General features: G+C 49.9%; 1 protein-coding gene across 1 annotated transcript; it reads left to right on the top strand.

Annotated features, from left to right (window-relative positions):
• The first annotated feature begins 40,828 nt into the window (after positions 1-40,828).
• MMP17 (matrix metallopeptidase 17) lies at positions 40,829-107,467 on the top strand. The gene is made up of 10 exons (XM_086623587.1): positions 40,829-40,957; positions 83,692-83,824; positions 85,723-85,849; positions 93,104-93,387; positions 96,275-96,451; positions 96,586-96,685; positions 98,875-98,957; positions 103,162-103,314; positions 105,627-105,884; positions 107,139-107,467. The coding sequence occupies exons 1-10, from the start codon at positions 40,829-40,831 to the stop codon at positions 107,465-107,467; spliced, it is 1,773 nt and encodes a 590-aa protein (XP_086479713.1).
• The last annotated feature ends 3,791 nt before the right edge of the window (positions 107,468-111,258 follow it).

Here is a 111,258-nt window from a genome sequence, read left to right as displayed (position 1 = left end):
TCTCTGCTTCTCCTTTCTGAAGCTTTAATAACCTAATTCATTTTCTAACAAAAAAAAAATGGAAAGGACAAATTCATTTTGTAAAGACTGATGAAAAGATTGCTGTTTTTCCACCTTGAGTCGAGTAAGTGTGAAAAGATATTTCAGCCTTAAGCTATTGAGACAATCAAAAGCACACTGTCCACAGGTCTTTGAGTGCCCTGACTTATGCACAGTGAAGATTATAAATCACCAAGTACAACGATTAAAAGATTTTATCGAAATCATAAGATGTTGCCTTAAAAAAAATGGTGGGATGGGTGAAGCCTGTGTTACAATGGCATTATTGCAGTCCATTTTCAGTAAGCTGTACATGCTGCAAGAGAAGTTAGAAAGCTATATGACCTTGACCTCACCTAGAAACCTTCTCCCAGTGGATACTCAACACAGAGTGAAAAGACAGCTACTCCAGAGGTGTATTTCTAGCAAGGAACCTCGTATTCCCTTGGATTCTTATGGTAAAATATGTGAGATTTAAGTGTGGTGGTATAATAACGACAGACAGAGGAATAAAGGTTCTTTAGATGCCCCAATCTATTGTTTTATATTCCCAGAACAAAACATTTCATGTATTTGCATAATAAGAAGCCACCAGTTTACTCAGTTGAATCAGGAATTGTGAAAGCCTTTGAGTTTGTAAGTTAATAGTTTTCTCAGAATTGCCATTGCAAAGAGAGAATAGACAATCATTATTCTTTTGTGCGAGTCCCTTATCTGTTTGGGTTCACACTGTCCCTGTGAGTTGTGCTGCAATTTATCAGTGGGAAGATATTTCCAGCTCATTTGTGTTCTCGCTGTCAGGGCCCTGAATGCAGTAATAGACCTTAATGGTCCAGACCAGCCTCGCATGGGGCCTTCACCCACAGCCTCTGACGGAGGGTCCATTTCAGCTCGGCGCCTTCGTTCTCTGCTAAGCTGGTTGTAGGTACATCCATCTCCAGGTCCGCTGCAGCTGTGCCTGGCCATGGACCTTCTTGACCTGGACCCTGACCCATAGGCTGACTTCCTGCCGTGTCTCCACATGCCTGTCTGGCAATCTGGGCTCTGGACGGATCCCAGCTGCCGTGGCGGGACTGTGCCCGGGCTGGTGAGGTCCTTGTTGTTCCACCCGTGTTACCATGCTGAGCTCCCAGCTCCCATCCTTCAGGGAGCAGTCAGCCCTCACTGCTCCCTGGCTTGCTCTACTCAAGTCTAACTCACTGGCTGTCACTGTTCAAAGAGGTTACAGAGTCTCCATCCCTGGAGACAGTTGAAACCTGACTGCACGCAGACCTGGGCACTCTGCTCCAGCTCATCTCGCTTGGAGCCAAGAGCTTGAATGGGATGATCTCCACAGGTCTCTACCAGCCTCAGCTATTCTGTGGCTCGTGTTTGCTAACACTCCAAGACTGCCCATCTTAATCAGGATGGAAACAACTGGGTTTGTCTCCATTGTGTGTATTCTAGATGAAGCTGTCCCCTGTGTTTCTGGAATAGCTGTACAGAGGTATAGTAAGTCCAAAGGTGAATGCCCTCTGTCTTACCACTATAGGCAGTAAAATTGTCTCAGAAATGGAAAAATGCCAGTATACTAAAGTAGGCTTTATTGAACTCCCTTCCCTTCATAAAAGATACTGTTAAAAATATGGTAATATGCTATTTAATCTAGGAGACCTCATAGTTGAACATTGGCAAGTTCATGATCCAGTTAACACGCTCCCTGAACCCACACATCCCATGGCCAAAACCTTCCTATGCTTTCAACCTTTGTACATCACGTAGCAGTTTGTCTTCGATTGCATCTTCTGTTTGTGCTTCTTGAATGGGTGTAAGCTTGCCTGATGTTTTTTAATCAGGAAAGGGTAGAAATTGACAGCCTCAAGCTGTCATTGTGCACAAAAACATTGAGACATGTATCTATTAATCCTGCAGAAGGAGCACGTTAAATTCCCGCTGTTCGTAATCTCCCGTTGGAACCAATATTGGCTAATGACTTTAATGGTATCGCACTTGGCAAAAATTAAACACATCTTTCATCCTTTCCTAAAGCTATTTCTACTTTAAAGCCTTGTAGATAAGGAGACAAAGTGGGCAAAGAGTGATATTATATGTTGAATTTAAGAGAATACTGTAAAAATGAGTGAGCTATGCTGGCAAATCTGATGGCATTTGTCCAGCGTTTCTTAACTGGCAAAGAGACATTCACTCAGTTCTGACAACCTAATGATTTTGATGATGCTGTGATAGTTTTTTGAGCATGGGTACAATAAGTGGTGTTGAAAAGCTGTTGTTCTCATACTGTGACAGTGAAAATTTGCTGGATTTTAAGGCCAACGCAACTTTGCCAACGAATGAAGTCTCATATCTTTACAGGCAGAAGCAATTCTGTTTCCTTCCCGGGATAATGACTACTTTACATGGGCTGAGGATAACAGGCAGTGTGCAATCGGAGTGCTCGCTTTACAGAAATGATTGAGCTACTGGCCTTCAAAATTGTTGAACTTGCCTCCTCTTTTTGGCAACCTTGCAAGCCCAAGGCAGAAGTTATGATGTAGGAAAACTAGGAATATGCTTTCTGTAACATCCAAGTTAGGTAGGTCCTTTTTTGTAGAGGGCAAATGGGTTGAATTCCATTTTATAAGTAGGGGTTTGGTTTAATCATCTGTATCTCTATTTGAAGCAATAAGCAGTTTAGTCTTCTTATGGATAAGTGGGTGACATCTCAGAGACAGAAATAGAAACAGTTATTGAGGATGTGCATGGACAAGAGACCTCTGCTCTACGGACTGGCTGCTTGTAATGAGGCAGGGGAGTACTTGGATTCCCCAGCTGCACAGTTTAGAGAGTCACAGTCTTGCTGCATACAGAGTGCTGAATTTGCACCATCAGAGGCACTCTGAAATGTCACTGAAAGTTAGGGTTTGTATCTTGCTACCTTCTCAGTGTTTTCCTGTGATGATGCAGAAGAGCATGAATGTGATACTCGAGCCACAAGCAAACACAAGATATCAACTATTCTATAAAGAAAGAATATTCTTTGCCCTTATGCTTTAAGAATATGCAGATACAGTAAATACAGCTATTTATCCTTAAATAACAATTATGTTGTGGGAAATCTTCCATCAGTGGCCTGTCTGCATGGGAAGAGAGGAGAGAATAGAATATATTCTAAATATCAATTAAAATAGTGTACGGAGAGAAAAATGCTGAGAACAGATTCAATTGGGTGTTACAGATTGCATGTAGAGGCTTGTTCAGGTTCAAGCAAATATAGTTTAGATTCCACAGCTGACAGCGTTCGGGAAGTCAGACCATAGGTAAAGTTGAACCAAGTTGGATGATGTCCACTTCCAGCTACAGTTCAAGATTATTCCACTGCTGGGCTTTTTTGTTTTCTTCTTTAATATTGTAAAAGAAAGATCAGTATCTAACAATAGAAGACAGTTCGGTATTTCATTGTGTTTTTCTCAGACTTACTGATGTTCTTTTCCATTTGGGAGTGAAGAAGGGGAACAGTACTATGATTTAATGTGCTCACAGATTCGAGAACTGAGTTGTGAAAAACTGAATGGTAAGAAATTAACACTTGAGACATCATCTGAACAATGACAGGTGATTCGTAATGGATCGAAATGTCAAACCAAGTCTTTATTTATGTACACTGTATATCTAAAACCAGTGGTAGGTGCATGGGCAAGAGCCCACCTGGGGAGATATGCCTCCATTGCCAGTGGTCTGTAGCTATGGCTGAAGGTAATGCACTTGGCTGCTGTTTTTCGTGCTTCAGAGTTGTCCGTTACCATTTCACCTTGCTGGAGATCTGGAGAACATCTTATGAAATCTGAAAATAACAACAAGTTTGGGCAGCCATCAATTGATTTGATCCTCTCAGGGAAATACTTTCTTGACTCCTTGAAAGGCTGGTGGCCAAGTGTCTCCATGCAGTCTCTCTAATTTATTGTTCTGTTTGTGAGTGGATTTGTGCTGGATGAAAGCAGCAAGTCCCTAGATGCTTCCAAGCACTTTTATCCTTGTGGTACCTGCTTTCTGCTTGCCTAGTGGTGAACTAACGACTGGTCCAGCTTCATCCTGGGCCTCTTGAAAGTCTCCATCTCATGCCAAAAGACATGGCATTCTCTGAGGAAAGATGTAGGCAGCTGTGATCCTAAAGTAGTACCCTGTGTTGAATTTTTGTATTTCTGATAATGAGTACCTCAAAGCTCAGTTCTGACTCTGAACTTGACAGCCCATTCAAACCCCAATTTTTCAAGGTCTCTCTTCTTAACATTGGAACTTTCAAGACCAAAGTTTTACAGCTTTTAGTCCTTTACTAGTAATGAGTTTTACACCTTAATAAAAGCTCCAGCAAGGTAGGATCTATCTGCAATTTCTTTCAAGTCACTGAAGAGTCACTGATTTCATTCAGGCATTGTCAGCAGTACAAAAGCAGCTTCTCAACAGTCTTCTGTAAATGAACTGTTACCTTAAGAAACAGCTTCCCGTTATTATTTCTTATATAGTTACTTTTTCTATCCGTATCACACAGTTTGAGTTCAACTGAAGTCTTGTTCACTCTGTTATAAAAAGCTCTCAGTATCGTTTGTATTGCCTAGACAGAAATCAGCAGTGGGGAGGTTTCGCAGAACCTCCCCGAAAACGCATGGTCTTTGCAGAATGGACTGCTTGTAAAAAGCCTTACAAATCCTCCTGTTGTTCATACCACTGAGGCCAGGGCTGTGAATGATCTGCCAATAAATAAAAATGGCACGTCACTCACACTTGCTTTTCTCCACCTTCTTAGAGCGGTGTTTCAGTGTTCCGCACATAGCTGAACTCTCTGAAAAGCATTCCAGATGGTCACTCATTGTGTCAAATTATGCTGCGTTGTGTAGATAGGTGGATATTTGCTGGTATGCAGCCGTAATTCGAGTTACATATGTGGGTTTATTAGGCATGGCTGCAGACAATGGCAGGAAAAGAGGGAAGTGTTCCATATTTAACACCCAGAGCAGTATGAAAATAATGGTTAAGAAGTGCCAGTTGGGCACAGGGCCACTTGCTGCACTGCCACAGGGCTGGGGAGAAGGGACACGGTGCGGTGCTGTCCCGCTGGCAAGATCCATTATCCGAGATCTTCCCTTCTGCTAGCTACACTCCTCAAGCACGTCTGCTGGTTCACACTGGCACTAAGCTCTTACGTGACTGATGGGACAAATAACTTCAGGACCTTTTTGAGAAAGCAGTGCTGGCAAACAAAAGATTCAGGAGAGTTTAATTCTTTTAAGAGGGGAGGGAGACGTAGGAGTTAAATCTTAAAATACTTAAGCCTGGTTCAAATGTGTGACTGTTAGCACAGCCATCTGTAAGCCTGTTTTCAGGAAGGAAATGAAACACCGTCATTGTGATGTAAAAATATTCCTTTCAAAGAAGTCAGCAGCCTGTAAATGGAGAGGAGATCAGCCCCATGAACAACAAATCAAACTGCATGGTTTTTATTCTGCCAAATGTTGATGTCAAGAAATAACAAGGAAAAATACTGTAAACAGTGCTGTATTGAAACACTGAATCACCGAATCTAACTTTTCTTTTAATTGGACTGTCTGGAGGATGAGCCTTTGCAGTGTCTAGAAGTACCCATGAAAACTCAAACCAGAGAAAAGGAATACATTAAAGTGGCTAATTTGTAGCATGGTGCCAGTCTGCCCTTTGCATTCTCCCTATCAACAGAAATCATACCAGCCTAATTCCTCGCTGTAAAATGTTATTTGTACATCTGAAGCTAATGGCATGATGCACTGAGTGGGAAACGGGGAGAGCGGCTGGTGCCATCAGAGAAAATAATTGTCTCGTTCCCTCGGAGCAGCACTGAAAGTCATTCTGCGAAAATGCTCACCCTCACCAAACGGAGAGGAAAAGCTCTTTGCTGCCACATAAAAAGCAGAAGAATTTGCCCTTTCTATTCAATATTTTCAATTATATTGCTTAGAGTTTTAGTAACAAAATCCGGTGAGAAGAAGGAGGTCTAAATTTCAGAATCTCCTCTTATCTTTATCGACCCGTGTCTGTAGCGACAATGCAGGAGCTGTATTAGGGAGGGACCCCCCGCGGCAGCGGAGTTGGTGCTGATGAGTGCAGGCTCCGGGAAACGCTTGCCCTTGCTCCCGGTCGGGCTGTGGGCAGCGTGGCTGACACGCAGTGGGAGGTGTTCAGCCATCTGTGTCCTTCAACCTGCGTCCTGCAACCCCGCTGACGCAGGAGGACAGTTAATGGTGCTCCTGGCTGGGAGGTGTTGGCGCCGTGAGGCCGTAAGCAACAAGAGGGGGGACACTAATTACAGGTACAGGCAGGGAGAAGGGATGCTTGGAGGTGGTCTGTCACTCCTGTGTTGGCTGCTCCAAAATTTAGAAGTGTTCCAGGTTTTGAGTTAGAGATAAAGGAAAAACAAAACAAACAAACAAACAAAAGCAATCCTTCCACAACCAAAATGTAACCTGAACCCCAGCAGCACACAGCTCTGATGTCCCCAAATAGTGCTGGTCAGAGATCTGCAGGGAGTGCCCTTGAGAGTCTGCCTTATGGCTTCACTTTTCATTTATATTCATTACAGTTTTTGTCTGTGCGCAATTTAGCCTAGCATTGTGAATGTTATTAGCTGCTGGCTTTAATTGTCAGGATTTGTACAAAAATGTTGCTATTTGACTAATTAAAGTCTGGCCAAGTGCACAACATCAGGCCTTGGGCTCTTCTGCTAATTGCGCTGCGCTTTCTACCTGTTAATTTATTGGGATAAATATTATCAAAAGGCTTTGATAATTAACAACTGCTCATGAACTGTACCTGTCACCTGTCACTGTCCTCTCAGACTGCGTGTTTCCAGACCGGGAGGCGGAAGCGTTATCCCCCATAACAGCATATTAACGTGCCAAGCGGGCATCTGAAGAGGGAAAAATGAAGCTGAAAATTGTGATTCTACAAGTAAGGCAGAACCGTGGTGCGGTCGGAGCGCTGGGTGGGCGCTCGGTGGGAGCGTGTTCGGATCTCGGCTCTCCAACCGCCTCCTTACGTGATCTCGTATAGATCACTGCCGTTCTGCGTGAGAAAAATCGAGGTAATTTCACTTCTTTGCTTTGTTCAGTGGTGCGTAACCCTGGGCCTAAGGGCAGCGTGCTGTTTCCGAGACCTTTGAGCGTAGCTCAGGGATGACAGGAAGGAAAAGCTACAATGGAGCCCAAGAGGGAGAACAAAGTATGACGCTCTGGTTGTGCTGTAGAGTTGAAGACTGCTGCTCCTGACCGAGCCCCGCGCGCTGTTGTGCTGTGCAGTGGGGCTGAAATCAGAGACCACCCGGCAACGGAGGCAGTAATCCTGCACGGAGACGCCTGCGCTCCTGTTCTGCGAGCGCGAGGTTCTGCGTACGGAGAGGTCGGATGACAAATGGGTTTCTGGTAGTGTAGGGACGGGCTGAGATTTCCTAGTGCCAGAGACTAACTTTTTAAACTGCATTTTTCTCCTTTTCTAGAGCTTAGGGCTTACTCGATTTTCAGCCGCATCATAGCGTTAAAATCGGCTTTGGAGTTAATTTTAAATAGATTAAATTCTCGACTATTAGAATCTTAACAGTAAATGCACATAATCTAGCACAGCAATTTGCTTTGGTTTTGCATCTTAAATACCTTCACACAGATAAGACATTAGTTTGTACTTTTGTTGAAGAAAACAAGCTCAGTGATGATGTATGAAGAAATGTTTCTTGCCTGGTCCCTTCTGATGTGTGTGCTTTTTCTTCTCTCCAGCAACAAGAGCACCGAAGGTTTCCTTGACCGATGGGTTCGTTCAGGACATCTTGGAGGTAGGGAGGGAGGATAACTATGGACTTAACAAATGATGGTGGTTGATGTGAACCAAAGAGATGAATACGTAGCTAAAAATGACATCTCAGATCTTGAAACGTGGAGTTTTCTGGGCTGTAAATAGTCTCTATTTAATAAGAAAAAAAAGTGAAGCTGAACCTTAGAAATAATTCTTTCTTCAGCAGCAATCAGTCTATGCTGGGATATTTTTATAATCCGAGCTGTTGATCTTCTGAAGAGCTGTTGTGTTTGAAATAATTATTTCAAAGAAAGATTGAAGAAAAAGCAAGATCATCTTTACACAAGAGTTTTTTGTTCATCCTTTAAATATATTCATTGTAGAAATATCTCCCCCAAAAGAGATGAAGATCATTCCCAGCATCCAGGGCTGCTTTTTTTTCTGCTCCATCTGCCAGAAGTTTTGCAGCTGGCACAATTCATTAGTTCTGTGCAATCTGTGTTCTCTTTAAACCAGCAATGAGTTTGATAATCAGCGTGCTGGGTTTTGAACATACGGTTTTCTTTTTACTCCGAGCTACTCAGTGAGTATTACCATGCAATACAACAGCTTTTTGCAGGGCTTTCTCTGGAGAAGCAGAGCAGAAACAGCAACATACGGATGGTGTGATGGGATCTCCATCTCCTTGGTAGGAAACCGTTTGGCACTGGTGGTGGAGCTCATTGGAACCTGGCGCCGTGTTTAGCTGTTGTCACTGACATCAGTACAAAATCTCTGCTTGTCGTCCACGCTGCAAGTCCACCAGGCAAGTCAGCATGAGCAACGATGGTCTGTTTTTGCAGACTCTTGAGTTGTGAGAAGTCTGTTAAGCATCCAGAAAGCCAATACTGGGAGGTGCAGACCCTAAGCAGCAATACAAGCAGGTGGTGCTATGCTTGAGACACTTGTTGAGCAATGCATTTGAGTGACCCAGCTCTGGTTTTGGCTGCTGGGTTTGGTTTTTGTTGACCAAACAGCACTAGGAAGGGCCCAGTCCTATCACCTTCCTGAAAGGATAATCCTACATTTGCCAAGACAGCGCAGGGCATCAGGGCAGGCTGGGAAAGAGATTGAGAGGAGGGAAGAATTTGTAACAGGGCAGCTGGAGAGCCCAGGGAACACAGACTGGGGTGCAGGGATGAAGAAAAGTTCCAGGGGCAGTGGGAATGAGCAGGAATAGGGAAAACTGAGAAGTGCCAGGAGAGAAAAGCGCATGCCAGGGAGAAGTCTGTATAACTTGCATGGATGCAAGTGAGGAGTGAGGATATAAACAGGGAAATACAGGCATTTACGACCATCTCCATAACACGTTATACCATTCTTGCAACCTTCAAAAGCATCCTGCCCACCTCTTCTTATTCTTTGGAAAATTATTGTTTCATGACAAAGCCCCAGTGCTACAAAAGCTCTTGATCCATAATTCATGTAAGTACAGGATTCTGTGCCTTTTTTTTTTTTTTTTTTTTTTTTTTTTTGCCTTGCAGATCTTGCTGGAGTACTCCAGGGAGATCCATTTATCAGGTGCAAAGCAAAGCTTTGTTTTTCCCTCTCCTCCTGGACAAAAAGCTATCACTAGGTGCCAGTGTTCAGAGCAGCATTACAGTCTGAGCGTGTACAGGACCCCGCTGTACTGCCATATTCCTGTCAGCTTTCCCGTGAGTGACAAACTGCTGCCGCCTTCATCTCTACCTGTGTGTAATATTAACAGCCGATTTGTTGACCCTCACGTTTTCTTTAAATGCGTCTCGGTAGAATTGAAGCAATGCACACAATTTTTTCTGGGAGAAATAACCGACGGGTGACTCAATGGAGAAATCCGCCCACTCCTTTGACTACCCTGTACAAATATTTCTATAGCTGCTGGTGAATTCATGTGCGCTGATGACCTGAGAGCAGCTTGCCAGGATGGGAGCCTGATCCTGAAATCTTCGGCAGACCAGGGCTTCTCGGAGGGCAGCGTGTCTGGGCGTGCGATGGGGACTGCACCGTGCGCTCCCTGGGGAAGCAGTTGTGAGTGTGGTCAAAGTGGAGTTGAAATCCTTGACTCAAATCACTGCAGACATCTCAGTGATCCTTGTCTTATGCAGAAAGCCAACAGGACGCCTTATCCACACTGCCCCATGCAACTAAACTGGTCAAGGGGCGACTAAACTGGTCAAGGGGCTGGAAAATAAAACTTATGAGGAGCGGCTGAGGGAGTTGGGGCTGTTTAGCCTGGAGAAGAGGAGGCTGAGGGGAGACCTGATTACGGCCTATAAATACTTGAGAAAAGATGGTGGGGAGGTGGGGGAGGGGCTCTTTACATTAGTGATGGGTGATAGAACAAGGGGAAACGGGCATAAGCTTAGGGGAGATTCAGGTTGGATGTTAGGAAGTATTTCTTCTCTGAAAGGGTTGTCAGCCACTGGAATTGGCTGCCCAGGGAGGTGGTTGAGTCCCCATCCCTGGATGTGTTTAAGAATAGGGTGGATGATCTACTTGAGGATATGGTTTAATGGGGATTAGGGATGGTTGGACTCGATGATCTCTAAGATCTTTTCCAACCTAGAAATCTATGAATCTATGAATCTATGAACTCTGATCCATCCTCCATGCTGTGGCCTCCACTGCTGCAGAAAGAGCCTTATATGCACAGCAATTTGTATTGCATTTGTTTTCCCTGTGTCCTTTTCACAAACCCACATTGTTTTGTATGTAGTGCAGGAAAACAAAGAGGTTCCTTTAAATAATTATTTTCTTTCCTCTGCTAAATGTAGATTAGCTTTTCCTGATGGTTATTATTAAAAATCGTGCTAATTGACACTGCTAATGACAAGTTTACTGACATTCATTCAACTCTTACTGGCAATATAGTTAAAAAATGACTATATGTGTGTTGTTTCAGAAGCCAGCCCTCCCGAGTTCAGTGTACAGCCAGCAGGTGCCATTCTGTTGCCTTCATTGACATTTCAGCTACTCTTCAACAGGCAGTTAAATGTGTATGTGCTGTTGTTGATGGTGGTTTTGCTACAGAGCCAGGAGGGACTCGGGAAATCTGAAATCAGTTCTGAGGTTCAACCCCAATAAATTTCTTAAGTAACTTGGGACAAAGCGATCTCTTTGCCCGGTCCCTGTTTGCAAATAGGAACATGGGCAAGTAGAGGCTCCTGTCCCATGACCTCAGCCCAAAGGCCCCTGGTGGGTTGACCCTGGCCAGCAGCTGAGCCTCCACCAGCCCTTTTTTTCTTTTTTCTTTTGTTTTGTTTTGGTTTGGTTTTCATGCGCAAAGGTACATTGATCAATTCTTCATTATTTAAATCCTTTTGATCAAGAGGCGTTACCAAGCGGGCAGGACAGAGAGTGCATCCTCTTTGTTGCTGGCTGTTGAACAATGTATCATGTTTTCACTTGAAAACCCTGGATAATCAGCTAAATGTACCCAAGGAAACACTAATTTACACAAAGTTGCTGAAAAATTGTTACATTCATTTCAAATTAGCTAGATTGGAGCATTTCCTGTTCTCCCTTTGCCCATACCCTCTGGAAATGATGGGGATCTGGCTGTTCACTGAAGACAAGGACCTCTGAAGACAGGTAAAACATGACCTTTATGCTGCTGGGGCATGTCCTCTCACCTCAACACACTGTCAGGATCTGCACAGGAGGGAAGGGAGCTGGGGATGGAATATGGAAAGTTTTTTATCATACAATTGACTTGTTTCTCTTCCCCTCCCCCTGTGTGCTGAAACACCTGTAAAGTGTCTTACCTTCTGCTAAAAATAAATAAGAGAAGCAGTCTCTAACACCCAATTATCTCAGAGTGGGAAAACCAGTTGTGATTAAGGTTTTAAGGCAGCCTTCAAACAGGCACCTGAAAATATGTCTAAACTGCAAGCGTAGGCAGATGTAGGGTGGAAGGGAAAGTGGACAGTAGTCATTGACTTGAGAGGTGCACGGGGTAATAAAAGAGGTGTATAAAAACGAGGGATGTGGGAAGAGCAAAGCCTGTGAAGTAGCTGTTAATAGAAGAGAAGTGAGAAACTGTGCTTGAATGGAGATGTTTGGAGGAGTGGTCCAAGGCCACCAGCTTTTGAGCAGGTGAACTCATGTGGCTGGCTGTGAGAGTGAGTTTACCTTCTCCTGGAGAGGGAGAGCTCAAAACAAAGACACTGGAAAGCTGTGTTATGGAGAAAATTCAGAGTTTACCAAACATGGGTTTGTTTTCCTCTAGGGCAAAACCAAAACCTTTCTTGCAGCCTCTGTGCCATACTGTCGTAGAAGCCGCCCCACGCCGTGCCACCCTGGCTGCACCGGGCTCTGTCCTGGGACTGGAGCCAGGTCCCGTGGTAGAGCCCTGGGTCTTGAGCTGCTCGGAGTAATTAAATATTCATTTGATTAGGGAAAGGCTGATGATGTCTCGGTGGTGAAGGTGTCCATCTGACAGACAATAAGCTTAGTCTGAGCAGAGCAGGGGATTCTAAACCTCAACCTTCTGCCTTACAGCCGTCCCTCCCTGCAGCAAACCCCATGGACAGACTGCCAAGGCAAAATGGTTTATTTTTGTCAAAAATGTCTCGGGCAGCCCTTGCTGTGCTGCAGTAGAAGTGTCTTTGGTGTGTCCATGCTGCGTGCTGAGATCTGAACCCAAACCTGGGTCTTGTCTTAGCTGCCCAGCACGTTATTCAACTTCAAAGCACCCCGGGAGCAGGAGTGGGGCGCTGAGGTGGCTGTCCCCAGCCTGGGGCTGCCAGGCTCGGCCCTGAGCATCCCCAAACAGTCCCTGAGCATCACCAAACAGTCCATCATGCGGACAGTGACTGGTGGTGCTGCTGTTTCCCTGCAGGGACGTGCACCCATCTTGGCCAAAGCCATGGGCTCGAGCCCGGTGAGCAATACCCACTCAAGAGGTAACAGCGTACCCCTTCCGCATGCCCGCTTTCCAACAGTCCTTTCCATAAGTGCTCTGAGACTCTGAGCTCTGTCTAAATCGAAGGAATCCAACTGATTTATTACTTCCCCCTACTTTCCCCCCAGAAATCCCACCGCTGTCTCATTGCCGATTTGCAGATTTAAGCCTTCTCCAAACGACTCCCAGCTTCTTGGAGGCTGAGCAGGTGGAAAGACAGAATCAGTGCCCCTCTCAATGCATGTTGTGACCTGACATACCTGCTCCATCCCTGGCTGCTGTGGGCAACCGGAGCAGCTCAAGTGCCTCTTTATGACACTTGCTTTTCTTGCAAAGGAAATGACATCTGACTCTTCCTCCATAACAAAACCCCCTCCAGATCTCCAGGGATTCCCTCGAATTGCCAACACACTTTCGTCGAGCACCGAAACACTTGGAGGGTGGGAGCCAGGTAGCGGCACGGCCGCGGTCCCTGCCGGCCTCGGAGCTGCTGCTCCCTGCTAACATCTGTCATGACATGTGCGTCAAGCCCCAGAGACAGACGCTGAGTGAGGGCAGGGCGGGAGCAAAGATCCCAGCACGTTCTCTGTGGATATTTTGCAGGCAGAACAGCCAGAGGTTCTTGTATTATCTGATTTTGGATCTTGGATTATCCAATTTTGGTCTCTCCGAGGTAGGAGAGACCTCGGCAAGGACCAGCGATGGTCACAGGGGGCTCTGCGGTTTGTGCCGGCAATCGGAGCTGAGTTAAGGGACTTGATGCAGAAAGGGGATGAGGACACGGAGCCGATGTGCAGTCTGACCCGGTATGTGGAAGGCAGAGAGGGGCTTTGGTGGTGCTTAATGGACTGTCCTTTGGAAATGCAGCATTTGCCTCTGGGAATGACGCACTCACCCAGCCGAGCCGGGAGTGCTTGAAGTGAATTAGGCTGTATAATTTCAGGTTGCCTTTGAGTCAAAGAAAGTTTTTGGAGATTCATTCTTTATTTATTGACATGTTTTCTTTTGCTTCAGAGAAAGAAAAAGAGATTTCCCGCAAGATGAAAAAAAAAACCCACAACCCACATTCCATCTCGCTTGTAAAAACCGCCTCAGGATTTTTATGAATTCCTTGCTACAAATTGCCAGCAAAGTTAATTGGAAGACTGGACAAAACCCCAGATTTTTTTTTTTTTTGCTTTACATGAATTCTTGCTTTTGCTTTGCCTAAGTGTACTCAGTGCCTGTGACAGTGAATATGTCCATGTGCAGAATAAAAACGGATTGCTTCTGGAAAGTTTTTTTTAAAAAAAAAAACGCAAAAACACCCAACCCTGAATTGCTCAAAGTAATTCTTGCATTATATCTCGTTAACTTAAGGCTGACAGTACCTCAGAGGTACAAAAAAGACAAAGCAGGTCTCCTTTCTCTACTAAAGCAAATTGGAGCAATAAGCAAAGACAAGTTTTTGTTGTGCCTTTGGCCGTGGTTGCCAGCTGGACTAAAAGTGCCCAAAGTTTCATTCTTCTCTTTCGGTAATTAGGGTGGCTGTTTCCAGGTGCTGAGGATCCATTCTGCACCAGCACCGGGAAGCCTTGGTGCCTTTCGCAGCCTCCTGTGCCTGTTCGGATCTGCAGCTTCTCTTTTGGTCTGGCTCTCGCGATGGTGGAAGAAGCAATGATCCGTGCTGAGAACTAACAGGAGGTAACAGGTTTCAACATGCTTTACTGCACGGGAATTACAGTGGCATGGCAGCTATTATCATTCATTTAGGGGCAGGGAGGCTGACTCGGTGGAAGCAAGCCACTAAGGAGAAATCTGCTCCATTATTTTCAATAAGAGATGAAACAGGTCGGCATCTTCAACATGATCAGCAAAACAGCGCTGGAATAACCACTGTGTAATGCCCTGCTTTATTTACAACAGCGCTGGACATGGGCTCGTATAACAAATGTGCCCAGGTTTAACAAGGGGCCCCATCTGCAGCGAGGCTGGTGGCCCCGAGCCGCTGGCACCACGACTCGAGGGCTGCAGGTAGGACAGTAAATCCATGTTGTTCCTCGGGCTCCTTTCTTGGCCCAGCCCAAGGTTTGCACAATTTATGTCATCCTTTGGCAAACAGCTTCTGTGCCAATAAACCAGAGTGAAAAAAACTTCTGTCTCCTTCCTGCTGCCTGATTAAGGTTTTTAGGGTCAGGATTCTCTCTTAGTAGCTGTGCCCTGTACACGCTACTGTACGATCCGGTCTCAGTCAAGCCGTTCCAGGGCTGTTTTCGTACCAATAAATACAATCATATGCAGATTGGTTTGGGGCTGGATGGTACCATTATATCCCAGTCACACTCCTGAATGGCAGCCAAGGTTCCCTGCCTGGTAAAGAAAACATATAGCGGCAAGTTTTATGACTTACTGAGAGTATGGCAAAAGATGCAAGTGGAAAGTCTTTCTTAGGGCACGTTCATTTTCATGTGAGTGCACTGCATTTTAAAATAAACAGGTTATCCATTTTTCTTATGTGCTGGAAAGTGTAGAGGGTGTGTTTTCTAGCACGAGGGACTCTCTCATCTGCTGCTGTGAACTTCACTGACTGGGCTGACAACTCACTGGCTTGGATCTGCAGTTCAGCAACCAGACCGTGCTAATGGGCCCAGCTCGCCCCAGGGCACTCACCGCCCATGGCTCCTCGCTCGCCTCGGCCTCCACAAATGATGCTGGGGCAGGTCCCGGCTGGGAGCCTGGCACCCCCATGGAAAAATGCTTTTGGATTGAGAGGGAAAAGAGCAGGAGGACACATGGGAGCAGCGGGAGGAGGCTGGATACCACAGTCCAGCAGCTGCAGGATTAGTGCTCAGCTGCTTTTTGTCTTGCATGCAATACCCCAGAGATGAGGAGTTACAGGAACGGAGCGGGGACTGTACAAGTACGTAGTGCTGCCGCAGCGTGGGCAGTTGCGTCAGTGGTTTTTGACTGAGCACGACCGGAGCCATCAGCCAGGCACCAGCGAAGGGGAAGAAACGTGGCTCCGGTTCTGCCCCTCGAGATGCTGCCCTGAGCCCCACACCCGTGTGCGTGGGGAGGGGGACATGGGCGGTGGCACGGCTGCGGGACCTGGTGGGACCCTCACAGCCCCCAGCATGGGCGGCTTCAGAGAGAGACAGGACATGACCGCCCGATGGTGGAACGCCTTGATGGAGTGAACTGACGTGGCTCCTGCATGGTCCTGGAGGCAGCAGGTACCACTCGCCTCTGCCCATCTCGGGGCTGCAGATGTGAGCGGAGCAGAGGGGCCTGGGGGGCTGCCGGGCACCGTCACTCTCTCCCCCAGCTCCACCCACTAATTATTATGTGGTTAAATGAAACCTTGTAGTACGATCTTCCATTTTTAGAAATTTGCTGGCTCCCTCTGCTCCTTGCCCTGGGGGGGAAGGAGAAATAGCAACACCCGACTTACCTCCCCTCTGCCATCCATCCGCTGGCTCGGGCAGCTCTGCTGCAGCTCCTGCTGCACGTGCTCCCTGGAAGGGAAAGGGTCCAACTTCTCTGATCACACACAGCATTGACATGTCCTCTGTTAGGGATCTGCTCCTTTACCTCTGGGCTCATGTTTCTGAGGCAGCTTGGCCTGAACTGGACACACCACATTAGCTGAAGTGCCTTGTTGGACATTAGCACGGTTGGGTTTTGGTATAACTTCTGCCAGGCCTTTATCATCCGCGTGCTGATTACCGATGTTCACCTCCCTTATAGCCAGGCGAGGTGCAAGAGCCCTGTAATCCTCTTCTCTCAGCACATTAGTGTAAAGCCTCATGAATCTCTATTAAATTTGAGAGAGAACATGAAGATAGTTTGCAGCTGCCTTGTTGATTTTATATTTCCTCTCATTGTAGTGCCTTGCCGTGAAGCTGAGAATTAAATGGCTAATAAGGCATCTGCTCCAAGCAGGAGTCTCAAGATTGTGACAAAAACAGCTTACATCAGGGTTTGGGTTATTGGTTTTTCTTGCCATCATACAATCATGTTATTAAAATCTTTAGGGATATCTGATTAGAGGCAGAGACTCTCAAAGCCAACGTAGCTGGCAGAGCACATGAGTAGGCAGCAGTTGGGATGCTGGAGGTATCTCCAGGGCTTGGCTGGGTGCTGCAGCTCTGCCTGCGAGGTGGCTGGAGCCGTGGGGCTGGGCAGTGTCTGCAGGCAGAGGACCCCAGAGGGGTGGGGGCCTGGCTGGCTGTTGGTCTTGGCATCACGTGTGATTGAAAAGCTGAATTCCTTGAAGAAATGGACACTGAAAGAAACATGAGAAGGCTCCATTTTGGGGCGAGAGCTGGAAAAGGCATTAAAACCCCTCCTAGCAGCCATCCAGAAGACCAGCACCCAAAGGCACAGGAACCATCTCTGGAAGTAGAAGGTAGGTGATGGCTGGGCCAAGGTCAGGTGTGTGCACTCATCAAACGATGAGTTAGCAGAGCAAGGACCTGGGAGCTCTGCACAGGTATGAGGCCGTCTGCTCATGAGGAGGAGGATGTGGCTCAGTGAGCTGAGCTGAGGGCAGACACATTTGTTGGCAAAAATGAGATGATGGGATTGTTCCGAGTCCTGAGTGCCTCAGCCATGCATGGGGGCATCAGCGGGAGCTGGATGGATCTGTCTTGGTAGGAAAGTTCAACAGGCATCTTGGAGAATAGAAGATGGACTGTCTTATTTTGACTTGGGTGCAGATACTTGATACTGTTTTTTTCCATCATTTAAAAAAAAAATGTTTAAAAATATAGTGTCAGACCTGTCCATTTCATGTTAATTTGAACTCTGAGTTCATACTAATTCAATTAATTAAAGCTATAGCTTGATGGAATGGGTCTTATCCATTGTGACTCTGGCCTTCGTTGCTGTGATTAGCAATGCCTTGAAGATAAATTATTTTTTCAGATATGCTGGGCATTGCTTCTGCTGTTTCCGGTTAGAAAGTGCAGGGGTCTTTTACTGCAGGGGTCACCAAGTCACTGTGGCTGCCACAATGCTGTGCCTAGGAAAAAGCAAATATTTTCCTTGTTAATCAAATTGCATCCATTTTCATTAAAATAGCTCCATCCCACTTTGTTAGTACGTTTTCATATTTTTTTCTTTTTCTTAATGGCAATGTGCTGTAGGCTGGTAACAGGCATTTTTAGAGAGGAGGTGTAGGTACTAATGCACTGGACTGCTATTACAGGCAGAACGAGGCTCAGCTCATCGCTTCCAGAAATGAGGCTGCTTTGGTTTTCCAAGCTACAAAAAATGTTGGCAGCAGAGTAACGATCATCCCATGTGTGAAACAGAGTCTGATTCCGTTCTGCATTGGTGATGGGTTTGTATGAGAACCTTGTCTGCTGAGGACTTGTGAACTTGGATGTTCCTTGTGATGTTCAGCTATTTTTTCCCACTGTCCCTGATGCGGTACCCGGAGCAGAGATACCACTGCAGCTCCATGCTGCTACAGAGGGCACGCGAATCAAACTGCTTCGTGGTCATCCTAGTGATTAAACCTTCATCAAAGTTCACCTTTACCATCTTCAGCCCCTAAGTTTTTCAGTACAGTTCTAATTAGCTTTTAAATGAAGACTAATCTCTAATAAGCAACTGTGTTTGTGAGGTCTTTGGCTGCTTTGAAATCACATTGAAGTGTATGTCTATTTTTATTCTTTCACTTCCTACCTCTTCAGGCTTAACAGGCAGACTCATCTCAAGTGTAACGTCACCAATTTCAGGGATTAATTAGACCCCACGTTTTGTAGTATAGTGAAACACCATCCAAAGAACTCTGCAAGAGATTTTCTGCTCTGCCCTAAACCTCAAGCGCTGTGTGAATGAGAAACACGTGTTTGTACCAGCAAAGACAATTTTGACAGTTCCTGATGTGTTGGTGGGATTTGGCGCTTCCTTACTTTTAATTTTTTTTTCCTGCAGATGAAATTCACTGTTAGAATTGGAATTTGCTGCGTTAAAAATCACTCTGATGTGTAAGCTTAGCTCCTGCTTTTGAAATTTCTCACATAAACACTGAGGAGGAGGCTGATGGGGACCGATTTTGGGGAGGAGACTTGCCTGCTCCTGGGTCCTACCAAAGGGGTCAACCCTTTCTGCTCTGTAGCTTCCTACTCCTGCCTCTCCCCCCACTACCTACCACGGATGTCTCCAGACTGATTTAAGTGCTGTCAGGCCTTAGGTGGATTATACAGGTATATTTCACTCCTATAAAACTCTCAGGATGGAAAGAACAGTGCGCTTGTCCTCTCTCAGCTAGTCAAACACTCCCATCTCTGCTTGATGCATGCGAAAACTTTTCCTCCAGCCTTTTCTTTCCCCTCTCCTTGGAAAGGAAAAGCTGCTGTGGACGATCCTACTTGTAGGATCGTTTCCAGCCCACTTCAGAGAGCGGACTCCAGGTGAGGTTGTTTTGCCAAGCACTGTCAACATTGGCACCAGGCTGAGATCTTCTGACAGCAGGGCTGGTCCTCCCTTCATCTTCACGTGAGACAGTCCTGCTATGTGCTGACCCTCAAATGCTGTTTATGCAAATTATTTGCATAGCTAAGTGCTATTTATTGGTTATTAAAAATGCGTTTTGTCCCCGAACTTTGAACTTATGCAAAGGTCTGACTTAAAATAAAAAGGTGTTCAAAAAAAACCAGAGAGTCTTTAGTATCTGTTGTCTTGGCTCACAGTTTTCAAAGTGGCTACAAAATGTTTTTGCAGTGACCTGACCGCAGAGCGCTCTGCAAGCGCTGTGCAGCCTGCTTTGGTTTCTTTTTCTGGATCTCCCACGGTTTTATACATGTGAGCACATATCCATGTTTCTCATGCTGCTGTTAACTCCACTGGACCATTGGTTCTTTGTCTCTTCTCAGTGAAGAGTCTTTGTGCCACGACCACGTCCCCTGAGACAGAGGTAGATACGGCAAGTCCAAGACGGATAATCCTTCCGTTTTAAACATCTAGTTCTGCCTTCAACAAGATGGGTCTTCACCTCTTCCCCTTTGCTCCCATCACATTAGTGTTAACCACCTTCCACGTCTTGTCCCTTTTGGTTTTAACATGCTCAGATTAACAATGACTATGTTCAGTGAGTAGGAAAGCATATATATATTCCACTTGACTTTGCCAGTGCTGTTCAGGTCAATGGGAAGAAATTTTTCCAGTGATAAAGGGAAAGGCCATTTAAAAATAAAGCTGTGACAGCCTGCTAGCACATGAACTGAAAGGATGAGATCATTTTGGGAGCCTTAACTCCCCTCCTAAAATACTTTGCTGTTTCTAGTCATAGCCATAGCAGATGCATGCCTGGCCCCAGCAGCTCTCAAAGAGCAGGGTGATGTTGGTGACCAAGATGAAGAGCGATGGAGAGGCTGAGGGCTACTTGGGCTTTAAAGCTCAGAAGAACCCAGTTTCCAGCCCTGCTGGAACCCTGGGCTGATATCTCGGTTTGAGGAGTCTTTCTCCATGATCTAGCCAAACTGAGTTCTGATCTTAATGATGTCCTATTTCAGCGCCAAGAAGAAAATATCACAAAATTAAGTATTTTAAATGGATTGTAAATATAAAATAATAAATGGATGAGTGCAATGTGGACAGTCCTACCCACCTCAGTGGGAGAGTCCCAGGCTAGTTAGCAGGGCACAGACCGTGAGAATGGAGTCCTGAGTTTGATGGGACCTTGGAGGAAGATTGGACTTTGCAGTGAGTCACAGAATTAAAAATTCAGCCTCGTTACAATAGAAAAAAGACCTAGCTGTGGAGTTAATCTGGGAGGCTGCTGACCTTCATTCAGCTCCTGCTGAGGAGATCCATCAAACCTCCCTCTGTGAGGACCTGTCAGCTCTGCTTTGTGGGTAGGAGCCAGGAGGGCAAGCCCCCTTGCCTCTGCACTTTGGTGATGGCTTCTGTCTTTGGGGGGGCTCCCTAAAGCCAAGCTTATTTTAAAGCTCTGCCTACTTATGCTCTTGTTCAATTTTTCAACACCAAACAGGATTTTACAGCCTATGAAACACCTGATGGGGCAGAAACGTGCCCAGCATGACCCTGTGGTCTGCAAGCAACAGCCCAAGTCTCCTTGCTGCTTGCCTTCCCGTACACTAGCAGCCATTTCTACTTCTTCTTCCCCCACACACACTTATATTATCATTTTATGGCACAGAATGTTGAAATATGCAGTAGGAGATTGTGAGCTGGCCGGACCAGGGCCAGCGACTCCAGGACAAAGCGCCCAGGAAGGGCTGAAGCTTGTACGAGGCTGCCCAGCAAGCCGATGGAGTCACCCTGATAAGTCAAATGAGGGGGGAAAACGAGCGGGGCATGAAATCCATGTCAGGCACGGCCGAGAGCCAGCGATGGGGCTGGCTCATGATGGGACACAATGCCCTGTGACTGTCCGCGGGGTGATGGGGAGCACCGGGGACAACCACCCACCCAGTGACCCTGGCTGTGGTCTGTCTCCGAGTGTGCGGGGAAAGGGGGGAGACAAAAAGGCACGGTTGAGCCCTCCTTCCTGTCGCAGGCACAGTTACAAAACGCAGTCGTCAGGAGCCCCGCGTCGTGGAGACGGGAGAGCGGTTGGGTGCTGCAGTCTGCTGCCGCGCTGCGGTACGACCCACCCGCCTCTCCCCGCTCAGCCAGCCGTTCGTTTGCTCCGCGTGACGGCGGCCGCTGGAGCTCTGGGGTGCTGCTGGAGCTCCGGGGTGCTGCGGCAGCTCAGGAGGGCCAAGGTGAAAGCTCTTAGCTCAGTATCTGGTTTGCTTGCCAGGACCCAGGCTGGCGGGGCCATCCCAGAGCACGGGGGCCGTGTTGTCTTTCGCAGGGTCACATCCGGCCGCACGTGGGAGCGGCGGTGCCTTTCGGCAGCGTGGAGCCCAACATGCTTCTGTAAATGCTACAAAAGACAGCTCTTAACAAACACACACATCCCCCAAATCCCTGCAAAGCCCATGGAGCAAGGGGTTAGAAGAACCTCCAGCACAACGGACCTATACCATTAAACCCCACTTCAGCCTCGCTACCAGCGCTCCGATTTCTCGCAGCTGTTTCCCCCAGCTCCACACCTATCGCTCACACTGGGAGCGGAGACGCCATGTACCCAGAGGATGCTCAGGGTAACTGAGGATCTGAGAGGATACTTCAGTCTGTGGCCAGCTAAGACTCCTCGAGAGGTCACACAATGAAATAAGACTTGCACCTAAAGTACCTGAAAGTCTCATCAAACACAACCTGTTCATGCAGGATTTGCAATTTATGTTAAAGTCTCTCAATTTAGTCCTCAAACTTTTGGGTATTAGACTGATGTGCCCACTCTGAGGATGGCTCAGCAACACATCACCTGCCAGCTTGTCTCTTGCTGCTTTACAACAGCATTCGACGGGATTTAGATGAGCTTCAGCACTCTAATCGTGTTGCTTTTATAACAGCAGCGAGAGAACTCCCAGGTGTTGGTTCTGCTGCCTCTGAGGGAAAGAGATTTGAGATGTGTTCAGCAGAAATGCACGGCGTGAGCCATGGTTATAATTTCATTAACACGATGCTACTCGGCTCCTACTGGGAGTCGAGCAACACCACTGTCGCTCTCCATAGGAGATCAGCATGATAATGGGGACCAAGCACCTTTCCGTGTGTTCAATGAGCTGTTGGAAGATGCAATTCTCAGCCTTCTAGCCCAGGGTTTGACCCATGCATGAGGTTCCTCAGGAAAGGCCGAGCTCTGCACAGCCCCTGTGTGGGGGATGCAGTGCTGCTGTCAGCCGGGGGCTGGGACGGTCCCTGGTGTCCCATGCAGCGAGACCCGCCGGGCGCTGGCACCCTGCGCTGGGTGTAGGGTTGTTCTGGTGCTGACAAGCCTCTGGCAGCGAGGCCAGATCCTCAGCGATGGTCAGACTGGGCTGGCTGGGGTTTATTTTCAGTGGAGCATCAGTGGGATGGCGCATGGCAGGTGAGGAGCTGAGTACTGCTGTGACGTCCCTGCCAGCCCTCGCTGCGTAGGGCCCCTGAGCTTTCCTGAAACCAGCTGTCCCATGGCAGGAGTTTGCTCTGCAATGCCCAAGGCATGTCCCTGGCAGGACAGAGTCTCACTGGGCACTTGAATGTGCTCTGCCTGGGTTTGGGCTGCTCACAGAGCCAAGAAGGCTGGATTTACCATCCAGTCTCCTCCAGCATCCTGGGAGCCTTCATCAGGTCCCCTCCGGTCACCTCCTCCCGATCTGCAGGGACTGGCTGTGGTGTCTGGTTCTTGGGACGGGCAGGTGGGGCGAAAGGGAAGCAGGGTGGGAATCCGGGCAGTGAGAGCCCTGGATGTTTGCCAAAGGAGACTCACAGGTGTTGACCTTTAACTCCCCGCTGGCTCTGCGGACAGGGAGCTGCTGCCCCAGCGCAGCGGAGCTGTACAAGGCTGACATTTCCACGAGCCCTGGACACCTCTTGCTCAAATTATTGTGTTATCCCTGGGCAGGAACTCTGAGCTGAGCGCTTGCAGCATGCAGCCTGTGAAAAACCCCAAACTTTGCCTTAGGATCGCTGTGTGTATGGGAGAGATGCGCAGAGCCCCTGCCAGCAGGCAGGAGAGCTGGGGCAGCCCAGCCACTGCAGCCTGTTCCCACAGCCACTGGACCAGCACAATCCCACAGCCCTGCTGGTGCCGGTGGCCAGATCCCAGCCCTGCCACGAGCCTGCAGGTGCTGAGAGCAACAGTGTGAAGAACAGGCATTGATATCTTCTAGCAGAACTGCACCAACACTGTCACGCACCCATCGAGAGCAAGTTCCATGGGTGCGTTTAACCTACACGTTGCACAAGTGATGGGCATCAAATGCAGTACTGTGGTGCCAGTGGGAGGCTGGAGCTGTCCTAGGCCTTTGAGCAGCAACTGAGCGGGTTTAGAGGCGATGAGAGCAGCCTGGTCCTGCACAGCCTGTGCACACATTTGCACGTACGTAACTCTCATGGGAGCAGCAGGACCCCGGGAGGGGACGGGGACACACATGGGTGGCAGCAGGCCCAGGGCACAAAGCTTTCTCTGCTAATTTTCCCATTGCTTTTTCAAGTACTCCAAGTTTAAACAAAGATTCTCTGAGATTTCCCCAGGAACTCCACTGTTTCTCCATCGCCACAGCACCGTTTCGAGTCCTTTCATGTGCAGGAAGCCCCAAGGCAGTTGGTTTTACTGAGCAGATTTCTCACCTTATCATTTACTCCCATGATTCATTTTCTTCAGCTTCTTTTATGCATTTCGACTCGAAACACAAGATTTAACTAAACCTGTCAGCGCCAGGATCCAACCCAGCAGGTTCACCTCAGCCCAAGGCTTTCACTGGGGACCGTTTCCCTGGGAAGGAGCCAGCCCCAGCCCTGCATGGGCGGCAAAACCAGGGCTGAGCTGTCCCCGGGGGCACTTCCTATCTTCCAGCAATGCCGGGCATGACGTGGTGGATGAAACGGTCTTTGCCTTTGGGAGATCTGACTTCTTTTCACAACTGCCTCTGCCACTGGCTGCTCTGCACCCAAAGGATGGGATCCTACCAAGGCTGACACCTCAGCTGCTCACCTCTCCAGCCTTCCCCTCCTTCAGAGGTGTTTTCCTTCCTCTCCTGGTGTGAAAACGTTTGGAAAGCTAAACTGTTAAAGGAGAGCTATAAAGCTTGACTCAACTCTCTCATTCAAAAAAATAATATATTGAAATGTGAACATGCCCAACATCTCAGTTTGCTTGATCTTGCCCTACCTGCTCCGGCAGAGCTGCTGCTGCCCGGACTGTACATTCCCCCATGGAAGCCTGTGAGTGTGATGGGATTTTGCTCTCCAGCCCCGGACCCAGCAGGTCGCCCAGCACAGCACTGTGGTTTAATTTCTCCATCCATAAGACACAGTGACCATCCCTGATCCTCCCATCCACTCCAGCATCCTGATCTCTATGCAGGGAGGACACGTCCCAGAAAGGGTAGGGTTTTAGCCCCATGTGTGCAAGGTTAGCTACTAAACGTAAGGCCAGCAGCAGCTTTGCTCATATTTTTACATAATAAAGCCGTATATTTTTGGTAGAAAACTACAAATAGTTTAAAACATTTTTTTTAACAGTTCAAAACATGTTAAAAAGCAGAAGGAAAGAAATTGATGCTCTTTTACACCTGTACAAAGTCTTCAGCAATATTGTTCAAGTACAGCATCAGTCTCCTAACACTCTGCAGGCGGGAACCTGTGCCCCAGCAGTAAGAGTTTTCTGAAGCCACAACTGCTGCTTTGCATAGCTGGGGATGCAGAATTGTTAAGGTCTGGCACATCTGATTGCTTAATATGGAGCATCTGGGGCTGGGAGGCAGTTCCGGGGGAGTGAGGGGGCTCAGCTGCTCAGGGGCAGAGGGAAAAGCCCCTGGGAGGGGGAAGGGACTGGCTTGCAGAGTGCTGGGTAGCTGGTGCTCCTACTCCAGCTCTAACCTTCCCCTGGCTGGATCCTGCACAGCAGAAGAGGGGAGGCATGGAGATGTGGGAGAGCACATCTGAAGAGAAATAGCACAGGTAAAACTGAAAATAAAACTAAAAATGTGTATTGTATTATTTCTGTAGGTGTGTGAAGGTAGGGGTGAGAGTGAGAGAGGAAAGGGGAAAAGTGATCTGCAGTGCAGTTAGTAAGGGACCAGAAAACAGCTGGTTCTGCTTTTTCAGGGTGGAATATTATTTTTTTTTTCTAGAAGTGTTGAGTCTTCATTTAAAGAAAACTTTCAAGAAAACTAGTAACGTGTTTAAAAAAAATATTTTTTTGCTTTTGCAAAAGAAATGCCTCAAGCATCTAACTCTTTCAGGTAAGAGTAAACCTTGAATAACTGGTTTCTTAGCACTTCAGGTATTTTTTTTTTTTTTATCTGTCAACTCCACACTGGGTTTCAGTGATGTGTTTCTTGTATTTGTCACCACTTAGTTCTTTCTGAGCTTTGGTCACTGACTGCTGCTCCCTCCCATGATCTATCCTGAGTTGTGGAGCCTCTTCCTGGTGCTTCAAACAAGATGGATTTTGATTGTGACCGGGGCATGAATATGCCCTGGGCTGGGGCGATGAGGCTGTGGCTCTGCCCATGCACAGAGGTGCTTGTGAGCCGGGAGCTAAGTTGCAGAAACCTCTGTGTTTCACCACCACCTCCTTCTTCTGTTCTGATAAACTAGAAAAATCCTGTTGGAGCAGCTTTTCTGCTGCTGTGAGTGCCTGGGTACTTGGGTACTGCTGCCGTGGGCTCACCCTGGGCCGTGTAACATGTTTCCTCCCTTAAACCACTCCGGAGCAGCGAGTGCCGTGTCCCTGTACCAGCCTGGATCTCCGACTGCCTTAGGGTGGCAAAGCTCTCTCAGGCTGCTGCGACATGTCACGGAGGGGCAGTCTGGGGTGGGCTGAGCGCTGGGGGCTTGGGGCTCCCCGGGAGCCGGGCTGGAAGCTATGGAGCAGGGTGGGATGGCTCTTCGGGCCATTCCCTGTGCGGAGCCAAACAATTGTGTGCAGCTTGTGTACGTATATCTTCCATAAAGTGATGTGTCTGTTTCCCTCCTCTTGGTTCTTGGTGTCAATAAAAGGAGATTTCTCTCTCTCTGCTGCTTTTGAAAGAATTTCCAGCTCTTATATGATGGCAAAATTTTTCTGGCCCCTTGATTGCAGCTGTAAAGGTGGTGGGGGCTGGGAGGAGAAGGAAAAGCCCAGGGGTGGGGCAAGGGGGCGGATAGTTTGGAAACAGGAAAAAACCACCAACGCAACAGTGAAGAAGCACTGCAGTTATTGGTGAGAAGCAGGAGCTCAGCAGGGCTGAGCCCACCACAGGATGGGAGATGCTCCTGTACCCCCGCTGGGCAGCTCTGGCCGTGGCAGAGATGAGGCTGATGGGGGAATGGTGCCTCGGGACATCCTCAAGTGGCTTTTCTGGGTAGAGATGGTGGAAGGTGCTGTAAACCTGTGGCTTCAGTGCCTCTGCTTGTGGGTTACTCAGTGGAGGCTCTTTCCAAGTGTTTCATCCACTGTCCAGCTGGGAACAAGCCTGCTGAGACCCAGCCAAGTCCCTGGGAGCTCGTGGGCTCGGGTGGGCACCAGTAACCTGCAGATCTGGGCATCCAGACACTCAGCATTTGTGGTGAGTGATTTGAGACAGAGGAAAAATGACCATTAATGGCTGACAGGTGAACAAACTGTGGGGTTTTTGGTGTTGGAGATCTCCACTTACCAACACAGCACTACCTAAGGAGGCCGATGCTGGTGCTGGGGTTCAGCTCCTGGGGCAGGGCTGGTCCTTGGGCTGTGCTGTGACACCTGTGCAAAACAGCACGTCACATCAGGTGCTCCTCTAAAGCATCCGCAGGGCTCCAGCAAGCCTCCTGCTTGTTATGTTGATACTCAGTGGAAATATTCTTGCTTTTTAGCTGGCTGCAGTCAGAAATTTGAGTTTATGGCCCATTTGGGAAGGCGGATGCCTTCTCCCAGCTCTCCTCTTTAACCTCTCTTCAATCTCTCTGCTGACAGCACGTTCAGCAGCTCTTTCCACTGCCCACAGGCAGTTGCTGCTGAAATTATATATCTTTTACTGCAACCTTTTGAAATAAATGGTTCTATTTCAATGGTTAAATCTTCGTGGCTGTCCTTTAAGCATCAGAACGAAGGAAAAGTGTTTTGTTTTGTCAAGATTATTTAAAAGGCGGGGCACAAGAGGTTATCTTAATTTCTCTGGTTATGATGGACGATGGATTGGTTTGAGGATTTTTTTGCTAGTTTCTACAAACAAGCACTTTATCTGTCAAACTCTTTGTTGATACAATGCTGTGCCTTTCTCCCTCTAAGGGGCTGCTGGCCTTTCTTGACACCAAAGGGGTCTTTTCTACCTTTAAAATCTTTGCAGCAGCCCCTGTGATGCTCTTCTCTTGAAGCAAATATCAGAGCAAAACAGACAGGCAGGACATGGCGAAGTTTGAAAATAGTTTTATGTGTTCTGAAGTATCTGTCCTTAGGCATGTCTCTGGAGCAGGAGATGTGATGATGTGATGAATTTCAAATCACACCTCTGCAGGCCTCTTATTTTCCAAATAGGGTTTATTATTTTGGGGTTTTTTTATGGCTAAGGAAATACTACAGTCATTTTTTTTCCACAGGAAAAACTTGTTAGAGGGATACAATAGCTTTCCCACATCTAGTGTCTGTGTGCAGAGCAAAGGATGGGAAAGATAAATGTTGTGAGATCTGCATACTTAGTCAAGAACCCTTATCCTTCCATGGTACCAAAGATGTTCCTGATCCCACAAGAAATATAAAAAGTGCAGCAGCACAAGTGGTAGCAAATACTGATTTTTTTTTTTTTTTTCATTGGTCTTATTCTAACTTCTACTTCTCAGGTCTTTTTCCTCCTCCTTTCCCAAAGTTAAGCACAGTATCATCTAGACTTTTGGTTGGTCCTCTTGGTGAAGCATATGCACTTTTGGAGATCCCGGAATCCCATGGGTAGGGGCCTCTTGGGACGGGCCTTGGCTGATTGCTGTGATGTCACATATGTCAGGTGTCCTTCAGAGGCTCTCTTTTGGGTTGGGTTTCATTTTTTCTTTCTTCCTTCTACTTTTCTCCTGTTTCTGCCCCCCAGGGGCATGGCTGGGCACCTCCCTGCCCCAGTCCCACCAGCCCCACACCTGCTGCCCTCTGAGCATTGTTCCAGGAGGGACAAGGCAAAGTGCTGTCACAGCCATTGTCTGAGCGACAACAAAGTGCCGCCGACTGAAGGAGCCACGAGCGCACACAAACTCCTGTGCCGAACTAGTGTTCTTGCACAAATTAAATTACAAGTAGGAATAAGCTTAATTGTACCAGACAGCAATTAGTATGGCTTTACCGTCAGGAGACAGCTGGCTCGTGCTGGGCACGGAAAGTTGCTTCTGTCCCCTGGGAGGGGACTTGTGAGCACTGAGAGCTGCCGGGAGACGGCTCTGGTGGGGTGTGGGGGGGTGTTTGGGGCAATGCGCATTGCCCCAGTGAGGCAGGAGGTGGGTATTGAAGGTGCTTGGCTGCAGCACACCCATCACAGAGCCCACATACCCGCGTCCGTGCACACTTCTGACTGATCCCACACAAGGGGTACAGCTGAGCAGAGCATCATCAACCACTGGCGTTGATCAGGACCAGTATATTTCTTGGACACTGGTGGATCTGGGACCCAGATCTCTGTTGCAGCAGCCTTATTGCTTTCTACAGGCACATTACCACATTAACTGAACATCTTGTTCTCTGTCCTGTATGTTCCTCAGGAAGCCTCTGAGAAACATGATGCTGCTGTCAGATCTGGGGGACCAGGGGCTGCTGGTTGTGCCCAATCCCACACAGCATCTCCAGGCCAAAACATGACCTGCTTGCCCACCTTCTCCCTCCTGTTCCGAAGCAACGTAGCTGCTTGTTCTCAGGACAAAATGGAGACAATAATGAGCGGAGCTGGATGATATCGAGCCTCCTGTCCACTGACAGGTGTCTTCAGATAGTTCAGATGCAATGAGTTCAGATCTGAACCACTCAACTCTGAGGCTTTAGAAACCCCAGACTCAATTGACTGAGGATTTGCAAGAGCCAGGCCCTCATCTCCCCACTGAAGCTTTGATAACGTGGGGAATTAGTGGTAAAGTATTGGACGATTTAAAAATAATAAAACATTTCTCTAGTGAAGCTTTAAAAAAAAAAAGGCATTTGATTGTACTTTGATTAAGCACAGAGAGCGGCTGTGTATAAAACATCCCTTTGGACATCTTGCTGCTATAACCACCATAATAAAAGTTTGGTTTATGTAACAGCTTGCAATCTCTGTAATGCACTTTAGTCTGCAGTGTGGACACAGAGCTGAGCTGTGCTGTGATTGCCAGGAGCCGTGGTAATCTGTTATTCTGAGGACACAAGGGGTAAATAAGAGCTTTTCTGTAAAGCAGGGAGACTTTACAGTAAGACCTTTAATAGAGCAGTGAGATTTTTTGCCACATATACCTGAGCATCATTGCAAACAGGAAGATTTACTGGTACCTTCAAGCCAGAAGGTTCATGAGCAATTTATTTCCAAAGCACTGTGCTACAGTATATGTTTGTTCTTGGTAAAGGGAAACCATTCAGGGTTTTTTCCTTCTTTCTTTTTTTTATTTCTTCTTTTTTTAGCTCTAATGCTGTTCTATCTGCTACAGCTTCAGTTTTTAATGCAACACAACATAACCAACTGCTTAGGATCCAGGGAGTAGTAAGGAGCACAACACATTTAACGATGTCATGCAGGACAGTGTCGTCTCTAAATTGGAGAGACATGGATTTGATGGATGGACCACTCGGTAGATAAGGAATTGGCTGGATGGTCACACTCAAAGAGTTGTGGTCAATGGCTCAATGTCCATGGGGAGACCAGTGATGAGTGGTGTTCCTCAGGGGTCAGTACTGGGGCCAGTGTTGTTGAACATCTTTGTTTGCGACATGGACAGTGGGACCAAGTGCACCCTCAGCAAGTTTGCAGATGACACCAAGCTGTGTGGTGTTGTGGACACGCTGGAGGGAAGGGATGCCATCCAGAGGGCCCTTGACAGGCTGGAGAGGTGCGCCTGTGAGAACCTAATGAAGTTCAACAAGGCCGAGTGCAGGGTCCTGTACGTGGGTTGGGGCAATCCCAAGCACAAGTACAGGCTGGGCAGAGAATGGATTGAGAGCAGCCCTGAGGAAAAGGGCTTGGGGATGTCAGTTTATGTGACTCATTGGCTCAATGTGACCTGGCAATGTGCGGTTGGAGCCCAGAAAGCCAACCGTATCCTGGGCTGTATCCAAAGAAGTGTGGGCAGCAGGTCGAGGGAGGTGATTCTGCTGTTATGAGACCCCACCTGGAATATTGTGTTCAGCTCTGGGACCCCCAACCTCAGAAGGTCATGGACCTGTTGGAGCAGGTCCAGAGGAGGGCCACAAAGATAATCTGAGGGCTGGAGCACTTCTTCTGTGAAGGCAGGCTCAGAGAGTTGGGGCTGTTCAGCCTGGAGAAGAGAAGGCTCCAGGGAGACCTTCTAGCAGCCTTCTAAAGGGGGCCAACAAGAAAGCTGGAGAGGGACTTTTTACAAGGGCATGTAGTGATAAGACAAGGGGCAATGGCTTTAAACTGAAAGAGGGCAGATTTAGATAGATCTAAGGAAGTTGTTCTTCACTCTGGGGTTTGTGAGGCACAGGAACAGGTTGCCCAGAGAAGTTGTGGCTGCCCCATCCCTGGGAAGTGTTCAAGGCCAGGTTGGATGAGGCTTTGAGAAACCTGGTGTAGACGAAGGTGTTCCTGCCCATAGTAGGGGGTTGGAACTAGATGATCTTGAAGGTCCCTTCCAACCTAAACCATTCTATGGATTCTGAGTCATTAAAGTTGAATCCTGAGAAATAATTAAATTCCCAAAGCTGCTCCCTGAATTACACTACTGTTTATTTCACATCTCTGACATACACAGGCACTATCTTTCCAGTCTGAATGGGGCTTTTGTTCTTCATCCTTCATTAATCCAGGGTGTAAGAGAAGGATGTTCCTCCTGGAACTTGTGTTTGCAGTAGTGAAGCCTTCCTCTTCCAACAGAAGCCACTTAATTTGACCTTGGTGGAAACTTTCCCACAGGCAAGAATAGCCCCAAAACACAAAAAATAAGTTTGCCACCAAAACTAGGTTTCACAGTAAGCATTTACCTTGTTTAACTGATGCTCTCCCTTCAGGCAGGGACGACTGATCAAGTGGGTTAAACTTTCATTTGGTTGTAGTTTTGCTGAGAAGGTCTAGAGTAGGCTGTGAAGAAAGAAGCCTTGAAAGTATTTATTTGTCTGGATTTGATGCACTGAAGTAGCTTTACTTGAGAGATGCTGGGTTTTCCCGTTAGGGCATTACCAGGGAAGCTGAGCAGTGCTGGCAGCTGTCCTTCGGTTGTCCTTAGCTTTGCAAAAGGCCAGGTTAACTTTGTGGGCAATGTATTTCCAAGATGAATTGCTTATAGCAAGAAAAAGCCCTGCATTTGCAACACTGGTTCCAAAATATCCTTGGGTTTTGCTGACATTTCAAAAGAGGTTCCATGGTTGCCAGCTGGGCTTTAACCAACCAGGCCAGGGAAAATTTCTGGACATGCAATTTGGTAAGTGTTCAGCTCTGAATCCAAACATGTGGCTCAAACACATCTTAAAGGTTCTTTGCTTAATGAAGAAGTAGTTGACTTTGAATATTCATACTCCTAAATCCCATTATAGAGGGTAAGCAGCTGGGACTCATCTATATGAATACAACAATGGCCTTTGGCTAATGGTTGATTTTCCTCAGCTCTTGAACCTCATGGACTTCTTAAAGGCAACGAGATCTGGGCCAGATAAGCAGAAGAAATAAAATATAAAACAAGATTAGGAAGACCATCAGGAGACTGTTCTCCATCCTTCTGCACCAAGGTGGCCAGCCATGCCTGAGCTGATCCTGAGAGCCTCTTGGTCTGGTGGTGGGGATCCCACAGCCTTCCCAGACAATGGGGTTAAATGCTTGTCTGTTCTTACAGCTTTCCGTAACGTCTGTCTTGCACCTCTGTCTTAATCTTCTTTCTGCTTGTCCCATCCTCATGAAAGATTTCTTTCCTGGTAACATTTTCCCTTGAAAAGATGGGTATGGTCAGTCTGAAGTCCTTTCTCATAAAACATCTGACTGCTTTTTGTTGTTCGCTGTTGAACACCAAGTAATGTCCATCTCTCTAGAAGTGACGTTCCCAGAACTAGAAGGTGAAAAGACACCAGGATTTATTCAGAGTTCAAACCCAGGTCTCTCAGCACCTTAAATAATTGTTGCCCTCTGAGAGAAGCAGCCAGACAGAGAGGAGACGGACGAGCTCAATGGGGAGCAGGGAATAGCACTGCAGTCAAATCCCATTTATTAGGGAGGGGGGAAAGGGAAGGAACTGGCAGGATGTATAAGAAGTGTTGGGCAGAGGAAGAATTTTGGGTTAAACCTGGAAGAGGAACAGTGTAGAGAGCAGATCAAGGACCTGAGATAAGGACAAGCATCCCTGGTGCAGGTGGGGGATACTGCAGCACAGCACGCAGCTGAGGCCTTTTAAGTCATCTCCCATCACTCTGTCATGGAAAGTAATGCTTTAGAAGCCATACTGACCTTGCCAGCAAAATTCCCCAGATGTCCGAGCCAGGTCTCTAGAAAGGTTGCCAATCAACATGTCATATGTTGAAAGAAGATATATGGCTAGATTTAATTGATGAGATGTTCTGCCATTACTAACGTGCCTATCTGCCTCTGTGGGGCACAGCTTACGTGTGCACATAACGGATTGCTGGCTTTTGAGGTATGCCACACGATTTGCTGTCTTCCTGACTGACAGAAAGCACAAACGCTTATTAAAGCATTATAAAAGCAGGTCAAAAGTTTCATGATTTTCCTAAGCCAAAGGACAGTCTGTTGTGTTTAAATAGTGTTAAAATTAGTACTTTTCTCCCCCTGGAAAACTCCATCAAATGCTAGTTTTTAGCTTTTAATTATTTTTTTCTTTTCATTCTTTTTCTTGAGGGGTGTTTTTTTCTGAGTAAAGTGACTATGTTCTGCTTCTCATTAATTAACCTCTAGACTTCTCTTCATTACTTAAACAAGACAGTGCATGAAAAGATATTGATGTTATTAAAAAGCAACGGGAACAAGGATGGGAACGCTGCTAGTGAAGAGACAATTACACTTCAGTTTCCTTTCATGTGGCAGTCTGGCCCGTCCTTCTGCCTGGCTCATGATTACAAGATCTTGACTGAGGCTTTGCTGTGTTGGAGAAGCTTGCAGCAAAGCCCGGAGAACACGTGCCTCTTTTGTACTGTTTTATAATTCATTGGTGTTAATGCCTTAAACACTGCTCTGTGAGAAGCATATGATGCAGCGGGGAGGCAGAAGTGGCTGGTGTGGCGCAACATGATGCACGCTTGCGTCTGCTTGGTGGCAATGTGGCTGTGAGCTCCATCATTAGCTGTTGCAGCCATCGCTGATGGTACTATAGTGCCAAGGACTCCAGCAGTCGATTAAGATTGCCTTGTGTTAGGCGCCTCACAAACTTGGAAAAAAGAACTCCCTTACTTGGGAGAAGACACGAAACAAGGCATGACTGCAAGCAAAGGAGATGGAGGAAACTACAAACTAATATTGCTCAACATCTTGGAGCAGAGTTGCATTGGAAAAAATACACTGGAGGGGATTGTCCTGATCTTACAGGGTATATTCGCAGGCAAAGGGAGGATAGCATGGATGACTGGGATGTGCTTAGAAGGAAAAATCCCCATGCAGAAGGGGCAGCATGGGAGAAAGTGTGAGGGTGATTGCTTGAGAGCCTAGTAAAGGAAGAGAGAGGCTGGTTTCATGACCAGCTGGAGGAGGGGACTGATTTCTTGGAGCTAAATGAGTAACAAAAGACAAAACAGGGTTGTCTGTGAAAACCTTTGAAATGAAGACAAGCAGTTTATGTTTGATCTGATATACAGAATTCAGCAGAGAGCAGCTCAGAGATGGTCAAAGTGATGGGATTGGAAAAAGACCTCTGAAACAGCATTTGATACAGATACCTGTAGGAGCATGATTGGCAGGAGGAGATAAGAGCTTTACAGCAGTGGAGAAGCCAACTGGGGAGAGCTGCAGCTGCGTGGGAAGCCAGGGAAGGCTGCATTGTTCAGGTGTTATGTGGGAGAAATCTGCAAGATTTAGGCCTTAAAGTGAGTTAGAGAGGTCTAAGCCATGTTGTTAGTGGGTTCAAGAGGGATGAGCTCCGAGGGGAGCTGGTTTGTGCTGTTTTCACCTGTTGAGCTGGAGCTGGCGGGCGGATGTCCATGAGATGCTGGAGATCCTTTGTGCCAGTGTGTGATTATGCAGAGAATAAGACTTCTGTGGCCAAAAGCCCTGCAAGCATCTCTGAAACATCTCTGCAGCATCCCTCCGCTCCGGAGGCCTGGCCTACAGGAAAATACTGTTTTGCCCGCTCCTCCTAACTTTGGCTTCCCTCCTTTCATATAAGCTATTGAAGAAATGTCAGTAGGTTGGTTTTCCAGTTGAAGAACAAGGAATTAAAAAAGGCTGTATACTCTTGAGCCACCTGTAAATGCCCCATTCTTCTTCATTTTTACTCATGGAAAAGAAAAATCTCCAGATTTCCTGTCAGTAGTACCTAACAAATATGCAGCTATATGTCTACTACTGGTCTTGGAAAAAGAATTGATTTTACTTTGTTATCACTGGTCACCCATCGGTCCTAAAAGTAGGCCAGCAAATAAGCGGCTTCGGGGTGATATTAATTACGAGCAAGCAAATTAGATTCCAGTAACTGATTTTTCCCATGGCTACCAAAGCTTCTAGGAGAACAGCAGGATAATATCACAAATGTCCTCATTCTCACACTTCACAGCATAAACTGATGCACCACTTGGGCTCAGCAAGAAGCCTGTACTATGTGGCTGTCCCTTGGGAACGCCTCGTGTACTGTCGGAGCGGCTGCTCCTGGAGAGAGGACACCACATCAGCCTGGGCTCCCGCTCCGCTGCGGTGCCACAATTTCTGTCTCCCTAGTTCATAGGGCAGAAAATTATCATTTCTCAACTTGCCAGACCACAAGCATCTGCAGTGATATAACAGGGCAGAAGAAGTTGTAGAGTATCTACTGATAAGAATTGCTGCATGTTTAATGGGAAGGATATTTTCGGTATAGCTGTGTAATTGGGAAATTAAATCGTCTGAATGTTGTCATACATGCTAATTATACTAAAGACACCGAGAGGAAAAATCTTCATCTTGCACGTAGTCTATATCTAGTTAGAAGATAATGACATTTTAAATTCATACTCACCATCTTGGTGCACAAAAGTGAAAATATTTTTACTACGTACATTTGGTTGGAATGCATGCGGAAAGAAAACAAATACAGTGTACTTGTTTACAGGTTTTTTTCGGAACGCTGACAATACCAGGTAGATCAGGGAAATGCAAACTTGCAAATCAGCTTTACTAGCATTTCTTGTTTTGCATAAGTTTTGAGCTAAAAAAGACTATAGGTATCACAATAACCAGCTCTCCTTTGTGTCTGTCCATGTGCCTGTTCTTACTTACAGATGGTTGCAGTTATCTGTATTTCGTTGCTGTGAAAAGCAAATATTTTGGCTAAAATGTGTTGAAATGCTGTTTTAACTGAGTCACTCATTTGCAACAAATGAAGCATAAATAATGCATTTTGGAAGCTACGCTTAACAGAATTAAAATCATCACGCTGTTCCTTCCTTAAATAAATTCTATTCAGCAGCTCCCCTGTGTAACAAATGGTACAAAAACTCTTATCTACCCCCATATTGTTCTTACGACACAAGTGTGGAGTTAAAGAGATGCCATCGAGGTGGGTTTTTATTGACTGAAAAGGAAAGAGAGGAAAAAAACACTCACAGTTCAGTTTGTTCTAACTAGGTTCTTCACATTGCCTAACTCTGCTCTCTTTAGCTGTAAGGAGCTGCTGGCATCCGTACGCTCTGCCTCGTTCTGTCACGCACAGCTTCCACCTTCCCAGGAAGAGATGTACTTTTATTACATTCATTAGGTTAGAGTGATGTCAGCATGATTACTCATCTGCTTAAAGTTGAATGTATATCCTACAACAGTCTGAGGGTTTAGATCTTCTCTGAGAATTCTTTGGACCTTGATGATCAAGCAGTGTTTTGTTGGAGGAAGAAGACTCATGGAATAAAATTAAACTATTAATGAATTTCCCCTGCTGTTCGTACATGACATGGTTGTAGACTTTTTTGATATTGTAATTTGTGACATGGCTTTTGATTAACATGTAGAAATCTGCCATATTGTCTTTTATAAGTGCTTGCTAAAAATGTTTATAAATATGTTGGGAATTACTCTGAATAGCTTTAGGGTACAGACAAAGCATCTGCTTGTCCATGCATATATAATTATGGACATTGCAGGTTCTTACAGTGCAAGACTGGCTTGGAGGTGCTGTCACAACACAAATGCTAATAACTGATACCTGGGCAGATGGTGAAACAGAGCAGGTATCAGCAACTGCAGAAGTCAAAGGCTGGAAAATCATGGGGGATTTGGCCACCTAAAAACTCTGAGGGTTTTTGCAGGGTTGTTTGTTTGTTTGCTTTGAAAATCTCAGCCAGATCTGCAAAATCGTTCAACTCCTGCCCCGTGCGTGGCTCTGCTCCGGTGCCAGTGGGAGGAAGGTGCATGGATCACAGCCCTGGACTTGAGTCCACACCAAAGCAGTTGGGATGCGAGTGCAGATCCTGAGCCATGAGCTGAAGTGCTTCATCAAGCAGGACTGAGGGTGCTGCCCGTCCCACCTACCTGCCACTTGCTAGAATGCTGTCCCTGAAGCTGCCTTCTCAGGGCCCTGTGTCCGCAGGGCAGAGCAGTGGGTGCTCTCCTCGCCCCCGTGCACACTTCTCCTTTTGCTGCAGGTAGAGGGGGCCAAGGCAGCACTTGGGCATTCAACGTTGCAGATAAAACAGTCCTGACCCTCCAGGAATTCAAAATACCCCTGCATGGGTAAGCAGCTCTGCGTTCAAGAAAGCAGGGAGGCCATCGAGCCCTCACTGACTGAGCTCAGCATTAAAATCCCATCTCCTGGGGTCTTATTCCCATCTGCCATGGAGCAGCTAGTGCTAAACGAGATTCAAAATCTCAGTTTGGTTAGTGCTGCTTCTGAGTCTTGGCTCTCATTACAACATCTCCAACTACTCTGTCACAGTCCTTCCTAACAACAGTTGTTACCAGGAACAGATACAAGACACTCATTTATTCTGTTTTTTAAGTTGCTTGGGGTCATCTGGCCATCTGCTCCACCAAAAACTGCTCCACCCTGGTCAGGGTGAAACTCACGCCTGGTGTGCTGGAGGCAGGAGGCTGTGCAAAGGGGAGCTGGTGGGAAGCTGGGCTTCTGTGCTCTGCTCCTCAGTGGGAGGATGGAGCTGGCAGCTTGGGTTAAGTCTGCTGCAGCGAAACGTTCTGCTGCCACCCAAAACTCTGCGGTTACAGCCCGTGCCTGTATGTAATACATGCACGTGAGAAATAACTGTGGAAAATGTATTCTCTTGCAATAGAAAAGTTTTAATGTATTCTAGATTTGGTAGAAACAGGTACACTCTTACATTTAGTGCCACGGGAAAGAATTAAAGGATTAAAAAAGGATTAAACTATATTTGACATGGAGTAGCACCTTCCATTTGCCCTGCTGTCAATCTGCTTAAAACACCTGGTCTGATGGAAACCGTGAAGATTTTGTCCCTGATGTGCTGCTGTGAGAAAGGCTGACCTGGGAAGTGAAGACAAAATGGTAGCAAGTGCTCTCAAATACTGACCCCTTGAAGTTAAAAGCAAAACTCTCCCAGCTGGAGTGGGCTCAGCCTTTATCTTTGGTCCAACAGCTTCCAGGCTGCCCTTTATCCTTTGTTGCCCTCATCTGCAAAATGGGATTAAAGGTCGGGGTGGAGTGTGCAGCATCTTCCAGAAATGTGAGGAAGGTAACTGAGGTAGCCTTGCTGCTATGGGATGATGCAGCCAAGGCAGGAGAGGTGGCACCATGGATTTGGCGCAGGATGGAGCCCCAGAGCAGGAGGATGCTCAGCGTGGGGACCAGGTGAGCATGCAAACCAAGCTGTGTGGAGGGACAGAGTTCATTTGTGCTGAGCAGTTGTAAGAGAGCCCAAAACCCCTAAAAGTACTCCCGAGCGCTGCAGCATTTGACAGTGATAACCCCAAACCCAGTTTGTGGCCTTTACTGAGGTCAGTGAACTCGTGCTGGCAGTTCCTGCCATGGGAGGTCCATCACCGAAGAAGCTGCTCACCTTGAGGACTGCGGGCTCGTCCTAAACTCTGGGATTTTGAGTCACCGCTGCGCACCCCTCCACAGCTGCACTGCCTCTGCCTTCCTCCCGAGGAGCGCTTCGATCTGCCCATGGTCGTGTCAACCACCGAGAGAAATGACCCCTGATAAGAAGAGATTCTGGAGCTGCTTAGCAGGAAATTACTACATGTGATGTTGCTAAGCAATGTCAGGCTGGCCTGACTGCCCAGGATAAGGCTTCTCAGCTGGAAAACCTGGGAGAGGTCGAGGGGTGTTGGGTGGCTGCTGCTTTCCGCTTGGAGCGGTGGATTTGAGACTAGAGCAAACAATAATCCTCATCTCCTTGGGGCTGGTGTGACAGTTGTCGGAGGTGAGAAGGAGAACTCCCCCAAGAGCAGCAGCAGCTGCGGGATGGACAGGATGAGCTGGGGGCAGTAGGAGATGCACAGAGGAGTGAATCCTGCAAAGGGGAGAGCGATATATGGAGAGGGGGAACCACCCCTGGGAGACGGGGTCTTTGCAGCAAGGTGGCTGTGAACATCTTTCCAAAGTGAAATTAATTGGTGAGTGGGATCTGGCAGCCCCATTGCTCAGCACCTGGGCACAGGGAGCTCCTGCCCTTCGGAACCCCCCCCTCCCTGCACCTGCGGAACCAGAGGCTGGGCCTCGCTGGGCTTTTTAAGGAGCTGAACTTTGCTTTAGTGAGGCAAAGCTCTTGAGATAACAGCTCTTGAGCTACGGCGGTAGCTCTAGTTGGTGAGGCTCTGAGCCCTGTAATCCAGGGTTTTTCCCTCTGATATCTCTGGCATTGGAGAATTAATTTCAGCCCAGCTCCCAGGAACACGGGGTAGCACGAACTTGCCCGCAGGAAGCGAGGTGTACCTGTCAATTCTGTTTAACCTGTTTCTTCTGGACAAAGATTTCTTCTCTCTTCCTGCACGGCTTTGCTCTAGTCCTGTCTGATATTAAATATCTCCAGAAGCAGCTACGGTTCATTGCTGAATTAATCTATTTGTGCAGAAGGTGTCATATCAATGTCCTTTACAATTTTGCCCCAGCAGCATCTAGAAGCAATTTTTCATCTCTGCCAATTCTTTGCTATTTCCATTGCTTATTTATCTTTTTTTTTTTTTCCAAAAGAGTACATTTACAGTTCCCATTTTAAAATAACTTTAAATTTCCAAAGCTGTTGAGTGTATTAATGTGCTAATAGGAAGTGGAGAACACAGATGCTGAGTATAAAGTACGTTTTCACCCTGAACTGGCAGGAGCCGAAGGTGTCAGGGTGTCCCCTGCCATCTGGCCTGTCAGAGCATGTGGCAGATTCACAGCTCTCTGGGGAGGGCACGCTGCAGAGGCCATAGGATCCCGTTGCGCTGTTTATGGGGACAAGCCAGACGTTTATCTCGCTGAGACTGGATATCCCTCGGAGATGCACCAGCCACCCAGCCTGTTCCACAGTGCCTTAGAAAACTCGGAGGATGAGGCTGGTACTTAAAGAAATTGTGATGCTTGGAGAGAAGCTTGTCAGAAACCTGAGGCATTTCATTCAGCCGGACGCAGACACAAGGCTGAGAGGGGGCACAACCCGCCGTCAGGGGCTGACACCCCCCCCCACCGCCAGCCGCAGCGCTGCGCTACGCGCTGGGAGCGCTGCCGGTGCTCGGCGCTGCGCAGCGCCGCGGCCAGACCGCTCTGGGCCCCCCCTCCCCGCCGGAGCCCTGACACCGCCTCCCTCATTAGCATCCCTTCCTCCTCCTCCTCCTCCTCCGCCGCCGCCGCGAGCCGAGGCGCTCCGCCGGCCGGGCGCAGAGGGGTGCATGGCAGGAGCGACGGAGCCGCGGAGGCCCCGGGCAGCAGCAGTCGCCGCCGCAGCCAAACCGCGCTTTGCTCCGCGGCAGCTCCCGAAGCAACTTTCTCACTCCGCGGGGTGCGGGAGCGGGGCGATGTGACCGCGCACCCGCCTCCCCGCAGCCGCCCCGGCGGCGGAGCCTCCCCGGCGGAGCAGCGCGGAGCGGAGCCTCCCCGGCGGCGCGGAGCAGCGCGGAGCGGAGCGCAGCCCCCCCGGCGGAGCGGCGCGGAGCGAAGCCCAGCCTCCCCCTCCCTCCCCCGCCTCTCTCCCCGGCGGCGCCCGCAGCCCGGGGCGGGAGCGCGGATGCGGCGCGGAGCCCGGCGGCCCGGCGGAGCCCAGCGCGGGGCCGGGCCCTGCCGGGGCGGGCGGCGGGAGGCGCGGGGCGCGGGGGGATGCTGAGCCCCGCCGCCCGGCACCGCGCCCGCCGCCGGGAGATGCTCCTCGTGGTCGCCTTGTGGCTGGCGTGGCAAGAAGCGCCCGCGGCGCCGACCCCCGCGGCGGACGACATCACCCGGGGAGTTGTGAGTTATCCGCGACCCCCCCGCTCCTCTCTGCTCCCACCCCGCCCGGCCCTCGCCTCTCTGGGCCCCCCCCTCACGACCTCCGGGCATCGCTGGCTCCCGCGGCGCTGGGCGAGCTCCGGCGGCTGGAACTGCTCCCCGGAGCGCCCACTGCCCGGTGTGCCCCTTGGCAGCCGGTGCCTTCCAGCTCGCACCCCCTTCTCCGTGCCTCTTTACACCCGGTGCCCCCCACTCCCGCACTCTCTGCCTGGTGCCTCTCATTTCACCTGGTGCCCCCGCACCCATGGAAGGGTCCATTTACCCCCGCTGCACCCAGTGCCCCCCTCTCCATACCGGCTGCACGGAGCCCCTTTGAAGACAGTGTCCCCCCTCCCTTGCAGCCATTGCACACACTCCCCACACCCAGTGCACGGTGCCCCCCCTGCACCCACTGCGCCCTGTCCCCCTGCTCCCCAGCGCGAGGACCCAACTTTCGCCCAGCCCAGCATCTGCCGCGTGATGACCCCACCAGCCTTCACACATGGATGGTCGTTTCTCAGGCGCTGAGGAAGGGTTGGCCTCTCTCAAGGGCTCTTCGCCTGTGGTGGAGCCACACAAACTCCTACCACCAAAGGGGCTAAAATGGCACGTTTGGAGTCTGAGCGATCCATGGGGATTGGGACACACTCAGGGATGCGTTAGGGGCTGCTCGGTGCTGGTGGCAGGCGGAGGGCTGACCCTGCTGCGGTGGGTCTGCACAGTGTGGGCATCCTTGTGGTCCTGCTCACAGGTGCTTGCTCGGTTTGCCAAGAGGTGACAGGTTTTAGCAGGCAGCGGGGGCTTAGGTCACGTCCCCGCTGGGTCATGGTGCCAGCAGGTCCGTACAGTTCCACGCTGTCCCCTCTGAGAGCAGAGATGGAGGCTTTTCTCCTGGAGGAGGAGAAGTTTCTTGTAGCTGATACCAGCCATAGCTCAGAGAGGAGGAACCCCACAGCTACATCAAACCTGGGTGTCGGAAAGCTGTCTGCGGCCGTGTGTGGGCAAGCAGTCCTGGGGCTGGACCCGCCGGTTTGGAGAAATTCCCTAAAATTCAGTGAATTTCAAAACGCTGCCAGTGCGCTGCTGTGAAGGAGAGAGGGAGGGTTTGCAGCACGGCAGGGTGATCTAAAGAGCGGGGCTCGCACGGAGCGGTGCGCCAGGACGCTGCCGAGGCTTGGCCGCCAAGCGCGTGCTCCGGCTAGCAGGCTCCTGCTCAAACACCTGCCGGGAAGGACGAAGCGTATCGTTCCCCATCGGTTCCTAGCAGAATAGAAAACGTGGGGAAATTAAGGCACATCTGCATCATTACGGGGCGTTTGCTTTCCTCTATAACCCAGTGTTAAAGCTGGAATGAATATTTCATGCAAACAGCCCGTGAATCGGTGCATTCTGCCCCAATCAATTTGACTCAAACTTCCTCTTTGACCTGCTTTTGCCCTTGCTACCGTACATGCCGCGCTCAGCTTTTACAGGTTAAATGTTAATACTCGAGGGGGCTTATTAGTTATTGCTGACAGCTCAGGCTTTAAGGTACCTTTTTTGTCCTGGACCGGGTTTAAGCAGTAGCTCAAAACCGCGCTGAAGATCTGCGGCAGCCTCGCACGGCAAAAGGTGCCGGGGCTGGCGATAAGAGTGCCGAAGTGAAGTGCAGGGCAGGGGGTTACAGAGCCCGACGTGAAGAGGCTGTTTAGGCTGGGGAGGACGGAGCAGATGATGTCAGAGGGGTGTTTTGGTGATTTCTTGCTGGGGCAAATACATCTCTCTGGCTGGAGACGGCGCTGGTGGGATTACAAAGGGGTTGATTGTAAAGCAGGTTTGTGCTTATGCCCTCTAATGAGCAGCAGGGAGCAGAAAACGCCAGGTATCTTCAGAGGTGTTTGTCAAGAAAATACCCCTGTGTGGGAATTGAGAGCTTTAAGAAGAATTATTTGATATCCACTTTATGAAGCAACTAAGAAATTAAAGATCTGTGATGCATTTCAACCAAATATTTGAAAACTAGGAAGCATGAAACCATGGCAATAGAAAGCCCTGCTAACCTTTGAAAATTATATCCAGCAATTCTCTGCAGTAAATAGAGCACAATGTCAACAGAGCTTTTTACATCCCAAATCCCCCCCCTTGCAGCCGAGAGGCTTTCGGTGCCGGGCAGGACTGTGCCTCCGAGCTGTGTCCTCCGCTCCAGCCCTGTCATAGGTTTGTTTTAAATGAAACAAGTGATGCTGGGCCAAATTAAAGTTCAGCAAAACGAAAGAGGGCTATAATTCAAAGGCAGCTCTTGTTAGAGCGCTGCCCAAAGCAATATAATATTGAATGATTCTCCAGATTTCATTACTAGTGGGATATCCTGCCCAGTTTATAAATCTAGCTTGATTATTAATGTTTTTATTGTTATCCATTAGCTGCTCTAACAAAGAGAGCATAAAATAGCAGATGGAATGGAGCTTGACTCGAGTGTTTCCCTTGAATTTTAGCACATTGCTTTTGAGATTTACTACTTTGCATTTTGCGCTGCTGCCTTTACAGGAAAACCCCTCCTCACCACAGTGCCCAGCGTGCACTAATCGCATCTTTTTATGGCTGTTGGGCTTGAGCGTCTCAGGGGTGCGAGCGGCAAAAACTTCATATGCGTTTGTAGTAACCAGGTAGTAAGAGCTCTCACTTCACTGGGCTTTGAACCAGGTCCGAAGAGAGGTCTGCCCTCGAGTTTTGTTTCTCAGAAGAGCTTAACACTGAAGGTGTTGACCTGGAGACCTGCTGGTTTGTAAAGGAGCTGGCTGATAAATGGGCAGCTCCTGCCCGCTGGGCTGCAGGTGCGGCAGCTGTGTGGTGGGACACGGGGCGCTGGGCAAAAGCTGTGGCTTGGGAGGGACTGATGCCCAAAGCTGAGCGAGCTTGGCCTCAAGGGAGAGGCTTTGCCCTGGCGCTGGGGTCGTAGGCTGGTGTGGTGATGGTGGCACCACTGAGATCATCCCTTGTGGACATGGACTCTGGTGTCAGCGGCTAAAGGACGCAGGAGTGCTGGGAAAGTTTTAGTCTGGTTGCAAGAGCGTGGGTGCAGCTCAGACTAGTGGGAGCTGCTTTTTCTTGACCACATGGTCAGGGGTGATGGAGAAGGTCCGTGTGTGCCCCCCAGGCGTTTCTCCAGCTGGGGCTTGCTGGGCATTCCTGGGGGCTTGCGTATGAGCGATGCCTCTCTCAGCCTTCGGCTCACAAAGCCCGTCTGTGTTGTTACCAGAGAAGTTGCTCCCAGGGGATGAAGGCATTTGCATTCACCAGTAGAGCCCACGGACCCACATCCCCCTCCGCCGCGGTCCCAAGTGGCTCTTTGTTCAGGGCAGGACCCTCGCCTTTGTGGCAGCTTCTCATTTGAATGACAAGGGTGCACTTGTGGGGCGAGCTGGGGTGGCACAGAGCCCTGCGACGCTGTGGGGTGGGCTTGGGGGGGGGGCAGACAGAGGGTCCTCTGTGTCCCCACATCAGGGAGCAGAGGGGTGGGGGGAAGCAGCAGCAGATTCCTACAAATCTGTGTCCTGCTTCTCCCAGGTGCCAAATCTCAAAGCAGAATCGAGCCTGTGCCTGGGGAATGGGCTCCTTCTCGCTGTTTCTGGGCGCTTTCCCTGCCCGCAGAGTTGGAACATCCTCCAGCTGCCGATGCCACATGCCCACATGCGGTGGCACATGCTGGTCCAGTCGCACTCCTGCCTGCCCTAGCACCAGCCAGGAGCTCTCCTAAATTACTGCATCGAAGCACCTGGGGCCGGGCACGGTGTCTCTGGGACATGGCTTACCTCCTGGTTCAAGGCTTGGGATAATTAGGCCTGTTAGAGTGAAATCCTTGTAGGGACATGGGCTGTTCCCTCTGTCAGGAGAAACTACCAGACATGTAACCTTCTGTTTCTGCTAATGGGGAAATTAAAAATTGATGCTCCCAGTTGGAGCTTCATTCAGCCTTCTAAAATGGCAAATCTTTCGGGACAAAATGCTCCATAGATTCCCTAAACAATAATGCATTCGGACCAACAGCGTTGGAGGGAGGAGCTTTGCTTGGCCCCTCTGCCATTAAAGCACTTCATTCCCTTCCCGTATGGAGCAGTAGCCATCCCAGGTCCATGAATTCCCCTCAAGAAAGTTAAGCTACCATGTGGGAAAAAAAAATAATAAAAAATTACTGCTGGTTACATTTTAAGGTACCTCTTGAAGCTGAAGTACAATGCAAACTAAATTGGCTTGACAAAAGGCTGGCTGGAATCTTTCAAATAGACAGGCTCCTGTGAAAGCATTTAATCTGGTATTAAATCCCTGGCTGGTTGGAACCACCACTTCCCTTTCAGATTTGAGCACCCCAGACCTCCAGATACAGTAATGCAATTTCCTCCTGCCTTGGCTGCTATTGTGGGCCCAGCGTGTGAATTACCCAGGGTGGTTAAGCTAAATTACCCGCTTTAATGAGACTCTGCCTTCAGGAAGGGTTCAGAGCGGGTGTGTGAAGCCCTGCTGTCACTGGGGGCTTCTGCATGGTTGGTGCTGGGGATGGAGCAGGTGAACTCCCACCTTGGCCTCATCCTTCATCCTTGGGTGCTGTAGCGAAGCGTTGGGGGGTAGAAGAAGCTCGTGGCTGGCAGGATCCTCCAGCCAGACCCCGCCATCCCTGGTGGCAGCGTGCGGTGGAGCTGTACCTCTGCCCCCTCCTATTGGCCCTAGAAACTCCTGGGGCTCTCACACAGGAGGTCCCTGCCCATATGAGCCTACCTGGCTCAGCCTGCGACGTTTTGTTATTCTCCCTCATTAAACTAAACTCGCACAGAGGCGATGCGAAGCGCGACGCGTTCCCGTCCCCTGCCTGGCATCCCATGGAGCTCGCCCGGTGCGGTGTCTGGGTGTGACATACCAACAGGACCACGTGCGTCAGCCCTGGGGGTGACACGGGTGATGTGGTCACGAAAACAGAGGGCTTGGATGTCTCTGACACCCTGCTTTGTCCCCACAGGTTCGTTAGTGCCAGCGGCGGCGTGCTCTGACTCATCGCCGGGGCCGCGCACTAATTTCTCATTATTTACTCATTGGCAAAAGTGCTGCAGAAACGGGCCGTGTGGCTCCGGGAAAGGTCATGCTGCAGCTGAGGGAACCGTTATTTCTGGATGCTGTGGGAGCTGGCGTGTACCCTGCGTGGGTCTCGGGTCCCAGCTGGCCTCACAGAGGTGACAACGTGGGAGGAAAAGCCCTCGCGTCTCGGGTGCGAATCACCAGCCGATGGTGGACCTGGGCCACCGCACCGTCGCTCTTTAAAGTGTCTCGTTCAGAGCAGAGCTGGACTTGAAAGCAAAGGATTTGCTTTCAAAATACCCTGAGATCTGACAGCAACAGTTCTCAAAATGCTTTCTTTAATCAAAATCACTTTAAATGGATAGATTTGGGAGTTTCGGAAGCTCTCGCTGCTGCGCGTGTGCAGCTGCGTGTGATTTCTTTGTCCCAGATTTTTATGAGGATTGTCTCTGATTTCTGGGTCAGAGAATTAGGAGATTTGATGTTATATTAAAAAAACCCACAGCAAACCACATACGCAAAGTTAAATCCAGCGCAAAACAAAGCAGACGTGTGGGGGGTGAGGGGAAGAAGCTGCCGAAGGACCGGAGAGGTTTGGATAAGGGTAATGAGAAACTGCCTCTGACAAGGAGTTTGTCCAGAGGAAAGTCCTGCCGTGACTGACGTGGTGTAAATGCCGACCTCCGCAGAGGAGTGCGGTCTTCAGAAGGGACTCTGGCACTTTGATTAGCCACAATGATTTAATAGAAAGGAACCCGATTAAATCTGAGGAATTTCCTGCATCAGAATAAACCATATGCACAGAAAATCGTTCTTCCAAGAAATCTGGAGATGATCTACAGCTCCTGGTGGGAACGGTCTGAATACAGTGATTTGGAAAGTGGCAGTATATTCAGGATTTTTTTAAGATTATTTTTTTAAAAGAGAGTTTCTGCCTGTTGACTGTCAGTGGTCAAGCAGAGTCCTTCACGCCGGCTGACATATTATTTCATCCTGACAATATTGATCTTTTGGGTGAACAAAAGCCATTTTACTTCTGCTACAGGGTCCTTGCTTGAAGGTGATGGACATGTTTGGATTATATCATCTTGTCATTTAACAAACCCCAACTGGCATCTCCTGTGGTTCAGCTCCCGGCTGCTGAAGATCACCCGACAGCCCTGGCGCTGCCGTGACCTCCTGGGTTTGCTCTGTGCTTTGAGTGTGTCCTACACAGCCCGCTACACATGTTCTTCTTTAAGAATGGAGGACAAAAGGTTCTTTCATCCACAATACAAGCAGGGCATAAGAGGTCTGGGCTGCTTCATCCACAGGTCTGTCTTGATCTGCAGAGGTCACCTGTCCTGCACCATGGCAGAGCCATTTAACCCCCATACAGCTTCCCCAAGGCCTCCATCCCAAACCACCCAGCTCTGGATTTTTTTTCCATCTCCCATCGAATGCCCGTTGCTGGAGATGGCAGATTACCAAAGGATCAAAAGGAAACTTCAGGGGCTGTTGCCAGACTTTGAGGATCTCGCTGTCCAAGGCTTTTTCGAGGTTGAGGAAGCAGATCTGAAAGCATTGTTGGGACCAAGTGAGCAGCTGAACCCTGGAGGAACCCCGAATGGGATAAAAAGATAGAAAAGGCCGGTGTGTGAGGAAGGGGTTTCCATGGGATCCCTTCTGAGAGGAAAGCCCCCCTTATCTGAGGAAACATACAGCTGCCCATCAAGTGCATCTGAAGTACTGTGAATTCTAGGCTAGACTGCTTGTTCTCAGGCTTTGACTGTCTGTGTATCAGTCAACCCTTCATGAAGATTTGCTTCCTCAGTGAGGTGTTGTGACGTGCAAAAGCACTGCTGCTGATAGTGTGGCTGAAGTACATCTCAGGAGATGGATTTTCGTGTTTCCCTTGAAGTTGAAGCTGTGGCTCCTGGTGCCTGGAGCTGCTGGGAGGCTCTGCTGGGCTCCTCCGCAGCCGCTCTGGGCAGAGTGCCTTCTCAAAGGCCTTTAATTACCAAAAAACATGGAGGTCTGCTTGGATAAAGGGTGTAACACAAGCAAATGCTCCTTTTGTCCTACTGTAGCTCCTGGGAAGTCTGGCTACAAGATCCCAAGGAAAGCACGAGGACCAAAAATATACCATAACTGCTAGAGCCAATCCCACCACGACTCCAGATCTAATTGCCTGTAAGCTCTGGAGCTGATGAATTCAGCCTTTGGGAAAGGGTGTCAGGTCTCATTTATCACTGAGAAAGAGAGAAACAGAGGAGTCTCTCCTGTTTTTCTTGAGCTGGCCATGGGGGATCTCCTCCGGAGATACTACATCCGCTCAACATTAGTTATGTCCTGGCTGGTGCTTGGCCAAGGCTGCGCCTTTGACAGGGCATGTGGTGGGGAGCACAGGGAGCTCCCACCAGCCTGTAGGCTTGTTCCCACCTTGTTACTTATGTTTACTTTGTCATTGCTGTTCCTTCTTCGTGCTCGTAGTGTCCCTCCGGCACATCTGCCAACAGAAGGGCAGTCACTGATGCTGCTCAAGAAGCATCTTTGTTCCTTTGATAAATTTCTCTGCATTAAATTGGCTTTTATTTTCCTTGTTTGTTCTCCATTTTGTTGCTGCTTGGCAAATTCCCCGTTGCTCTATACCAAGCCATGCTGTCTCTACCTTTGCATCCTTCATGTCAGAGATGCATTTTTGTTCAAAAGCGAGAGGAAATTGGGTTCACAAAAGGGAAATCCCTCATACATGTGCTCGTGAAATGGCAGCGTATTTTATATAAAGGCGCAGCTAAAGAGAGCTAGGTGGTTTGGGACTTTTGCCACATGTTGTTCATGCTGCAGAAATGTATCCTCCAGCTCTGATCAATGAGGCTCCGAAACGAGGAATAATCTTGTGTGGTCTCAGCCGGCACTAAAGTGTACAACAATCCAGTTCTTCCTCCTGGGCTGGATGCGTGTCGTATTTCATGACAGAATGACAGCCCCATCAGACGATCTGTTGCTCTTTTGGCATTTCTAATACACCTCGTGCTTTGGTACGTGCTCACTCAGTGTCCAGCAAGATCAAGATAATATAGAGGAAATGTGCTGTCGGGCTCCAGGGTCCCATATGGGTGGTGAACGGGGCAACAGTGATATGAGTCGTCTTCTACGAGCTCATCTGGGTTAAAAAAACTTCCCCAAGAAGATACTAAAATTCTCTTTCTCTGCCTAAAACCTGGAGCACCTTATGTATTTTGACTCTAAAGAGCTGCTTTGCTCTCCATCGAACCACGGCGGTGCCGAGGGTCATGTAGTGGAGGGAGAAGCTCTTGATGTATTTGCCCAGAGTTGCGGGGTGAATACAAATGGTGCTGCGTAGGTGTCGGTGACCGTTTGCGTGTGGTTCGGCTGCACCTTGGCAGGGCCCTAGCAGTGCTGAGTCCTGGCACCGCTCATGACGCTGCTGGGAGCCAGAGGCGTTGGGTGTTTCTGGGAGCTGGGCCTGCCCTGGCTGCAGCTGCAGGATGCAGCAGTCCCAGGTGATGCCCTGGAGTGGAATCTGCCTTCTGGACACTTACAGGTCTTCCGGCCAGCCTCTGGCTTGGGGTAGGTGGGGATCTGCACCTGCTCAGCTGGGCCAGCTCTTTCCATCCATGCTTCTGCTACTGGAGGGTGTGCTTTCACTTGTCTGTCTGTTTCCAGCAAGGTCTTTCCCTGCATCAGGGTTTGCCAGGAGCCTGGCAGCACCCTGCACACAAAGCCCTGTCCCCAGAGGAGCGGCTCCTGAGGGTCCATGCTCCCTGCCTGGGCTGCGCACGGGGATGCGGAGGTTGGAGGAGATGGATGATGGTGGATCCCCCTCCGCACCCGCCGGGGAAAGCCCGTTCTCCTCCCCGAAGCCCCTTGGTGGCAGAGCTGTTCCAGAAAATCCCCTTTCTGAGCAAAAAGGGGTTCTGGGGCTCTCCTGGGAGGCGCACAGCGATCGCTCTCCTGCCGCAGACAAAACCGCGGGGCGAGATCGCGGCCCCGCGCTGCCCCCGCTCCCGGGGCCGCGCAGCCCCCGGGGCCGGGCGGGCGCTGCTGGGGGACACCGGTGAGTCCCCGTCGGTGTCGTGCCGGTGCCCTCTTGTGGAAACTGGGAAAATATCCGGGAAAGTCTGTTGGTGCTGGGCTGGGGGCGGCGGTTGGAAACCCACCCGTGGGAGCAGGGTGGGGTGCTGGGCTCTCCCCCCGGGTCTGCACCGTGCCCAGCCCTCCGGACTGCTGCCTGGGTGCCTTTTTTAGTGCTGTTATTACTAGAGGGTGAGGGAAATGGTATTATATTAGCCTGGGAGGCAGGGGCTCCCAGCGTTCAGATCCTGCTCCTTAGTGCAGACCTTTGGTCACTAAATCACTGCGTGGCGACAGCAGAACATGCTTTAAGTGGACGAAGTTTGCAAAGTGCCTTCTGTGCCTCCTTGCTCTTCCTCTGCCTTAATTGCCCTCTACCTCTCAGAAAATACCAACAGCTGCCCAAACTTTGACTTTGTTCTTGAAATAGCATGCCACGGTGCTGAGCCTGCTGAGTGTTTCCCGTAGCCACAGAGCAGGCACAGACCCACCGTTGCCCATCTCCAATGGCCCTGCTGCTCTCCTCAGGAAGGCATTATGCCACTTCAGCCACCTCCTGGAAATGTCAGTGGGAGAACGTGCTCATGGGACCGCGGTGTGAATGTGCCGGCTCTTGCCTTCACAGCCCAGCACCACCCCTCTGTCACGCTCGGGCAGCTCTGGCCGCAAAGGGTGGTGATTCACAGCTGCCCCGGAGCAAACCTGCTGGTGCCAAGTGTCTTCTGACCCCGCCAACCGCCTCGCTTCCAGGCTCCTTTGTAATAGCTGGCAGAAATCACACTATGCTGCATAGGAAATGTCAGCCCAGCACCGTCGGTCTGTTTTCCATCCTCTGTTCTGTTTTCCCAGCCCTGTGGGACCCTGTGAGCCACATGCCTGTCTCCCACCTCCACCACGGGAATAGCTCAGGCAGTGGATCAGCTCTGCTGCTTGGGAAGCCCTGGTCCCACAGCTTCCCTGACTCAACGTTCTCCTTATCTTCTCCACGTTTCCCTCCTATCTCATGTATTAATAGCCTTGTCCTGAAAAACAGCTTCTGGTTTAAATTTCTAAAGAATTTTAACCATTAAAACAGATCTGTCTCCTCCTGCATTTTCCAGGCGCTTCGCAGCCGCTCCTCCTTCCATGCTTTCCTGGAAAGCAGTGTCTATAGAAGCCCAGCCGTGTTGGCAGAGGTCATCAGTGCCAGCCCAAGGCAGGGGCTGTGCGTTGTCGGAGACGAAAGGGAGCCAGAGTTGTGGGAGCTTTGTGTCGAATTCACTGGGAGTCCTTGGGGTGACTCGCTGTCCCTCCTGCATCATGCCTGCCTGGGCGATCACAGATACTCATTTTTGCTTGTCTATTTAGAAGAATCAGCTCTCTGAGCAAGGACATCTGCTTTTTTTGTAGCTCTGGGATCAATCTCTCAGCCTCTGGCTTATGTAGACCCATCCCATGTCTGAACCCTCACAGTTCTGAATTCATTTCCTTTTGGTGAGGGACAATATTGCATTTTGGATGTTGTGTACAGGGAATTCAGTCTTTGGAGCCAGGCTTGCTCAGAGGCAGATTTGAACAGGGACGAGGAGCCGAGCCCTTCCTTACGTGCTCAGAGAGGCTTGGATCTTATTCAGAGCCAAGAGATACAACTGCAGAAATTTAATTAATGTTGCAAAACCCTTTAAAGCAGAGTTTCTGGCGAAACTGCCAGCTCTGCTGTGCAAGCGAGTAGGGTGCCTGAGCAGCCTCCACGGGGATCCTTCACAAAATAACAAATGTTTCTTTGCCCGGACGGTTGCGAGGACAACGAAGGAAATCGATATGGCACACTCTCCTCTGCCGGGGTAGCCTTGGAGCCTAAAAAGAAAACTAATTGGCAGCCAGCTCCCCAGCACATCTCCTTGGGATCCTCCAAAGAGCTGGAAGTTGTTGAGGAGCAGCTGGGAGCAGGGTGATGTGTCAGCTTAGACGGGCTGGGGAAGGGCACAAGGTGTTGCCATCGTTCCTGGGTGATGAACCGAGGCTGGTTCAGAGCCCTGAGCGGGCGCTGGTGCAGAGGAGGTCATCTCGGTTTGCAAATTGGCCATATATTGTGTGTAGCAATAGAAAAGAAGTGACCACCTGCAGCCATGACTGAGCCTGGAGAAATAATAATAATGAAGGCAGTGACAGGCGGATTAAAATATCATAGAATGGTTTGGGTTGGAAGGGACCTTCAAGATCATCTAGTTCCAGCCCTCCTGCCATGGGCAGGGACACTTTCCCCTAGATCAGATTGCTCAAAGCCTCATCCAACCTGGCCTTGAACACTTCCAGGGATGGGGCATCCACAACTCCTCTGGGTAACCTGTTCCAGTGTTTCACTGCCCTCATTGTAAAATATCTTCCTTAGATCTAATCTAAATCTCTTCTCTTTCAGTTTAAAGCCATTGCCCCTTGTCCTATCACTACACACCCTTGTCAGAAGCCCCTCTCCAGCTTTCTTGTAGGCCCCTTTAGGTACTGGCAGGCTGCTAGAAGGACTCCCTGGAGCCTTCTCTTGTCCAGGCTGAACAACCCCAACTCTCTCAGCCTGTCTTGGTAAGGAAAGGTGCTCCAGCACTAGATATCTTTGTAGCCCTTCTCTGGACCCACCACGAAGATGATATATGCACCTAGTTGGTTCCTCCATGAGGATGAGAGGGGCAGAGGGAATTGCTCTATTGAGACAATCTCAATACCTCAATTTTTCAAGGGCTTACAGGTTTCCATCCACAAGGTCCTAGAGGAGGACTCATTCCTGGTGGGGCTACCATGCCGTGGGAACAACATCGCCTTCTGCTGTGATCATATTGTCAAAGCCCAGATGGGACAGGCTCAAGCCATCCGAAAAGGAGGTGACCAGAACTGGCCCTTTTTTGAGGACTGCGCAGAAACAGGGGTGTTCAGCTGAGGGATCACTGCCGGTTCCTGGCTTGCCTTACCTTTGAGGGGCATAAGGGCCTGTTAGCCAGAAAAAAAGGGAGATTCTGCTCCTCATTAAGAAGCATAAAAGAAATTGTTTGTTTCTATGGCATCAAAACAGCTGAAGGAAGCTGGTGGACTCCAGTCTCCCCGGGCCTGCCTTGCTGGCACGCAGCAGGGCGGGAGGTAACCTCGGCAAGAGCAGCGACCGGAGCAGCTGCAAACAAATCCTTTAAGGACTCTCCTGACATAAATAAACATGGAAAATAAATGATGTCCCCGGCACTCTGCCCTCAGCTGATGGGAAACAAGCTGCATTAACATAGTAGCTCAATAACCTGGAAGAGCTTCAAAAGAGACCTGCTCACCAGCCCCAGGAGAAGGGGGAGCGCTGCCGGGGAGCGCGCGAAACAAGATTATGAAACGTGGCAGAGCACGAACCGATGGGGTGAGAAAGTACTCGAAAATTGATTTGTGAGTGAGGATGGTTTTCCTACGAGGAAGAGTGTAAAGGAGAGGTGTCTGTAGCCCGTGGTGGGTGTGCAAGGTGAGGGCAAGGATGCCGGGTTTGTACCCTGAACTTTGGAGCTGGGACGTGGGAAAGTCACCCGAGTTCTCTGTCCGTCACACGAGTAGTAATCGTGCTTTCTGCAGAGGAATATGCTGAGAGTTAAGATGAAGGCACGTAAAGTCTCTGAGGGAATTTAGTGATGTAAATCCCATCCCCAAAGGTGCAGAAGTAGGTGCCAGGCAGAGGGGGCTGCTGGGGAGCTGCTCCTGCCGTCGTGGGTGGCTGCCCCGGCTCTTCGTGGTACTGAAAACCTTGAAATTCACCCCCAAGCCCACCCTGCTCCTTCCTGCTTCCCACCGCTTCAGTCCGTCTCCTGCTTCATCCTTTAATTAGACAGGACGGGGCATTACCCCGGCATTCAGTGCTCCCTGAAAGCTGCTCCTTACGGCAGCGTCTGGATGGATCGGAGGGGTTACCGCTGCTTTTATTCAGACTGTTGCATTTCTCCGGCTTCTCTAGAAAATTCCCTTTGTTCATTAAACGACCTGTCTGTTAGGGCCCAGATGGCTGCTTTTCTCTCAGCTTTAGAAATCGCCTGCTTAATTTCCCTGGTGCCCTGCCAGCCCTGCGCCGGGGAGGCTGCCGGGAGGGGGAAGGAGAGCGAGCGGCGGCCGACGACGTGCCGCGGCCCAGGGGCTCTTGAAGGGCTTCCCCAGCACCGTTCTGGCCCGCAGGGACAGCTCTGGGCAGGACAGGGAGGACCAAAAACTGCCATGATCTGGTGGAGCCGTGGCTGGAGGACCCTCCGCACCCACACAGGGTCTCCTGGTGATCCTGTTTCTCCCCCTTGCCCTACAGAAACAGCACCCAGGGGAACTTGGTCCTGGCGCTCACATCTCTGAAAGCCTTTTCCTATTTCCAGCACTGTGCTAGTGCCCTTTCCTCGTGTTTCGAACTCTTGATTTAACGTTAACTCTTTATTTCAGTGCACTGTGCTTGTGCTGGCAGCGACCCGTGCCTGTGGCAGGCAGCGGGTGCCCAAGGCACCACTGGGCACCACTGCCTGTGTGTGCCAGCAAAGGGCTGGGTGCCCCAAACACCTCACGCAGGATGTTTGGGTCAAGAAAAGGAGTCCGGGACAAGAAAACCAGCCATGGCTGAAAGCAGTGCAAGCGTTTTAGGTGACAAGGAGGAGAATGCTGCGACCCTGGCTGGGTTCAGGGGGATGCAGGGAGGCTTTGCAGGACGCTACTCTGCTCTGCCATGGATTCAAGAGCAAGGAAACCAGGCTGAGAATTTCCTCAGTGCTCAAGGGAAGGTGTGTTATGACCAAGCAAGACCTGAGTATTTTTTATATACTGACTTTTAACGTACAGCTCCATTCCAGAGAAAACCTTGTCTGGGAGGAGGGCCGTGTGAAAGCAGCGCTCCGTCGAGGCGCCGAGAGCAGAGCCCTGCCGCGCCGGCTGCGAGGCAGCGCCGCGTGGGTTTGCTCAGTCGTGCGTTTCACAGCCCTTTCTGCCCTCCTCCTACAGCCGTTTTCGCAGGAGAGCTTCCTCCGGGAAGGCAAGCCGACAAAAGTGGGTTTGGTGACTCAGCCGACGTGCGCCTGTGTTGATGTCTTAACTGCAGAAGGAGGCTCAGGACCCACTAAAAGAAATCGCACCTTCGCTTCGTCGCGATTCTTTATTCCTTTGCTGTGGGTACCATCACAGATAAGTGGCCTCTTCACTGAGGGGATTGTGGAGGCTTTTATGGAATCGACCTTGTGCTCATTTTCCCTGCCTTGTCCACGCTGCAGGGCTGGGACTCCCAGTGCTGTGTTTTCAGGTGCATGTTGCTGTTTTGTGTAGGAGGACGAGTTTGGACTAGAGATGGGCAAATGCATCTGGGAGTCCAAGGTGCACCAAGGTGCTGGATGCTGTCTCCCACCACAGCAGGAGGTTGAGCAGGGGCTGATGCTTCTGAACCCCTCCAGTCCCCCTGCCACAGCTGCCCTTCTTGGGGTACCACCTCCCCACCGCATTTCAGATGTAATGCAGAAAATGCATCTTGTATTGAGGGTGTTGTAATGCAGTCATGCGAAATTTAAAGCCTACCTTGGCAGGGCGGCCTGACTCATGAGTTCGCTCATTCGTTTTGTGTCTCGGCATCCCTTGATCACACCTGGGTTTGGGTTAACCTCCTTCATCTCTCACTCTGCCCTTTTTGGCTGATCCAGATACCTGTGCCATTTTTCCGAAGACAGGAGAGGAGGCCTCCCTGACTTCCCCAAAGGGACCCTTGACAGTGATAGTTCCTTGCCGGGTGATGGGTGCACTTAGTCCCCTTATTCCAAGGCAATTACAGCGCAAAAGCCTCTCGTGAGAGTGCTTGGCCGCAGCGTGGGCCAGGCTCCGCACGCCGCCGCGCCATCACCCCGCTGCCGGAGCTGCTAATTTGGGAGCTCAGGGGGCTGCCGGTCTCATTGGCAGCACTGGAAGATAATTGCTGTTGTGGTGGGATGTTATTTGCAATGTATTAAATCACGTTAAGTGCCTGAGTATATGCTCTTATTTAAGTATTTGAATAAATCCACCTGCATGCCCTGGTGCTAGCTCTCATCCGTCCCCATCCCACTTCCGTGTTTGCAAAGGGAGAAGCATGGCTTTCACCCAACAGCTTCTCAGTTTTCGTGTTTGCTGAGCACACCCTCACCATCCTAAAGCCGAATGCTGTGGGCTGGCCCGGCAGCGCCGGCGCGGTGAGGCAGCCGGCACCTCCGTGCTGCTGCATCTCAGCAGCCGGGCAGGTTTGCTGGTAGGCAAAATTCAACCACCACACAAACTTGATCTACTTTCTTTCCTTCAAACATCAGGCCAGTGACTGGTGGCTTCCTCCTGCTCTGCTCATGTAGGTGGCAAGCGGTTTTCCGGGAGGATGCTTATGCTCCATGCAGTTGAGCATAACGCTCCCTAAAGCTGTCCAAAAGGATGGGTTGTAGGATTCGATGGTGTTCACATCAACCTCTCCTGGACTGTAAGGAAGTCCTTTACCTGCTCACATCTTTGGCTTCCCACCCATGGCGATAGGCTTGCAGGAGTCTTGCACCTTTAGTAAAAGGCTTAGAAATCCTCTGATTTAATAGAAAAATGAGCACTGGGGGTTACTTCAAAAGGGATGGCGGAAGCCAGGCAGGTTTTCCTGGTGTGGCTCCGTTTGCTGTGCCCATCAGTAAGGCAGAGGCAAAGCCGCGGGCACCCAAGCCAGCAGCCAAGCCTGCACTGGGCAAACCGGGCTGTGGCCACCCAAAGTGGGGAGGTGACCTCAGCTGTGGCAGCAAAAGCCCCGTCAGGTCTGCATCAACCAGCCGTCACCAGCGACGCGACCGTCCCGATATGTGAGCGGTGAAACAGCTAATGACTCCTGCCATTTGACAAATGTTTCCTGACACTGCCGGGGAGGTCACCGTATTTCCCCCGGAGCCATTTGTCTTCTTGTCCCCGGCATGTTTGTATTCAGACCGCGTCCTGCCTTCCCTGGCTTTGCACAGCAGCCGGCGCCTGGGAGATGGTGCCGGTGGCGAGGGAGGACTGACATTCCCTCTGAGTGCAGGCTGCTGAGAGAAGGTGTCCATGGGAGTGCTGCTGCTGCCTGCACCCCCAAAAACAACCCGCTGTTGGAGGAGGGCCCAGGGGATGATGAGGCATGAAGGAAAACCCCTCCTGGTGCACACCCGTCTCCCCTTGCTGCCCTCCTGCTGTCGCTGGAAACCTCCACCCTATTTCTGGATGCTCCATGGGTCCAACACCCTGGGTGATGGAGCTGGCAGATCCCACAGGTGATGCAGCCGTTGTTCAAGCCCTCTCCATGCTGGCGGGGGGCCATGCTCCTGCTCCTGCCTGTGCTTCCTCTGCTCACAGCAGCTGCTGCTGTGCAGAATAATTTACAAAATAGCTGCCTGGCTTCGAGAAGCTGGTGATGCCCACCACGCTGTGCCTGTGCCAGGCTGGCCGGTACCGATACTGCAGTTCAGGGCACGTGGTGGGAAGCTTTCACCCGCTGCTGATGTAGTGCAGGAGGACAGGCAGTGAGCCAGCAGCCAGGGCAGGTCCACACGGGGAAATCAGTCACCCTGTGCCTGGGGGACGAGCAGGGGCTGGGACCTGCTGCTGGTCCCAGGAACAGCTGAACTGCCCAGGTGAGAGCCAGCACCGCTGGGGTTTTGCTGGTGCGAGCCCGGGGCTCAGCTGCTTTATGGGTCCCCTGTCCTGTGCTAAAGCTCAGGCTGGAGTAAAGCAGCCAGAGCCGCTGCACAGTGGCACATAGAAGGAGAATGAACTTTCCGAGCACTCCCGGTGACCGTCACCGGTGTACCGCTGCTCGTCTGCCCAGACACGGAGCCCGGTGGAGGGTGACGGCTGAAGGAATTTGCACAGATGCAAAAAAATCCAGATCCAGCGAGCAGCTGCCTCACTAACCCAGCACGACACGACTTTCTTTGCCGACGTCCCCCGGGCCAAGCCAGCCACCCGCGCTGGAGCAGCGTCCGTGTGCGATGCCATGTCCGCCGGTCCCTGCATGGGGTTCCGTGCTTCACATCGGACACGTCTTTAGCAAAAGATGGAAACCCCTGTGAGCTCCAGGCAGTTTTGACTGGGAATTGATATTTTTGGCCTTGTTCTCAGTTAAAACTCCAACTTCAGCCATTTAAAACAAAAGAAAAACAAAGCAATAAACAAAAGTCTCCAAGCGACTGAATAGCAAGACCTCGCAAACGAGATCAAGACAGACAGAGGAGTCTGGAATTTTAATGTTGAAGGAAATGCCTATTCCTGTTTTTTTTTTTCTCCATGAAAGGGTGAAGCTGCTTCCAGCCAGCACAGGGGCTCCTTTCCTGGGAGGACACCCTGCAGTGCTGGTACCTGTGCTGAGGGCAGTGGGGAAAGGCAAGAGGTAGCCAAAGCATCCGGGAAGAGTGGAGGAAGGGCTGGATCTGGCCCTGCTGCAGAAGAGGCAGTGCTGGGCGGGTGCAGAGCCCAAAGCCATCTCTCCTGGTTCCCCTGGGCTTCACCGCCAAAGGAGCGGAGCATGGCGATGCCAAAAAGGCGAGTCGAGGTGGAAGTCCTGCAAGACAGAGACATTCTTCTAGGGAGAGCATCGCTGCTCAGGAAGCCAGTGTGTGTTGGAAACCGTTCCGTGTATTATTATTTGTTTTCCCCTCGCTGTGCCGTGAGATGGTTGGGCTTTTTCCAAATCGCTCCCGTGCGGGTGGAGAACTGGGGGGCTGCGTTGCACATTTCATAATCTGTGTGACTTGATTAATTCAGCCGTATGTTAAAACCTCATGAAATTGGCCAGTTTTGCTGAGGTTTAAAATAGATTATATCCATCTCCTAACATCAGTTTTGCAAATAACCACTTGGCGGCTTCTTAAAATGTTAAAGATAGGGGATAGGCTGCACGCTGCCAAGGAGAAGGCATATTTAAAAGAGATAATATGTCTTCTGTGTTAGCTCAAATGAGAAAATAGATGTTTGTGAAGCTCTTTAAAGCATGGTTATGTCAAGAGCAAGAAGATCACATTTGTTTTTCATTTGTGTGCAAGGTGAAGAAAGGACAAGCAATTTCTTTCCTTCTCTTCTGAACTCTTACGATCTTCCATCGTAGAAATTGGTGATAATTGCTACAAAATGACCCAACTGGGTCAAGGTGTAATTTTGAACCTTGAGTATCTTTCACTCAGCGAGAAATTGAGATGATTTGACTTTGGCACCTTGGCAACCCATCACTGGAACAAATAGAAATACAGAGAGTGGATGCCAGCTGCAAAGCAGCATCGATTCAAGCTGTGCGTCGCCCTGGGAGAGGCCAACCGCTGCCTTTCCCAACACCCAAGAGCCTTTTCCATCGATTCACCTCTGGTTTGGGTAATTGGCTTTTGTGCATCAGACTGGGAAGTGCTTTAGAAGCTGCTTTTTTCTTCTTCTTTCTGGAAGATTTTCTTGGTTTGAACAAAAGAAGGGTAAGTTTTGAGTTGTAGGGTGAGGATGAACTTGGAGCAGCAGGGCGAAGGTCTTTAGGATACACTTGTATGCAGGAGCAGCGGTGACCCTGCCGTCGGATCTGACCGCAGATATGGAACTTGTGCAACATGTCATGGAATGGGCTGGGTTTCCTCTTCAGCGTGTGCAGTCCCTCCTGCAGAAGCATGGACACCCGCTCTTGTAGGACATCACCTCATGTACTGAGGAACACTGCTCTGCCGACTGTCCCTGCTCACCCACCTCCCTGGGACAGAGGAAACTCCTGTTTAATTACTGCAGCTTTGATTTTGACAGCACCAATTTCCCTTGCTGCCTTCTGAACCTTCGAGGTTTCCTGCCAGCAAAGATAAAGCCCCTTTGCAAAGGCTGTTTGCTCTCAGGAGGGTCCCGGCGCTCCCATGCCGGATGAAAGTGTGGGGAGGAACAGAGGGTGACATATGCTACGGCCGCGAGACCTTCATCTGATGATCTCAGAGGACTTCAAAACTAGGACTTAATCCAGCCTGCAGTATTGCTTTGTTGTTGCATGTAACAGGGCTGGAGGAACGGGAGCTGTGGTTTGGGACATGCTTGGCAAGCGGCCGACCCTTTGGTGTCTGGGGCTGGGACGGAGCCGGCTGGTCGGGGCAGAGCCTGCCCGGTGCTGCCTGCAGCAGCTCTAACATGAGCTGCTGGTGGGAGCATGCGGGGTGACCCGAAGCATCCCCCTTACAGAGACTAGCCAATGCACAGGGTGCATCCCTGGGAGGGATATGGAGGAAGATCATCATCCGGGGGATCATCCCAGTGAGGCACTGGCTATGCTTCTGTTTGATGCCATCAGCTGCAGGCATTTTGCCATTGTGTCATTGCACCTAGTTAGACCCAAAATCACCATCAGTTTAACACCAGCTGGGGTTTCATTAGCATTATGGGCAAAATCTGAAGTCGCCTTGGAACACGTCTTAACTTCCCATCGTACCGTAGTGCAGCAGGATTGCGTGGTGCCCACGCTGCCTTCATGTAGCACACGCAGAACTGGCAAACCCAGCGTGTAATCACGTACCCGGGGATGCACTCACCTCCCCTTTGTGGTGCAGCTAAGTTGTCTCCTTAGCAGCTGCTCTCACATCTCCAACTCACTTGAGCTGAAGATGTAAAGCAGGCGCCCCCTGGGAAGGGCTGGTGGAAGCCGGGGCTCAGGGGAGCTGCCTGCATCTCTCCCCTCCACTGAGCAATGCAAAGATAATCGGGTTAAGGAGGTCTTGCCTCAGTCGTGGGGAAGCAAAAGGGCACTCCGTGACGGCAATCAGGCTGATCCAGTTTGATCGCTTAAAAGCACCGATTCAGCAATCGGTAACACATGCACAGGTGTACTCTCCTCAATAACAATTAATTTATTCACATGCCTAAAACTTAAGCACCTGCTTATTTCCCATTGACCTCTTTAGGTCTTAAACATAAACGTTCACTGTAGCAGGAGCAAAAGAGAGAGAACATGCCTCTGTCTCCAGGTATGTCTTGTTTTGATCTATACATTTTTAATACAGCTTCACCATGGGAATAAATGCAACAAGGAAATGTAAGTTAAAAGCCTGGTCATGCCGGTGCTTGTGGTGAAAATTGTCTTAGTTCCATTGGGGTAGAGATTGTATGGGTGGATTTATCTTTAATTTCACTTTATTGGAAGGAAAAGGAAGGCAGGTACCTGAAAAACGAAGGTGTTGTGCTGTGTATCTTGTGTAATTAGAAAAGCTGACAAATGTTATTAGAAAAAATCTATTTATTAAGCAAATGCTCATTGTGGACTAGGAGTGCTGGTGATGTCTCCTGCTGGTACAGCTAGGGGGGGCGGGTGTCTCACTTCGGCTGCCTTGGGGTTATTTGCAGGGGTGTTAGTGCTCAGCAGCTGCAGTCAGTGCTTGAGACCTTTGCTCTGAGTAGCTTGACATGCTGTAATGACTCTTCTCTATCCTAGACAGGGTGTCATGATGCTAAAAGACATTGGTAGGGGAATGTTCTTGCCCAGCCCCATCTGTGTAGCTGGCTATGGGTCTCCAGGGTGGAGAGGACCATGCAGCTCAAGGTTTTTTTTCTCTCTGTGCATCTCTCAAGCAGATGTTGCAAACTCATTGGCAGGCTCTCTGGCCTCAGTGCATGCCAAAGACCTCTCTTGTATGTTAATGAGCACCAGGAGATACTCTTCTCACACAAGCTTCTCAGCTACAACTTCTAAATGAGCTTGTGTGGCTTGGAGGAGCGGTACATTGCTACCTTCTGTGGTACCACATTAAAGTGTCAGATGCTGAGAGAGTTTCCAGTACCCTTGTTCCAGGATTGCTGCTTTTGGAGGAACTGGTGCCTTGTTGTGTATTAAATTATTTACAAGTAGCTTTGTTGGTGGCTGGATTTGAGAATTAAAATATATATATGTGAAATAAAGATTTTCAATAATGAAATAAGGTAACAAAAAGATAAAGCCATTATATGCATAATTTAAATGATGCATAACTATATGTCTTTTATGTAGCTGCTTCAGCATCTCAACAAGCTTATTAGGCTGAGTAATCAGCTCCTGAAGCCTCTCCCAGGCCAGGTTTGCCTCCTGTTCCTGCTAAAGATGCCACACAGCCACCTGGAGCGGGGCCTGGCTGGTCCCTCGGGGACGGTGGTCCCGCCTCCTCCCTTCTCCCTTAATTTCTGGGCTTGGAGAATGGGACATTATATGGCAAGGCAGAAAGGCAAGATCTTAAATCTGCTTAACGACCTTTTTTTATTGTATCCCTTCATTAGCGTATTCCTGGTTCCAGGTTTCAAGGTACTCGCAGCCTCCTGAGGGTGTGCCGAGGGAGTTTCATACGTCCCCTTATGAGAAGCAGTAAATATTTCTTCTTCATCTATTAACTCCTATTTCTTGGCACGATGTAGAGATCAGACACAGCACTGCAGCGTGCCAGACTGGGAATGCTTCCCTTAGGATAAGCAGCTCTCCCTGCAGGCATGTAGTGTAGGGCATGCCGATGGCCAGGGATGGAGGTGCCTGTTGAGCAAAGCTGGACCAAAACCTCCTTAAACACTGTCCTGCAGCGTCCTACAGCAGTCATGGAAAATACAACATCCTGCTGCCACGGGGCAGATAGCCTGCGAGGGGCTGGCTGTGGGCTCGTGGGCATCTTGCTTGGCTGGAGAACCCCAGGGAGCGTCTGGCCGTGTTGGACCTGCTTGGTCCCTTGAACCAAGGGGATGGGGAAGAGCATCTGAGGATGCTGCTCTGGTTTTCCCAGGAGTGTCCTGGAGACTCCCGGTCAAAAATGCCACAAAATGAGTTTGAATAACAGCATACTCAGCCAGCTCTTTAATTAAAAAGTAGTGGTTTTCATCACTTCTCTAGCTGGTCTCAGCTGGAGCCCATGCTGTGGTAAGGGCACAAATGAAAAGAAATATAATCTCCTGTGAACTTTTTGTTTTTCCTTGAAGCCCGAAGCCCCTGCAGCAGCCAGACCCCGCGCAGGGCTGTGCTCCCAGTTCCCAGTACCTTAAGCAACATGAAAGACGTCACTTTGGAGCCTCTGAGCTCAGAGAGAATAATTCAAGCTGCCTTAACCTTTCCTTACAAGATCCGTTTCAAAAGGAGCCTTGCTGTAAAGCCCACCCTTATGTAACATTAAAATGCACTTACATGTTTGAGCTCCGGAGGAAGCTCCTGTCCCCAGCTGAATCCCATTTACCCACCGCCTCTAACTCCCCCTGGCTTCGTCTGCCCAAGCAGCAGGGGATTTTGGCTTTGCCTCTGCTGTGTCCCTGGTGTTGGGATGGCTGGAGCTGCTGGGGCTGTGCGTGGGGAGCCAGCGGAGCCCCCAGCAGCAGAGAGGTGAGAGCAGCACACCGAGATGGTTTTCCTTGCCGTCCAGGTCAAGTACATCTTGAATTTACTCTGCTTGTAGTTGTTCATCTAAAGTTTTCTCACCTATAGAGCTTGCTTGCTTTCTCCTAATAGTTTTGGTTTGCTGCATGTGGGTGGACTTGTTGTTGGGGATGCTTCGGTGTCAGGTCGCTCGAGGTGGCGGGGCTCATCGGCGATGCTTTGGGTGCAGACGGAGGATAGGTGCAGTGGGGCAGGGAGCCACCTGCCTGTTCGTTAGTACCTAACCCCAACGGGGAATCGCGATGGGTTTGTGGGCAGCATTGCTCTGGACTGCTTGGCAAGGCACAGAGGGATGCTGCATGTGGGGAATAACTGCGTGGATGTGCTGTGGGGAAGTCACCTGCCTCTTGCGATGCACTCGCTGCCTGCTGAAGGCTTTGGGGGGTCTGGGGGCAGCAGAAGGCGGTGGGCTGTGCATACTCACCCTTGGCAGCATCCACGGAGAGTCAGACTTCTCCCAGCACTGGTTCTGTCTTGAACCTGCCTTGGCTTTAGAAATCCCTGTGATGCAGCTCACTGCTGCCATTTCCTGTTTAGCCAAGACCTTCGTCAGGGTCTGTCTCATGTCTGCTCTTGGCTGACACTTGCCTTCTCTTACCAAGCAGGCTGTGATGTTCTTTATCAGGGTGTGCTTTTTGCCCCCTCCTTGCATTTCCTAACCCACCTCACATGCTGCTTGTTCATACACTATTGTCAGGCTATTTCAAAGCCTGGTGGGCTTTGCGGGGGGTGTCCCAGCAGAGCCTGCCCACCCCAGCCCCCCACTGAGCAGGTCTCCAAGCTGCCTTATCTGTCGCTCACACCCCAAGAGCCGGAAAGCTGCTTTAATGCTCTTTGTAGTACAACACAACGGCGTACAATGCACTCATTTAAACACGGAGCGAACAAAAAGCCCATTAAAATGGGCCCTGCTGAGCTGGTGGGCTGGGGTTACCGTGGGCATCGGTCTGCTGCCGCCTTTGTGGTTGCGGCTTTTAGTCAGATTAAATTGTCTCAGAGCAATTTGAATATATTTTCTGTCTCTCCCTCTCCATCCATCCGTCGGAGGATGCCTTTCACTGACATGTTCATGCTCCCCCCCGGTGCAAACTGTGGCTGTGGTTGAGGCTGGATTGTGCCCGGACAACAGGTCACAGGAGGAAAGTGACTTCTTGGACCTCCTCACCTGGGTGGTCAGGTGTGAGGGAGAAATCCTGGCTCCTTTTGAGCCATGGGAGTCTTGCTCCAGTTTCAGAGGAGCTGAGATTTCACCCTGCCTCTGCCTGCCCCGTTCCTCCCAAAACCTGCCAGCCTATCAAGTGACAAACTGGGAGCAAAATGAGAAGAGGCTTTGTGGCAGTGGAGGTGCCAGACTGGGTGACAGCACCGAGCACAGAGAAAGGCACTTTATAGCCATTGAATTGAGAGAAAAACACAGTCTTCTAACTTTCGCCATCCTCAACAAGGACTTGGTTTTCAGCTGCCCCTCTGCAGTGCTCCTTCCCACCTGTCCACCAAGCTCAATTAATCTGATGTATTTGGCTCCTTGTTTGATTCTTTAGCTTCTCTGCTCTATTAATTAGCAATTTTTTTTTTTTTCCCAAGTCAGTCATGGAGAAACTGTCTCCTACGTGTTTTCACATCGTGTTTTCTCCCTCCTTTCCTCTGGAGCTCTGGCATAAGCTCTGTGCCAGTGACTTTCTCTCTATATTTGGGTGGTTTGGGGAGAGAAATGTGTCTTTCCATCCAGTATATGGCTGGGCTTGTGCATCCTGTGTATCTGCCCAGCAGTCGAGAGAAGGGTTGGCTTGATGATGAGGGACACTGGGTCACCCAGGCAGGGTCCTGGTGCACTGGTGAGAGCACAGGTCTTGGTGCTCCTTCTCCGAGCCCATCCCATGAAGGGCAAACGTGCTCTCGGCTCCTGCCAGCCCTGTCTCTATGAAATGCTATGAAATGCTGCTTCTGAAAGGAAAAATTCCTTCCTGGCTGTTGTCAGTCAGTAATTAAGGCCTGATATATATGAACTGATTTGATTCCTTTCTTTCCCCCTACCATGCCATTATCTGGCTTTGTATAGCTTGAATATTCCTGATGGTCATAAAATTATCTTGGCCTTTTTAAAAGTCAATACTTGCTACTTAGTAAAACCATGAGCCTATGGGCTGGAAAAGATTCAAGTCTCTCTAGCTTAGCTAAAAGGCACTAATTCACAGAATATATACATAACAATGCTGTCCTGACTTGTGGCGAGCCGTGCCTGCAAGATTTCTTCCCTTGTCTACAAGATGGACTTTGGACATCTTCTTTTATTGCTTTGAAAGCTCAGCCTGATGGATAGATTGTCCAAAGCCAAGCGAGGTGTTTGTATTAAAGCGAGATGAGACGGATCAAAATGAAGTGTCGGGATGACTGCGATCAGTCCGGGCTGGGTGAAGCTGTCCCCCTCGGGTTGTCTGGGTATGAGCAGCAGCAAGGGCAGGGGCTCTGATATTTGGTTTTGGCTGCTGTGAAGTAACTTTACTCGTGCAGCAGGTCACTTATTTCTTCTCTCGTATTTGTTTTGCTCCTGCTGTACTTCATTAGTGGAGAAGCCTCATGCTGCCTATGGCGGGGCTAATTGCAGGAGGAAGGAGAAGCCAAAGACAGGGCAGGTCCCTTTTTATTTGCAATTGTAGGTGCAGGGGAAGGGCAGCCATGCACCACCTGATTTTCTTTGCGACAGCAAGTAATACTCATTCTGCCAAGCACCTACCACTCCTAAACACCTTGCTACCCCTCTGTGTTAATTGCAACGTGTCTGATGACAATAAATTCATTTGCACTCCATGGCACAGTGGCACAGACCTTCCCTCATGTTCCCTTGGCAGGTCGAGCGCTTTCCTGTCAGACCAGGAGTGGTTCTGAGGGATTCCCAGCTCCAGCTCAGGGCTCGCCTGGGACACACTGGCTGCTCACCCATACTGATGCCAACCCAGCAGCTGGGCATTCCTGCTTGCTGGAGGGTGACAGAGCCTGGGGTATGGGGGAAATAAGAGGCAGTGGCTGCAAGCAGGCAGCTGTGCCATGAGCCAGGCATCATGTTGTGCTCAGGCACCTCCAAGAGACATGTGGCAAAGGCTGCTGCTGGCTTTGTTCCACTCGTCGTTGGGCCAGGCTGGCGTTTGTCCCCCTGTCCTGGCTGTGACGTCCCCACGTCCGTGGGGAATCGGGCGACACAGCCCTCGATGGCAAAATCCGATCGACTTTCCCTACCCTGGAGTCTCACTTTATCGGAGCACAAACACTTTTATTTGGAGATCTTGGGGAGCCCCATGTGCCTCAGTTTCTCCGCTTGCAATGCGTGAGGCCACTGTCACTGAGCCATGCTATCGGCTTGTTTGCAAAGCAGAAAGAAGAGGGAAAAGATGACAAAAGGCATTCATTTAAAGAAAAAAAAGAGAGAAAGTAAAAGGAAAAGCTCTTGCAGAGCCCTTGCTCCTCCCACACAGCCAGCTCTGACATAACCTCATTAAACGCAGGCGCTCGGCTGCATCCATGGTCACAGAAACCTGGTTTCTTGCGGAGAATCCACAGGACACTCGCGTGCAAACCCTTTGCTTTTCCCAAGGGCCTTATAAATGATAGTGTTAAATACAGAAGGGGGAGCAAAACAAAGGCTATGAGGGGTTCGTTAACCATTATGGCCTGATGCACGCTGGCAGGGAGCCAGCTGACAGCATCACTGCCGCACCCGCCTCCCCAGCAGTGCTCTGGCATTGCAAGTACTTCCCAAAAGATAAAAAATAATAATTTTTTTAAAGCTAGAATTTCAACAAAAACTATTTTTAACCTGAGGCTTTAACCAGGGGAAAAAAAAAAAAAGCAAGACAATAATGCATAATGTAAAGTGCTGCTGTGAATAATTGCTGGGAGGCATCGAGGTTCAGTGGTTGGGGCATCTGCCTGGGATGTGGGGGACGTGTTGTGCTCCCCATGGTGTCACCTCCATCCCACACCTCCTCCTTCCCATTTCCCTTTTGCTCTTTCTGTTGCTGACATAGAGAGATATCTCTTTGGGGGAGGGATGGGCTCTGTCTATGTGAGCCCCTGTACACCCCTGCAGGACAGCAGCCTCGGAGCCGGGGATGCTATCGCTCGCTGAAAGGCACTGGGGATTGCTATTTGTACTGTTGGTAGAAGAATGTTAATTTTGGTGCTGCTAGATTAAGCAATGAAATAAACACATGACGGGCAATCAATGTGAAAGCTTAAATTTGCATTAACTTAGGGGTTTACAGTTTGTTTTCTTTTGTTATTTTACCAAGAACAAGATTAACTCAGTTTAATAGCTTGATTGCTGAAATTGGCCTAATTATGCTCTGAAAGTCACATCCTTTTGAGGAAGGGGCTGTGTCCTACCTTGGTGGCTGCTGCTGTGGTTTTGCTCAGGGACAGCTGGCTGCTAAAGTGGGTTAATTGCACACCAGCAGCAGATCTGCTTGTGCGGAGATGTCTGCATCCTTGCCGTGGAAGAAAACAAACGATAATGTCTATGCTCGTGGCTGTGGCATGTAGAAAAAAAGGACAGAAAAAAAAAACCCACAACCCTGAACAAAACAAAGCTAGTTTATTGTCGCAGCTAGACAGGTCTCAGCATCAAACCTGCTTAAAGCTGTCGGAAGGCTCTCTGTGCTACCTTTGCATTCTGGGGGTTAGATGTACCCCAAAACATCTTCTAAAAGGCAGAGTTGGAGCTGCAGAAAGCTGTGGGTCTCTGTAAAGGTCAAATGGTCTTGTTCCCTGTGTTAAAGAGGGAGTAGCACTTATTTACTGGCATTTTTATAGCTCTCCTGTGCTTGCTGCAGTTTGAACAGAGCGGCATTCTTCCTTTCCCAAGCAAAGTGGGAAGAATTGGCGTGTTGATAAGGAGGAACAAGGATTCACTCTGCTCTTTATAGAAAAGAAACTCATCACCTGCGTTTCTGAGCAAGCTCATTGTGTGGTCAAGGCGAAACCCTAAGCGCTGCGGTCACCAGAACCTGGTGCTTTGCCTTAGTCCCTCCCAGGACATACATGTCCTGTCTTCTTCAACCCCTCCAGCAGGTTTTGTTGGCCTTTTAGCCATCACCCCTTCATGTCCTTGAGCACCAGGATGTTGCAGACGTGGACGTGTGTGGCTCCTTCTCCCCAGGGGAAGGCATTTGGCTCCTTCTGAGGTACTGCCCAGCTTTGTGAGCTTTGGAAATAGATGTGTCAGCAGATTGTGGGCGGTTTGTCTTATCCCACTGGCAGTACCTATATATACTCTGCAGTTGCAGGATGATACCGGTTACCTTTCCGCACAAGATTCAGTAGGAGATGAGATGGTTCTCATGGTATTTAGGGCAGGAGACAGCAGACCTGGATGGTTGGCTTCCATATAGTTAACAAATGGTACTTGATATATCTGGTCAAAGAGAGCGGCAGCCCACTCAGCATGCCAGAGCATGTCTCTGCTCCTGATGGAGAGCCGTCCTGGTGTCCCAAAGAGAGTGATTCTGCTTGTGACGCAATACAGATGGTCACTTTGACATTTTCCATCAAATGCATTGACAGAGCTTGTGTCCTGAAGCTGAAGGAGTCAAAATATATGGGCCTGTAAAAAAAAAAAAAAAAAAAAAAAAGGAAAAAAAGAAAAACAAACCTGGTGTGATTAAATGTATCCAATTTACCAGATGGATTTCTGCTTTGCTAAGCAGGCTGTCTGTTCCAAGAGTTTCTTTGCATTTCATATTCTGCTTATTTAGGAACACGAGACCTCTCCGTTTAATGAGTTTGATTGGTATCAAAAGTTAGTCTGCGTCGTTCCTACTGGAATAGGTCTCAGGAAGGGGCCAAGGGATGAATTTCTGCATAAATCTCACGAGCACAGAGCAGTGGCTGCCTGTGACAGGAGCCATCTGCCTCCTCCTGCCATCGCCACCAACACCAACAGCCCTCACAGAGGGAAACATACTTTTAGCAAAGATTCAACAAGATTAAAATGTCCATCTCCCTTTATTGCTTATGCCATAGGGGTTACGGTGCGAGAGGCAGACGGAGCCTCGAGGGCAGAGGAGTGTGGCTGAGGGTTAAGGAGCCCAGCGGTAGCTGGGGCGGTTAAGTGGGGTCCTTTTAGCTGGGTCTCGGCATGGGGTACGTGGCTGAGAAGCTGAAATTCCTTAATCTCAGTATCTGCCTGCACTGCAAATAGATCTAATAGGTACATAAAGTGTGGCTGTTTATGCGTGGGAAGGTGAAGGATGCCTCCAGCTGCGTCAGGCTGTATCAACGCCAGAGAGAGGCCACACAAGATTGGGGATATTTTCCCATTAAAGCTTTTTCAAATATGTAAGTTTTATAATCTTTTTATTTCGTCATTTGCCGCCCAGTGGGGGACAGATGATCTTTGTGCATAACTGCCTGTTGCCAGCCGTGCTGGGAAGGGGATGGGCTGAGGTGTGGGCTGGAGGGCGATGGGGAGGGTGAGAGGGCTCCTTCCTCACAAGCCTGGAATAGCTTCTGGTGTGTAAAATCGCAGGTGCTGGCTTTAATTTGTGCATCCCATGCTGGTGCGATGGGGACCACAGCAAGCAAAGACAGGCTGTTGTAATTAAGATCAGGCTTGGATCCGAGGCGCCGCGTGTGACTGCCCGTCGTGTTGGCAAAAGGCTCATCCCTGCCTGACGGCTTCGGGACGCTGCAGCCCTCCGCCCATCCAAGCCTGTGTGAAAAATAGTGCAGGGTTTTGAGGTCTGTAGCCTGGTGAGGAGGAGACGGTGGCAGTGGGGTGACCCTGTGGCCATGAGCATGCCTGGCAGGTGACCTGGGGATGCTGGTGGCCTTGGGGGACCAGCCTCCTGAAGGGGTTCTTTGAAGCTGCGTGGGGTTATGTCAGGACAGTCCATCCTTCGGTGTATGGCTACCCAGTCCCTATTCCTTCAAATAGACATGAGCCATAACAACAACGCTTTATACCCGAGTTCTTCGAGGGAACGTTAAAAGCCACCCAAATATTGTTTATTATCTGCAAGCTGTGCATAAAGCATCGCCTTGGACCGAATGAGTGTCATGCGGCTGGTGTTATCAGTCACTGCAGACACCTCCGAGGTTTTTTTGGTGCTTCTGGTCAGAGCTGGGAAGGAGGACTCCTAATTAGGGACGTTGTTCACAGGTGATGTTCAGCCAGGCCTGGCCCTACCTGCCAAGCCTTGGTTTTGGGAGCCCCTGTGCACAATGAGGAGCCCCTTTCCCTGACACATTCCTGAAGCCCTCTGGCTTCAACCCCACTCGTGGGAGATGATTCTGGTCACCCCAGAATGCCTGTGCTTAATGAAACGCCCTTGCTGCAGCCTCCTGGACCACTGTGCAGCCCACAGCAGGCATAAGGCTTCGCTCACCCTTTAGTACCTGGTCCTGAGCTTCCCTAAGCACAGCAGGGTCTGGAAAAATGGAAGATTTGGGCAAAATGGAAGATTTGCCAAATGGGCAAATTGTTGGTAATGTTTCAGCCGGGGATGCTTCCAGTCTTGACTTGGTTTGGATCCAGTTGGCTGATGCCTTGTTGTGAAGTTCTCCAAAGCTGGTGGGAACTTCTAGGGGTGTTTCCAGAGCCACCCCTTGATGAGTGATGGGGAGACAGCAGTTCTTGTTACTGCAGGTGGGAGGAGTGGTTTGGATCTTGGGTCTTGTTTTCTGAACTACCTGGGCAGGACCTAGGCGGCAGTCCTCTCATCCTTCCCCCAGGGATGGGTAGTGTGGGAACAGCAGCCAAAAGCCCCTCACCCTGCTGTCTGCAAATCACGGTTACACACTGCCATCAGCAACTCAGCACTCACCTCCCTTTGCTACTCTTGTCTCAGTTTCTCCATTGGTAAAAACAGGACCTGTGTGAGGTTCCTGTGCTATGAAAACGCTCCTGATAGCAGCCATGGAGTAAAAAGGACATGTCTCCTGGGTTCATGAGTTTTCTGCTGTGTGAGTGAGAGCATTTGTGTGCCAACCACCGGCTCCTGACATCCTGCACAGCCCCGGCAGCGTGCAGGCTCAGGACGGGCCGTTGAGTATCTCCCCCATGGAGCTGCAGTCCTGGCAGGGCAGGAAGGGCAATCTTCCCTGCCAGCACCAGGACAGAGCTGTGTTACAAACAGCAACCTCTCTCCCAAAGACAGAGAAATAGAACTCTGCTTTTGCAGTAGCCCATCGGGTTGCACTTGGCTGGGATGAAGCTGTGTGCAACCGGCCTGGGGCAAAGCCTGGAAACAGCCAGGAGGGTGTTAGTGAGGGCAAACAAAATCAGTAGCAGATGCATAAGCCATAGCCTGTGCCCACGTTTCTGTTGGCCAAAACATTGCAAAAACTGCTCTCAGCCCATCCTTCGACGTGGCAGAGCCGCAGGTGTGAGCAGTGGCCGGGGGAGCCAGGGTTGAGCTGCGGGGCGGCTTGCAGAAGGGGATGCCAGCTGTGCACAGCTGGAGGGATGCACGGTGAGAGAAGGAGTCGGCACCCACGTCCTCGGCTCTCGCTCTCGTGCGGGAGTTAGTTACTGCTGTTGGCCCAGCCGTGGTGGTCTGGTATGCACGCAACTGGTGCTGCGTGGTTTGGTACGGCTCGTGGTGCCGGAGAGATAACTGTCTGTACAGACACGCAGATTTAGGGTTATTTAAATTAGCATTTGGGGCGGGGGAGCGCTGGTAAAAGCAAGTTCTGCGTTGTATGGTTCAGCTTGTTTGGCAAAGTCGGGTACTGTGTAATTTGAATCCCTCTGGGGAGGGATATAATCTGTGGGTCTGTTTGGTTTCTGGTTGTTTTCAGCAGAACTGCTTTGGTCCCAGGTCGCTGATGAACACCAGCTCTCGCTGAAGGCAGAGTCATCCTGGTAGCCACAGGAAAATGCCCTGGACTAGTCAGAGCAGGTTAAATTATTCATTTCAGTTAGTTTGGTTTAATAATTAAAGAATTTTTGTCATGTTTTGAGAATTGTCCAACCCTTTGTGGTGATGCTGGGCTCTTTTTTTTTTAACCTGCCGCCGTTGAGTGGATAATTTCTTCCAGCTCATACAGCCCGTGGGATGCTCCTGAAGTTCTCCTGCAGAGTTCCCAGTGTTTACACCTGAGGGCTGGGCACCTGAGAGTTGTGATATTATCGATTCCCTTGATTTAATAGCCTTGCTTGTGAACAGAAGACTCCTTTTTTTTTTTTTTTCCTCTATTCACCAGTTGCCCACCGCATCAATAATTGTTCAAGACACTCATACAGCTAATAGAAAGAGCCTGTCAACAAGAAAAGCCCATTGTAATACTGTTGTTTTAAAGAGATTGAGGGGAAGCAGCGAAGCCAACCAGGTAATAAATGTGTTGTTCCTGTAGTCACATAGATCCAGGGACAGGAGACGTAAGTGGGGCTTAATTCTCTCCCAAATGGAGGCTCTATTTCACACCCCAGCACAGCTGCTGATTTATGGATTTCTTAACATCACAATATTTTCATTGCTAAAAAACTAAACGGGAAGGTGCAGCTAAGACCTGATGTTAAACGCTGCCGAGGTAAATAGTGGGACCGCGGCTGTTTTTAGCAGCCCGCAGACCTGTCCTGGCACAGAGCACAGCGATAACAGCCTTTGAATTCCCAGTTTGCAGAGGACTAGAGAATTTCTGCAGTGTCTATCATGAGCATATTTAAACAGGCAGCCTGTGTCCTGAGGGTATCGTGAAAACCAAGCCTACCTAGCGGGAGGGAAGCGTGATGCTACGAGGAGGAGGAAGGAAGCCACTGATCTCCAAGCTAATAAGTGGAGGGAGAGATGTGCAGCTGAGTTGATTTATGGAGGTAAAATGTTGTTGGCTGCTGTAAACAGGGAGACAGTTAAGCTGTACTGGAGGTTCAATTCTGAAGCCTGGGATGGAGCCTGAGAGCCATGAGGGAGGACACGGGCAGGCCAAGGCAAACTCTGGTGTTACTGGTCATGCTGCAGAGAGGAAGTCAGGTCTGGAGTCCATCCTGGAGGAGACACTGTCCTGATAAAAGATCCAATAAATGGAGTTGGCAATAGATTTGTTTTGATGTATAGCGGTCTGTTCAGTTAGCTACCAGACGTGGTTTGTTTAATGACTGAAACCGAACGAGTAGGAGCTCATCTCGGTGAGACCGGGAGAGAATATAGATTAACGCCGTTGTGTTCTCAATGAGTCATTGACTTTCCCTGCATACCGTGAGCAAACGTGCTGTTTGGGTCCAATGAGATGGACAGGCTCATTAGGCAAAACCAGGACCTCTAGAGTCACCCCATAGGAGAGCCTTGCTGTGTATTCTCACTTCAGTAAAGAGCAAATTGTACTTCTTTCAAAAGAATTCATCATTTTCTTGCTCATCTTGGTCCTGATCCAGCTGGAGGACAGGAGCATTTGGAAGTTCTCTGCACAGTCTGCTTGGGTGATGTCAACAGCCCCACGTCGGATACTTGGGAGGCTTGGAGGTTTCAATTAAATATCTGAACATCTGTGTGCTGAGATGAACCAAAGCCCCAGAGAGCCCATGTTGCAGAGCCCTGAGCATCCCAGCTCCCATGGCAGAGAGGACTCGAGGAGCCTCCTAATGTGGGATTCCCCTTGGGCAAGGGACAGCAGCTGCCCTCTCTGCCCACCCTCCTGCTGTATGGATGAGAAAAGGCAGAGGAGTGTGAGGAGGGGAGGGTCAGGGCACGCTCCGTTCCTCTGTCCATCTCCAGCAGATGTTTCCTGAGGAGCACTGTCCAGCTGGCTCTGCTCACAGCAGCCCCTGGCTGCTTCGGACACCACTGAGTCTTGTGCAAAATCGTCCAGGAAACCATGGACATTCCTGTGTCCTGTGCCCAGAAAACCCTGAATTCACGAAGTCTTGGCTTTGATTTTTTTCCTCAAACAGAGAGGATGTGATTTCAGGGATGAGGCAACCTCTCACCATGATTTATTGCGCTGTGTTGAGCAGGGAAACCTCTTCCCTGGCTACGTGTGGGCGTCAGCCGGGTACACGAGGAGGAGAGTTCTCCTGGGCTTACAAATGCTGTGAGAACTGTGTCTGGTGACATTTAATTTAACCCTGTCACAGCAGATCTGAAGTTAGATTTGATCCAGTCGTACCTGCGGGCGTGCTCCGAGCGCAGCAGAAGGTGATGCCAGTGGGAAGGAGTTGTGCCAGAGGACAAGCTCCCTGGCTCTGGGCGCCCGCCGGCCGCTGGGCTCCAGCACGGAGGGGAGCTGGCATCCAGGAGAAACATCTGCCTGGGGTTTTGTGTGAGCTTTGAATGCTGCAGATCATCAACTGCAGCTGCTTCAAGAGTGGTGGGTGACAGGTCTCATGGTTTCCAGTTTCTCCGTCTCTCATTATGGAGTTGGGCCTTTTCCTCTACTCTGCTTGGTCACTGTCTGTCCTACCTGGACTCCTCAGTCGAGACCATACTCCGCTCCATCCTGTGTAAATGGAGCCAGAGTGAGCCCATAAATTAACCCAACAGCCACCGCGCTGCATCACGCAGATGAAGCCGGGCACAGCCCAGGTACCAGCAGCACAGATGCTCTAGAGTGGATTTTAAAGCACATCCAACTTCTCCTGCTGGTGTTTACGTGCCATATGTTGCAACGGTAATTACTTGCCGTGCTTCTCAATGGAATAGAGCATTGGGGTTGTTTAGATCCCCCCGGTAAAGTTACTGGCCTCTGGGCCCGTCAGAGGACTAGAACTCGTTGCGTTTTGATTTTTAATGCAAGCATCGGCACTTTGCTTTGTAGTCAGCATGGCTGAGGGTCGCCAGGGAGAGGCAACGTCCCAAGTTTGCTGTTCAGCACAGGATCCAGCCAGTGGCATCCGTCACCGGGATGCTGTGCTGCCGGGGAAGAGTCTCTGACTCTGTCCATACGAAAGGAGCAAGTTTATTTTCATAAACCATGTTAAGCAATGGGTTACATGGTTTAGAGCTATTTTTGCAGCAAGATCAAAGAATGCTAATTTGGTCATTTACCTAATTTCCCATCGCATTTCAACAGTATATTACAAGCCAGGACTTTCTTCTTTTCCTTCCAAAATAACTCATTGATGAAAAAGGAGCTTCTCTGTGACAGGCAGCATTATGCAGAACTAGGGCTGATTTTAAAAACAGAAAGCTATTCCCGTTGAAACTCCTTTTTGATGGTCCTGTGGAGTTTCAATTACACACAAATATTTTGCATCATTCATTGCCTTCGAGTGGAAATTTTCAGGGTGTGCTGAAAAACCTCCAGTGATTGAAGGCCTCCCTAAAGCCCTGGTGTATTAAACCTCCACTGAGAAAAATACACATTTATGTTGAAAATACAGAATAAGCTACACCTCGTTTATGTTTTGTCATTTTTTCTTACTCTGAAAAGAATCATGAACCAGTTGTAGTAAACATTGTTCTGCGCTACACTGTTCTGTCTGCCTTCTGTGGGTGGGAATTGGTTCTTTGATCTTCAGTTCAAAGAGGTTGAAAAGGCTGTTTCTGCGGTCTGCAGAGAATTTCCTCCTGCTTCTACAACATGTCTTGATTAACTCTGTGTTCCTGGGAAGGCTCTCCGTATTCATCCAGCCAAAGAGATGCTTACACCTCGGGTAACATCTACCGCAGAGCGGATGAAATTTGCTTCCAAATCACGACTGCCTGTTCCGTGCCCACCTTGCCTGTGGAGGACGTCATCCCCCAACGCCCAGGAGAGCGGTAACGTGAGCAGAGCCCTGCAAACGAGCATTTGAGGCTACGGGCAAGAGCTGATCATGTCCAGCAAGACCTGATCACGTCCAACAAGACCTGCAGGCAGCCAAGTTGGCATCCAGTCGCTGGCTGGAAGTGAGCCGCGCCGGAGTGGAGGTGCTCTCTCTGCTGGATCCTTAATGACCTGGATGTCCTCAGTCCAATGTCATCGAGTGGTGTGATTTGTCCCTTGCGAAGGGACCTGCTGTCTTCAGGACTTGTAGGTTGTGGCCTTTCACAGCACCGCTGTCGTTAACCTAATCGAACGTTCAAAGCAAGGGGGAGGGAGAGGAAATCGTTAGCAGCCGCATTAACTTCTACCCTGGATTCTATGCACAGCGTTCGCTCGAATTAAATAGCCGTTTGGATTCAAGCGACTCCTCTGGCATGCGCTGATGAAACCAGTCCTGTGTTTTTTGGCGGCAACCAAAATCCTGGTTCTAATCCAAACTGCAGTTTTTTCTCCTAATGAATTAATCAGCTGGTTACGTGCGTGCGATAGCTCATTAGAGAGGTGCGTGGCAACCTTTGGAAGAAAATTATTGGCTTTGCGTGGCCCGGAGGCCGTTACATCGCAGGAGCGCGCTCCTCGGAGTATTGCGGCACCATATGTGTTGCTCTAATTAATGGGCGTTGTTCCTGAGGTCGTTTGATCTCAGGAAAATGATTGTAAAAATTTGAATACTGTAAACCTTCGAAAACTTGGAAGAAAGACACAGGCAGCCAAACGCAATTTCCATTTGATCTAGCTTGTGGTGGCAGTGATTTTTTTTTTTTTTTTAAAAGCTTCCACCCTATTTAATGGTAGCTGCAGAGATAAAGTGAAGTGTAATTTGGAAATTAGTTCCGGATGTTTGAGTTGTAGCTTTATTTTAGTAATCTGGGTCATTAATTTTGTTGAATAGTATGTTTGGATTTTCTTCCCCTGCGTGCGTGAAGCATGACTGCACCCAGGATATAAAGGGACTTCCAGCAGGAAAGGGAGATTTCAAAGTCCTCTCCCCTCTGGGTGACCCTACAAAAACAAAGCCCGTTTCTCAGTGGTTATCCAGCATGGACAGCAGAGACGAGCACGGTTTGTGCTCCTGCTGCAGCTGGGGACATTGGGCACGGTGGGGAGGGACCTCACCAGGGCTGCCCCTGCCGGAAAGCCAAGGGCCGGGTTCAGGTCAGGGTAAGAGTTTAGGCTCTTAACTGTGACAGGAGCCTTTTTAAATGAATAAAAGCAACTTGTAGCTTGATTAATGAGCAAAGGTGCCATTTGGTAAAGCTTTTCAAGGAATAGCAATGAAAGGGATCTTTTGAGTGAAAAAAACATGCTCCTGCTCAATCTTTGGACTGCCCTGAAAATTTGGAAATTGGGATATACCAGCATCCTCTCCGTGTGCGTTGCACATCTAGAAAGTCTCTGGAGGAGTGTTGCAAGTCACTGTGAGTGCAGCTCCTCTCTGCAAAGAGGTGTCTGGAGCAATGTTGGTGGCCATGGCATGGCCCAGGGAGAGGTGCCTCTGAGTGTCACAACTGACAGCCCTCAGGCAGAGCGTTGTGGGTGCTGCTTGCACCCCTGTCAACAGGGGTGTGAATTTAAACTCAGTATCTTTCTGTAGCATCGATGAGATGGGGATGGAGTCGGTCTGGGAGTCTGCAGAGGAGCCAGGGACTGGAGGTAGTTCTCTGCTCTTCTCTCTGCTTGGCAATGTGTTGAGTAAAATGACATAGAATCACCAAATGGTTTGGGTTGGAAGGGACCTTCAACATCATGTAGTTTCAACCCCCCTGCCTTGGGCAGGGCCATCTTCCACTACACCAGGTTGCTCACAGCCCCATCCAACCTGGCTTTGAACACTTCCAGGGATGGGGCAGCCACAACTTCTCTGGGCAACCTGGTCCAGTGCCTCACCACCTTCATTGTAAAAAAATTTCTTCCTTAGATCTGATCTAATTCTCCCCTCTTTCAGTTCAAAGCCATTGCCCCTTGTCCTATCACTATATGCCCTTGTCAAAAGCCCCTTGTAAAAAGACACCCTTGAGCGAAAGGAGTGTTACAAACTGTGCAGGATTAAGGCTGTTTTTTTCCTTGTGTGTTTATGCAACATAAAAAAAAAAAAAAAGAGACCCTGATGTTTTGGGGCTAAGCTTTAGAAACATGGTGATTATAATAATACAAGTGCAGGCAGAAGAACAGAACTGGCTTGGGTAGAGTTTTTCTGCTTATCCTGATTTCTGTTTTGCTGTTTATCCTCTCTTTGTTATCCTGAACTAGTTTGTCTTCTTATGAATGCCAACCTACGACCCTTAAAAAGAAATCCTCAGGAAGAGAACTTGCTGACTGAGGCTTTTTTTGCCTGTGGCAGTTGAATAAGCCCATCAGCTTATATAATATTAATATGTGTAAAAGCAAACCTACAGAGCTCATAAATCTTCCATAAAAGAGGGACAATATCTACATCTGTTTTAAAATGAAGCAGGTAAGTAGGTTCTAGGACAAAAGGATATTGATACAAAGGAAGCAGATAGATGAAAGAAATGAAATTGCTGGTTTAATCTGAAAATTGGCTCTGCATAAGCAATACCAGAGGCTTCACTGCTGCTGAAGCCAGCATTTTGCTCTGGGTCATCACTTGGCCCTGGAGAGCCCCAGTCCCTGGCTGCTGCCACAGCAGCATCGCTCCCTGGTGTTCTGTTTAAGTGGTTTAAGGAGTAAAAAAAGTTCAAAACGTTGAAGCAGGGCTTGCTCGCAGAAAAGAGAACTTCATTACTATTTTTCCTAACTTTGTGCCTTCTCTTAAAAAAAAAAAAAAACCTACAAAAGAATTCTGTGATTTTGGATTCTGTTGACCATTTTTTAAGGCAAGAATCAGGCTTTTCTGCATTATGCTATGCCACAGCAGTACAGGAACCCAGACAAGGAAAAATGATACAACTTATTTTTAGTCAAGCAAGTGAGCAATCTGTCTCTGAACACACGCACAGAGCAGCTCCGTGGAGGAACGACACTGCTGCGTCACTGTTAACACGGACTCTTTTCAAAAAGAAAATCGGGCTTTGAAGCAGTTCCTTCAGGGCATCTTTTATTGGGTACCACCTGCAGTGGGATGGAGGGGTAAAATCACAGAATCACACAGAATGGTTTGGGTTGGAAGGGATCTCAAAGATCATCCAGTTCCAACTCCCTGCCATGGGTAGGGACATCTTCCACTACACCAGGTTGCCCAAAGCCTCATCCAGCCTGGCCTTGAACACTTACAGGGATGGGGCATCTACTACTTCCCTGGGCAACCTGTTCCAGTGCCTCACCACCATGCTCAATGTAAAAAATTTCTTCCTTATATCTAATCTAAATGCCCCTTCTTTCAGTTTAAAGCCGTTACTCCATGTGGTATCACTTCATGCCCTTGTAAAAAGTCCCTCTCCAGCTTTCTTGTAGGCCTCCTTTAGGTACTGGAAGGCTGCTAGAAGATCTCCCTGGAGCCTTCTCTTCTCCAGGCTGAACAGCCCCAACTCTCTCAGCCTGTTTTCATAGGAGAGGTGTTCCAGTCCTTGGATCATTTTTGTGGCCCTCCTTTGGACTCGCTCCAGCAGCTCCATGTCGTTTGTGTGTTGGAGACTCCAGTGCTTAAATTTGGCTCTAGACAGGGGTCTAACTTGGATTATGGTTCTAGATCACTTTTTTGTTCTAGAGCAGGTTCTAGATCACTTTTGGCGATGGCAGTGAAACGTGTTGGCTGAGTCTGGCCCAGCAGCTCCTCACTGTTAGGGTAAAGCAAAGCAGGGGATGGACTACCCCAAAGAGTTCCTGGTGTGAGCAGGCAGGACCAATAGGTGGGAGACGAGGAAATACCATTACAAGCATTTTATAGATGAGGAATTGGGAGCCAGAGACACAATGAGGTGATCTGAGCTGGGATTCCATGAGCCATGGATCGCGGTATGTCCCCTGAGCCATGGCATGAGCTGTGTAGTGAAGCCATGCTTGTTCCCAGCTCATCTTGAAGCTGGAAGATGGTCAGATATTGGCTCAATCTGAAATTTTTGGTGAAGCAATTTTTTTCCTTTTGAAATATGGAGTTGCTGAAGCTGAACCTTCTCATGGGATTAGGTCAATTCATTTAGCGCAGCACATTTTTAAGGAAAAGTTTTTATTGTGCCAACTCAGGCAAGAAATATGTTCAAAGAATTTTAGCATTCGGCTCAAATCACTATTTCATTTAAACATTTTAAGTTAATGAGAGTTGGCATAAAAGCTTTTTTTATTTAAAAAAAATGGAAATAAGAAGGGAACATGTTGAAGTTATCTCTAGTGGAAAATGTTTTCATATTTTTCATTCATGGGAGTCTATAAGTTTAGCTTTTGTCCTAATTAAGGACAAGAAAATATCTGAAAAGCTTTCATGGGGCACACAGATAATTAGCCAGACAATTCCTGCTGGTCTTTCTCATCTCCAAGTCCAGCTGCATTTTCCCTAATGAAACTTTCTGCTGCAGTAAAGGTGGAATGTGAAAGTTCAATATTATGGACCAGCTTTACTTACAAGGAGAGAGGAAACTGGCCAGAACCTGTACACTGATAAAGGGATGAATGAGAGCAATATCACAGAGGTGTGGGAAATTATGGAGAACCTGAGTAAGGCATGATAAACACGAAAAACCATATGCAGGAAATCAGTGCTTGGAAGGTAGATCAGTGAAGGTCTTGTGGTATCTGCCCATGCCTTTCATTTTTCTTTAGGGAGCCCTCCCATTTGCTCTGGGACATCCACTAATGTTTGTGCTTTTTCCTGTCCCTTTGGGTTAAGAAAGAGAGGAGATCAGCAGGACCTCTGCTGGACCTCACCCTGCCTTTGCTTTCCCCAGCCTTTTGCTGCCACCTCCTTCTCCAGGAGGGCCCAAGCAAAGCCGAGCTACGTACATCTCCAACGTAGCAGTGTCTCCGCTGTCATTAGAGGATAAATGACCCTGTCTCCATGGCCAGGGAACAAACCAAATTAAACTCCACCATCCTCAGCAATTGATGGGCTGGCTGCTGAGGTCCGTGTCACAGCCAATTTCTCACCAACAAGCAAGGGTGAATTGTATCTCTAATTTCTGTCACAAATGTTTTCACTATGCAAAGGGACAAATAGGAGCGGGGAGGAGAGGAGAGAGCACTTGTCCTGGCCTTCATCCTGGTGGCAAGGGACGATGCTAACGTGCTGCTGGCAAGGTGGTGGCTAATGGAGTTGCATTAAGCAGCAAGAAATGGCCAGATAAACTGCTTTCTCTGGCTGTAACAACACACCGCTCTGCTAAAATAAGACAACCGTGAAGGATGATGATGAGGGAATTGAATTGCTGGTGGGAAACCAGCACAGGAGACCACGTTCCCCAATGGAGAGCCACAGCAAGCATGGGGAGATCTGTGGTAAGGCTCTGTAAGTGCGAAATTGTTTAGTTGGGCTTGCCGGAGAGGGCTGGGGATGCTGTGGCATTTGGGGTGGCTGCTGCAGGTGACACCGAGCTACGAGACGTTCGGATTATAGCGATAAGCAGGTACCGACTTTCGGCACTAATCTGATTGCAATAAATTTGTGGCGTGTTGGCCGCGGTGGAAGCCTAGATCAATATCAGGCTTCAAGAGGCTTGACAGATCAATGTTTCTTTGATACAGATAAAGAAAATAGAAGGTAGGTGTTTATGGCATTCCCTGCATGCGGTGGTGTTATTCTTTGCTGATCCTTCTGCTGAGGGAGGGGAGGGGAGCAAGAAGGAAGGTAAGAAAGGATTTAGAAAAATAATTCACCAGACATTTAAAAAGAAGTTGTAAGAAGATCTGTGGCATTTTTTTTTTTAATCAGTTTTAGGCTGAGAAGAGGATCTTCATAAAGATGCGTTGTCCTTTGAAAGACTAATTCCTATCAAAGAGTGGTCTTGGTTTTAATGAGGCACCCATGGCAGGGGACCACTGGCACGGGGCCGTGCTCACTTAGGCTTTGGCAAAGAGGGGCGTGCGGGTGTTTCATGGGTCCCCGGTGCCTTCTGGTGGTAGAGATACCCACGCCTGGCTCTAAATGCTTTTAGACAACTGGCGGAGAGGTGCTTAAACCAGGGCAGGTGGAAATGTTGGAGAGGGGGGCACAGAGAGAAAAGCCATTCATCTCTCCTCTTAAATAAATCAGTCTTGTCAGGGGCTGCAGGTGACGGAGGTTTTGGCTTCACCATTAAGCCAGTCCTGGCATTTCTGGTGCTGCTGGGATGAGCGTGACTCTGCCGATTTATCCCCTTGAACAAATAATCTGAAGTTGAGAAACCTGTTACCGTTATCAATGGGATTTTGTTATGGTGGGTTTTTTTAAATCCATTTTTGTCTTTTTTTTTTTCTAAACACCAAGGGCCATCAATTGCCAGGAATGTCTTTTTGGCATTGGCCAAATTTTGGGGGAAGTCTGTCGAAGGGTTTTCCTCTGCTTCCTGCCTCTGTACCCTTCCCTGCCATGGCCGAAGGGCAATGGTACCACTGGGAAACTGCCGGGTCTCGCTGGGATGGCGTTTCAGCTCCTGGAAGCTGAGACTTTGCAGCTGCAGTGCTTGTGTTATCTGGGAACTGATGGGAAAGGGACCAGGCTGAGGTCCCACAGTGGCCTCCGAGGAAGCGGCTTGGCATGTTATGTCTCATTACACCTCCATGGCATTTTTCTTTGAAGCACTTGGTTTTGTGTCAATGCTGAGGTCATCCGCCTTGGATGTCAGATGACTGCATGGCTCAGAGCGGGATTGGTGACTTCGTGGTTGGATTTGTTTAGCAGATCAGCTAAAGGAACAGGCACAGCCCTCGTGCCAGCATGGGGAAACTTGCAAAGGGCACTTGGCCACAGTCATGTTCCTCATGCTGGCAGGGAGGAGGAAATGTCCCCTCCTCTCACTTCTCACGGGAAGCTGGGACCTTACTTTGGTGCCCGTGGAGGACAGCAGAAAGCTTGAAGAGGTCTGACTGAGACAAAGTTGGGCAAAACCCAGCTGCTCTGCAGCCTTGGCTGAAGGTCAGCGAGTTCCTCCATTGAACCTGGAGACCCTCCCCAAGCCCCTCGTGAGCTCCCACTGGAAGTGAGGTCCCAAGGGAGGTGGCACTGCCTGGCCCCTGTGACGGGCAGTTTTCATCCCCTCGCTGTGCTCAGCCCTGCAACAAGTTCCCATAAGAGCTGCCAGTGTCTGAGGGGAGGATTGACGGCGTCCGTGTGACCCTCGGGTTGGGGCTGCCGCCGCTGTCAAAGATGGTCTGAGCTGGGTGGGAAAATTAGATGCCACCCTTGGAATGCGTGAAGGTCACCAGATCCCATTACTGAAGTGATGTAAGATCCATCCTGACGTGTCTGTCTGTTAGAGACCATGCAGTTCAGTGGGGACGCCGGGTATAAACGTGTACATGGGAAAAGTGTTTCCAAGCGGAATGGACAAGACCTTTGAAGCATCTTTCCCTGTGTCTCTGTCTCCTTCCTTTCCTTTCCTCATCCTCCCTTCTCCTTGTTTCGCAGGACTGGCTGACAAAATTTGGGTATCTGCCTCCTGCGGATCCCGTCACAGGACAACTGCAGACGCAGGAGCAGCTCACCAAGGCCATCACTGCCATGCAGAAGTTTGGGGGGCTTGAGGCAACGGGGGTCCTAGGTGAGTGGCTCGTGGTCCCTCCTCTTGCCGGTGCAGGGGGGTGCAGGAATGGCTCCTTGCGGGTCCGGGGAGGAGAAGGGACTTGGCACCAAGTTGTGGAGTAGCATCATCTCCAGGAAAAGCTGGTGCGAGTGTGACGTACGGCCCAGTCTGCAGCTGTAAGAGTAATTACATGGCTCAGGTGCTTTGTTGCCTTGTGCTTTCAAGAACCTGAGGCAAGCAATTATTTCACCAGACTCACACACCCTTGGGGTTCCCACTGTGCTTAAAATAGCTCTTGGTGTGTTCAAAAAAAAAAAAAAGAAAAAAACAAGACAGAGAAACTAAGGCTCATAGGTTGTCCTGTTCAAAGCCTTAATTGCAGCATCAAGTTGAATTGAACAAAATCCTGATTAAGGCTCCCGATTTGTACGTGTAGATATTCCGGTTTCTTCGCCACGGGGCACAGCGCAGGGGAGGGATGAAGATGGTGTCGCATCACCCCAGCGCTTGTCCCTCCTGCCCGCGGCACCTGGAGCCAGAGGTGTCTGCGGAGCTGGCGGGGGCTCCTTGGCTCTCCTTGAGCCGCAGCGGCTCCGGGCACTCCCTGGCCAGCCAAGACCCCATTGCCTGCCCCAGCAGCTCCACCGACCAGCAAGGACAGTGCCATGAGTGCTTCTGCCTGATGTGGCAGCCACATCTGGGCGGGAGGGAGCAGTCCCAGGCAGGCTGAAGCAACACAAGTTCCCTGACATGGTCAGGGTCGTTCTTCTCAATGTTCTTATTGAGGGAAGGAGAAAGTCAGCATTATCCTGAACCTCGGAAGGGCGCCTGTTTGCTCTCCTCCCCTCCCTCCCGCCGCGTGGCCAGCTTGCTTCCGCTGCTTGGGACAGAATTAACAAGAAGCTGCTAATGAGCTGGTGGGTCTCTGTCCATCCTGGTGCCCTGGGTAGCTCTCCACCGGATCCCCATGGCAGCTGCTGCCTGGGCAGCCGCTGACTGCATCCTATTGCCGGGGCTTTCCCTTTCCACTCTTAATTAAGCACGTGAAATTATTTCTCTTCCACCTTATCGCAAGCTGCAGGAGGTCCGGGAGCGAGGACGGCCTTTCGAAGCCATTTGCATTTTTATTTTTGGAGAGAGTGTTTGAAACAGTCCTGGGAGGCTGCCCGGGGCAGGTCAGGGATAAGGGCTTGCACCCAAAACCAAAGCATTTAAGTAAAGAGGTAAAGCCAGCATGGAAAATAGGCAAATGAACAACTTGCCTGCCTTTCAGCAGATGAGAATAGGGGCTTTAAGCTTTCGTTTAGTTTTTTAAATAAGAAGGCATGTGAACGTTTTCCCAGTGAGCTCCTAGCTGAACAGAGATACGGTGTATTTACATGTGAGCCTCTCTCTGATTTGCCAGGGGAATAACGGGAAATTCAGCAAGAGAGAATAAAACAGAATAATTAAAGATTTATACTTTAAAATATAGTCGAAGCTGGCCACAGATGGTTTTCCACACAAGTTTTCGAGATCTGTAAAGTGTCATGCAAGAGGTGACCCGATGTGTTGTCTCCTGAAATCAGTAAAACTGTCCATCGATGCCAACAGCAGAGCTTGCACCTCGCCCCTGGCCGTGGCTGCTGTCTCCCTGTACCTCCTGGCATCCCCAGCTGGTGGGTGCTTTGAAGAAATGGGCTTTCAGCAGGAATTGCTGCTGGTGGTGGGTGCAGCCATGGCATGGAGGAGGCCTGGTACCCCATGGGAGGCACCACGGGTGATGCTGGGGCCAGTGCTGTGCCCCAACGGGCTCTTGGCCATTGCCTTTCGTTCAGCTGCTGCATCCTCAGCACCTCCCTTCCCATCTCCCTGTCCCTCTGGGATTTCTTAGCCCACCGTTCCCATGATTTCTATTATTTTTTTCCTAACCCTAGATGAAGCCACGCTGGAGCTGATGAAGACCCCTCGCTGCTCCCTGCCCGACCTCGCTGCCACGGAGACCAGGCGGAAGCGATTCGCGCAGGCTGTCAGCAAGTGGAGCAAGAGGAACTTGTCTTGGAGGTAGGAGTTCACCTTCTCCTGTCGAAATGTCGTAGCGAAGGGCGATACCGCACAGACCTGGGCTAAACGCAGCTTTTTGATGAGTTTCAGAGTGATGTGCTAAAATGTGTCCCTCCGTGCTCCTAGAACCCCATAGGCGATGTATTTAAACTCTTCTCCTGCCAATCCCAGTCTTGACTTTCTGGTCCTGCTTGGCCGTTGGCTGGGAGTGGTGTGGCTTTGGTTGGCAGATTAGCTGGGCGTTTTTTGCTGCCGTGCAGCGGTTAGAGCATCATTTCTCTTGAGTTCACTGGGACTTTGCGCTCTCTCAAGCAGCTGCCACAGACTTGGCTGGGCACAGATGGGGCTTCTTCTCTTGCCCCACCTGAGCCCAAGGGTTTGGAGTGTTTTCTGGGTAATAGTCACTTTTTTCTCTTAGCCCTTGCCATCGGGTAGTATTTTTCTCTTGACATCATGGATCACTCTGAACCTGTGACATGCAGAAGCTCAGGTCCAACTTCCAGAGACTCTGCAATCAGACTGCAGATGAGGGTTGACAAACAAGCTGATCCCTGTCCCACCAAGACTTGTGCTTTTAGGACTCGTTTTTCCTCTCTCAAAGACCATGTGCTGCAGTGATTGTTCCTCCAAGAAAGGTGAGCACCATGACATGCTCGCACTATCCTGAAAAAGCATGTGGATGCTCTGAAGAGATCTCCTTATTATTAATAAGCTTCTCTTTGATCCTGACATAGTCCCTAGAGCGAGTCCATCTCCCACTGCAGTAACAAATCTCGATTTGGCTGTTGCTCTTGACATGTGTCGAAACTGTGGCCTTACCAGGGATTTGGTCCATGTTCCAGCACATCTCTCTGAGACCTTATTTTCAGAGAAGATAAACATAATTCAGCTTCAGTAAGAATCGGTTTTGGCTCATGGACAGCTTCTTGTAGCAAAGTGACCCACACTATAAAAGCTCAGCCTGTCCCTCTGTCCACCAGCCTCATCTTGATGGCTAAGAGGAATAAATTTCATATTTCAGAGAGGAAAAAATCCCTTTGGGTGAAACAGTAAAACCTGCCCTGATGGCCTGTGAGCTGCCAGAGCCAGGGCAGGGGGGTGGCTTGTGCATGGCCTTGACCTTGACAGCTCCTCTGAGCAAAGCCAGGCTGGACAAACCTGAGCTATGTCCCATGGCAGGGCAGGCGCGGTGACCGGGCGGCACGGTCAGGAGCCTGGTGCTGCAGGTGCCACCAGGACTCCGGCCGTGCTAGCGCAGCATCCGCAATCCCAGGCTGGAGCAATACGTGGAGGGGGAATGGGGTCACGCTGCTCTGGTGGACCCAGCCCTGGGATATCCCCGACCTCCCACCCCCTTGGAAACCGCGATGCTGCAGCAAAGATTGCCATAAAAGAGGAGTTTAGGTCTGAGACGATTTTATAGGTATGACATAAAAATTCCATCTCCTGGCAAACTCGTTTCTGCTTTTTATTCTTTGATCCTTTCCGAGATCTTGGCTTTTGTTCAAGAAAGGGCTGTATTTTATAACTGGGGGTTGTATAAGCCAACAGAAGGCTATAGCATTATAGAAACTCCAACGTAGTATTTACATCCAACACTTGAGATTAAAATAGCTTTTTTGAAACTGCTGTGAAAATCTGCCAATAGAGACATAAAGTTTTACATGCTTACCTGTTACACATCGATTGAAGAGTCTAAAAAAGAAAACAAAACCAAATTCTACTATGCCATGCATTTAAAAACTGAGGAAAAGCCTGAACAAGTGCAAGGTTCGAATAAACAGGTAAGCAAAGCTGTGCCAAAGGATGATCCTGGGCTGGGCATCTGCCCTGATGGAGAAGGCAGCGTTTGGCAAACAAAATTTTATAGGCAGGTTGCTCAGGTTTCTTCTTTTTACATTTGAGTGCAGCCAGCCGGTGGGACTAGAGGGCTCAGGGGGCAAAACAGTACAGGCTGCATCCTGCACAGCCCGTGGTACGGCCTCGGAGCATCCCTGTACGGCCTCAGACACACACAGTCTTCTTCTGTACCTCATCTCTGTGAGAAGCTTCCAGGATATTACAGCATCTAAATCTTCTTTTCATGAATTTTTTTAATTATTATTTTTGTATTTATTTCTGCGTCGTACAGGGGTATGAGGCCGGGTGAGCCGCGGCGGGGGCCGGGTGCCCTCTGCTGGCCTCAGTGCCAGGTGCTGCCTGCGGCCAGTCCCCCCATCACTTCTGCAGCCTGGTGCTAATTTTGCTGATTTTGCTTTATTGCCTCTGGTTGCACCCCGCGGAAGGGGAGTTCACAGCCGACGTCTCCGTCCATTCGCGGGGCTCGCTGTGCCCCCGCAGCAGGGGGAAGTGACCGAAGCCCAGCTTTCGAAATTGCCCAGTTTTTTGTGTTTTGTTTGGTTTTTTTTTCTGAAATCTCAGCCCAGTGCTGAACTGAGCTGACTTTCATCCAGTTTTAGCTAAGTCCCTGGTGCCACTTTCATCAAAGCTGCAGCCTTTGAAACCACCATGCCCAGGACACGGGGTGCCGGAGCTGGAGCAAAGGCAGGTGGCAGGGGAGCAGTGACATCTGTCAGTCACTGCCCATCATCGCCAGGCACATCCTGAGCCCACCGCAGTGGAGATGTGCCACCGCCTGAGCCGAGATGTGGATTTGCTGAGGTGTGGAGGGGCTGGGTAAAGGGGTGCAACCAGGGTAATCCCAGTACCATGCTCCCATCCCCACGATGGACCTGATCCTCCAGCTTTCCTCCTCTAATTGGTGGCATCCCACCCTGGGGACCTCCCAGCCCAAGCCCAGCTGGTCACAGCCAGCCGTGCCCCCCATTGCCTGCGGCGACAGATGCCTGAGGGGGGCAGGAGTGTCTCCCTCCAGTGCAGAGCTGATTTAGGGCTGTCATAACTTGCACGTGGGGCCCTCATCGGAAAAGCCCCGAGCGGCTGGAGCAGAACTCAGGCAGCTGCCACGTTGGCATCCACTGCCAGCGCAGGCGGCAGCGCGGGGACGCGATGGCTGGGGCGAGCAGCGAGGCACAGGCACCTCGCTCTGGCACACACCCCTCCACCCCCAGAGCAGCAGCTGCTTTTGCAGCCCAAGAAACCAGCTGTGAAATTTGATTTCACCCACCTCTTCTCCCTGGGATGGATTATTCCTGTGCCAGCACCCATTGCCGGGCTGCAGGGAGCCACCTGGCACTATATGTGTATTCACAGAATCATAGAATGGATTGGCTTGGAAGGGACCTTAAAGATCATCTAGTTCCAACCTCCTGCATGGGCAGGGACACCTTCCCCTAGATCAAGATATTAAAGGACAAGAGAAGGATTATCATCCCAAAACGTTCAGTAATTTTTGCAAAGTGCTGGGAGGTGCAATGGAGGGTGCAAACAGCCCCGCTGCTTTCCTCCTGTGGCAGCAGGGTGTTGCAGCAGTGTCAGGGTGGCACCAGATCGGGGATGCCATGTCATGGCTCAGGCCACGGCTTGAGCTGCGAGTGGCTCCAGGTGCCTGGGAAAGCGCCTGCGCCACAGCACCAAGCGTCCACCCCTTCAACTGTCCCCTCTTCCCCTCACCACCAAAAAAATCAATTTGGGTTTATCAGGCAATCCTTAGCCTGCTGTGTTGGGTAGTTTTCAGCATTTATTTTATTTCCCTGGTTTCAGGGCTGCAGAAGGTGAAGGAGTGCTTTCATTAACCAGCGATTGATTTCTCATACATCACTAATACTCTTCCACTTTTGGCTTTGGGAGGACAAAACCCAAAAAGGAACCCAGAAATCAAAATAACCATTGGTGTGGGTGCCCCTCAATAGCGAACAGAGGCACAGCAGCCCTCTCTGCCCTCTACTTATTAACTGACTTGGACCCCATAATCCCTATAGGATGGGACAAGCGAAGGAGGGGACGTGTGAAGGACTGGCAGCAGCCGGGTGAACGTCAGCTTTTGTTTGTCTGCATGGCAGTGCTGCTGCCAGGGTGAGCCCTAAAAGCAGAGCAGAGATGTTCTCCTCGGCATTCAGTGGTGCCACTTACAACCACGTGCTGCTTGGCAGCCGCTCTTGCAAGCGACGTGGCTGACGTTGCCTCACGCAGCCCCATCTGCCATGGGGACAGATGCTCCTCCGGGTGTCCCAGCGTGTGGCTTTGCAGAGGGTTTGGGGGCCACGATGCTGGGGTGGCCGGGAACACTGAGCAGCCCTGTCCTCATCACCTTCCCGGTGGCTTGGCAGGAACCGTCTGGAGGAGAGAGGTTTCTCTCCAGTTACTCTCATGAGGCTTTTACCCACGATTGGAGCTCAGTGTGGGGAGTTTCAGGAGGGATTAACATCCAAGAAAAAGGAGCTGCTCTCTGCTGGGTACCTAAGCACTATTTACTACTACTGCTAATAATAATAATAATAATAATCAAGGTGGGAGGAAGCTTATTTAGTCCTGTGCACATCTGCGTGGTGTTAGAAACGTGCCTCCTTTTCAGTGGCACTGGGTAACACAACGCTGACGAACATCCTATCGACGTAATAGGCTTCTCCTAATCTCGTTGAAAACAATTAGCAGAGCTCCAGCAATCAAATCAGATGCTGAATTGAAAAACCCTGATGGGATTCACTGAAAAATAACGGTGGTAATGAATAAAGGATGGGGGATTTTTCACTTATGCCTGCAGCATGCTAATAAAATGTGGATCAGCACAGAGGTGCAGGACCTTTTATAAGAAGCAAAATAACTATTGATGCTGTTTCTGCCTTAATCTAATGTTTCTGGAGTCAGGGGTTGGGATGAATGTTAATAATGTTTGTCCCTTTAGACAGGGCTTTTCATCCACCGTCCTTTTACAAGGGAGACCAGATTTATTATCCTCATTCTACAGCTGGGAAGGGAGGGAAAGAAAAGTAAAGCAGCTCACATGGTCGACCAGGGCTTGAGGAGGGAAGAACAGATAACATCCCCGAATCTGAGCGCATGCCCTAGGCACCAAGATCTTGGAGATGGGTTGTAATTCCGGGACTATGGTGTGTTTACATGTATAATGATTTGTTCAATTGAGATTAAAGCAGCAAAGGGTTTACCAAAGTCCAGAGGAGTGTTGTGGAAGATGAAGACACCTGCTTAAAGAATATCTGGAAACCAGGTGGCTTTTTTTACATCCAGCCACAGTCTATTCTATAAATTAAAAATCACCTTAAAATTGTCTTTCCTAATCCCATGCTCATGCTGTTTGTACCTTCATGCTGTCTTCTTTATGAGTGTTTTTTTTTTGAAGTCCTGCAATTATCTGATGCTACATGGATGCTAAGTCATTTAGTTTAGTAGTTACGGGTTTTCTTTGCCCAGAATAGTTTAGGGATAACAGAGGTGTAGATATGAGTGATTTTTACTCATCTGGCTGTGATGTGTTTTGCCTGATCCACCCATCTCATTCCCACCATCTCTAGGATGGGGTTCCAAGCTCTTCAGAAAAACTGTTGGTGAGATTTCTGCTTGTTCTCATCAACGTCTTTTTGTTTTGTCCTGGATTTAAGCCTCACTAGTTTTGCCCAGGTCAGGAGATGGTACCCACCTTGCTCTGCATTCCTCTGAGGGCATGGGATGTATGCAGATATTTGTGAAACCAAGAGCATCCGACCTCTGTTAGCAAGTCATTCCTACTCCCCTTCGCTGCTCCGTGGTGTCTCCCAGTACCCAAATCACTACTTGTAGGAAGAGCTTGAGTGACATGAAATCCCTTTCTGACACCTGTAATTACCTCTAAAGGTTTAGTCGGGTCATTACTTCACATTGGTGCTGGGGAGTTTGTAATACTGAGGGATGCTGTCCCAACTATATTATGCAGGAGGGCAAGCGAGGTGATCATAATTGTTGCTTCAGCCTTTAAAAATCTGTCAAGCCATGAATATTTCATGAACACTTTGGTTGGTGTACTGGTACACAAGAAATAAAGTATCCGTTATTACTGGGGTAGAGCTGGCCAGAAATTTTCCAGCAGAATTGTTTTTTGTCAATAATTACTCAGTCAACAGTACGTTTTCCTGGAGTGTATTTATTTTTGTCAAAATTGTCAATGAACGTTTATCTAAACATCCTCTTTCAGAAGCCAAGGTGCCTCGTTGTATCTTTATCTTTTCACCTCCTCTCTTAAATCAACAATATTAGGAATTCTTTTTCAAGGTTTGGTTATACAGGAAACATTGACCTTTTTTTTTGTTCCAGCTCAGACCAAAAGGGAGGTTTGACTCGAGCAGCTGCAGGGCAAACGCCGGCACACGGCTCGTCCCACCTGGCTTCTCTTCCAGGGCGAGGCAGAGCTGGGGACGAAAGGATGCAGTGCTGATGGAGAGAAACTGTAATAGCCCTGCGATGTGTGCAGTAGTGTCCTAAGCCCCTCCTCATCCATGCTTTTTCTACCCAGAAGCAAAGCAAGAGCTTCTCGGTTCCCTCAGAGCTCCATCAGATAGCCCATCTTCTGCAGGCAATAGGCTGGAGGCATTTTGAAGGCAATTTACATAAAATGCATCCTTTCCTTTTCCCCCTTGTTATGGATTGCCGTCTCGGAGATTGCTGGCAGCGTGCTGCTTTCGGAGTATATTTTATACCTCCAGCAGACACGCTGGGAAATATATGGAGGCAGCAAATCTGTGCTGGATTTCTGTGTGCGTGTAATAAGAATGAGCAACGACCTGCTGTTTGTTGCAGGAAAACTGATGGGCCTGTGTGTGGTGCAAAGGCTTCGGCAGTCAATAACCTTTGCATGTTTGGGTTGCACTTGGAACGAGTAAGTGGTGAGAAAGTAATTGTCGATAGGTCTGGAAAGGGAGCTTGGGAAAAGAAAAAAAAAATGGATAAGCTCTGGAAAGGGCCTCATGGTGTTGGTATTTCCAAGGCTGGGCAAGGATGGGAGTCTTGGGCATTAACAACAGTGTGAAGTGTGGCTCTCAGGCTGGCTGCCACCTGGTGCAGCAGGGTCCAGAGGTAGCAGGATTCAGATCCTGGTTGTGTTTCATGCTCTGGTGGGCAAGACTGGCACGGTGTTTCCGGAGGACACAAACAGAGTCTCTGAAATCCTCAAGCTCTGGAACCGATGTGATTCAGAGACTTAAAGACACATCTACAAAGGATGTTAGGGCACTTTCGAGGAGCTCTGGAGGCCTCACTGAGGCTCTGCGACGCTTCAGGCACTTGTAGAGCCCTTCCTGGTGGTCCTCAGAGAAGATCTTTCATGCTACTGACCTCTCCTCTCTTTTGCTTTCTTTATTTCAGAGTTCGCACCTTCCCAAAAGAGTCCCACCTGGGCCACGACACTGTCCGAGCCCTGATGTACTACGCCCTTAAGGTCTGGAGTGACATTACCCCGCTGAATTTCCACGAAGTGGCAGGTAACAACGCCGACATCCAGATAGACTTCTCCAAGGCAGATCACAATGACGGCTATCCCTTTGACGGGCCTGGTGGGACAGTGGCACACGCTTTCTTCCCTGGAGACCATCACACGGCAGGAGACACTCATTTTGACGATGATGAGTATTGGACCTTCCGATCATCAGGTAGGTCAGGGTGGGAGAGCTGCAGCCAAATACAAGGGCTCTCAGTTTCCCTCTTCTGTTCTGGTGGATAGAGTGGTTTAGCCTCTGCTACGCCTTCACCCTAGGCTTGGGGATCCCAACATCATCTTCTGGTTCCTCCTTTAGCCTTGCTAGTGAAATGACCACACCCAGCGTTGGGCACCTTCTGTGTTCCTGGAAGTCTCAATGGCATCTCTTTGTTTCTCCCATCGTGTCGGCAGCTGCACAGCTCCCCATCACCCACCCCTGGTCTCTGTCTCTTCTGGAATCTGGAAGGTCGCAGGTTTGGTGTGCGGCTGTTGGAGCTCTTGGACAGGGACTGCATTCTCAGACTTTGGCGTCTTTTGAGTGGCTTCACTGCCACATATCCTGGTTTCCTATTTTTAAAGCGTGTTTATAAGCTGACCTGCCTGGAGAAGGCTCTGTGGTCTGCAGGGAAGAAGCCCCCTGTGAACGCTAAGTTTTTCCTGCTATCCGATGTCCATTACCTGACATCAGGATGGTTACAAATTACAGTTTTATTCTTTTTTTTTTTCTTTTATTTAATCTCGTTTGGCTAGAGTAGAGTTTTAATAAGCAGAGGGACTTTCAGAAGCGAGTGTTGCTCAGCTGTGCGAGCCATCTGTGGGGATCAAGTCCCCAGCCCTCATGTCAGGCACGTTTTGACAGTGTCTCCTCTGCAGTCACCAGCTGCTCATTTACTTGTCACGCCACCTCCTCCACCAGCCTCCCAGTGGGTTCCTGCTGCCTCAGCTTAATGATTTTGTTTAGACCTAATCGTCTTCTCTGAAACCAGCTAATACTTCTTTCTCCCCACCCCTTTCCTCCCTGACCACTGGTTGACCTCCATCCATCCCCGCTGAGCATTTGTGGGCAGGAGGGTTCACCAGACATGCTGGAGGACACCTGAGGTTAAGGCTAAAGGTCTGGACAGGCTGATTCTTTGGGATTCAGCCTGCTCCTTGGTTCCTGCCACTATGCGTGGGGCATGAGGTAGGCACTGACGTCTGGCAGCTTGCCGCAGCAGGTGTGTTATGTGATGAAGCGAGGAGTGGTGCCCCTTTTGTAGCTGGTGGTTGGGAATGCTTGTGGAGGAGCAAGCTCAGGACCAGCGGCCCCACAGGGAGGATCCCTCCAAGCATCACCAAGGGATAAGGGGATGAGCCTGATAGCAAGAAAGCTGCCCTCTATTTTGAAGGTCTTGGAGCTATCCAAGCTTCATCTTTTATTTATTTTGTTCTCCCTAGTGATTCAAAAATAACAACTTGGTAGGAGATATAAAAATATCCCCAAGGTTGTCAGTTTGGCATTAAAATGTCAGAAAGCATATGTCTTGTTCTCTCCTAGTGCCGGGGAAAACCAGCACAGGCTATAAAAATCCCGGCTGTTTACAGGCACTGTAAATAATAGTCATCAAGGAAAAAGCAGAATTCAGCAAAAATATGCCCCTCAACACCCCAAGCCCAGCAGTGGGCGCAAAGGACTGTGCGGGATCAGCCATGGCTGTTTCTACGTGACGTCTCCTTTGGCCCCGACCGTGGCTCTGGGAATGTGGGACCGCGGAGTCCTTGGCCTTCTGACCTCACTGCCTTTTTAGTACGATTCTTGCAATTGTGATCTTTGTAAGAACCACGCTTAAAATCACGGCCGCTCTCTGGTACTGCTGTGCGGCCAGGGGCAGCCATCGCGTGGGTGCTTCACCCAGCCGGGCTGGAGCTGGGTGGGGGGAATGCACTGAGCAGGATCAGCCCTGTGTGGATCCTGGGGAGAGCTCCTCCTTTGCTTTGGCGGTGGTGGTGTGCCGAGGTTGCCGAGGTTTGGAAGTGGACTTTAATTCCTGATGGGATCTGACCTGAGCTTGTGAGGCTCTGGAGAGTATGGGATGGGTCTGTGTGTGGGTGCGGTCTGAGGCACTACAGATTGGGTTGCAAATAAGGAAATTTGGGGAAAGAGAATAGAGTAGAGAGAGGCCAGACTGAGGGGAAAAAGTCATCAGAGAAGGTATCAATGTTCAGTAAAATCTCCCTGATGCCCAGCGTGGTGCATGAGGACCAAAGCGTTTGCCTAAGGGAGAAGACTCTGGAGCTGCAGCCCCACCAGCACAAGGTGTGGGAGGGGCAAGTCCTCTGGAAACAAGCTGGACGTGGTCACCTTGCTCATCCTGCCGTACCCTGTCAGGATAGCAGTCAGATGAGCAGGATTGTTGGCCGATGAGCAGGCGAGCAGCTCCACGTCTGTACACACGCAGGAAGGTGCTCATGGTGGATTTGGCCAGGGCAGCGGCGTGCGATGACGGCGTTGGGCAGGCAGGGGAAGCCCAGCCGAGCGCCGTGGGCAAGCGGGTGCTGCCGGGCGTTCACCGGTTCCTTGGCACGTGGCTTTGCTCATTACTGCAGGCATTGGTGAACTTCTGGCTGCCGGCAGAATTTTGGTGTTCTGGGTGTCACAAAGACTGTGTCTGCAGCTGCTGCAAGGCAGGCAGGAGATACGGGAGACAACTGCTCCAGCCCAGCTCCTGCAGCGCCAGTTAGCGCTGATGACAGATGGTTGTGCTGAGGTTGCTGTCTCAGCTGTTGGTCCAGCTCTTCCTCAGGTGCCATCAGTGGTCTGGGAGTCAGCGGGGCAATCCCCAGGCTCGTATGGGGCTGAGGACTCGCACTGTGGGCTGATGTCTGCCTTGCTTTCAGTTTTCATATAATATACTTCAGTCTCTTTTTTCCAACTGGAGAAAAATTTCTCTCAGACTTCACCTATTTCAAAACTTTTCTTTCCAGCTTATCCAACATATGCCTGAACCTTCTCTTAGAGCCCACCCAAACCCCCAAAATACAAGCAGCAACTTTTATTTCAATTTTGTCTTTATTTCCAGATGCTCATGGGATGGACCTATTTGCCGTAGCCGTCCATGAGTTTGGCCATGCCATTGGGTTGACCCACATCTCTGCTATAGAGTCTATCATGAGACCCTACTACCAAGGTCCAGTGGGGGATCCTCTGAAGTATGACCTACCTTATGAGGACAAAGTCCGAATCTGGCAACTCTATGGTAAGTTTGTGTCCCTCACCCGGCTACGGTCCGTTTCTGCTATGGGGTGTGCTGGAATAGCTGTTTTCTGGGATGAGTTGAGCTGGTGGGGAGGATGTTGTACTCCTCTACTGCTTCTTTGTCTTTATGCATAGGAGTCAGGGAATCTGTGTCCCCCACAGCCAAGCCTGAAGTAAGCAAAACTGATGACCATCCTATACTGCCAGAGCTGCCAGAGAACCGCTCCACTGTCCTGTAAGTCAAGTTCATTCCTTTTCAGCTGTCACCAGTGTTCCTGCAAAGGACATCTAGTAAGGAAGCTCCACTTAAGCAACAGTATCTTGCTTGCCTGCTTGCTCTGGCTTCAGTATATCCCTCTGGACCTCTTGTCTTCTGGAAATGACACACACACAGAGTCCCCCTTCTTCCTTACCTCTCCTGATCATTTCCTGTCTCCGCTGTTGCTTTTTTCAAGCAATATATGTGGAGACTGGCTAGCCAGCCCACAACTGAAGTGGTTAAGAGCAGGAACAAGTGATAGCTGCTATTTATCCCCTAGTTAATTTTATCATTCAAGGCGTGTCCAGAAATTCTGTATCATCTCGGAATGCTTTGCATTTCCCTAAGACTCAAAATTTTACATATGTTAATGGAAGTTTGTCCCCATCACCCTTAGGTGAACTCCTCCTTGCTGAAATTTTAATCAAGCTTCTTCTGCAGTACCCTGAATTGTGCAAGCAGAACTAACCTAAATCTTTCCACGGTGAGCAACTCCCTAATGTACCTGTGGGGGTGAATATTGGAACAAGTGGACTGATAGTCTGACTCCAATGGAGATTTGAGTTGGCAAGGGACTGCTTACGCTGAGTGTCATCAAGCAACCACCGTGCCCTCATTTGGGGAAGTTCTGGATCTACCTCATTAATAAACGTTGGAGTTTCCAAATCGTTTTACTACCAGGGCAGCAGGACAGTGAAAAGAGGAAGGGACGCTAAACAAAAAGGCAGGAGTTCATGATCACACACGTTTTTGCCAAATACTAGGAGCACCCCAAGTGAGAGCAGTGGAGATGGAGCAGGTCATCTTCACCTCCTGGTCTGCCCTTGTCTGAGGTGTGATCTTGAGGAGGTCGCTTCATTCCTCTGTGCCTCAATGTCCCATCTGCAAAGAGGAGATAACGGCACTGAAGCATTAACAACCGGATGAGTCCTACAGCAATGGGACCAAGAAAAATCTAACCTTGAAAAAACATCCTTGTACTGCAGTGACTTTTCCCACTTCAGGACCTTCTTCACCCCGCTTTGCCCTGCGTGGTGTGATGCCCACAGTACAGAGGAGCTGCACCTGCTCTTGGTGGAGGTGTCCCAGCTGCCAGGGCTTGCAGAAAGACTGTGAGCGTCCTAAGGGACCCTTTTCCTTGAACGTGCTGATTGCCATGAGTTACCTTTCTTCCCATGTAGCTTCTAATGGAGTTTGTACACAAGGCTCTGTATGCCCATGTTTTGACCTAGAAACATGAGAGCATTTCTCCCTGCTGCTGTAGGAAACCATCATCTTACATCGGCAGCAGGAGGAGCAGGACACTCGTTCATGCCAACCTCTTCTTCCTGCCCCATATGTGATCGGGAGGGCGGATGGGGTTCACCTCCACATCTGTCATTTTATGCCCAAAGAGGGCTGTGGAGCTGGTGCTGGCAGCCCAGCACAACTCTTATATCAGCAAATTTATGCTTCTGTGCGTGTTCCCAGCATCCTTTCCTTGTCCTCCATCAATCATGGTTTCTCCCATGGGCTTCATAATGCTTTTGGTCCCTCATCTCCATGCCTTTCCCACTCACCTTGGTAAAAGCAGCACAGTATATCTCAGCTGCGACTTGCCAGGTGGCTTTCACCACATATCCCACAGTATAGTCTCCCACATGGCATTGTCTCCCTGTCTTTGGTCTCATCTGCTTTCTGCTCTGCAGCTCTGTCATCTCACTGGCATTTCGGAGCTCAGCCTCAGAGCAGGAACATCCCCAGCCACTGGAGCGAGATGCTACTTGGCTCTTGTCCACCACGTGTCCTGCTGCCCCAGGGCAACCAGCTGAGCTGTGCTGTGCCACCAGGCAGAGGGAAGCCAGCTCTGCCCTCACCAGTTACGCTGACTAGCAGATGTAGAGCATGTCCTTGCTTGACCCCCAGTGATGGTCTCCAATAACCCAGGGAGCACATCTGCCACAAAGCTGTCTTCAGGCTGAGGGTTGCCCAAACTCGCCTTGGAAATCCCCGTGCACGTGGCTGGGTTTGAGCGTGAGGAACAACAGCTGGACGCAGCCTGTGGTCTTCTGCTGGGGCTCCGGGGGCAGGGCAGATGCGGTCCATGGGATGGGGGACACCACGGAGGACACACGCAGCCCCTCATTGCCCTCCTGGGCCATGCTCACCTGGGCATCTCTCCGCAGGCTCAGGCGGGACGTGCCCAACCGATGCAACACTCACTTTGACGCGGTGGCCCAGATCAGGGGAGAGGCTTTCTTCTTCAAAGGTAAGTGCCCGCTGCCTTTGCGTGCGTGGCCCGCGGTGACGTTGGTGTGACAGCGCAACGCTGCAGCAGCTGTGTCGGACAGGCTGGGGCGGGCAGTGAGGATAAGCTGGCTGGGGGGTGCGGGTTGCAGGGCCCACAGACTCCCGGGAGGTGTCTCACACGCCGCTGGCTCCTTCTGGCTCAGATCAGAGGACTTAGACCTTTAATCAGCCCACTGGGGCTGAGGACGGGTGATAAGGAAACGTTATCGTCAACGCAAATCCCGCCTCCGGTGCAGAAGGAAAACGCCCGGCTCGTGCCCGGTCCGTCACAGCACAGCGGAGGAGCTGCCCAGGCGGCCGATGGCTGGGGACATGCGGTGACACTGCTGGGACAGGCAGAGGTCACAGCTAAACAGGGACTGCGAGGGAGGAGGAAGAGGAGGAGGAGGGATGTGCTAGAGGTATCCAAAAGGCTGCGCAGTAAATTGACAGTTTCTTTTATCCAAAAAGAAGGAGAACGGCAGTGAAACTGAAACACAATTTATTTCAAAATGACGTAATTAACCTGTGGGACCTGCAGCCAAGAGCGCTCAGGCGGCACAAGCCAGGTTGGGGGGCTGGCAGATGGTCAGGAAGGAGAGACGAGAGGAGCACCTGCCAGCTGTGCCGGTGGCAGCAAGCCCTCCTGCTCACCGCAGCGCACAGCTGGCGCGGCGCACGCGAGGGCCGTGTGTCCTAACAGCAGCGCAGGCGCGTGTCCGTGTGCCGTGTCCCAGGGTTTAACGTTTCCTTCTGAAGTGGTGATGATCCCGCGCGACGCTTTGTACCACGCTGTGGCCCACTGCACCGCGCTGCCCGAACGAAGAACTAAAATCTGATATTCGTGCTATCAAAGTCAAAATCTGGGTCGAACCAAGGGTGAGGAGAGCAACAACAGCTCTCCGCTGCTTTTTTCCTGGATGCCTCCAACTTTCCTTTCCTCCCACGCTTCACCTTCCCGAACGCTGCTCGCTGTGCATCGCTCAGAGGCACCGTGCGCGCGATCGCAGAGCCAACTGGTTCCGTGTCAGCAAACGCTCACCGGCAGCGCGTCCCCGGGGTGCCCGGCTGTTGACCAGGATCCCATCAGTGCCTTCTCAGCTGTACAGAGCCCATGTAGGCTGGCCTCTGTGGGCTTTCTTTCCCATTTTTCCAAGATGGAAAAATGCTCACTGGGCATTTCTTTCCTTCCCTGGCCACCGTTTGGCCACTGCAAAGCCATCCAGCAAGGAAGAAGCAGCGTCTCCCCCAGGGATCAGGAGCAGTGTCTGGGCACAAATAACCCATCCGGGTATCACAGTGTGAGCCTCGGGTCACAGGCAAGAACGGCAGAAGGGCCCCAGAGAGTTCGATGTCGTCTGTGCCCTTGGGGGAGCACAATACGGAGGCTGTTCCCCTGCGGTATTTGTTCAGATGCCAGCTCCAAAAAGCCGCAGTGAAGAAGGGAAAATAAGAGGCAAGAACTGGTGGGCAGGATAAATGGCTGTCTGTCTTTCAGAGAGGGGAAAAAAAAGATGAAAAGTAAAGAGAAATCCATCTCGGTGTCTATTTTTGGATATATTTATCGCGGGCCAAAATGCAAATGTAAAGAGCCCAGTGTCAGCGGGTGCCAGCTGCACGGCTGCCTCCAGAGCCCGCCGCCTCCCTCGGAGCCCCCGTCACTGCCACCAAACCATCCTGGGCACCGAGAAGTGGGGATGTCACCTCTGGGGCAGGATTTTAATGACCTCCAGTGATGAGCTCCCGCCATAGATGGACGTTTTGTTCTGAGCTGGTCCGGCTGGTTCCCTAGCCGGAGAGCAGCCTCTCCCACTGCAAAGGCACCGGGACCAGAGCTCCCCAAGGCTCCCAGGCTTGTCGTACTGAAGGCAACAGTGGATTCTCCACACTTTGGAAATGCCACTTGCTTTGATTTAGGTGCCTCACTACAGGCGCCTGAAGTTTTAAAACAACTTTGGCCAGTGTGTGTGTGCATGGTGCGTGCAGCGGTCTTGCCGAAGCACGGAGAGCGCGGTACGCGGCTGGGATCGAAATCACCTGGTAGTAAAGAAAGCAATTGCCTCAGCCCATCAGCCATATACAATGAGATGCTCGGGACAGCAGGACTTTACGCTTGGCTTTCATCCTGCTTGGTTTGCCCGCTCGGCGGGTGGTTTTAAATCAAGTTTTTTAACAAATACAAGGTTCCCAACCTTTTTTTTTTTTTTTTAATTTTATTTCTGCATGCTAACGGCATCAGTTCCCCCATGGATCTGGCTTTGGCTGATGATCATCCAAGCAACCGCAGCACTTTGGTGCGCAGACTTGGCTGCTACAAAACATGAGAGTGGGGCTGTCGCATGAAGAATTCCTTGCTGCTTAATTGCTATACTTTTGGCTTTTTCCTTTTTCCTGATAGCTTATCAGAAAAACAACCAAACTAACCGAGTGCCCAGGCTATGCCCAGCTTTGAGGGTGATTTAAAGCGTGCTTGCTGCAGTTGCACGCTTGCTGAGCCCATCGCTGGCAAAGGGCTGAAATGCCAGAAGCCTGAGGCTTCCCTCCTTCTCTCCAATGAGCCCCGGGGCACTCCGAAGTTCAGATACTTATTTGCTAAAGAAGGTATTAAGTCAAGCTGTGTTTCTTGTTAAAAAGTGAAAATTTGGCTTTGTCTTAGTGCCTCACTAATTAGAGATGCAGCGATCATCTTTATTTAATTACATGTGTTTCCATCAATATACAACGACTGCCAAATTTGAATCCTGTATTTTTTTTAGCATTCTTAAAAAGAATCTGTAATTATGGCAATTCCTAGCACATTGGAATGTATTATTCATTTGTGGGTTTCGGTCAGATAGAGCAAATATGCAAACTGGAGCAGAAGAATGAGAATATGATATAAATCCATATAATTAGAATAAAAACCCCGCTCTGCAGATGTTTAAGTGTTAGAGTTTCGCCTCCTGCATTATTAGGCTAAGTTCCAATTTCCATAAAATTTTAAAAGACAGTGTCACAATCTGCCGGCTCTGGAGAAGCGGCCGAGTGTCATGAATACAAATCTGAAGACACATCTTTGGTTTCTGTTGCTTATCCCCTGCTGGGAATCCATGCAAGAGCAGCTGTAAATAACATGCAATAATTTCTAACAGGCGATAACAAATATGAGACGAAGTTGAGAGCTGGCTCTTAGACATCTTGCTCCGGCTCGGATCTCACTGTGCGGAGCTCTCCAGGGAAAACACAGCGCGAAGTGTGCTGCAAAAACTCAGGCTGAGAATCCCAGAGACAGTGCAGTCGGGTTGTGAGTTGCTCCTAAAATCATTCTGACTCCTTAGGAAATCCCACCTGAGTCTCCTTTGGCAGGAGAAGGTTTGGCAGCCTTCCCACAGAGGACAAACCTGTTTCCTTTTCCATTTGCAAAATATTCCAGAAATACTCCAAGCCAGCCTCTTTTCTAGCTGGGGCAGGGTTGCTGCATGTGCAGGAGTTTGTTTGCTGACCCCACCAGTACGGTCAGCCCCTGGGAGCACTGGAGGAGCGAGATCCTTGGCTTATCCTACACCTCTAGATGGTACCAAACTCCTTAGTTGTGCCTCTTTCCCCAACTCAACCCCTTCCAGTTTGATTAATATTGTCTCCTCCTCCTCTATTTCTTTACTCCCTTTCTCCATAAAGGAAAAACCCCTCCAATGTTTCCGTGTTTCATCGTAATATCATAGACATTTCTAAACACAAGAGCAGCTGGGCGCCCTGCGTGCAGGAAGCTGCGGGTGCTTCGGTAGAGGAGCAGTAGGGATGTTCCATCAGAGGCTCTCGCTAAAGGCTGCTGGTACCTGGGGTAGCTTCAGCCGCTGCCTGGTCCCGCTGGCTCCCAGGAGGTCCCATGCAGAGCTGGGAAGGAGGAGATGAAAGGCTCCTCTCACCCGCTCCAGCTCACTGGTGCAGCTGCATGCCGTGCCCAGGAGTACAGCAACTCCAGTGCGATGTCCAGAGGATTATTTTGATCCCAAAAAGGGGATTTCTTCTAATGGCTGCCAGAAATAGAAACCAGCGCTAGCAGCTGCTGCTGGAAAGCAGGGTGCCTCTAATTCATCGCTCCCATCTCACGCGCTTTGCTTTCTGCTGCTGCGCGTGCCCAGCGCTCATCTCCCAGCGAAGGTGGGTTGCAGTGTGGTTCAGTAATGTCCAGTCTGTTCCTCCAGGCAAGTACTTCTGGAGACTGACTCGCAATAAGCACTTGGTCTCCCTCCAGCCGGCTCAGATCCACCGTTTCTGGCGGGGCTTGCCGCTCAACCTGGACAGCCTGGATGCGGTTTATGAGAGAACCAGCGACCACAAGATCGTCTTCTTCAAAGGTGAGAGCGAACACGGTGCTGGAGGTAGCACCTTTGTCTGCCCGGTGCCAGGGTACCTTGGCAGCATTCTGACCTCTCCTGCGGGCAGGAGGCACCAGTGTCAGTCATTGAGCATCTCTCAGGGCAGGTCCAAGCTCTGTTGTCCATGAGCAAGGTCAGGAGAAACCAGCTCATAGGGAGGGCAGGTAAAAAGTAGCAGTCATGTTCCCCAGAAAAATGAGGGAAATGTCATTGAAGAAAATCTTTAGCCAAATCTAACTAAAATCTTAGCTTTTCAAGAATGAAATACAAACAGGAACCACCCATGCACACACTTCACAGGTTTTGTGTTCTCTCTTTGGCCTTTTCTCTTTTCAGTGTCTGTTGCTGAGAAGAAAAGCAGCAGCAGAGGGGAAAATAACTGAAACCTGAAGAGCTTGGTTTTGCTAATTATATTTCTGTAACTTTTTTTTTTCTCTTAAAATAAGTGGTATAATTCTCTCTCTTTATTTAAAAAAACCCTCACAAGTTTCTTTCAGAAGAGCTGGAGGAAAAGAGATTAGTTCTGGTTCCTATACAAATGTCCAAGTCCCCCACAAACCGTCTGCCTGTGCCAGTTAGGTGTTACCCACGCGCTGAATGTCACCCAAGCCCCTGGCAGGCACCGGCTCTTGTTTCGGAAAGGTTGTGCACTTGAAGAGCTAAATAGATCCCAGCCCTCTGTGCTCCCTGGCTGGAAATTGCTTTTTGTCTCCTGACCGTTCCTCTCGGAGCGTGGTGCAATTATCGGGTTCAGAAGTGCTGAACCAAGCGCTTCCGAAAGCAATAATTTGGTTTCGATTCCTCCAGCAAGGCTGCAGGAACGGGTTACATCCCACATGAGCCTGTGCGCTCACGGAAGCGTTTCCAAGCGCAGCCGAAGCCCGCCCAGGCTGTCCGTGTGCCGAGCAGCGCTGAGCCCTGCATCTCCCCAGGGAACAGCAGCAAAAGGCTCCACCGTGTGTTTCCAGCTGCCTTGGGCAGCCCACCCTGCTCTGCCTTTCTGCTAATCCAGAGGGAATGGGGCCAGCTGGAGCATGGCAGCCCTCGTGCCTGGCACCACACCCTCCCAGGCAGGACTGCAGACCACAGCGGCACTCGCTTGCTTCTTTCCCTTCTTCCCTCCTCTCCTTGCCGGGGACAGACAGACCTCCAGCAGCTCAGGTCCAGGGGCTGCTCCTGGCTGCCTGTGAGGCTGGAATTACAGCTGTGCTACAGCTGGGGTCTTGCCCCTGCAACACAGCGCTCCATGGTCACACATGATGTGTGTGTTAGTTCTTCCTAGCTCCTGAGATTAAGCTCAAGATTTTCTTTCCAGCTGTCAAATATGGTCTCATTCTCTCTATCCAGTGCTGTTTCATTGATCCCTGGACAGAAACCAAAGCACACAACTTACCCCGGCCTCGAAGGTCCTGCTGCTGACACATGGGCATGTATTTAAGTGCCTCTTCAGATTTTCTGGAAAATCAAGGCAGGAAAAAGCCTGATCTTTAAAATCACTGCAGGTTCCCAAAGAGACATTGTACAAACAGAAGGACCATCGCAGTGGTTGGAGGATTATGTAGGAATTGAGAGATCCGAGTTCATCTTCTCGTTCTGCCACAGACCCGGGGCCAGTCATGTCATGCTTCATTTTTGTCGGACAAAAATCTATATTGACAGTTCTCACCTGCCCAGGGTAGAGTCAGGAGGGCGGCTGTGTAGGACACTTGGAGAGAAGTGAGCTGCTCAGAAGGGATTTGTCCAGCCCCTGGGCATCCTCCTTACATCTCTTAAAATCCACAGGTCCTTCAGCCCAGCTGGCTCTAAAACATGTGGCCATTTCTCTTCCAAAGTGAGACTACACTTTGCTTCTCAGGAGTCGAATGGCAGACAGAAAGTGCCCACTTTGCCCACAAAAGCTGCATGTAGCTTTCTGTTTCTTGCAGTTGGATCTTGGGCACAAATTAAAGGGTCAGAAAACCAAATGCCACCACCAAATGCATAAAAGCGACAACCCTACTAACGCTGTCAGTGTGTTTGTGTCCCAGGACAGTCACACCTGCAGCCATCCAGGAGCAAAGCAAGGATGTGCTCCATGGAGAGCCTGATCCTCAAAAAAAAAGCAACTATTCAAAGATCAAGATTCTCCACCAGACTGCTGCTGTCCTGTCTCCATCCTTAAATTCCAAGAGCTCAGTCCTGAGGATTGTCACAGCAACAGATAACAAAACATCAGCTCGTCTGCAAGGGGATGCTGGTTTTGGCTATGAAACAAACGTGATTTTTCTTCTATGCTTCTTTCCTTTCCACAGGAGACAGATACTGGGTCTTCAAAGACAATAACGTGGAGGAAGGATACCCACGGCCGATCTCAGACTTCGGTCTGCCGCTGGGAGGAATCGACGCCGCCTTCTCCTGGGCCCACAATGACAAGACTTATTTCTTTAAGGACAATCTCTACTGGCGCTATGACGACCACGAGCGGAGGATGGACGCAGGGTACCCTTCAGAGACCCTCCTGTGGAAGGGAATACCAAGCCCTTTAGATGATGCCATGAGGTGGTCAGATGGTGAGTCCGTATGCTGGGTCAAAAACACAGAGGAGAAAAAAATCAGTGTTTCATTTGTCCTTGAGCTGTAGCCCCTTCTGCTGTGCCGGCTGACAAAGCACTCAGCCCCGATGGGACGGTGGCTCCTGGTGTCTGAAAGCTGAAGCAGAGGTAGGCTTCCAGCCAGAGCTCCCTGCACTGCTCGCTGAAAGACTTTGTAATTTCAGGCAGGCAACAAAAATATCCTGAGGGCCTAATAATTTCATTTTATTAAAAGAACACAGTTGATGTTGTTTTGCAGTGATTTTTATCCTAATACATGCTGATTAGCTCCTCGCTGAATTTGTTGTCATTGGATTTTTAGCTAGATATACGAGGATGTGGACAGAAAATATTTTTAAAGGAGATGTTTTCCCCAGAATTACGACTTGTTTTCCAGGGATGAGATTTCTCAGTGGTTTCTCCTCTCTGAAAAGACCACAAAGATTTTGTCACAGGAGATGTTTAAAACCAGCCATTCGCTCACAGCAAAGTGGCACTTGCAAGTTTTATTTACTGGTGACCTTACGGTATAATAGCAACCAATAAACCAGGCAGAGGGGAGGGACATGTCCAGAGGATTTTCAAACTGAATTCCTGAAGCTTTTGAGAGGGACCAGCTGTTCATATGGGTAGGAGTCCTCCATGCGTGTGGAACCTGCTTAGAGAGCTCACGACCTCCCAGTTCAGAGTGGAAGAAACACATCCTAGAGCAGAAGGTTCCCAGGGTCCTGCCAGGCTCAGGTCACTTCTCTGAGCCCAGGGACAGCAGCACGCACGCCAGGTCATTAACAGGTAGGTGAGGCCTTCAGCCTTACCATGCCCTCTTACAAGACTGTCCACCAATGGACACCGAGAGATGTGTATGGTGTGCCCAGCCCTCACCTTGCACACTCTCAGTACCAGGGGGATGCATCTGCTCTAGGACCCACCATAGAAGAGGCAACATCTCGCCACCCATCTCCCATCTGTCTGGTGGCTCCAGGCTGGTATGAGAGATCCCAGTCGGGTGCAGCATCATCTTTAAGAGCATCCCGACAACAGCCGCAGTGCTCCTGCAGCGAGAGCGGGTATTGGCAACAGGCAGTGGTGTTGCTTGTGCCTCTGCTCCCCAGGGCTTGGCGGGGCGGGGGGGCTCCTCTGCCACTCCAAGTGCTCCTGTGCCCTTTCCATGGGGAGAAAAGGGAGAGCGCCCATCGTCACTCATCTTGCCTTTGGGTTTTGGTCTCTTCGCAGGTGCAAGTTACTTCTTCAGGGGCAAGGAGTACTGGAAAGTGCTGGACAGTGACCTGGAGGCCCAGCCTGGTTACCCCCAGTCCATTGCCAAGGACTGGCTGGTGTGCAGCGACATGCAGTCCGACTCCCCCGAAGCAGCCGGGAGCAGCAGGACTGGGGCACGCTCCAAACCGGGGCAGCACGACGAGAGCCGCTCAGAAAACGGCTACGAGGTCTGCTCCTGCACCTCGGCCTCCCCGTCCCTCCGGCCTTGCCCGGTGCTCAGACTGTCAGCCGGCCTCATGCTGACCACCGTGTGGACAGCAACGCTGCTGTGTGCAGCCCTATGACATCCCATCTCATCCCACAGATGAGGCAACGCCATGGTGCTCCAGGGAGGGGAGGTGGATGCGATCCCATGACGCTAACTGTTGCAAGCAGAAAAACATTCCTAGGAACATGCCGGTGAAGGGTTTGCATTCTCCATGAGAAATGAACAGTGGTTTTGGTTTTTTTTTTCTTTTTAATTTTAGTTTAAAGGTCTAATAACAGATTTTGAGTTCTGCACCTTCTTATTTCCCCATCTGGCTAAAGATGAGAGCAGCCTAACAGTGAATTGAGACACGTTCCATAGCGGCGTGGTGCTTTGGATATCTAAACACGGCGAAGGATGGGAGGGGAGAGCTGCCATGGTTGAATGGGGACAGAGGAGACGCTGCTGAGAGATGGCCACAGCGTGGAGGAGCGGCAGCGAGGCTGTAGGCGAGAGGTGGTAGTTATATGCTGACACATGTACACATCCTATTGGATGTACTAGGTAGAAGGAAACTGTGGCTCCACTGAGATGAACTGCAAGGTGAGCGTTTCACTGTCGAGCCTGCCGTGGTCGCTGATGTCTCGGTAACCTGTATCAGTTTCTATGGGTCAGAAACACCTTTGCCTTTCGGAAGGCAGCGCAGCTTATCTTTGTATCCGAGTCACTTGAATTTAACAACTTCTCTAATAAACCTCGGCTGCCTACACAGAGATCTCCTGGTCCTCTGCCAGACCAAGGCTGCCACCCGCAGCCAGGTGCTCACTCCTGAGGCTCGGGAGCAGCCTCAGCTCGACGTAAGGAGCCACCTTGCTGGGTGCAGCCCGATGAGACGCAGCTACACCCGCCACCCCAGCCTAATCCATGGACGTGAACTCCTGCTCTTGGAGTTCTTGTTTCAGTTTGTTTTACATTTTGGGAGGGATGAAGATGTATCATGTTTGTTTGTGACTGTCATACCTGGGTGGGCTGGGGGGAAGAGGGATGCTGCACTGTCAGCCTCAAACTCTTCTTGATGCCAATGCCAGGAGTTTGGAGCAACAGAAGCAAGGTCAAGCACTGCATTAGGATGTTCCTGTTTTGTTTTTTTTTTCTCACTGCTAATCCATTTTCTGCGGTATAATTTGGGCATCTGAGAGTCCTTGAAATTGGTGAATGAGAACTTGCGCTAGGCACTGCGATAGAGATGTCGGGAAGGCCGGGGTCCTCCACTCTCATGTTGTTGAAGGGTGTTAAAGGAGGGAAAAGGGCAGCAGCTGCAAGGACACACTGTTCATTTCTGCCCTGCTTCTGTAAAGCTCATACAGAAATGCCTCTTGCTGCCTCTGCCAGGGCCAGCTCCTGGGGGAGCCCCGGCAGTGGGCAGGAGGCTGCAGGCAATGTCAGTGTGGGACCCAAGGTGCTCCATGGGCCCCACTGCCAGCTGGGGCGTTTGCCATGGGGCCAGGCATAATGCAAAGCCCTCCGTGGCAAAGCAGGAGACACACACAGTTGCCTCCTGATAGAAAAAAGGGGTCACCTTGAGTTTCCCTCTCTGCTGTTTGCATTTTTAAATAGTCCCAGTCATTCACAGGGTGGAGCTATTTTCAGGACGATGTGCTACAGTGTCATTTTATGGGGCATGAGTCAATGGAAACCTCCCATTAAACCATTAAATATCCTTTAAAAAAAAATACAAACCAAAAAACCTGACACGTAGCAGCAATCTCTGCTGAGTAAAGCTGCCTCGGGTGTTTCCACTGCATGTGTCTTGCTCAGCTCAAAGCAGGTTCCCATCCCAGGTCTGTGTGCCGGGCCAAGCAGGGGCTGCAAGGACAGGGCATTGTGGGTTGCCATTGTGGGAGATGGGATTGTCCTTCAATTCACATCACTTTTCTTCCTCTTCCCTCTCAAGTCAAGAAGATAAGGCTTTTAGTCCTTGCTGGGGTGACACTGCATGACTGTCAGCATGTTACAGATTCTTCTTGGAGACGAGGCCAGGTAGGAGCATAGCATCTCAGGGAAGATATCCTCTCTCTTTTTTCCCTTTTTTTTTGGTCTTCCTCCTCAAAAGAAATATCCAGAAGCTGCCCCCGAAGGATCAGAGGAGGCAGAGATGTGACTAGCACTGCTTCCATGGCTTCTGCAGCCCAGCCAAGGAGGCTGTTGTGGTGTAAGGACCATTGGCCCTGTGGCCATGCCGATGTGGTCACAGTGGTGCTGGGACCACGCTAACGGGATGTCAAGTTAAGTTCATTTAATGTGAAGGGGCTGTGATTTATAAATATAGCCTGTGGAAAGGCTTTCAATACACCCTTCTCTACTTCAAATTATGCATTTTGATGATCAGAAATGGAGCAGGAATCGGGGCTCTGTTGCTGCCAGACAGCCCTCGGGGAGGATGGAGAAACACTGCTGTCTCCTCCCGGCGTGTGGCTTATTTGCCCATTCCCCTGCCACTGGCAAAGCCACCCTGCCTTGCCATCAGCTCCGGATGCAGTCAGTCGCAGGAGGCTCGAGCTTCCCCAGGATGGAAACGGGAGCCGGAGCATTTCCCATCGAGGTCACCGGTTCAGCGCAAGGTCGGCTGGGCTGGGCTGGGGCATCGGGAGCAGATGTCCGTGGCACAAAGACACCATTTTTGTGAGTGCCCTGGTGCTGGGGCGCTGCATTGTTCCCGGTGGGGACACGGCAGTCCCATGCGGGTGAAACAGTGTGGATCCATCAGCCAAAGGGCTTCCTTTACCGACCCACCACAGAGCGCCCGGTGCCCAGCATGGGGGGGGCTCCACGGCACCTGGGGAGGGCTGCGAAGGCTACGGGGGTCCCGAGGCTCCCACGCGGTGCCTCTGCAGCCGCTCCTCCGGTGTATTTGGAAATCTCCAGCCAGTTCCAACTGCGTTCGCACATTGCTCATAGGGAAGAGGGAATAGGTGCAAACCACAGCACGAACCCGATCCTCGGGGATCTCCCCTGGGTCTCCCTCCGAAGCCAGGCTCTCCGGACGGGCACCGGCCCCGCGGGGGTGCGCAGCCGACCAAGGGCCAACACGGGCTGGGATGTGCCGCTGCCGGGAGCCGCAGCCCCCTCTCCCGGGGCCCGGGGGAGGCCGGGGCCGGGCGCGGGTGTGCCGGCGGCGGCCGCCGGAGGCCGGCAGAGACAGCGGCAGCGCCCGGCGCGCCGCGCTCTGCCCGCAGGGGCACGGCCGCGCTTCCCACCGCCTTGGAAATGAGAACGTAGCGCATCAACGCGGTCTCTGTACTACCCAAAACGTGGCCGACGCGTTGCTGCCGGGCTCCCCGGCATCATCCCTGTGCCTGGGCTCCTCCGGTCCCGCCTGGCGTCCCTGGGCTGGCTCTGCTCCACGACAACATCCTTAGTCCGAGCTGGAAAAGCCACCTCCACCCTCCGAAAAAATAACTCCAGCATCATATTGCTATTGCATGTTGCCTTGTCTGGATATTTTCTGACTATTTAAATACTCAGAGGATTTTGTGAAGTCATCTCAAAGTTGAAATACTTCTCCTATGTAATAGGAGGGATGGGAATTTAAGGGGCGGTGGGGGGGAGGCACTGGCCATCTGAACCCACAAGTATTTAAAGCTGAAAAATGGAGTTTAGGGCAGCTATGCTCACTGGGGCTGGCTCCAAGGCCTCAGTCAAGGTTTTTCCTGGCTCTCCCACCCATCCGAAGGCTCAGCCAGCCCTCGAAGCCTTTTCTGTTTTGCAACCATAAAGAAAAGCAGAAGAAAAGAAAAAAAAAAGAGTAAGGTGGGCAGAAGCAGTTTTCAAATGAGAAAGCCATGGCAATGCCTGGATTTAAAAAAATTAATAACAAGTCATCTCGGA

This window comes from Tauraco erythrolophus, chromosome 19, assembly GCF_009769465.1.
Source record: "Tauraco erythrolophus isolate bTauEry1 chromosome 19, bTauEry1.pri, whole genome shotgun sequence".
NCBI classification, from domain to species: Eukaryota; Metazoa; Chordata; class Aves; order Musophagiformes; family Musophagidae; genus Tauraco; species Tauraco erythrolophus.
Note: the sequence above shows the minus strand (reverse complement) of the source record. Positions and strands in the feature narration are given on the sequence as shown.

Bases quoted from the DNA above. Each gene is read 5' to 3' on its own strand.
- MMP17 (XM_086623587.1), top strand. From the start codon at position 40,829: ATGCTGAGCCCCGCCGCCCGGCACCGCGCCCGCCGCCGGGAGATGCTC. The intron at 40,958-83,691 runs GTGAGTTATCCG...CTTGTTTCGCAG, and splicing joins ACGACATCACCCGGGGAGTT to GACTGGCTGACAAAATTTGG. The intron at 96,452-96,585 runs GTAAGTTTGTGT...CTTTATGCATAG, and splicing joins CCGAATCTGGCAACTCTATG to GAGTCAGGGAATCTGTGTCC.